This window comes from Cervus canadensis, chromosome 30 (genome assembly GCF_019320065.1).
Source record: "Cervus canadensis isolate Bull #8, Minnesota chromosome 30, ASM1932006v1, whole genome shotgun sequence".
Lineage (NCBI taxonomy): Eukaryota > Metazoa > Chordata > Mammalia > Artiodactyla > Cervidae > Cervus > Cervus canadensis.
The window spans coordinates 8,493,642-8,629,203 of record NC_057415.1 but is presented as its reverse complement, the minus strand read 5'-3'; the positions used below and the strand labels follow the sequence as shown (position 1 = coordinate 8,629,203).

The following is a 135,562-nucleotide window of genomic DNA, read 5'->3' as shown; positions in this document are numbered from 1 at the left end:
TTGCACTGTGACAGCTGTCATATCAGCCTGCATTAAAAAAAGTAACATCAAAAAAAAAAAGTAACATCAAAATAGGTGAGTTTTTGTGCAGCCATTTTAATATTGAAGATGGAAGAAAAACAGGAACATTTTTGGCATATTATTTGCCTTATTATTTCAAGAAAGATAAAAATGCAACTGAAATGCAAAAAAAAATTTTATGGAGAAGGTGTTGTGACTTATCAAACAAAAGTGGTTTGGGAAGTTCCATGCTGGAGATTCCTCACTGGAAATTTACTCCTTCACAGTAGGGGTAGAAGTTGATAGCAATCAAATTGAGACAATAATTGAAGTCATCTTGTGCCACAAGGGAGATAGCCAATATACTCAAAATATCCAAATCAAGTGATGAAAATCATTTGCACCAGCTTGGTCATGTTAGCTGCTTTGATGTTTGGGTTCCACATATGTTAGTCAAGAGAAAAAACCTTCTTGAAAGTGTTTCTCCATGCAGCTCTCTACTTAAACATCAGGAAAATGTTCTGTGTTTAAAACAAATTGTGACAGGCGATGAAAAGTGGATACTGTACAATAATGTGGAATGGAAGAGATCATTCAGCAAGCGAAATGAACCACCACCAACCACACCAAAGACCTGTCTTCATTCAAAGAAGGTGATGTTGTGTATATGGTGGGATTGGAAGGGAGTCCTCTATAATGAGCTTCTTCCGGATAACCAAATGATTAATTCCAACAACTGCAGAAGACACAAGAGACTCAGGTTCAATCCCCGGGTCAAGGAGATCCCCTGGAGTAGGAAGTGGCACCCCACTCCAGTATTCTTGCCTGGAAAATTCCATGGACAGAGGAGCCTGGTGGGCTACAGTCATTAGGGTCACAAAGAGCTGGATGCGGCTGAGAGACTGAGCACATACACTGCTCCCAGTTAGACCAGCTGAAAGCAGCGCTGGGTGAAGAGCATCCAGGATTCGTCAGGAGGGAAAGCATCACCTTCCATCAGGGTACCGCAAGACTGCATATCTCTTTGATGACCAGGCAAAAACTGTTACAGCTTGGTGGGGAAGTTCTGGTTCATCTGCCATGTTCACCAGATGTTGCAACTTTGAATTTCTATTTATTTTGGTCATTACAAAATTCTCTTAATGGAAAAAAAATGTCAATTTCCTGAAAGATTGTAAAAGGCACCTGGAACAGTTCTTTGATCAAAAAGATAAGTTTTGGGAAGATGAAATTATGAAGTTGCCTAAAAAATGACAGAAGCTAGTGGAACAAAATGGTGAATATGTTGTTTGATAAAGTTCTTGGTGAAATGAACAATGTGTCTTTTATTTTTACTTAAAAACCAAAGGGACTTGTTGGCCAGCCCAATACAGGATATATGAATAAGATATTTGGTTATCTGTTTTCAAGGAATTTCTGATTTATAAAAAGAATAACTAAATTTTACTTACATATACATTCCTCTAATTCATTTAGATCAGTGATTTTCAGCTACATCTTCCAGATAAATTTCCCTGGGGAGAACTTTAAACTATGCATGTGGAGCCCCAACCTGAAATATATGAATCAAAGTTTTAGGTTTTTTTTTTTTTAGAGACCTTTTTATTTTGAATGGTTTCAATCCTACAGATAGGTTGCAAAAAATTAAATGATTAAGAAATAGAACTGTTTTATCTATTAAATTAAGCTAGAGCTTGCCATCATCATCCTACCACACAAAAGAAGTCTATAAAAACTTCAGTCATTTTCATCTAAGCATGATGATACCCCCTGTGTGGTCTTATAATTCTCAATTAAAGCGAATAACTCCAATGAAAGAACAAGTCCTGTGAGAGAAGATACCAAGAAGGAATCCTAATGTTAAGGAAATATTTCCCCATAGTAAGCCTGATATGGTCGGGATGCTTCAAACATATTTATTAAGCCCATAGTCTTTAATTTTCATCTTAACATAGTAGTACTATAAATAAATTCAGAAACAAATTTAAAATGGCTACTCTCATATTATTAATTGTATTTCTATTAAAATTAACCCAATCTAATGGAAAAAATAGTTAAGTGAACCAATGGGAAGGACTCTTGTTCAAGAATAGCCAGCCCCTTTGGGGGTCACAGGCATCCAGATAGTCACCTCTACAGACTGATGGAAGCCTCCATCTGCAACTAAGCCCAACCTGAGGTCCATAACTCAGCTTTGACCTCCTACTGCCCCTTTTCAGGTATGTCTCAGAGATGGAGGGACAGGTGGCAGCTGTCCTTCCATCACTAGCTGGTCAGAGCAAATATTTAACCACGATTTCCTGTTCTAATGTAAGAACGTCATCTCGTAAAAATACGGAAAATTTAAAGGTCATCTGGATCCTCTCCCCTTTTCCACTCAGGCCTTCCTACAGCAGCCCTACAAAGAAGTCATTCATCCTCCAGTGATGGGGAGAAGTTTCACTGTTGGATTTTTTTAAGGTTTGATTTTTTTAATTTATTTTTTTATTGAGGTATAGATGATGTAGAATGTTATATAAGTTGCAGGTGTACAACATAGTGATTCATAATTTTTAAAGTCTATACTTCACTTATAGATATTATAAAATGTTGGCTATCTTCCCTGTGCTATACAATATATCCTCATTTTATCTCCAATTTTATCCAAGTGCTATACAATATATCCTCATTGTATCCCCAATTTTATCCAAGTAGTTTGTACCCCTTCATCCCCTACCCGTATCATGTCCCCACCCCCATTTTCCCTCTCTCCACCGATAGCCATTAGTTCGTTCTCTATATCTGCGAGTCTGTTTCTGTTTTGTTATATTCATTAGTTTGTTTTATTTTTTAGATTCCACATATAAATGAAATCATACAGTATTTGTCTTCATTTGGTTTTGAACAGAGCGTGTTGTCACGCAGAAGGAGTGCTTCCCTGTCTCCGGCCTCCTGCACCTGCCTGAACCCCAAATGAACCTCCAGGCTGAGCAGGGCCAGTCCCTTGCCTGCCCCCGACCCTTGCATATGATGAAGCTCCTGGGCCTCTCTGCATTTCTCAACTGGACCCCAGGTCTGTCTGCTAGTGTCCCAGGCTAGAATTAAAAGGGGACAGAATGGAGCAAAGGAGTGTCTCACCTCCCTTGCTTTGGACCTTAGACCTTAATGAATGTGGCAGGAATGGCTGCAAGCAGCTTGTGATTAAGTGAGTGATTGGTACTAACTGAGCAATAGAACTGTATTATCACCATTGGGGTGAGTGCCATGAATGAAACATGCTCAGTGTTTTAGGGGATGCAAGACTAACCTATCCTCCTGGGAAGTCAGAGGAGGTCATGGGTGAGTGGGTGGGGCAGGATGTAACAGACTGGAGCAGTGTTGGAGGCACAGGAAACAGAATGTGAAAGAGCCCTGAGTCAGGAAGAAGCTTGGCACTCGCAGGGAACAGAGAGGCTAGTGCAGTCACGGCGGGGTCACTGAGCAGACGGGGGCTTGACGGTGATTCAGCCGTGAAATTAAAAGACCTTAGTCCTTGGAAGGAAAGTTATGACCAACCTAGACAGCATATTAAAAAGCAGAGACATTAACTTTGCCAATAAAGGTCCGTGTAGTCAAGGCTATGGTTTTTCCAGTGGTCATGTATGGATGTGAGAGTTGGACTATAAAGAAAGCTGAGAACTGAAGAATTGATGCTTTTGAACTGTGGTGTTGGAGAAGACTCTTGAGAGTCCCTTGGACTGCAAGGAGATCCAACCAGTCCAAAAAGGAGATCAATCCTGGAATAGTTGATTGGAAGGACTGATGTTGAAGCTGAAACTCCAATACTTTGGCCACCTGATGTGAAGAGCTGACTCATTTGAAAAGACCCTGATGCTGGGAAAGATTGAGGGCAGGAGAAGGGGACAACAGAGGATGAGATGGTTGGATGGCATCACCGACTCGATGGACATGAGTTTGGGTGAATTCCGGGAGTTGGTGATAGACAGGGAGGCCTGGTGTGCTGTGGTTTATGGGGTCGCAAAGAGTTGGACATGACTGAGCGACTGAACTGAACTGAACTGAGATCAGCCCAGAATGAACCAGGGGGCAAATGACTGCCCCCCACCCCACACCTGAGACTGCCCCCCATCCCACATCCCACAGCCTCCCAGCTGTGGCCTTCTTTGCCTTCCCACTGAGGGTATAGATTCTGCTTCCCAAACAGCTCTAATTTTTTTAATTAAAAGAAATGTTTGGAGGCGGGGCTGTGCTGGGTCTTCATTGTAGTGCATAGGTTTCTCTAGTTGTGACTCACAGGCTTGGTTCTGAGGCATGTGGGATCTTAGCTCCCTGACCAGGGATTGAACCCGCATCCCCTGCACTAAAAAGTGTTAGTACAGTGGACCACCAGGGAAGTCCCCTCCCGAACAGCTCTTGACTCTGTCCCTCTCTGCCCCTGCCACACTCTGACCACCCTCATCTCTCACCTAGACTACCCATGGCCACCTCAAGCATTTTCCCATCTCACATCTCTGGCTCCTCATCTGTCTCCAGACCACTGCACATAGCAGCAGGACAAGCTTCCTAAAAAGCAAACTGGACTAAGTCAGTTCAGTTCAGTTGCTCATTCATGTCCGACTCTTTGCGACCCCACGGACTGCAGCACACCAGGCTCCCATCACCAACACCCGGAGCTTGCTCAAACTATGTCCCCTGAGTTAGTGATGCCATCCAACCATCTCATCTTCTGTCGTCCCCTTCTCCTCCTGCCTTCAATCTTTCCCATCATCAGGGTCTTTTCCAATGAGTCAGCTATTCCCATCAGGTGGCCAAAATATTGGAGTTTCAGCTTCAACATCAGTCCCTCAAATGAATACCCAGGACTGATCTCCTTTAGGATGGACTGGTTGGATCTCCTTGCAGTCCAACAGACTCTCAAGAGTCTTCTCCAACACCACAGTTCAAAAGCATCAATTCTTCAGTTCTCAGCTTTCTTTATAGTCCAACTCTCACATCCATACATGGCCACTGGAAAAACCATAGCTTTGACCAGACGGACCTTTGTTGGCAAACTAATGTCTCTGCTTTTTAATATACTGTCTAGGTTGGTTACAGCTTTTCTTCCAAGGAGCAAGCATTGTTTAATTTCATGGCTGCAGTCACCATCTGCAATGATTTTGGAGCCCAAGAAAATAAAGTCTGTCACTGTTTCCATTGTCTCCCTATCTTTTTGCCATGAAGTGATGGGACCAGATGCCTTGATCTTAGTTTTTTGAATGTTGAGTTTTAAGCCAGTTTTTTCATAAATAAGCAGGGTGACAATATACAGCCTTGATGTACTCCTTTCCCAGTTTGGAATCAGTCCATTGTTCCATGTTGGGTTCTAACTGTTGCTTCTTGACCTGTATACAGAATACTCAGGCGGCAGGTCAGGTGGTCTGGTATTCCCATCTATTTAAGAATTTTCCACAGTTCGTTGTGATCTATAGTCAAAGGTTTTGGTGTAATCAATAAAGCAGAAGTAGATGTTTCTCTGGAACTCTCTTGCTTTTTCTGTGATCCAACAGATGTTGGCAATTTGATCTCTGGTTCCTCTACCTTTTCTAAATCCAGCTTGAACATCTGGAAGTTCTCGGTTCAAGTACTGTTGAAGCCTGGCTTGGAGAATTTTGAGCATTACTTTGCTAGCATGTAAGACCCAACCTGGGGATCGAACCCAGGTCTCCCGCATTGCACTCATCTCACACACTAAGTCACCCCTGCCCCAAATGCTGTAACGGTGCCCACTGCCAGCAGGATGAAGCCGGCTCCTCTGCCTGCTGTTCAAGGTCCTTCAACATGTGATTCCAGCCCACCTTTTCAGCCTCACCATTGCCCAGCCCCACTCTGGACCCACACTTTTTCAGATATTCTGAACCTTTTGCACAGGTTATTCTCTCTCCCAGCAGCGCCGGGTCTCCCCTCTCTATTCCTGTCACCCCCATTATATAAAACCAGCTCAACTACCCCCTCTTCTGAAACTCCCCTGTGCCCTCCACCAGCCTAGGCAAGGTCATTGCCATCCTCCCTGAAAACCCTACTCTCACCGCCCTCCCTCCTCCATCAGTCTCCCCTCCGTGCTCTGGTGGCGTTTGAGTGTCTCTTTTACTCATAAAGCTCTCTGAATGCCCAATCCTGAGCCCAACACACAGTAGATGCCCAGCAAATACTGAATGGCACTTCCAAGAGGGGCAGAGGACAGTGGGTCCAAGGACTAAGACGGTCCAAGTTTTGAGAAAGAGGGGGCAGTTTTCAGGGAAGGCATTTGCTATCCCCACTGGTCCCTCCATGCTTCTGGGAGGTCATGAGGACCCTAGAAAGCCTGCTGACACACGTCAGACCCCAGGGGGCACAGCCTGGGTGGCTCCGAGTGCCTTGTGTGTCTCTGGCGATGGGGCAATGCTGCCCCCCTCCAGCCTGAGCCAACCGCTCCTTCACTGTCCACTGCTCTGGCTTCTCTGGGGTGCAGAGACGTACAAGGAGAAAGTTCTGGACCAGAAAGGAGGTGATCTGAGAATATTCATTCCTTGAACAAATATGTATTAAGTGCCTAGTATATTTTATGCACTCGTCTAGCCACCAAGGATTCAGCTGTGAATAAGGTGGAGAAAGTCCCTGCCTTCCAGGTGCTTACATTAACGGAGTGACAGAAAACAAAGAAATACACAACAAGCACATGATATGTTATATAGAAGAGAAATTATGGTGCGAGGGGAGAAAGCAACAGAAGGAAAGGAGGCAGCTCTTTGAGATAATGACGTGTGAACACAAAGGAATGGGCCCTGTAGCGATCTGCGGGAAGAACCTGTCAAGAGGAGGGACAGCAAGTGCAAAGGTCCTGGGGCAAGAATAAGCTTGGCACACTCAGGAAGTCCAAGGAGTACACTGTGGCAGGAGAGGAGTGAACAAGGAAGTGAGTGCCCGGAGGGGAGAGCCAGCTTGTACTTGGGTCTTAGCCCGGCCACTAACTTGTTGGGTGAACTTGGGTGCCTCGCTTCTTCTCTTTGGGCTTGCATGTGTTCCCATCTGAGAAATGGGCCCACTGATAGGTACTGCCACCATCCTGACTCCCAGGGCAGCTGTGAGGGCCCCAAGGAGACAAGTGTGAGTTGAGATGCGTATGGCCACTGTGATGCCAAGGAACCATCTTGAGTGAGGATTCCTGGGAGCAGAGCAGAGCCCAAATCCTCAAACCTGGGCACCTACACAAGTGCTGGGAGTAACATGGTAAGGACAGAACTGGGCTCAGGTCAGGGAGCTGGTGACTCCTCCATCACCTACTCCAGGGCGGGGTGAAGGTCTGGGATGTGTGTGCACTGGCTGAGCCAACAGACACTCCCCAGCCTCACCCAGCAGACTTCACCCCAACTATGAGACATGGACTGGCGCCCAGCTCCTCTAGGAAAACAGCCTGTCCTTGATGGCAACACAGGATGCATTATGTCTGAGTTATGAGCCCTGATCATGGGTGGAGGGGACAGGTGCCTTGCTTGGCTTCGGGTGAATAAACTGAACTCTGTCAGGCCTTGGGCCTGCCAGATGGCAGGGCTAACCCTCCCAGCCTTCCCTGGACCATTTTACCTGGCCCCTCGGCCCACATCCTGCTCCACCCTTCGCCAGCCTCAAGTGCCCCTACCAGCCCATCTAGCTGTTGTGAGCAGCAGGAATGGGTGTGGGCCTGTACTCCAGGGAGGCCCCGTCGGCACACAGCTAGCTCCGCAGCTTGTCTCATCATGGGCTCCTCAGGCGCCCCACTTGTCCCATGCCTGGCCACTTCCCATCCTGCCTGGTTGGAAGTTGCAGGGACTTCACATGCCGGCAGTGGGAGGAAAGCAAACCCCCCTGAAGGTGAAAGTGTTAGTCTCTTTGCGACCCCGTGGACTGTAGCCCACCAAGCTCTTCTGCCCATGGGGCTTCTTCAGGCAAGAATACAAGAGTGGGTTGCCATGTCCTCCTCTAGGGGATCTTCCCAACCCAGGGATAGAACCAATGTCTCCCTCATTGCAGGCAGATTCTTTACCTTTACTTATTTCAAAACAATTTTTGGCCATATTGTGTGACATGTAGGATGTTGCCCAACCAGGAATCAAACCCATGCCCTCTGCATTGGGAGTGCAGAGTCTTAACCGCTGGACTGCCAGGAAAGTCCGACCCCTCTACTTCTTGAAAGAGGTATTTCATCTACTTGTTTGGGATCTGACTCCAAGGAGGACTCAGTGATGGGAAATGGCTGAGCTCATCTCTCCAGGGGAACACCCAATCTGCCATTTAGTGGATACTCATTGAGCACCTATGTTTGGGTACCAGTTGCTGTGTCTGGTCCTGGAGCCACAGAGATGAGTGGGACTTGGCTGGCTATGCTCAGAAGGCTTGCAATTCAAAATTGGGGTAAGTGGAATGGACCTGTAGACATGAGCATGTATTTATAAAATTCTGTGGTTGGGGCACTGATAGAAATAGTGAGAGAGATATTTCATGGACCTCTCATTCAATCTGTCCAAAAGTCCACTTACCATCTCCTCCCTACCCAGAGATGTCCTACCTCCCAGTTCCGCAATCTGGGTAGAGGGCACCAACATCATCCAGGTGCCCCAGGCAGACCTGGGCATCACCCTAAACTTTTTCCTTGCCTCTGAATTCAGGGAATCAGGTCTTACCAATTTTATCTCCTCCGCATCACTCATATCCATTTCCTCCTGTACATTTTGCCTTCGTGACTCGTATTGTCTCCCTGCTTCCATTCTTACCTCCTTCAGCTCACCCTCCAGTCTGCTTCCTGAGCAATCTTTCTGAAATGCAAAAATGAGCACATGATCTCTCTCTTGATATTATTCAATTATTATTGTTAATTCAATTAAAATGATCCAATCTCTATTGACTTGAGGATGGAAACCAGACCCTTTGGCATAGCACACATGTTCCTCTATGACTGAGCCTTTACTGGCCTCTCCAACATCATCTCTGGCCACTTAATCCTTTATGCGTCAGACAGAACCACCCACCAAGTTTTTACGCCTCCAAGCCTTTGCTCATGTGGCACCCTCTGCCCAGCTGCCTCTCTATCACCTCCCTTGTGATACTCCTCCCAAGCTTGAGCCCCTCACACACAAGCTCACACCCCTCCCCAGCTTGGGCCCCTCATCTATACATTTGTCCCAGTAGCACTTGTAATGTTCCCTGGCCCTTTCTTGCTTATGTGACTGTCTCCAACACCTCTTAAGATATTAGGAGTAGAGGACATCCAATTTGCCTCCTATCCTCAATGCCCTGTACAGGGCCTGACATATGAATGTGTCATATGTCATATGCGACTATATGAATACATCTGGGACAGAATACTTCAGGACAACAAGGATCCCAACTCCAGATTCTCTATCAGATGGACTTGAGGGCTTCAGAGAGCTCTGAGGACCAGGCTGAACACTAGTTGGCCCAGTGGGTCCAGCTACTGATCACCCTATGCTATGTCCATATGGGAACTGAAGTGGCACTCTATTCCAAGGGCCACATTTTTCTCGTTCTTGGCACAGGCAGTTGGACCCCTAAGAACTCAGAATCTCCTCCATTCTGAGATATAGTGCTTCATTTCAAAAGCCTTCCTAAGTTCATCTTCAGGGCTCACAGACAGCAGCTTCAGTATGTGACTTCTCTCCTGGTATTTGGAATCCTGGCTTGATCATCATCACCTAGAATAAATTTTAGGCCAGTCCTCACCCTAAGATGACCTGGGGTCACAAGAGACTGATGTTCTGGGATCATGTGTCACTTCAAGCAGTTCCATTCACAGGCATAGCTCAAGTCCTGTGAGCTTACATATAGAAGAGTTTAGAACAAAGGTTCAGGAGACTCTCCTCCCCTTCCAGGGCTCTGATTATCTTTAGAAAGAAGAGCACAGGTTATTATGGCCAGGTGCAATGTGACCACTCCAGATCACTATTAATTCTGACAGGGTCCATGGGTTGTAAGCAATAGAAACAGACCAGGAAATAAGGATTTTCCAGACAGCATGAGTCTTAGGTTGGACTCAGAAATATATCATCCTGAGAGTCTAGATGCCAAGTTGTTACCTGGGAGGTCATCTTAGAAAGCACTGTTAAGGGTGTGAGCATATGCAAGGTATGATGAGGAAGGGAATCAGCAATGTGCACTGGTGAGGTTCCATCGTGGGAAACCAGGCCGCCATCCTCCCAGGATGGCTGGGACAGTGGGGGCCACATCTCAGTTATTCTCACTGAAGGGGGAGGGAGCTCCAGGATCCTGGAGCGTGCTGGGGTGCTCCAGAGCTTCATTTACAACTTCCTACTACCATGTTTCTCTTTGGGGGCTGCAATCATGATCTCCTGAGGTCACATTCACCCCCAGATATAAATTCATATACTCTCCTGCTATAGACAGGCTTACTCTACATAGTCAGACTTCAGTGAATTTATATCATCCAACCTGATGGACTAAAAATATTGAGAGGGCCTCTCTGCACCATCTCCTTTAATCTATAAAAACCTAAGAGAAGACTCTGACTGGACTGGACAAGTCATGAGCTTTTTTCTTGGACCAATCAATGCAGCCAGGGGATTGGGCTTCTTAGATTGTCCAGGCTGGGGTCACATGCACTGGGTTTTTGCCAAAGGAGCAGGATAAAGTCATTAGCAATTGATCTTTGGGCCTGGCAAAACACCAGGAGCTGAGTCCAAATGGCTAAAGTCCTCAGTGTGGGTCCTGGGAGACCTGGGAATCCTTTCCTTTGAGAGACCTTATCTTCCATGTCCAGTGTCCCCTTGCTGATGGTGCACACCCTCTGGAGGCAGTGTGCTCGCTTCTAGTCAGGAGCTGTGTTGGGCTGTACCCCACAGGCCTGCAAGCCCTGTACTTACCCAGGCTTGATGAGACAGGAAGGAAGCGGGCAGGGCACAGCCATTAAAAAAATGACATAGCCGTTAAGAAGAATGGGATATGACAAACTAGTCACCTTGTTCTTGGACAGGAAGAATAAATATTGTGGAAATGACTATACTATCCAAAGCAATCTATAGATTCTATGCAATCCTTACGAAATTACCAATTGCATTTTTCACAGAATTAGGACAAAAATTTTACAATCTGTATGAAACACAAAAGATCCCAAATAGCCAAAGTAGTCTTGAGAAAGAAAAATGGAGCTGGAGGAATTAGGCTAACTGACTTCAGACTATACTATGAAGCTACGATAATCAAGACAGTATAGTACTAACACAAACACAGAAATATAGATCAATGGAACAGCACAAGAAGTCCAGAGACAAACCTATGGTCACCTAAACTGTAACAAAGGAGGCAAGAATATAACAATGGAGAAAAGATAGTCTCTTCAGTAAGTGGTGCTGGGAAAACTGGACAGCTACATGTAAAAGAATGAAATTAGAACATTCCTTAACACCGTACACAAAAATAAACTCAAAACAGATTGAAGACCTAAGTGTAAGACCAGAAACTAAAACACTCTTAGAGGAAAACACAGGCAGAACACTTTTTTTTCCCATTTATTTTTATTAGTTGGAGGCTAATTACTTCACAACATTGCAGTGGGTTTTGTCATACATTGACATGAGTCAGCCATGGAGTTACATGTATTCCCCATCCCGATCCCCCCTCCCACCTCCCTCTCCACAGAACACTCTTTGACACCAACCACAGCAAGCTCTTTTTCAATCCATCTCCTAGAGTAATGAAAATAAAACACAAAAATAAACAAATGGGATCTGATTAAACTGAAAAGTTTTTGCACAGCAAAAGAAATCATAAACAGTATGAAAAGACAACCCTCAGAGTGGGAGCACATATTGGCAAATAAAGCAACTGACAAGGGATTAATCTCCAAAATATTACAAACAGTTCATGCAGCTTAATATTAAAAAAAAAACTCAATCAAACAAATGGGTGGGCGATCTAAATAGACTTTTCTCCAAAGAAGACATACAGATAGCTAAAAAGCACATGAAAAGACACTTGACAACACTAACTATTACAGAAATACAATTCAAAACCATAGTGAAGTATCATCACCTCACATGGGCTGGAATGGCATCATCAAAAAATTCTACAAATAATAAATGCTGGAAAGGGTGTAGAGAAAAGGAATCCTCTTGTACTGTTGGTGGTAATGTAAGCTGCTGCAGCCACCATGGAGAACAGTATGGAAGTTCTTTAAAAGGCTAAAAATAGAGCTACTATATGATCCAGCAATCCAACTCCTGGGCATACAGCCAGAGAAAGCCATAATTCAAAAAGATACTTGTACCCTAATATTCACTGCAGCACCATTTACAATAGCCAAGACACAGAAGCAACCTAAATGTCCCTCAACAGAGGAGTGGATTAAAAAGATGTGGTATATATATATATATATACAATGGAGTATTACTCAGCCATAAAAAGGAATGAAACAATTCCATTTGCAGCAACAGAGATGGACCCGGAGGTCGTCATACTGAGTGAAGTCAGACAGAGGACAAATGTTATATGATACTGCTTATACATGGAATCTAAAACAATGGTACCAATGAACTTATCTATAATAAGATACAAATAGACTTACAGATGTGGAAAACAAGCTTCTTGTTACCAGGGGTAAGTCTGGGGAGAGATAAACTGGAAGATTGGGGTTGACATATACACGTTACTATGCATAAAATAGATCACGAGGGTCTTCCCTGGCAGTCCAATGGTTAAGATTTCATTTTTCCAATGCAGGAGATAAGGGTTCAATCTTTGGTCAGGGAGCTAAGATCCCACATGCTTCAGGGCCAAAAAAAAAAAAACAAAACATAAAACAGAAGCAATATTGTAACAAATTCAATAAAGACAAAAAGATGCTCTACATAGGGAAAAAAAAAACAGATAACTAATAAGGACCTATTGCATAGCACAGGGAACTCTTCAATACTCTGTAATGGCCTTTATGGGTAAAGAATCTAAAAAAGAGTAGATATATGTACATGTATAACTGATTCACTTTGTTCTACACCTGAACCTAACACAACATTGCAAATCAGCTATACTCCAGTTTAAAAAAAAAAAAAAAACAAAACTGGCTAAAACCTACTAGGCCCAAGGTGGCCGAAGGTTTGACTTCCAGTAGACCTTGAGTCTCATTATAAGCTCATTATAGTACATTAGCATTTGCTAAATGATACACCCATGGGCAGCATGACAGTTCTGAGGCTGACCACAAAGGACAAAAAGTTGGCAGTGCTCAAACTCCTGGAAATCCCCACCCTTCTCTAAGATGGTTAGAATATTCCTCCCTCTCATTAGCATATGAAATTACCCAGCCCATAAAAACTAACCACCCCATATTTTGGGGCTGCTCTCACTTTCCAAGCTGACCTCATGACCCAGGGCTGCCTCTCGTCTTCTGAGAAGGCCCACACTCAATATATGGAGTGTGTATGTTCCTGAACAAACCTGCTTTCACTCTACTATGGCTCACTCTTGAAATTTTTCCTGTGTGAAGCCAAGGACCCTCACTTGGTGGACTCACCCAAGACCGGGGACGTGACCATCCTCTCGCACCCCATCTTCCTGCAACATCAAGACTGAAGAAAGAGTCTGGAGTCAGTGACAGAGATGTCAATGGTTTAAGGGACAGGGAGAGCTTATATGTCTGAAGCCAAGTCCTGGATTAATACCCCAAGTGTGAGTGTGGCAGACAGTGGGCAAGACATGGCGCCAAGCAGTCTTCGCTCCAGGAAAGAGAGGGAGATTACCAGTGAAAGGGGGAACTGAAGACAGATTGGCTCATTGGTTACTAGGGAAACCAGCCTAAGAGAATGCCCCTCATCATCCTTTTGATAAATTATTGTGATGGGGATGCTCTGAGCTAAACTAGAACAGGGAGCTGGGGAAAGGATGGATTGGTGTCTGGGATTAGCAAATGCTAACTATCATGTATCACTTTGCCGTTCACCAGAAGGTAAAACAACATTCTATATGACTACTCTTTAATAAAACAAACTTAAAAAAGGAAAGTTTAGAACAATCACTAGTTGGGGTCTGGAGGCAAGTACATAGGATGGTCAGTCATATGAGCAGGTGTAGGAGAAACAGACACTGGTTGAGGACGGGATGCGCAGAGAACAAGAGAACAGCTATATTTTTTTATGATGTATTTATTTTTAATTAGAGGATAATTGCTTTACAATGTTGTGTTGGTTTCTGCCATACATCAACATGAGTCAGTCATAGGTGTACATGTGTCCCCTCCCTCTTGAGCCTTCCTCCCTCCTCCCACCCCTCCCACCCCTCTATGTTGTCACAGAGCACCAGGCTGAGCTCCCTGTGCGATACAGCAAATTCCCAGGGGTTATCTATTTTACATACGGTAATGTATGCATTTCAAAAGTTCCAAAGACTAGCAAGGAGAGATAAGAAAGCCTTCCTGGTCCATTTCTCCATCAGCCTGGAAGGACGTTGCGGTTGAGCCGTCGAGAAGAAAAACTACCATGTCCACTGCTTTGGCAAAACCTCAGATGCGTGGCCTCCTGGCCAAACGTCTGCGATTTCATATTGTTGGAGCATTCATGGTCTCCCTGGGGTTTGCAACTTTCTATAAGTTTGCTGTGGCTGAACGAAGAAAGAAGGCATATGCAGATTTCTACAGAAATTATGATTCCATGAAAGATTTTGAGGAGATGAGGAAGGCTGGTATTTTTCAGAGTGCAAAGTGATTTGGAATATAAAGAATTTCTTGGGTTGAGTTCCATGGAAGTTTGTCACTTTCCTGTGTTCCTGAACTATGAAACTATGACTATCTGGGGTGAGAAATAGTCTCTCAATAAATAAACGATTAACAAATACTGTGGGGGAAAAAAAAAAAAAGAAAGCCTTCGTCAGTGATCAGTGCAAAGAAATAGAGGAAAGCAATGGAATGGGAAAGACTAGAGATCTCTTCAAGAAAATTAGAGATACCAAGGGAACTTTTCATGCAAAGATGGGCACAATAAAGGACACAAATGGTATGGACCCAACAGAAGCAGAAGATATTAAGAGGTGGCAAGAATACACAGAAGAACTATACAGAAAAGATCTTCATGACCCAGATAACCATAATGGTGTGATCACTCACCTACAGCCAGACATCCTGGAATACAAAGTCAAGTGGGCCTTAGGAAACATCACTAAAAACAAAGTTAGTGGAGGTGATGAAATTCCAGTTGAGCTAGTTCAAATCCTGAAAGATGATGCTGTGAAAGTGCTGCACTCAGTATGCCAGCAAATTTGTAAAACTCAGCAGTGGCCACAGGGCTGGAAAAGGTCAGTTTTCATTCCAATCCCAAAGAAAGCCAATGCCATAGAACGTTCAAACTACCACACAATTGCACTCATCTCACACAGTAGCAAAGTAATGCTCAAAATTCCCCAAGCCAGGCTTCAACAATACATGAACCATGGAACTTCCAGATGTTCAAGCTGGTTTTAGAAAAGGCAGAAGAACCAGAGATCAAATTGCCAACATGTGTTGGATCATCAAATAAGCAAGAAAGTTCCAGAAAAACATCTACTTCTGCTTTATTGTCTGTGCCAAAGCCTTTGACTGTGTGGATCACAACAAACCAGAAAATTCTTAAACATATGGGAATACCAGACCACCTGACCTGCCTCTTGAGAAATCTGCATGCAGGTCAAGAAGCAACAGTTAGAACTGGACATGGAACAACAGACTGATTCCAAATCGGGAAAGGAGTATGTCAAGACTGTATATTGTCATTGTGCTTATTTAACTTATATGCAGAGTACATCATGAAAAATGCTGGGCTGGATGAAGCACAAGTTGGAATCAAGATTGCCAGGAGAAATATCAATAACCTCAGATATGCAGATGACACCACCCTTTATGGCAGAAAGTGAAGAGGAACTACAGAGCCTCTTGAAAGTGAAAGAGGAAAGTGAAAAAGTAGGCTTGAGACTCAACATTCAGAAAACTAAGATCATGGCATCTGGTCCCATCACTTCACGGCAAATAGATGGGGAAACAGTGGACACAGTGACAGACTTTATTTTCTTGGGCTCTAAAATCACTGTGGATGGGACTGCAGCCATGAAATTAAAAGATGCTTGTTCCTGGGAAGATAAACTATGACCAACCTAGACAGCATATTAAAAAGCAGAGACATTACTTTGCCAACAAAGGTCCATCTAGTCAAGGCTGTGGTTTTTCCAGTAGTCATGTACAGATGTGAGAGTTGGACTATAAAGAAAGCTGAGAACTGAAGAATTGATGCTTTTGAACTGTGGTGTTGGAGAAGACTCTTGGGAGTCCATTGGACTGCAAGGAGATTCAACCAGTCCATCCTAAAGGAGATCAGTCCTGAATGTTCATTGGAAGGACTGATGCTGAAGCTGAAACTCCAATACTTTGGCCACCTGATGGGAATAGCTGACTCATTGTAAAAGACCCTGATACTGGGAAAGATTGAAGGCAGGAGGAGAAGGGGACGACAGAGGATGAGATTGTTGGATGGCATCACCGATTCAACAGACATGAGTTTGAGTAAACTCCGGGAGTTGGTGATGGACAGGGAGTTCTGGTGTGCTGCCCTCCATGGGGTCACAAAGAGTCAGACACGACTGAGCAACTGAACTGAACTGAACTGATCACCAGGTGGCAGTGGAAACTAATTTCTTTGACTGTAAAGTGCGTGCAGTGCCTAACATTTGTAAACCATGCTATTTGTGAGTGTTCTTAAGAGCCCGAGGCATGATTTTATAAGCATGAATTTTTAATTTCAATCAATAGTATTGTGCTGGAGGTCTCTTACTGTTCCTTACTCTTCCCTGCCCCCACCCACTCAGCACCTTGTTTTAAAGATCTGTTAAAAATAAATAAATAAATAAATAAAAAATAAAGATCTGTTTACAATATTGTGTGTGTATCTAGTTCATTGCTCTTTATTCTGATATAACACTCCAATGATGGATGCCTCATTGTGTCCATCCCTTAAATCATCACAAATAATTTTGTGATAAGATATCCTCTTATGTGTTTTTTATGCACCTGTGTGAGAATTTCTCTAATGACATAGCCAGGAGTGGGATCCTTCCCAACTCCACCTATAATACTTATTTATTTTACGTCCTTAACCCCTCTGTTTCATAAACTTTCCCCAAGTTCGTTGTGCTAAAACAGCTGAATCCAGGTATGACCCTAAACTTTTATTTTTATTTATTTATATTTTGTTGCGCTGGGTCTTTGATTAAGTGGACTTTCTCTAGTTGTGGCAAGAGGGGGCTACACTTTGTTGCAGAGGGCTGGCTCTAGGTGCAAGGGTTTCAGTGGTTGAGGCTCTCAGACTCTGGAGCACAGGTTCCGTAGTTGTGGCACACAGGCTTAGTTGCTCCACAGCATGTGGAATCTCCCTGGAGCAGGGATTGAACCAGGGAAGTCCAGAAACTTTTTTTTTTTGGAATTTATTGACCTGTATTGAAAAGGAACTGTGGACCAAGATTCACCAGAAATAATCTGAACAAGCGAGAAAATACAGTTAATACTACTGAAACTTACTAAAAAAGTTCCAGGACATAGAGCCATCAGCTTTTAAATTAAAGGAACTATATGCTCTGAGTTGTTTTATTTGTATGTCTCCTTGCAAAGTGTGTAATGCTCTTTGTGATGTCGCTTAAGTTTACAAAATAGTACTGTTGACTAAGATTTGGATGTCCAAGTTGATAATCTTGGATTTTCTTCTACTGAATAAATTTCTCCTGATTCTTTGTGGTAAGAGAGCTGAATTTATGTAACATCCTAAAGGTTTATTACAGGTGATGTCCTAGGAAAACTCTGAAGGTTTCTCAACTGTGTCTCTGTTGACATTTTGGGCCTGATAATTCTTTGTTGTAGGGGGCTGTCCTGTGCATTATAGAATGTTCAACAGTGTCCCTGGCCACTGCCCACTAGATTCCAGTAACATCCCTTCTCCCTGGTTGTAACCACCAAAAGGGCTTCCAAACGTTGTCAAATGTCCAATGATGGGGGCAAAAACACCTCCAGTTGAGAACCACTGTTTTGTGGTAAACAAACTCAGGAATTCACTTGGGACCCTTTTGCTAGACTCTCCCTTCCTATTTGTTAGTTTATTTCAACCCTAATCTCAACTATGTGCTTCCAAGTGGCTCGGTGGTAAACAATCTGCCTGCCAAGCAAGAGAGGCGGTTTCGATCCCTGGGTCAGGAAGATCCCCTGAAGAAGAAAATGTCAACCCACTCCAGTATTCTTGCCTGGAAAATCCCATGGACAGAGGAGTCTGGCAGGTTGCAGTCCATGGGATCACAAAAAGAGTCAGACACGACTTAGCGACCAAGAACAACAATCTCAGCTACAGACATGTATTACACGGTCCTTTTAAAAATGTCCACCTCTACTTTCCAACTGGAATAAAGCTCTGCCTGGAGAAACGTACCAGAACTTTTAGTCTCTGTGTGGACTGGACAGCAGGCAGTCTTCTCTAGGTTTCCTGGCCTCCCTCTCTCAGACACTACAGTGCACCAGAGGAGGAAGGGGGAGTCAGAATTCTCCTGTGTTCCCTTCCCTGAGGAATCCAGAGGAGCAGGAAGAACCCCACTGTGGCTGATACGATCTTCTTAAGAGTCTGATGACACCAGTCTGCAAAGGGAACGGAAAAGTGGTATCTGTTTTTTCAATTCTCACCTCCCCTCCCCTCGTCTCTCTAGATCTCCTTTGAAACTTAATTTTTATCTACAGTCCTTGGATGAGCACCCAGAGTGATGACTGTCCCCTATATTTCTCAGCATGCTAGCACTATAAGTCAAGTCTCTGGAAAGTTCTCTGTGGTCAAGTAAGTGAGAGCAACACTGCCTATTGAATCTCTCTCTTGGACACTAGCAATGACCGTTAGTTTATTAAAGGCTTTGAAAAGCTCTTCAGAAGTGTATGTATGTATGTATACTCCTCTGTCCATGGGATTCTCCAAGCAGGAATACTGGAGTGGGTTGCCATTTCCTTCTCTAGGGGATCTTCCTAACCCAGGAATAGAACCCAGGTCTCTGTGTTGCAGGCAGATTCTTACTGACCGAGCCACAAGGGAAGAGCTACCATATATGTATTTATATAATAAATAAATACAGTTATTTATTTATTACTGTGCTGTGTCTTACAGTATCTTAGGGATCCCCACCAGGGATTGAACTTGTATCCCCTGCAGTGCAAGTGTGGAGTCCTAACCACTGGACAGCCAGGGAATTCCCTTCAGATATCTATTTTTTTGTTAATTAACTAATTTGTTTTTGGGTGTGCTGGGTCTTCTTTGTGGGGTGCAGGCTTCTCATTGCAGTGGTTTCCCTTGTTGTGGAGCATAGGTTGTAGGCACAAGGGCTTCAGTAATTGTGGGGTACAGGCCTTGTTGCTCCGATGCATGTGGAATCTTCCCAGACGAGGGATTGAACCTGTGCCCGCTGCATTGGCAGGTGGATTCTTATCCACTGTACCACCAGGGAGGTCCTTTAGATGTCTATTTTCAATCTAGAATTCCCCAGACTGACTATAGAACTTTTCCATTCATCTTCCATTTTTTAACAAATATCTATTAATACACCTAGAACTGGTGTCCCACAGAACACACTTTGGGAAATGTTGTCTTAGCCTTTAACAACCTACATCTATTGTAAACTGCCTTCAAAAACCATTAATGTGTTCATTTATGCAAATCAATGTTGGGCATCCACCATCCTAGGTATGAGGACTACAGAGATTACTCTTCCCAGCAGTCCCCAGGGGAACAGAGGATTCAGATCATGTCAGTGGATACAGAAGGTCTGAGCCAGGTGTTGGGGAAACAATGGAACCCAGCGATTAATTCTGACACTGGATTTCTGATAACCTTCACAGATCAGACAATATCTCACTGAGTGTAGAATACAAGACTAGGTCCCTTAATCCTTGCAGTGTCCAGGGCTTGTCAGAAAAGGCAGAATCTCAGGCTCCACTTTGGAACTATCAAGTCAGAACCTGTGCTTTAACAAGATACCTCTATGTACGTTACTGTTTGAGAAGCACTGCCTTGAAATGAGCGCACTCTCTGACAAGCATGCAAACAAAAACAAAATGCAGTTCTGTGTGTGTCTCAGCCAAAGAGCTGACCCAGCAGCCTCCAGGCCGGGCCAGTCAGACAGCACAGGAAGGGAAGGCTGGTGGAGGCAGCAAGTGGCTTCTTTCCTCTCCTCACCCAGCAATGGCTGACTCAGCAGGTCAGGCTGCAGGCATGTCATCCAGGAGCGAGGACAGGTAATGAGGCCATACCTGGGGTCCTTCCTGCTTAGATATCTGCCATGACTGGGAGGCATAATGGGTTTGACTGGGAGGAAGGGAAAGAGCAAGGTTTGGAGGGGAAGCAGATGCTTCCCATTACCCTCCCAGAGACACCGTCTCTGCTCTGGACCAGACAAATGGCCAGCCAGAGAGCCCAGGATTCAGGGCTCTGTACGGAGAACTTTCAGCTTCTTCCTCTTGATCCTCAACATTGGTTAATGGAGGAGACACAGGGAGGGTTCAGGGCAGCCTGACCCATAAGAAAGCAAATAAGTTTCAGTGCGGGTGCACCTAGATGCTGAGCAGGTGGCCTTGTTTTGAAATCTCTTTCATGTCTGGGTGTCGCCCTGGGCCCTGGTGGGGCAAGTTCTGTGGGCTGGTGAGACTGTGGGCAGGCCGGGTGAGGACCTGGGGGAGGCTCTTCCTGCAGACTAGGCTTGTGATGGGTGGAGAGTGACTAGCCTCGATGGGGGTTAACTAAGGCAGAGGAAACTGAAAATCACAACATGGACAACCACAATGAAGGGTAGCAGAATATGCCACCCCAAAATGAATGCTCTGATAAATTGATTATTTTGAATTGTAAGTACTTGAGAAATAGCAAACCAGGAGAGGCTTTCTCTGAACTCTCCTTATTGCCGAAAGATAGATCTTCCAGGAACTTCCTTGGCAGTCCAGTGGTTAAGACTCTGCCTTCTAATGCAGGGGGTAGGGGTTTGATCCCTGGTCAGGGAGCTAAGATCCCACATGCCTTGGGGCCAAAAAACCAAAACATAAAAAACAAAAACAAAACCAGAAGTAATACTGTAACAAAGTCAATAAAGACTTTTAAGAACACTTCTCAGGGTTCTCTAGTTGTGGTGGGATGCCCTCTCTTGTTTCGGAGTCCCGGCTCTAGGTATGCAGGCTCCTCTTGGACCAGGGATCGAACCTGTGTCTCCTACATTGAAAGGTAGATTCTTTACCACTAGACCACCAGGGAAACCCCAAGACTGCTTGCTATTCTACCTAAATACTCCAAAGGTGATTCAGGCAGCAATAGACCAAGAGTGGACACGGAGGTAGCATTTTAAGCAAAGGGAAGGACCCACACAAAGCCCCAAAGGCCCAAAAGGCCCTGGGTGGGAAGAGAGGTCAACTTACACGTCTTCATTCAGTCCTGATGAAGCTGGCCTATTGTGTTTTCCACTCTCCAGGACACCATTGGGCTTCCCTGGTGGCTCAGATGGTAAAGAATCTGACTGCAATGCAGGAGACCTGGGTTCAATCCCTGGGTTGGGAAAATCCCCTAGAGGAGGGCATGGCAACCCACTCGAGTATTCTTGCCTCCACCAGAGAAGCCTGGTGGGCTACAGTCATGGGGTTATGAAGAGTCAGACACGACTGAATACACACACACATACACACACACATGTGCATATATGTACGTGTTTAACATAGCTGAGATCATACTGGCTATGAGTTTCTTGCCTTCCTTTTTCACTTGGCAGTACATTATAAGCTCTTATTTGCTTGCTGTGATCATCATTAATATTCCATTCTACCTTTTATAATTTAGTTAGCCACATCCCTGTAGTGGTTACAGATTTATATCACACTTCAATTGGGAATGTGCAGAAAATTTGATTATGGAAATGTGATTTCTATACTTTTCGTCTCTAGCTGATCTAGCCTTCTGCACTACTTCCTACATGCTTAATAGGCAAAATTAGCAATGGGCCTAACTAAAGAATAATCTGAAGAAAAAAATCTGAATAGCCTGCCTTTAAGGCTTTCATCCTTCTATGTGATCCCATTTTGCCTGTCAGAAACCTCAGTCTTTCTCTTTGCATCCTTCTTTCTCTCTCTCTCTTTTTTTTTGGCAATATCCTATAGCTTGTGGGATGTTAGTTCCCCAACCAGGGATTGAACCCGGCCCCTGGCTGTGAAAGTGCAGTGTCCTAACCACTAGGGAATCCCCACTCTGCATCTTTTCTGTAACAAATTCTAACTCCTGCTCCTTTTGTCTTCTCATGGATATAGAATCAGCCAGGGTCTCAGCAGAAAACTGATAGCTTACTCAAGGCAGACACCCGAGAGTTTCATGGAGGGACTATCTAAAAAGGTGCCAGCAAGGCTAGTTTAACACATAAGAAATGGTGAAGCACCCAGGCCAGAGATGTGCGAGGGTATTAACACCCTTAGTCCTGCAGGAGCAACAGCAAAATCTGAAGCTTGGTCAGGTAGAAGGATACAGGCATAGCCTCCCTATGGTCTGGCTGAGAGGGACGTAGGGGAGTAAAGACTCTGACATCTCCCTCCACCTGCCTTCCACCTGTTTCCGGTGCCTCCCATTGACCCGACTGAATGGGAAGCCAGGTGAACAGGTATTCTGCAGAGGTCAGCCTCCCCGTGCACAGAGGGTGTGGCACACACCTGTGTGAACAATGGATTTGAAGGGGCAAATGAACAATAACCAGCCTGCGTGATTTGTGCCAAAGAGGAAATCACAAAAGAAACAAGCACATTAATACTTTCCAAATCGTATTATTGGACTTCCAAGTTGCTTCTTATTTTCACTTTTATGAATAATGTTGTCTCAAACAGGGACATCTCTCAAACTCTAAATCTTCTATTGACGTTAATATATGATGAGAAGAGGTGCAGAGTCTCTCAGAGTCAGACTGTGTTGTTAAGTCTTTCTTGCTCAATCTTTTTTTTTTTTTTTTTTTTTGCGGGAGGTGGGGGATGCCCACAAGGCTTATGGAATCTTAGTTCCCTAACCAGTGATTGAACCTGGGGCCCTCGGCAGTGAGAACAGAGTCCTCGTCAAGAATTCCCAAGTTAAGTCTCTTTTGTTTATAAGCTTCAGAAACACATTTGAGCTAGATTAAAGTGAAAAAGAAAAAAAAGAGGTGCTTCCCTGGTAGTCCAGTAGTTAAGAATCTGCCTTGCAATGCAAGGGATGCCGGCTTGATCCTGGGTCTGGAAAGATCTCACATGCCTCAGAGCAACTAAGCCCGGGGGCTACAACTCCTGAGTCAGTACCCTAGAGCCTGCAAGCTCCAACCAGAGAAAGCTGGCATAGCAACGGATACCCACTCCAGACAACAGATAAATCTTCTTTTGGAAAAAAAAAAAAAGAGTGGGAAAAAAGGGCAACCTTAATCATCAGGACTATTAGGGTACTAGGGCGTCTTCCAAGGCCCAGTGGACTTCAGGAGTACAAGAAGAGCAGCCGCTCTGCCTCGGGCTGAGGGATTGCATCCGAGGCAGCCCCCACTCCCATCCCACGCTCAAAGCTGAGATCCAGACTTTGTAGAGCCAGACTTCGTGGAGCTGGGTTCACGGGGTGGTGGAGATGTCACTATGGCGCTGTCATGGCAGAACGTGCTGGAAATCCACCCTCTAGAGTGCTTGGATTGCATTCACGGGGGTCCCTCCTCTACGAAACCGAAACCGCCTGCAGCAGTAGCGCCAGGGAAAGCTGGGGCGTTTGCATCAGATGCCGGCCACTAGGTGCTGTAGGAGCTGGGTGCTAAAGAGACCATCTGTCCTGCAGGAAGCTGATACAGGAGAAGTTGCTTGCATCGCAGGCGTTGGATACCGGAGAAACAGTCCAGGTTGTAGGAACCAGGTGCGGCTTGCCACAGGGGCCTGCTGAGCAGAGCACACCGGAACCGGGAAGGAAAATTCCCTCCGAGTGTCTCTCCAGTGCCCTCTACTGGACAAAGACAAAGTTTAACACCCATCAGCTGGCAAAGGAAAATAATTGAGATGATCCACCACATTTTTGTAGCACAGACCATGAAGATTGAATTTGAAGTTGAGAGACAATAGATTGAGAAGGAGCACGATCCCAGGCCCGTATGCCCAGAGGAGGAACGATGACTGGTCTAGCCAGTGCTACCCCTGGGTTGGTCAGTCACCTGTGCTGAGAGTGGAACTGCATTCATAAAAAGAGAAAGCTAACTGATCACCAAGCAGCCTTGGCTCTCCTGGGGAGAGAAACAAGCATCTCAGATGCTAGAGAAATTGTCTGTCCAACACATCAGGGACATTGCATCAAGCCTCACCATGGTTTGAAAAAATACTCCTCAAGACTACCCGTTTTCTTTTATTCAAACATGCAGCTCACCAAGAAACCTGATGTCTCCTCCCGCCTAACCAAAACCAGATGAGAGATAGACTTGGGTGGTGGCCACATATTCTGCTGTTTGAAAAGGGATATCATCCACCATAATCTAATAAATCAGTGTTTGATGTTAACAGCCGTGGGTGTCATTAGAGAAAGTTGACAGACCAAGGGTCACCCTGAGGAGCTAAGAACCAGGTTTTGGACTCAAGGGACTCAATCAGGGTGTTCTCCTGAAGGATCTGCAGCCTACACCCTAGACAACATCGCTGCTAGCACATTCCCCAAGGAGAAACCCTGCAGAACATATAACTGGGTATGGATAGATCATATTCTATTAATATAAATACCCAACCAACAATCATTCTTTGGTTCCTGGACTTTGGGGCTGTTTCCAGTCTTTCACTAATATATGTAACCCAGGGATAAATGTCCTTATGCTCAGTGTTCTTTTTGCTATTATTGTTTTCTTCATTTTTGTATTTCAAGTGATTCCTTTAGGATAGATGGTCAGAATTCGAAATAAATTTGTATCAAATCACATCTTCCTCTTTTGGGAGGAATAGCATGAATGTTTTACAGACACTTGAGACTTACATACTGCCCAGTGATTTCAGAAATGTACCAAATACAGTCCCACCAGAAGCCATTTCAGGACATCCTGACTTGGAGGATTACATTTTGAAATGTGTGTATGTGTGTGTGCGCATACATAAGAAATCTTGCTTTCTTCACACTTCTTTAGTTATTATTGGGGTTGGATATTCATCCCACATTTGTTATCTCTTGTCCTCTTGAGAGCATTCTGTTCAAGTCGTTCACAATTGAAAAGTATTTTATTTCAATCTCGGGCGAATTTCACGTCCCAGATTCTCCATCCTGTCCTCTTTTCCCACCTGTAAATCCTTTGGAAATTTCCTTCTGAATTCAAGTTCCTTTGGCATAGGAGGACGTGCTTGGATGGCTGAGAGCTTCTCTGGGGCTGGAAACAAGTGTATGGAAGTCTGAAGCCTGCAGAGCCTGCTGAACTTTCATCCCCAGTTGGAGAGTTTTCAAAGGGAAGGAATTGGTCTCTATGTAATCTTCTTCTCACTTTCCATTTTTAAACACTCCAGAAGGGCCCTGGGTGATTTTTCCCCTTCCTTCAAATTGAGTCTCTAAATAAACTATATCCCTCTTAGGAGTCTAAGACATATTTAGAGGAAATGTGTCATTTGAAGTGCTTTTTTATGAAGTCATGTGAGGAATGAACAGAGCAAGAATCTCCTCACCACCTTCTGAGCTCCCTGCCTTCTTTAGCACAGAGGCAGGAGAAAAACTTTCTCTTCTTCCTCCTCCTACTCCTTTTCCTTTCTGAGTCTGACACAGAGAACATGGCCTGCCCTGAGTGCACACAGGTGGTGAGTAAGCGGCAAGCCTAAGAGAGTTGTGTTGAAGTAAGAGTGGCCTGTGTGGGAGTGTGAGAGGCGACAATAATTCATTCACGTGGGGAGTGAGGCTGAGCAATGATATTTAAGGGAGCTTTGGGTAGGAGGGGTCATCTGTGGTCACCTTAAATGATAAATAGGGCTTGGAAATACGGTAGAAGAGTCAACTAAGTTTCTATCAGTTTCTACTAGGTACCACCAGGAATCTGGCTCTCTGTGTTGGTGCCAGAGACAGTTATCCATTCATCCATCCACCTCCATCCATTATTCATCCACCCATGCACACATGCATACATCCTCTGACATTTTATTCATTCACTTATTCTTTCCTCCAACGTTCCTTCCATCCTTCCATCCATCCTTTTTTTTTTTTTTTTTTTTTGTGTGGCTCATTTTGAAAGTCTTTATTGAATTTGTTACAATATTGCTTCTGTTTTGTTTTTGGTCATGAGGCATGTGGTGTTTTAGCTCCCTGACCAGAGATTGAACTCACACTCCCTGCATTGGAAGGTGAAATCTTAACCCTTGGACCACCAGGAAAGTCCCTTTCTGTCCCTTCTTACATTATCAAGGCCTTACTCTCTGCAGCATGCTGAAGGCACAAATATGAAGAAAAGATTTTAGCTTTCAAGGAGAACATAGTTTAGTATTTAGCTGGACAACTTAAAAATAGATCATAATATTGTACAATAAGTCCATGCTATAGGAGTTTGTTTAAAACACGCCTGTACATGTCCCTTTCCCCCGTAAAGCCTTACCAGGCCATTCAGTCTAAAATAGGCTATTGTATACTTACCAGCCCAGGGGAACTACCATAACCAAGAAGGTGGTATTTCTCAGGACGAGGTTCATCCATTGCACTCTGGGTATGTTGATTGTTGAGATTTCCACAAAGGTGATGTTACCAAGTCCAAGCTTGGTTTACTTGCCCCTCGACAGGCCAGTTAACCGAGAGGCTGGCTGACTGAGAAGATGGCAAACTGATGTCTCACAATAACCATCTTGTCGGGATCTGGATACCAGGTTCTTTTATAGGACAGAGAGGAGGAGGAATTGAGGAAGTAAAAATCATAATCTTGCAGATATCTCCTGGAGTGGCCAACCTCTTACTTCAACACAACTGTCAGGCTTGCCACTTACTCACCACCTGTGTGCACTCAGGGCAGGCCATGTTCTCTGTGTCAGACTCAGAAAGGACAAGGAGGGGATGTGGCGCAGTGTTTCCTGAGGCGGCTCACCATGTATGATTACACTAAGAAAAGCGATGAAAAACAAAAGTTAAAGTCAAAGAAACAGGGACTTCCCTGGTAGTCTGGTGGCTAAGATTCCATAGTCCTGATGCAGGGGGCCAGAGTTCAATCCTTGGTTAGGGAACTAGAGCCCACATGTCACAACTAAAAGATTCTACATGCCATAATAAAGATTGAAGATCTCAAGTGCCCCAATGAAGACTCAGCACAGCCAAATATATATATATATTTTAAGTCAAAGAAACAGATCTATTATGGAGTCAGAATTGGTTCTTCCCTGCAACACTGGGAAACCCAGTTGCATAATTTGTGATAGTGACCTCAGGTGGCCTCGGCCTGGCAGGGTGTCCCGGCCAGAGATGAAGGATGAGTCTCAGCAGTGAGCGCGCCACATTCTAGGCACTAGATCAGTGGTCATTGACAAGGCCTTCCTTGGTTCCTCGGTTTTGCAGAAAAGAATTCCCACAAAGATGAAAAGTAGTGAAGCAAGCAAAGTGTTTACCAGGAGGAAAAGAGTACAGTACATGTGGATAGACACATGGGGCAGGGGCAGGGGGGGCGGGGCTCAGAGAGAAAGTCGTGGCCTTGCGGTAGCTTGAGTCACATTTATGGGGCATGAGTTTCAGGCTTCCTGTGGCCAATCATTCTGATTTGCCTGGTGCTGGGTCCATATTTGGTTCTTCTCAGGATTCTTTCATACGTGTGCGTATTTCTCTGAGCCAAGATGGATTCCACCCAAGAGGCCTACGGGTAGATTAGGCGTCACTCCCCTTCTGATGTCCAAGGAGTTTTCTAGTGGTGAAGGTTTCCTTGACTTTAAGAATGAGAAATATGTGGTCTCTTATCTTCTATCTGGGCAGGGCCCAGCCTCCCCTCTGGATTGTCCTGCTACTGATATTTCGGAATTTCTGTCCACAGGGAATGAACTCAAATTGCTTTCCCTGGGGAGGGTGGCGGGGGTGGGGGGGAATCTACCTCCTGCCTCAGTAGTGGGGCAGCTGCAAGAAGAGTAGATCCCTGCACCAACGCCCCAAAACCTTCAAGTTAAAGAGACCGTAACTGGATTCAGTCCTATATTCAGCACAAAAGTCTCAACAACACCTTTCTCTCTCAAGGCTGTGACCTTGAAACAGCTCCCACTGTGGGAAAGTAGGCCCAGCGAACATTCCAAAGATAGAGGGTGGGGGAGAAGCCTTGCGACTCTTTTGGGTCCAGCTGGAAGGTCAATCAGGGCTCATGCCCTCTCCAGTCCTCCTCCAACACCACCCTGGACCAGAATAGATGCAGAAACTCTGGAATCAGCAGTCTGTGCTTTAACAGGCCTTCTGGGTGATTCTGATGCATGCTGAAGTTTTCAAACACTGTACTAAAGTGATAAATGGACATTCTCATCTATCTTAGACATCTATGCACAGAGAGGAATTAGGTCTGGACTGGGAAATTCTTCATGGAGACTGTGACATTTTAAAGGAAGCCCCAGGCTAGATAAGCGAGAAGCAATTCAGGCAAAGTATTGTGTACCCAAAGGCACACACGCAAGGATTAGCCTGGCCTTTGGAGGGATCCACCAGTCGTTCTGTGGGACGGTCCCAGGGAAGGCAGGGAGCTGAGCATGCAGAGGCAGGCAGGGGCCTTGAATATCACGTTTCAAGCAGCGAGGTAACACGGTACCCATTTCCTCTCCCCACGGCTGTCCAGACGGGCCTGAGTCAGACTTTGGTGGGCCCATTTCCCGTCCCCGCCTGCCTTTCTCCTCTCTCTTCTCCCAATTCTCTCAGCTCCTCCCTTCCCCTGGGGGTGGGGCGGTCGGGTTTCCAGGCCAAGCCCACCCCCTTCTCCTCCCCCATCCGGCCGACTCGCTGAGGTCAGGCAGCCGGGCGTGTCTGGCTTGCGGCTTTGGAGCCTTTGGGGGAAAGCCCAGGGTGAGGGTCTGTGGGCAGGCTGCCGCGCAGGCGCACCAGCTGAAGGACCCAGCGGGGCTTTCAGGGCTGAAGAGGAGACACCTTGTCTCCGGGCGGGGTCTATGACGTCAGTGTCCGTTGCTCAAGACCCAGGCTGGCGTCACTCAGCGCCACCACAGCCTAGGGAATTAGCTCCCAGATTTCGCCCTCTTCTCCCTGACCTGCCGAGCTGGTGACTCACAGCGGGTCTGGTCTCCTAAGCCCTCAACACAAGATGCCTGGAGGTGATGAAGGGTGATAACAGCTTCCTAGCAATCGGTCCTGTTTACCGAGCACTTAGAGTCACCTACTCCTTGTAGTTCTCAACTTTATGCCAACCGGTGCCGGTTTCTTATCATACTTTTCAGGGTCACTCAGCATTCGTAGATAACGTGACCAACCTACATGGCAGTTTCCTAATAGTAAACCATAAAATGCCACAATTAGTGTCAGTGAAAGTGTGAAAGTGAAAGTGTTAGTTGCTCAGTTGTGTCCAACCCTTTGCAACCCCATGGACTATAGCCCATCAGCCCCTAAATGTGCCATGGGATTCTCCAGGTAAGATTACTGGAGTGGGTAGCCATCACCTTCTCCAGGGGATCTTCCTGACCCAGGGAGCGAACCCAGGTCTCCTGCATTGTAGGCTGAGTCTTTACCATCTGAGCCACCGGTGACAGTCGCCCAGTCGTGTCCGACTCTTTGCGACCCCATGGACTATACATACAGTCCATGGAATTCTCTAGGCCAGAATACCAGAGTAGGTAGCCTTTCCCTTCTCCAGGGGATCTTCCCAACCCAGGGATTGAACCCAGGTCTCCTGCATTGCAGGCGGATTCTTTACCAGCTGAGCCACAAGGGAAGCCCTTATGAAAACTGCCAAGGAGGAAAAAAAGTTTTTCCTCTACCCCTCTCAGCTCTTCTGACTGGTCTAAAAAAGTTAAATTGACAGAAGACAGACTAACAGGAGAAAATCAAATGGAATCACTTAGGTTCAAGAAATCCACATTAACACGAGAGATTCCAAAGACACACAAAAATAGCATATATATGTCATTCTGGGCTAAAGAGAAGGGAGCGCTGCCCGGGACTTCAAAGGGAAGGAAGGCAATTTATAGAAGATGAAAAAAGAGCAAATGTTTGGTAAACAAATGTTTGCTGGGCCATGTAGAAACAATGGGACACGGAGAAGAAGAATTTTGACAGACAGACTTTGCCAGTTTCCGCCCCGTACACAGCTAGTTTGTATTATACTGTAGATATCTCTGGTGATGGTTCTCTTCCTGGAGAAGGCTCTCTCTCTGAACTGTTTTTAGACAGTTAGCAGGGAGGTGAAAAGAAAACACTTCTCGCGTCTTTTGTTTCTTCCTCATGCCAAAGAGACATATTCTGGGGTGGCAAATTTTGCTCCCCTACAGAATATATCACAGGGTTGCGAGAACATTCAAACTGAGAACTGAAGGATGGGGCAGGAGTTGGGTAGAAGAAGAGGGGAATTAGGATGTCGAGGAGGAAAAGTGTCCCAGGCAGGAAGAAGAGCATTGAGGGATGACAACACCGTTATGAACCAGCATCCTCTGGAACAAAGCAAAGCTCCAGCTGAGTTAGACCAGCTGAGGGGCCTTGTATCTGACCTCCCCCCATTTTGGGCCCTAGCTACTACATCAGAAAGAGGCTCTTTCCTTTCCCTGGAAGCAGCCTACTGGGGACCACCTCCTGTCCAGACTCTTCTGCTCCTTATTGAACTATTGCATAGGGAGAAACACAAAACAGTTCCAGGAAGGCTTGACGCTGAATATGATCTGTGTATGCATTCTTCCCTTTCATTCATGCCCCTTTTGGCAGAGAATGTAACTTTTATCCTAATAGCCTTTATGCCCACCTTCCTTACTCCTATGCTGGGGGCAGCATGTATCTGGGTAATAAAAACACATTTCCCAACCTTCCTTGCAAATGGGAATGGCTAATGAGAAGTCAGTGGAAGTGACTAGGTGGGGTTTTGAGAAAGCTATTCAAAGGAGTAAACTTAGCAAGCTCCCCCTTTCACTTTCCCCCTGTTCTTCCTTCTTTGTCCCTGGGACATGAATTTGATGGGTGGAGCTCTGACAGCCATTTTTCATGCATGAGGTGATCTTGAAGATTGATGTCATGTACCAAGGATGGCAGAGCAGATGACTGACTTCAGTTTCTGAGACCTTCTACAGCCCCCATACCAGCTTGACCTGCCTGAAGACAGTTTATCATGTAAGAGGAAAACAAGTCCCTATCTCATATGCGTGCCTGCATGCTCAGCCATATTCTACTTTTTGCAACTCTATGGATTGTAGCCAGCCAAGCTCCTATGTCTATAGGATTTTCCAGCAAGAATACTGGAGTATATTGCCATTTCCTCCTCCAGGGGATCTTCCTGATGCAGGGATTGAACGCAAGTCTCCTGTGTCTCTTGCATTGGCAGGCGGATTCTTTACCACTGAGCCACCTGGGAATACATCTTATATAGGCCATTGCTGTTTTGAATCTCTTACCAGCGACTGGACAAAATTCTTCATTGGTGTAACTCTGAAAGTCCTCTAATAATTCAATTTTTCTCCACTAAATAGTCCTCAGGTCATCCATTCATTTATTCACTCAAACACTCTCTGATTGAAAATAACCCCATGTTCTAGAATCAGATGAGATTTATGTGGCAGCTAAGCTGTGTATTTTTTGAACACTGGGGCCTTGGTAGTGGGAAGGGGGTTGGGGTGAGGGTCCAGTAGGATGTTTGTAAGTTTTGCTGGACAGTTTCCACTTCATAAGCCTGGTCTCTTTTCTGGAGGCTGCCATGGTCCAGAGCAGCAGGAATAAGTCCTGGGAAGAGGGGGCCACAGAGGTGAGAGCAAACCCTCCTCTGGCTCTGACCCGTGGGACGCTTGCTTTCCTCCTGGATGCCTTTGAGGGATGAGTAAACGTGACAACTTAGCCAAGCAATCAGCAAGCCAGCAAGTGCCAGGTCCCATTGAGGAGCCTTGTGTCCTCCCAAGAGAGGAGATAAATGGGCAGTTTGTGTCCCCATAAAGGTCCCACCATGCAGTGTGGAACTTCTGTCATAGGCTCCCCCTGCCACTGCTGTCCCCCAGGACTTGGGTATATATCCTAGCCATTTCCTTCTCCAGTTTCCCACAGTGACTAGCCTTTGTCTAATTTCACCACCATGGGGAGCTGGGGAGGGTTTCCTGTGCAATAAATCTTTCACCAGCACAGTGGTTTTATCATGAGAGAGAATGATGCTAAAAGAAGAGTGGGACTTCCCTTGTTGTGGTGGATAAGAATCTGTGTGCCAGTGCTGGGGATACAGGTTCAATCCCTGGTCCAGGAAGATTTCCACATGCCGAGAAGCAACTAAGTCCAATGTGCAGAAGCTACTGAAGCCCAATGCCCTAGCCTGTGCTCCGCAACAAGAGAAGCCACCACAGAGAGAAGCCCAAGTGCCGCAATGAAGCATAATAGCCCTTGCTTGCTGTAACTAGAGAAAGCCTGCACAAAGCAATGAAGACCCAAAGCAGCCAAATAAATTAATAATAAAAAAAAAAGAGCGGATATAAGTGGCTAATGTGTGATGAAAAGGAACGGCTCAAGGGGACAAGGATAAGCCTGCGATCACAGGGCAGAGTTGAGGAGGTGCACATGCGAGGAACTGGCATGGACGGTGTCATGGAGGCACGCCGGGAACGTCCACCTGAGGTCTGACTGCAGAAGAACATGGAAGAGCTTCTAGTGAGAAGAGAAACCAGGACACAGTGTGGGTCCCTCTCCTCTTGAAGACAAGCAGCTGTCTGCTCGGACGTTAGCTCCACAGATGTGCCAAGGATGTTGGACACACTGGTGTCAGGTCTGGAATCGAGCCTTCTGCATGCAGAGGGGACAGTCTTCTCACTGAAGGACACCCAGAGGCATCCTAGCGCGGAGTGTCTGAAGGGGAAGCATCTACTCTTGCTGAGCCCAAACCATCCTCCAGCCTTATTCCTTCAGGGACGTTTCCTCCGTCCAGGCTCCCTCTCAAAGCTCATTTCTGAGACAGCATCAGCATGTCCAGAGCAGTGACGGTCAGTTAGGCTGCAACAGTGAGTGCCGGTGGAGATCCCAGATCACCCTCACTCTGGCTGGTCTGGTCCCAGAAACAGAGGAAGGCCAGGAAAACCCTCCCTGGAGCCCCTGGCCTCTGATGTCTCCTGGTCACCACTATCTTTGGGGCCAGGCTACTCTAGATGGTTGACAATGCTTGCTACCTTAACTTTCTCAATTCTAATTCTTCAAGCACTCTACAGTGTATCTTTTGTCCCACCCTACCCCAACCCGCTGCAACTGCTCCTGCCAATGGCATCAGCAATCTGAGGCCAAATCTAAGGGCCACTTCCCAGTTCTTAATTTTTCTTTCACTTCTCATTTACTTGATTACAATCATTTCTGCTTGAGAAATCTCGACTCTAGTCTTTTCTAATTAGGGATCCATGAGTCCCTAGATTGTCTTTAGGAAGAAACAATGTGCAGTCCCTACAATTTTTACACAAAGATTGTACACAACTGCATTTTTCTAGGGAGGATGGTCCAGGGCATTCATTGAATTCTCAAAAATGATCAGTGATCTGCTAAAATGTTAAGAACCAGTGGCCTTGAAATCTGCAGTGGTTAGAACTAGGTTCTGCCGGCAGTGATCCAAAATAGCAAAGATCAATTTGATCTTCTTGCAAACAGAGTCAGTCATCAGAGCTGGGGGAGTGACTCTTCCTAGCTCTGCCAACACCAGGTGTAACAGTCTGAGGTGGTGCTCCAAACAGCATGTTGGAGGGAGGGACAAAGAAGAACATAAAGGATATGCATCTGCTGTCTCTCAAAGAGTCCCAGGAGCTGCTGTATGATCCTTTCACTTTTGTATTATTGGCCCAAACTTAATTACATGAGTCATATCTATCTGTAGAGAGGCTGGGAAATATTCTGAGAAGTCTCTTGCCATGGATGAAGGGGAGAAAATATATTGAGGGGCAGATATCAGAGCTTCTGTGACATCCCCAGTGGTTGATACTGTGGACTGATTCACACATTAAAGCTGGGAAGCCACACTACCTAGACTCCCTTAAAGCTGGCATTCCAAATATGGTTTAGGAATCGCCAATTAAATGAACCTGCACAAGACTTGAACCTGGAACCAAGCTAAGGGGGGAGAAGGAGCTGGTGAGGTATCACTTTTGCAGAAGTGGATGATGGCAAACTTGTTTCATGGTCACCATCTCTCTGGGTCAGCAGCTTCCTGTCGTGGCTTCTTTCTTGATCTTGAAGACAGAGGCATGGTGATCCTGAGGGCTTGCAGTCACCTCTGGAAGCTCCATTTAAGTCTACTCTTCCAGGCCTTCCACCAGCAACACAGTGAGCCGAAGCATCTCAAATTTCAATGTTCATATTGGCCTGCGGGTCCAGCTGAAGGGTAGAGTCTGATTCAGTAGATCTGGGGTGAGAGCTCAGATTTTGCATTCCTAACAAGCTCCTGTGTAATGTCTGACGGTTAGGATGGATTTTTTTTTTTTTTTTGGCTGCAAGATTTTTAACTCCTGACTAGGGATTGAAACTGGGCCCTCAGCAGTGAAAGCGAGGAATCCTAACCACTGGACCGCCAGGGAACTAGGATGGATTTTTAGTAGCTCAGTCTGAATGTGTCCTCTGATAACCTACATCTGATCATAAATTCCTTTCTTCTTTGCTGAATGCTGGTTTCTGATTCTCCTAATTCTGTGGCTGATTCTTCCTTGTCTCTTTTAAGGGATCTTCTTGCTGTTGTTTGTCCCTTTAAATTGGTGTTTCCCAAGACTCCGGCTTAGAGGGCATCCTACAAACTTCTCCTGCATGATCCCCTTCATTCTCCAGACTTCAATAAATATCTGTATGTTTCTCAAATCTTTATTTCCAATTTGTACTCTCCCCTGAGTCCAGATTCCAGTACCCACAGCTTACCAAAATTGAGTTCTACAGACAAATAGGACGTGAAAGAAAGCCTCTATGGTCAAATAAGTTTGGAAAATACTGGGTTAAATAAAATGAAATTGACTATTTTGCTGAGATGCTCCTTGAACAGTTAATGTGCTAAAAGGCATTGTAAGCTTTTAAGAGGAGGTACGTAATACCCTGTATTTCTTAAACTTATTTGACATCTGTATAGGACATAATCAGTACATTTCCTCAGATTCTCCCAGTCCTGCCTGAGCCCTGAACACCTGACTTTTTGCTTTTCCTTAACTATTTCACTGTAGTTCTGTGTGTAGTTCTGTGGCCAACCAGTCGCTCCTCCTTGCCTCTTGCGTTGTTTTCCATCCCACCTCCCTTCCCTTTTATATCATTCTTGAGGCTTTGGGTTTGTGCCTTCATTAAAAGCCTGAGCATATAATCTTTGCCTCAGGCTCTGTTTTCTAGGGAACTTGGGCTAGTACAACCTGCAACAGACCCCCACCCTTTTTCTTGGAATATTAATGTCTCCCAGAACTTGGGTTCCTAGAACACACTTGGAAATTCAAGTTGGTTATCTTTCCCCGTATACCTGCAGGCACCTGAGACTCAGCCTGTGTTAGTCTGAACCAGTCTGTTTTCCTTTATATCTGTTTCTCGTCTGGTCTTTTCTTAGCACCACATCTGCCCACCATGCGAGTAACCTGGCTGTTATTCTTGACTCCTTTTCCTCTTCCGTCCAATCTGTTCACCCTCTCTTGCTTCCTCCTTTCTTCTTCTCATCTGGCTGATGAAAGATGATTTGTCCTTTTAAAAAATTATTCATTTATTTATTTTTGGCTGTGCTGGGTCTTCATTTCTGTGTACAGGCTTTCTCTAGTTGCAGAGAGCAGGTGCTATTCTGTAATTGCACTGTGCCATCTCCTCACTGCAGTGGCTTCTCGTTGCAGAGCACAGACCCTAGAGGGTGAGGGCTTCAGTAGTTGTAGGGCTTAGTTTCCCCAAGGCATGGGGAATCCTCCAGAACCAGGGATGGAAACTATGTCCCCTGCATAACCACTGGGCAACCAGGAAGTCCAACAATTACTCCTCGTTCTTAAAGAGACAGTGTAGGTACCATCTTCTTACCCTGTCTCCTCAGTCTGGTGGGGTCTGGGTGATGTACCACTCTGAGTTCTCAGAAGCCTCTGAAATTGTCTGTCTTATCACACTGTATGGTAATTGATCTTTTAAAAATGAATCTGTCTTCCCCCACCACCATCTTTGGTATCTTATTCAATTCTTAATCCCTAGCACCTAGGATAGAGAACTTACTGATTTATTTATTTATTTTATTCTTTTTTTTTTTTCATTTATTTTTATTAGTTGGAGGCTAATTACTTTACAATATTGTAGTGTTTTTTGTCATACATTGACATGAATCAGCCATGGATTTACATGTATTCCCCATTCCGATCTTACTGATTTATTGATAGATGGGAGTGGGTAAGGACTTCCCCAGTGGCTCAGCAGTAAAGGATCTGCCTGCAATGCAGGATTCGTGGGTTTGATCCCTGATCTGGGAAGATTCCCTGGAGGGCACAGCAACCCACTCCAGTATTCTTGCTTGGAGAATCCCATGGACAGAGGAGTCCGGCAGGCCACGGTCCATAGGGAAGCAAAGAGTTGGACACAACTGAAGCAACTTAGCACACAACGCCTGCATGGGAGTGGATGAGGCAGGAGGGAGAAAGAGAACTCCAATTTGTAAGCCTTCCAAAGGAAGAAAAATAACTTCCCCTCTACCGTTCTGAGTTCTTTGCTGAGATCTCTGCAGTAAAACACAGATTAACAAGAGAAAAGCAAAGAGAAGTCTACTGACATGTATACCTTGTGCATATGCGGGAGATGTCCAAGGGAAAATGAGTAACTCTCTGAGTTGGCTTAGAATCCAGGATTAAATACCATCTTAGTAGAGAAAGAAGAGTGAGGATGTTAGGACTCTCAGGAAAGAGGAAATTATTTTTAGGGAAGATGAATGGGCTCTTCAAAAACTAGATGGAAGATATGATAGTTTGTGACCAAGTTTGTCTGCGTGTTGTGTCAACTTCTAGCCTCTTCTCCTGTGATAAGTCAATCTCCCTGGGTTAATGATGCCTCTAGGGAGGATATTTATGATAAATGAGTTCCTTTTCGAAGATTTATCTTTAAGCAAACAAGTGGGGTTCAGAGAAAGCTCTACCTGCATTTTCTACTTTTCAAGTGCCTACAGCTACAAATAGTTAGCACACCAAAGCAGCATATTTTGGGATGGCATGTCCTGAACTTCTGCATCTTTTGGGGTAGCACATTCTGCTACCCTCATGACCCACCTTTGAAAATTCCCCAAGTTTCATGGTCTAGAAGCTGAGTTGGTAGATATCACTGAACCAGTATCTTAATCTTGATAATAGGTCAGTTCAGTTAAACAATTGTGTCTCATTCCAGGAAGTGATATTGTAGGTGGGATCCTACCAAAGTTAGGATGTATATGGTACAAGCAAGCAGGTATTTGATAAGAGGCATTTCTTTGGAAACAAAACAAATAATGGTTGGAGCATACTGTAAGTCAGTTTCTGAGTCCAGAGGGCAGCCCTGAGAAGATTTCTATATATTGGGCTGGAAGCACCTTTTGAAGTTTAATATTAATATTTTTGATGATGTCATTGGGTGTTCTGGTGAGCTTTCTGAGTGACCTGACCTGGACAACAACAGACATGAAGGTTGTCCATACAAGATCTGTTGTGGTGATTTCTCTGAGGTTTATATCAAGTCGTCCAGCTTCAGCTTCCAGGGCTTTGGGAAAAGGGCAGGTTTGTTTTTAGGGATTTCAGTCAGAAGGGTGAAGGAAAATTGCAAGCATTAGTTTGGAGAATTTTAGTTAGATATTAGAGAAAACTAGAATTTAAGATCCAGTCCAGTTTGCTAGAACCTCATATCCACAAAGATGTGTTATAATTTTCTACTGAAACAATCTTTCACTGTACAATCACTCCCATTTCTAGAATATATAATCACAGAAAAGCAAATTGGTTCACAAAACAAGTTTGGGCTCACAAAACTTGACCTGATTATTTACATAAGAGCAGCAAGAATAGCAACTGACCATGTAGGCGCTTTTAAAATCTGCTTTGTTGGAACTTTCATAAGGAATCTCAGACTGGACTTTTAAAAGACTTTCAAGGCTAGGAAGCCAAACCAAGAACTCATTGTCAGAGTTCACACGCATATCTATACATATGGGTTAATTCCTCTCTGCTCAAAGTCCCCCCCAAAAATATACTGAGATTCCTGGAACTGGTAGGAAGTGATCTTCCTTACTCACTTGGTAAGGCTGGGAAACCTAAAGTCAAGGAACCAGGAAATTTCTTAGAAGGAGCTTAATAAGCATTGGCTCTGTAAAGTCAAGCTTACTTCCTTAAAGCTGTCTGGTCATATCTCATTCTATGTACATCATTCTCCAATTTGATATCCTAGTCAAGCCTTAGTAATATAACCGTTTCCAACTGTGTCCTCTCACAAGAAGAACAGATTCTTATCCAACTTATGCAAATAGCTATATTGATGTGAAAATAAGAATACACATTAAGAGTATGAATTCTGGAGGGATCAGATAGGGAGAAAAGATAAACGCTTTAATTCTGTTTATGAAGGTATACTAAACCAAACTGCAGTAAGTCATAGATAGGTTAAGAGAAAAAAGCTTTCTTAAATCTAGAAAACAAATCATGAAAGAACTAGCAAAATTTCAAACAAAAAGTAACACAAGTTGTAGTCAGTGCTCATCAGTTTATTCAGTCCCCTATGATAAGATCTTATTTTGCTTGATCTTGAGCTACTAGTTTTATGAATCACTCTGTTTTTCCATTACAGTTTTGGAAATTCTTACCCAGTTTAATGATATGATCTTAAAGTTATTGGAAACTGATATCCTAGCTTACTTATCGGAGTCCTTTCCATGAATCTGAAGACAAAGAGTTTTTGCATCATAGCTACTTGCAAAAGCTTTCAGGAAACATCAGAGTAAAACAATAACTGTCTGTGACTGACAAAATGACCATGGTTAAAAACTTGATGAAAGTTCATTTAAGCACAACTGACAAGGGAATTTGGTTATTTCTGTGTTGTACAACAGCTTAGGATGATAACTAGAGTTATGACTGATAATACTGTATGAGGATGTATCAGATTCTAGGAATTTCATTTTCTGGAACACACACTAATAATATACATCCTTACAAATATAACTTAGGAAGGTTAAACATTACTTCCTTTAAAAAAAAAAGAACAATTCTATTTTGTATTGGCATATAGACAATTAACAATGTTGTGAGTTTCAGATGAACAGCAAAAGGACTGAGCCATACATATACATGTATCCTGCTGCTGCTGCTGCTAAGTCGCTTCAGTCGTGTCCAACTCTGTGCGACCCCATAGATGGCAGCCCACCAGGCTCCCCTGTCCCTGGGATGCTCCAGGAAAGAACACTGGAGTGGGTTGCCATTTCCTTCTCCATTCTCCCCCAAATTCCCCTCCCATCTAGACTGCCACATAACACTGAGCAGAGAGCTTCTATGTGCTATACAATAGGTCCTTTTTGGTTATCTATTTTAAATATAGCAGTGTGTACATGTCCATCCCAGACTCCCTAGCTATCCCTTCCCCCCATCTTTCCCCCCAGCCACCATAAGTTCATTATCTAAGACTGTGAGTCTCTTTCAGAGTTAAACATTACTTCTTACTTGACAATATTTCCCATGTTAATTAACATAGTGTATAAACCTAATTAGTTTAACATCTGTCTTTTTATAAGGAGAGAGAAGAATCTTTTGAAAAGTTCCCAGGGCCCTTTTGTTGTCTAGTCAGTCGTGCCTGACTCTTTGCAACCCCACAGACTGCAGAACGCCAGGCTTCCCTGTCTTTCCCTATCTCTTGGAGTTTGCTTTAACTCATGTCCATTGAGTTGGTGATGCCATCCTACCAGCTCGCCGCCCTCTGTCGTCCCCTTCTCCTCCTGCCTTTAATCTTTCCTAGCATCAGGGTCTTTTCTAATGACTTGGCTCTTCACATCTGGTGGCCAAAGTATTGGAGCTTCAGCTTTAGCATCAGTCCTTCCAATGAATATTCAGGGTTGATTTCCTTTAGGATTGACTGGTTTGATTTCCTTGCAGTCCAAAGAACTCTCAAGAGTCTTCTCCAGCATCACAGCTCAAAGGCATCAATTTTTGGCACTCAGCCTTCTTTATTGTTCAGCTCTCATATCTGTACGTGTACTACAAGAAAAACCATAGCTTTGACTATATGGACCTTTGTTGGCAAAGTAATGTCTGTGCTTTTCAATACACTGACTAGGTTTGTCATAGCTTTTCTTCTAAGGAGTAAGCATCTTTTAATTTTATGGTAGCAGTCACTGCCAGTAGTGATTTTGGAGCCCAAGAAAATAAAGTCAGTCACTGTTTCCATCATTTCTCCATCTACTTGCAATGGAGTGATGGAACCCGATGCCATGATCTTAGTTTTTTGAATGTTGAGTTTTAAGCCAGCTTTTTCACTCTCCTCTTTCACCTTCATCAAGAGGCTCTTTAGTTCCTCTTCACTTTCTGCCATTAGGGTGGTGTCATTTGTGTATCTGAAGTTATTGATATTTCTCCCTGCAATCTTGATTCCAGATTGTGCTTCACCCAGTCCAGCATCTCACATGATGTACTCTGCATATAAATTAAATAATCGGGGGCCCTCTGGGAAATCCCAAGGTTAGTTCAAGGTCAAAAAGACTTCATTTAGAATTTGATATTTGATAAGTTTTTCAAACTTTTTAAGAGATTATAAAGAGGCAGCAAGAATACACAGAGGAACTGCACAAAAATGACCCAGATAACCATGATGGTGTGGTCACTCACCTAGAGCCAGACATCCTGAAATCTGAAGTCAAGTGGGTCTTAGAAAGCATTACTACAAACAAGGCTAGTGGACTGGAAAAGGTCAGTTTTCATTCCAATCCCAAAGAAGGGCAGTGCCAGAGAATGTACAAGCTACTATACAGTTGTACTCATTTCACTTGCTAGTAATGTTATGCTCAAAATCCTTCAAGCTAGACTTCAGCAGCATGTGAAACGAGAACTTCCAGATGCGCAGGCTGAGTTTAGAAAAGGCAGAGGAACCAGAGATCAAATTGCCAACACCTGTTGGATCATAGAGAAAGCAAGGGAATTTCATAAAAACATCTAATTATGCTTCATTGACTAACTAAAACCTTTGATTGTGTGGATCACAACAAACTGTGGAAAATTCTTAAAGAGATGCAACTACCAGGCCACCTTACCTGCCTTCTGAGAAACCTGTACATGGGTCGAGAAGCAACAGTTAGAACCTTACATGGAACAACAGACTGGCTCCAAACTGGAAAAGGAGTATTTCCCAATACAAGGCTGCATTTTAACTTATATGCAGAGTACATCATGCAAAATGCTGGGCTGGATGAACCACAAGCTAGAATCAAGATTGCTGGGAGAAATATCAACAATCTCGGATATGCAGATGATACCATTCTAATGGCAGAAAACGAAGAGGAACTAAAGAGCCTCTTGATGAAAGTGAAAGAGGAGAGTGAAAAAGCTAACTTCAAACTCAAAATTCAAAAAACTAAGATCACGGCATCCAGTCCCATCACTTCATGGCAAATATGGGGAAAAAGTCAAAACAGTGACATATTTTATTTCCTTGGGCTCCAAAATCACTGCGTATGGTGACAGCAGCCATGAAATTAAAAGACACTTGCTCCTTGGAATTAGAGCTATGACCAACCTACACAGCATATTAAAAAGCAAAAACCTCACTTTGCCGACAAAAGTCCGTATAGACAAAGCTATGGTTTTTCCAGTAGTCATGTATGGATGTGACAGTTGGACCATAAAGAAGGTTGAGCACTGACTGAAGAACTGATGCCTTTGAAATGTGGAGAAGACTCTTGAGGCCTTTGGACTGCAAGGAGATCAAAGCAGTCAATCCTAAAATCAACACTAAATATTCATTGAAAGGACTGGTGCTGAAGTTGAAGTTCCAATACTTTGGCCACCTGATTTGAAGAGCTGACTCATTGGAAAAGACCCTCATGCTGGGAAAGATTGAAGGCAAAAGAAGAAGAGGGCAGCAGAGAATGAGATGGTTAGATAGCATTACCAACTCAGTGGACATGAATTTGAGTCAACTCTGGGAGACAGTGAAGGACAGGGAAGCCCGACATGCTGAAGCCCATGGGGTTACAAAAAGTCAGACAGGACAGTGACTGAACTACAAAAACAAGTTTTTAAAAAATATCAAAAGATTTCAAAACACTTAGTTAAATTGTAGCATAGGTCACTGTGAAATAACACAGCTATCCATTTAACCAAAATGACAAAGCTCTCAAAGGCAAATAAGGAAACTAGATAGTAGCAAAAAGAAATTTAGCTCTTTCAACATAGAAGATTTGCTTTTCTTTTCCTTTTACTTGCGTTGAGGCATAGCTGATTTATAATATTATGTAAATTTCATGTGTATAACATAGTAATTCACAAATTTTAAAGGTTATACTCCATTCACAATTATTTTAAAATATTGGCCATATTTCCTATGCTATACAATGTATCCTTGTAACATATTTATTTTACATATAGTAGTTTGTACCTCTTAACCCTCTACCCCTATCATGTTCTGCCCCCCTTTCCCTAACCCCAGTGGTAATCACTAGTTCGGTCTCCAATTTGTGAGCCTGTTTCTTTTTTTGTTGTATTCACTAGTTTATTTTTTAGATTCTGCAAATAAGTGATAACACAGTAGCTGGAGAAGACTTATTTCCTTAAGTAATCAAAGATCTGATAAAAAAACATGAATCATAAGAAATTATTTCCTTAACAATGTTCACACATAATTACAGCACTGTTAATCATATTGATAATACTGTGCATTACATCTCTAGTATTTGTTTCTCTTATAATTGGAAGTTTATACCTTCTGATTTACTTTCCTCCAATTCCACCTCTCCCGTTTGTCCTTTATTCTTGTCTTTCTCATTCTGGAACAACCAGTTATTCTATTTTAGGATAAAATTACTCTCATTTTTTTCTTAACAACAATATGTCTCAATACCTCATACTTTTTCTTACTTAAAATCATACCCTACATGCCTTGTATACTTGGCATAGTTTTTGTCCCACTGCTTTTAATTATATGCATTAGTTAGAATTCTTAACTCTTAGAGACCTTAATTTCTAGTAAAAACTAAGAAAACCAATTGGAACTTTCTGTCACACCAACACTCCACAGGTGGCAAACTTGTGACTATGTGATTTCATAATATTCAGAATCATAGGCTTCCACGTTGTACAATTTTTTAATGTAGCAAAAGGATGCTTACTATTAGAACCAATTTTTTTCTCTCTATAATTAGAGATCAAAAGTGAGCAAATTTAGACTTTCTGGTTTTCTATCTGTAAAAATCAAGCATTTTATTTATATAGCAAGAAAGCACTCATTTATTCTCTATTTAGCATACTTGAGATTTAAAATCACGTTTGGCAGTGTACTGCAGGATGCTAAAAAAGACTTCATCCATATCGCTTTGGATTTCTTGACATCTTGTTATATGTTTTCCATCATCCATTGGAACAGTTAGCTCAGCTTCCTTAACCTGAACTGGACACTTCAAGGATATAAAAGCTACACTTATGTTTAGTAAAGTTTCAGTATATTATTTTATTTAGAAATTATCTAGATATTCAATGGACATTTCAAGTGACCAAAAAGATTTTGGAAACTATTATAAACTACTTTATATTTTATAAAACATAACTGTTGAAAAGTTCATTTATAATTTATTTTTAAAAATCTATTTATTTAAAAATTTTTTGGCTGTGCTGGGCCTTTGCTGCTGCATGCTGGCTTTCTCTCGTTTCGAGGAGCAGGGTCTACTCTTTGTGTGGAGCACCGGCTCTAGGCGCCTGGGCTTCAGAAGTTGCGGCATGCGGTTTTAGTAGCTGGGGCTTCTGGGCTCTAGAACAGGGGCTCCATGGTTGTGGTGCGGGGTCTGAGTTGCTCCGAGGCATGTGGAATCTTTCCAGACCAGGGATCCAACCTGTGTCCCCTGCACTGGCAAGCAGATTCTTATCCACTGTACCAAGGAAGTCTGAAAAGTTCATTTATAAAGTTTTATTTCATCTACATTTAGTTAATTCCTTTGTTCTTAACAATTATGTTTGGATAAGTGGTGACAATTTCATGAGATATTATACAAGTTAAATTATTTTAAATTATTTTTCTTCCTGACTAGTAAACCCCGGTAGAACAAAAGTTGTATATATGTATAATATTTGATACTAACAACCCTGAAGACATGCCTCTTTTTGTTTCATTAAACCTATGATATTCTTATTTGCCAAAGATTACCCGTCACATGAACTTGAAAAACATTGGGTTAGTTTCTATATTTCTCTGAGAGAATATTTAATTTATATAAGTATTTATTTTCCTTTAAGCCAATTAAATAGAGCTCTTTTACAAATTGGGGCTGTCCTGGTGGCTTAGAGGTAAAGAATCTGCCTGCCAATGCAGGCAATGTGGGTTTGATCCCTGGGTCGGGAAGATCCCCTGCAGGAGGGCATGGCGATTCACTACAGTATTCTTGCCTTGGAAATCACAGGGACAGAGAAGCCTCATGGGCTACAGTCCATAGGGTTGCAAAGAGTGGGACACAACTTACTGACTAAACAGTATAGGCATACATAAACACACAAGACAAACACAAACTGAAATCTTACAGCTTTTATTTAAAAAATTTAGCCATATGTTAGGTATATTAATTCACAAAAGAACAGCTGGATCCAAATTGTGTTTCTGGCAGATGAATAGGTTAAGGTTACCCACTACTTGGCTAAGGTTTTCACTTGTATTCAAGGAGAAGAATTTTAAGAGATTTCACTTTCTCGGATTCCAAAAGCTCCTAGTTCCTTTTCTGTAGTTGCTTTGAGGGGTGTTTGAACCCCTTGAAAGCCCCTGATGTGGGGTAAGGGACCTCAAGTGCAAGTGTCTGTAGGGAGTTGAGGGGCCAAGGTGGGAAGGAAAAGGTCTGGTAGGGTGGACAGAGGGCTGGAAGAGGTAGGAGTTTGATGGGACTTAGTATAGGACTCAAGGGAGCTGAATGGAAGATGCAAGGTGGCAAAAGGAAGGAGGAGGAGCAGGGAATACAGAAAGGAAGGGGTCTTAGAGAAGTCAGTTTGGTGAGATTCTAAATTTTCCCAATGAAGTTTCAAATTATCCACAGCAAAATCATTCTGACAAAAAGGAAGTGGAGGGATTTCCCTGGTGGCCCACTGGCTCAGAATCTGCTACCAGTGCAGGAGACACGGGTTCAATCCCTGGTTCGGGTACTAAGACCCCAAGTGCCGCAAGTCAACTAAGTCCACATGCCACAACTACTGAGCCCGTGTTCCACAACTACTGAAGCCTGTGCTCTGCAACAAGAGGAGCCACCGAAATGAGAAGCCTGTGCCCTGCAACTAGAGAGCAGCCCCTGCTCTTCGAAACCAGAGAAAGCCAGCACACAGCAATGAAGACCCAGTGCAGCCAAAAACAAATAAAGAAATTTTTTAAAAAAATTTAATTAAAAAAAAAAAGAAGTGGACAAAATTGGTGGAGAATGTAATCAGCAGAGCTTTGAGAAGAGGGTTTCAGTTGACTGGAAACTCCCGGGAGGAACACTGTCAAATAGAGAGAACAGAGAAGTCTTTAAAAAAAAAAAGGAAAACTTCTATCAGGCTCTGAATATCAGCTTCCAATTAGGAAGGGCATCTTCTGACCATTGTTTAATCGCTAAGTCGTGTCCGACTCTTTGCGACCCCATGGACTGTAGCCCACCAGTCTCTTCTGTCCATGGGATTTCCCAGGCAAGAGTACTGGAGTGGGTTGCCATTTCCTTCTCTAGGGAATCTTCCCGACCCAGGGATTGAACCTACATCTCGTGCATTGGCAGGTGGATTCCTTTACCACTGAGCCACCTGGGAAGCACCTTCTGACCACAGTGTTCTTTTTTAAAAATCCTTTCAATATCTTATTTTATCAAATTTCAGCAAACAGTAAATATTTCTGGCAATGTTGAGCTGCTTTTTAAAAATTATCTCTTTGCCTTTTCTTTCAAACCAACATGTAACTACCAAGTGACTCGAAACCAGACCTTTCATGACTTAACTATGGACACAAGAGCTGTCCAGAAAAAGGGTGCAAAAGGTGCAACTCTCCTAAGACCCAGAAATACAAAGATCGCTGAAAGATAAAAAGGCTTAACTCCCCTGCAAGCTGGCAACCGTCAGGAGGATAGCTGCAAATGGGGTGCGGCCCACATTCCTGTTTGGCTACATTCTTGGGGCCCCCAACCTGATAGTTGAGCCACCTGTACACACAAGAACCAATAGCCTGCCTTCAAGCTGAGGTCTCAGGACACAACATGAGACAAATAAAAAAGTAATAGCTGTTTCCGGGAGGGAAAGGATAGATAATCAAAGTGTTGTGTTAGCTGTTCAGTCATGTCCGACTCTTTGCAACCCCATGGACTGTAACCTGCCAGGCTCCTCTGTCATGGAATTCTCCAGGCAAGAAAGTACTGGAGTGAGTTGCCATGCCCTCCTCCAGGGGATCTTTCGGATCAAATTGTACCCCAAAAACAAAATTCATAAGAGTCACAATTCAGAGAACTAATTCTTTTTTTTGGGGGGGGGCTGGATCTTAGTTGACGAACATAGGATCTTTAGTTGTGGCATGTGAGCTCTAGTTCCCTTGCTAGGGATCAAACCTGAGTCCCCTGTGTTGCAAAGAGGAGTCTTAACCACTGGGCAACCAGGGAAGTCCCAAAGAACTCCGTAGTGTTTTTCTCCTGCTAATTTGAAATTGGAAAGGAAGGGCCCACATAAAATTTTGCCTTTCTCTCTTGACTGGGCCATGCAGAGAGTTCCAGGAGCACCGACTTTGGGATGAAGTCTTACCCTTCTGCCAATGTTCCTAGGATTCCATCTGAGGAGGGTGAGTCAGTGGTCCCTTCTCATCCCCAGAAACTATAGAAGAGGGAAAATAATTTTCTCTGTACTCTTCTGAATTCCTGTCTGAGACTCGTAATAGAACACAGATTAACAAGGGCAAAGCAGACAGAAGTTTGTTAAGCTGTCTCTCTCATACATAAATGGGAGATACCCAGGGAAAAAATAAATAAAACTTCCTAAGGTGGCTTAGGAATTCAGGATTAAATGGCTTCTTACTGGGCAAGGGTGAAGGTGGGTGGGGGGGATGTAGGCCTCAGAGGAGGGCAGGTTTGCTCAGTCACTGCATTCACATCCGACTCTCTGTGACCCCAGGGACTGTAGCCCACCAGGTGCGCTGGCCACGGGATTCTCCAGGCAAGAATACTGGAGTGGGCTGCCATGCCCTCCTCCAGGGGATCGTCCCGACCCAGGGATCTAACCTGTGACCTGGGGATCAAACCGGAGTCTCTTACATCTTCTGTATTGTCAGGCGGGTTCTTTACTACTAACGCCACCTGGGAAGCCAGCTTCACAGCTCCACTCAAAGATTTTCGATCCAGCATTCCACAGGACTACTGCCACAGAGTCTGGCATAGCCAGAGGTGCCCGCCTCTTAAGCAGGCACCTGCCTTCGGGACCAGCCCTCTCGGGAACTGGAGAGTGACTGCACCCGGAGGCTGGGGGCCTGCCATCGGACGCACCTCGCCCTAGGCCTCGACCCTGTGAGCGCTTAAGCTGGGAGACTCACTGACTCACGAGGAAAATCAGAAATTTAGGCCTCTTGTAAAAGAAAGTTCCATCTAGGGGAGTGTATTCATTTCCTCGGGTTGCCATGACAACGTCTCACAAACCAGGTGACTTAGAACAGAAGAAATCTGTTTTCTCACAGTTCTGAAGGCTAGAAGTGTGGAATCAAGGTGAGGGTGAGATTAGCTCCCTTTGAGGTGCTGAGGGAGAATTTATTCCCTGTTTCCCCCGATGGCCTGCAATCCTGGCACTCCTCGGCTCATAGGTGGGTGTGTCGCTACCCTCTCTGCCTGCGTCTTAAAGTGGGCTTCTCCCTGGGTCTTTCTGTCTTCATATGACTGCCTCCTTCTAAGGACACCAGTCAGATTAGTGGCCAATCTTACTTCAGTATGAACTCATCTTAACTAATTACATCTGCAATGACCCTATGTCCAAATAAGGTCACATTCTTGGGGTTAGGAATTCCACTTACTTAAAAAAATTATTTACTTATTTATTTGGTTGCATCGGGTCTTAGTTTCAGCATACGGGCTTTTTCGATGTGGCGCACAGACTCTCTAGTTGTGGTGCATGGGCTTAATTGCTCTGAGGCATGTGGGATCTTAGTTCCCTGACCAGGGATCGAACCTGCGTTCTTTGCGCTGCAAGGCAGATTCCTAACTACTGGACCACCAGGAAAGTCCCAGGACTTTCACTTACTATTAATTAATTTATTTATTGAGAGAAGATGACACAAATGAACCCATTAGAGGGCCAAAAAGAAAAAAGAATTTTATTTTTTTTAATTTTTTAAAGAATTTTATTTTACATCAGTTTTGAGAGCTGCTTTGTTCTAAGTATCCTTATTTCTGTTTGGAGCAAGGATCACAACCTGGTGATTCAGGGCCAAATTTGGCTTCCAGGAGTGTTTGTTAGGTCAGGGTCTCCACCATTCCCTAGTATGTTAAGCTGGTCACTTCACAAATTTGCTTACCTGAGCGGTCCTTGAAGGCATCTGCATATGTGACCCTTGGTTTAGAGCTTGCTGTCTCAGTGCGCCTTCATGTTTTACCATCTTAGCATCAGAATTGCCCTGGGAGGCAGAATAAATGTGTTCCCATTTTGATGACCAGGACACAGAGGCTCAGAAAGTAAAGGTGATCTGCCTGGATCACACAGTTGGAAGTAGTGGAGCCAAGTCTCCCACCCAAGTCTCCAGCCACCCAGATGGGGCTCGTACCTGCTCAGGACATCTCCACATTTCCAAAGCTGGAAGGCTGCAGTGGGCTCTCAGGACCCGCCCTCTGCCCCATTTCTTCAGCTAGATTTTCAGAGTAGCAAATGCCACTAGCATTTTGAGTCATCGAGACTTCTTAAACAGCGGGCACATTCCTGGAGGAAAATCTTTGCAGATGTTCCTCTGAGAGAGAAGAAAGTATAATAATACGTTGTCTGAGTTAAGGGCAGGCTGGTTTTGAGCTTGGTTAAAATTTTCCTTCTCCAAATATGCAAGAAAAAGGAGTGAAAGGGACTACTCCTTCTTTTCTCTTATTCTGGAATTCCTATTAAATAGGATGGCAAACATTTTGGACCCACCCTCCAGGCTTCTTAACCTTTCTTTTTCTTTTTCCCCCCATATGCCAACGTGGTATTTTAAAATTAAAGATCCAGATGTGGAACAACCTTTGAGTGAGGGTCTTGCTTAGGGGTCAAGCCCCTCCTACCCCGCCCCCCAACCCCTTTGAAGGCATTGCCTTCTTGGAGGAAGTGGTTCTTCAACTTGCTTTTTGGTTGCTCTTTTGGGAACTGGATACTTGCTTTGGGTCCTCCTCCTAGAAATATGCACTTACAGACGTAAGGAAATGGAATGAAATTGCTCGGCATTTCCTTTATGCTTGGTATTTTGAAATTTCATCATAATTAATCCAGGTGTTGTTGTTGTTCAGTGGCTAAGTCATGTCTGACTCTTTGCAACCCAGTGGACTGCAGCACGCCAGGCTCCCCTGTCCTTCACTGTCTCCTGGAGCTTGCTCAAACTCATATCCATTGAGTGAGTGATGCCATCCAGCCATCTCATTCTCTGTCGCCCCCTTCTCCTCCTGCCCTCAATCCTTCCCAACATCAATGTCTTTTCCAATGACTAGGCTCTTCGCATCAGTTGGTCATTTCCAATGAATATTCACAGTTGATTTCCTTTAGGATTGATTGATTTGATCTCCTTGCTGTCCAAGGGACTCTTAAGAGTCTTCTCCAGCACCACAGTTAGAAAGCATCAATTTTTCAACACTCCACCTTCCTTATGGTCCAACTCTCTCATCCATACATGACTGGAAAACCATAGCTTTGACTATATGAAACTTTGTTTGCAAAGTAATGTCTCTGCTTTTTAATACATTCTGTAGGTTTGTCATAGCTTTCTTTCCAAGGAGTAAGCATCTTTTTTTTCCCCCCAATTATTTTTATTAGTTGGAGGCTAATTACTTTACAATATTGTAGTGGTTTTTGCCATACATTGACATGAATCAGCCATGGGTGTACATGTGTTCCCCATCCTGAATCCCCCTCCCACCTCCCTCCCCATCCCATCCCTCTGGGTCTTCCCAGTGCACCAGCCCCGAGCACTTGTCTCATGCATCCAACCTGGACTTGCGATCTGTTTCACACTTGATAATATACATGTTTCGGTGCTGTTCTCACAGATCATCCCACCCTCGCCTTCTCCCATAGAGTCCAAAAGTCTGTTCTATACATCTGTGTCTCTTTTTCTGTCTTGCATATAGGGTTATCATTACCATCTTTCTAAATTCCATATATATGCATTAGTATACTGTATTGGTGTTTTTCTTTCTGGCTTACTTCACTCTTGTATAATGGGCTCCAGTTTCATCCACCTCATTAGAACTGATTCAAATGAATTCTTTTTAATGGCTGAGTAATATTCCATTGTGTATATGTACCACAGCTTCCTTATCCATTTGTATGCTGATGGGCATCTAGGTTGCTTCCATGTCCTGGCTATTATAAACAGTGCTGCGATGAACATTGGGGTGCACGTGTCCCTTTCAGATCTGGTTTCCTCGGTGTATATGCCCAGCAGTGGGATTGCTGGGTCATGTGGCAGTTCTATTTCCAGTTTTTTAAGGAATCACACTCTTCTCCACAGTGGCTGTACTAGTTTGCATTCCCACCAACAGTGTAAGAGGGTTCCCTTTTCTCCACACCCTCTCCAGCATTTATTGCTTGTAGACTTTTGGATAGCAGCTATTCTGACTGGCGTGTAACGGTACCTCATTGAGGTTTTGATTTGCATTTCTCTGATAATGAGTGATGTTGAGCATAGCATCTTTTAATTTCATGGCTGCAGTCATCATCCACAGTGACTTTGGAGTCCAAGAAAATAAAATTTGTCACTGTTTTGATTTTTTCCCCATCTATTTGCCATAAAATGATGGGACCAGATACCATGATCTTAGTTTTCTGAATGCTGAGTTGAATGAATCCAGGTGTAGGTCTTTTTTTTAAAAAAAGTTATTCTTGGTGCTCAGTGGGCCATTTCACTGTGAAAGCTTATTCCTTTCTTCACTTCTAGGAAACAATATGTCATCGCTTTCTTTTTTAATTTTTTTCCCTTCCATTCCCTCTGTTCTCCCTTTCTGAAATTCCTATAAAATAGGATGGTAGAATTTCTGGATCCATCCTCCATGGATTCCCCACTTTTTTTCTATGCCAACATGAGGTGTTTTTCATTAAGTAATAAAAATAACTAAATGAAATCTTCCAAGTCCCTTTAAGACTCAGCCTTGCTGTGTGCACAGCAGGTGATGAATAAACACGAGCCCCTTCTTCATTCTCAGCACCTACATCAACAACCACATTATTATCAACAGTAACATTTATTGGTTACTTATTGTGTGAAGGCGGTGAGCAAAGTACTTGACACAGAACCCTATTTAATTCCCAGAAACCTATGAAGTAGGTATAATTATTGTTTCCATCTTACAAATGAGAACACTGAACCATAAAGCAGAGAGGTTGGCAAACTACTGCCAGTGGAACAAACTGACCTCTGTCTTCTAACTTTTATTATTATTAGCTGCACCATGGGGCTTGTGGGATCTTGGTTCCCTGACCAGTGATCGAAACCAGGCCCTGGCAAAAAAAAGCACCAAGTTCTAACCACTGGACTGCCGGGGAATTCCTATCTAACTTTTCTTTTATACTGCCCATCTCTGTTCTTTTGAACTGCATTTTGGGAGAACTTCTCCATTTGATCTTTCAACTTTGTTATTCACCCTTCAGCAATATCTGTTTTGTGATTAGTCCATTGAATTTTTATTTGGAAAACTGAGTTCTTAAATTTCCAAAATCTCCAGTTGATTTTTTTTTAAATATATGAAATATCCTTTCACATTTCTTGTGAACCTATTAATTGCAGTGAATCTGAAGTCTTGTTCTTTAGTTTTTGTTAATTCTGCCTATTTAATATTTATTTGGCTGCTTCAGGTCCTAGTTGCATCACTCAGGATCATTGATCTTTGTTGCAGCATGCAGGATCTTTAGTTGTGGCATGCAAATTCCTAGTTCCTGAATGAAGGATCTAATTCTCTGACCAGGGATCAAACCTGGACCCCCTGCATTGGGAGCTCAGAATCTTAGTCACTGGATCACCAGGGAAGTCGCTAATTCTGTTTCCTGATGTTAGGTTTTCTGATAGCGGATTGTGATGGTCCTGTTTCATTATCCTGACTTTATTCAAATGTGTAGTTTTCTAGATATTTGTCCATGTCTTTATTGTGCATTCTTACTTTTATCTGTTTTGTTTACTGAGCCCCCATGTAGTAACTTTGTGGAGGAGTGGAGCGTATTGGTTAGGGGTAGGTGAGGTGGGTGTAGGTAAGGAAGAAGAGGACCTGTCTTGTCTTTTGGGTATGACAATCCTCTTCTCTTTCTGGACTTTAGCTGTTTGGAACAAGACCTTACCTCTGGCCAAAGAGCCTCATTTGAGGGGAATCTCCCCCACAGCTGGGTGATCAGTGTAGGTGTGAGGATAAGGAAGGGGGAAATTTCATTAGATACTTCAAATGCAGTTTCCAAATTAACAATCCCAAGGAATGGCCCAGGTTCCATTAATGCTGAAATTTTGAAATTGAAGCTCTTTCTTAACATTTCTACTTTTGTGCCAGACTTCTTGTGCATGATTTTAAAACCAGTGTCAATTTGTTCTTTATTATCTGCCTTTGGTGTTGAACTTAGAATGGTCTTCTCTACTCCTTTCCACTCCAAAATGATATTAATAAATATTCATCTATCTATTCTTCTTCTTTTACTATTTTTATGATTTTATATTTTACATTCAAAGGTTTCAGCCATCTGGAATTTATTCTAATGTCAGCCATGACTCAGATCTCTAACTTAATTTTTTTCCCTAATGGTGAGCAAGTTGTACCCACCATGCCTTTGGCCTTTTAAAAAGCAGCTCAACTCCCAGAGCTCCATAAAAGCCTAAGAGTTAAGAATAGAAAAGCTAGGACTGTAACTCAGTCAGATCCTAATCTCTGCTCTATCACCACTCACTCTGGGACTCTGGAAGCACTCTGTTCTCCTTAGGGAGAAAGCTCTGGCCAATGATGTAAGGCCAAGAGGGCTGAGGCAGTGAGGAGGATTTGCAAAGAACCCTCTGGAGGAGGTTAACAGAGGCTGTGTCCCTGCCACCAGGCAGGGCCTTATGAGAAACAGTTGGTCAGCCTTGCAACTGTTGCCAGTGGCCCCAAGCTCTCCTCCTGAACTGTATTCTCTTTCTTTAACCCCTTTGTCCTTTCTTGACTCCAAGCCCAGTTCACGCTGCTCCTCTGTGAAGCTTAGGTGCTCCTTGTTCTGGGCCTCACTGCATTTGGGACTAGTGCAACCTTTGCCACTGTTTGTTGACACGTCAATCAGATAACAAATAAACTAAGTTCCCAGGTTCAAGGGATGCTGCCTGCCATGTACAGGAGACAAGACCCCAAACACCAGAGGACAGAAGATATGGCCTCTCCTGTAATGTTCGCTGGGGCTCCAACTGTTCGTGGCACCGTGGTTGGCCCCATGGAGTGGCTGTGACTCTGATCTGGCCGCCCGAAGCTAAGGAGGCCATTCTATCTGATGAGTGTCAGATCCTGGAGAGAGCAGGAAGAGTCTTGTCTTCTGATTTTCTCTCTTTCCTCGGGGAGCTGATAACTTATGTGTAAGTGTGTAGAGGGAATCTTGGAAGAAACTTCAGGAAAGAAAGAATCAAGCCCAACAAAAGCCTTCAAAGAGAATAAGGGATAAAGGTGAGTTGGAGAATGCTCATTCATCTATAAAAAATGTGCACCTATAAATGTGCATCTATAAAAAATGTTCTTGTGTGCTGAATGTGTGTGAGGCTCCAAACTCTTAACACACTGTGTCTCACTTGATCCCTGTGAACCCAGCTGGCATTTTGTTGATGAGGAAGCTGCATTTTGTTGATGAGAAGTGAGATGACTTAACTATGATCACCTCGAGGGGGCCACAACCAGAAATCCAGGTGAGGAGGGGGTTAACTTCAGAGAGGAGAAGGACCCACCCTTGGCTGTTTGTACTTCCTCTTCTTCTCCTTCTCCTTCTGCTTGGAAGTACCTGGTGGGGCTGAACAGAAATTTCAGTCTTGTTCTCTGGGCCTTTGCACTGCAGTTTCCTCCGCCTACATTGCCCTTCACAGCACTTTTCCTCTGGTGAAATTTTAGCCTCCTTGGAGAGGCCAGCTCCCATGTCCTGGCTCCGATAGAGCCTCTTGCTCCTCCTCCTCCCCTTCCTGGAGCCCCTTCCTGGAGCCCTTCAGGCAGGGTCCAGCCTGACTGTAGTTCATGAAGTATATGTCTCCCCTAGGCCTGCCTCCCTGCAGGCTGCCCTCACTGAGGACAGACTAACTCTTTTTGGTCTTTCCAGGGCCCAACATAGGGCCTGGCGTGTATGCTTGTTGAATAAGTACAGGCAGAAAACCAACATTTTTTTGAGCCGTGTCAATGCATCGGTTTCAGAGCTTGTTCCTTTTTATCCCTCTAAATCCTCCCCTGAAGATTATGTGAAACTTAGCTGAGAACCACAAAAATGCTCATTCCTTTGACTTGTCTTTTGCACTATTTCCTTGGGAACTATCCTTTTTTTAAATTTCCTCTAAAAGATATTTTACACTTTGAGAATTAACAAAGAGAAAATTTCTTAAAATATACATATATTACAAAATTTATCAGCGCACCCCTTTCCAAATGCACAGTTCAGTAGTGTTCAGTATGTTCACAATGTTGTGAATATGTAAGGTGAACTTTTCCATTTTGCAAAACTGAAACTCTATACCCATTAAACAATTGCCCATTCCCTACTCCTCTCAGCCCCTGGAAACAACCATTACACGTGTCTCTATTAATTTGACTACTCTGGATACCTCATGTAAGTGAAGTCATACCGTATTTGTGTTTTTGTGACTGGCTTAATTCACTTAGCGTGGTGTCTTCGAGGATCCCTCATGTCATGTCATAGCATATGTCAGAGTTTCCTTCATATTAAAGACTGAATAATATTCCATTCAGATGTACCTTTTAGTTTGTTTCTTTTTATTTAATTTTCAACTTTTCTATTGCTTTTCAGTCTCAGATTTTGCTATTACTTTCTAGTTTTACTGCATTGTGATTAGAGAATGTTATCTGTATTCATCCTACTTTGAAATGTACTGAGATTTTGTTCTTTTGTTTTCCTCAGCCTGTCATGTGGTCATTTGTCAACAGGCACTAACAAGAGTATATTCTAGGTTTTCAGGGTACGGAGTTTGATATCTTTTAATTTGATCTGCCTCACTAAGTTAACAAATCAAGTCCTCCATATCCTTCCTTATTGTGTGATTTATTGATCATGGACTAAGAGAGGTAAGTGAGAATTTTCTACTATTACTATATTTCTGTCCATGTCTCCACATACTTCCTTGTTTTTTGCATTATAAATTCTGATACTTTATTTTTGGTGCATAAATATTTATGACAGATCTTCACTGTGGCTCTCAGCCTTTATCATTACAACATTTTCTCCTGTGGCTTGTCTTCTGATTTTCTGTGAACTCAGCTGTGTCTGATATTAATATCATAATCCTTTTTTGTTGTTGTTGTTACCTGTATTTGCATGTATGATATTTGTTCTGTTTTCTATTTTTTCCTTCTCTGCCACTTTCAATCTGTTTGAGGAGCACTATTTTAGATGTGTCTCTTACACATGGCACTAGTTAGGTTTTATTTTGTGATTTCATGAGCTGTTTCTAAAGAGTGAAGTGATCAGGTCAAAGTTAAAGAAAGCTTTTAAAGCTCTTGACCCTCATGGCCAAATAATTTTTTCACTGGTTGGACTGCTCTGTCCTATTACCAGCATTTAGAAGCAAGCCATCTCCCCACCATTGTCAGCATGACTATTACACTGCTGCTTAAATATTTAATAGGTGAAAATGGGACCTCATTGTTCTTTCATGCTTTTCTTGGCCTCATCTAATTCTATTTTAAGTAAATAAAGATGGAAGAAAAAAAGAAGTTAAAATGAAACATTCCATTTCAGATATCTTCAGTGAGGTTAAAATGGGTGGTGGTGTTTCTTACTCCAGATTTCCATGACATTGGACCAATCTTTCCACAGGCTCCTCAGCTCAGGCCTTGGATCTCTGCAGGAGAAACTGTCCAGGTTTCTTTCTCATAGCCCTATACCATGCTTTCTTCCCTCTGAAGTGAATAGGCAAAGTAACAGAATAGGAAGATATTGGGTCTGAAGCTAGATTGAATCGATTTAAATCTCAGCTCCATCTCTGCTGCTTACTAGCTGCCTGTTTTCTGGCAGTTACTAAACCTCTCTGTACCTTGGTTTCCTGAGGTAACAATTCTCAAGGGTAACAATGACTGTAATAGTAAATATAGTAACACCTGTTGGGGTTGTTGTGCAGAATAGTTAATTTATGCAAAACACCCAGACAGGATTGCTGTTGGCTCTTCCTCTGGGAAACACACGGTTTCCACTACAAGTACGGTGGTTTTGGTGGAAGCATGTCCTTTTTCCAAGACCCTGCTCTCTTAGCCATTGCATTTAGTCTTAGGCCAGGGGCAGGCTCCTCACAAGAACAGAGCCAATCACAGTCCTTTCCTGGGAACTGAAGCTGGGACACGAGAAGAGAAGCCTTTGCTGCCTTTCTGATAGGGAAGCTCCCACGGTGTGAGACCCAGGCTTCTGGCAGCCGTGTTTCCAGACTGTGAAGGGAGCCCGGCTTTGAGAGCCAGGCTAACTGACCAGTGGAGAAAAGTTGACATCAGAAATGAAAAGAGACAGACATTACTGGAACCCTTGGTTTTGGCTGTCTCCAAAGGCACCTTATGGGCCAATAAATACCCATTTTCTCTAAGATTGCCCTCATTGAATTTCTGTCACTTGCAATCAAGAGTCTGAGTACATTTCCTAAGGCACCTTAGGACAGTACAGATCATGGGGTCTCCTGTCTGTCAACCTCTCTGAAAAGCCCTCCCTAAGACACACACACACACACACATTCGCGCACACGCACTCACGGCAACTCCCAGCCTCTAGACATGAACTGGTGTTCTTTCCCCGCCTGCACTGCCCACACAGACCTTAGCTCCTCCACACACACCAGAGACCACTGTGCTCACGCCTGGCCTACGGAACTGCACTTGCTAAACAGGATGTTATCCCGGAAATCTGTGCCCTTCTCTATACGCCCCTTGTTCTTTTTTTTCACTGCCCTATTCAGTAACTTCGCAAATATCTAATGAGCACCTGCCAAGAACCATGTCAGGCCTGGGGCCCCAGAGAGGCAGCAGACAGTTCCTGCTGTCAAGGAGCTGCAGGCCACGGGGGCCATCAGGCTGTCAGAAGACAGCTCCAAGAGAGACGGCGGGGCGGGTGTGGAGCAGATGTTTCTGCCAAGTGCCGTGGGAGCTCAGAGGGGGCTCTGTCACTGGCTGCCAAGGATTGACTGCTGAGACTCTGCTCTATCTGCCTCCAGCTTCTCCCCACCCCAGCCCACCCTGCCACTGCTACCAGAATGTCTCCCCCAACAGCTCAGTTCAGACTGCCTCTGCCCCCTTCCCAGGCCTGAGCCCACAAGCCTTAGCCTGGCAAGACCCTAATCCAGATATTACCCCAACCTACTTTCTCAGCCATGTTGTTCCCTGGTCCTCATTCAGGAAACCCACCCATGGCGGGCCACTCACCTCCATCACATGTGTCTGTGTTGCCCACCTCGGTGTCTCTGCTCAGCCTGCTCCCTCTGTCTCCCATCCCTGCAAGTCCGAGTTGTACACACCTTCCAAGGTGAGGGATGGCAAATGTGTGCCATGTGCCTGCTCCGATCATCTGGCTGTGTTGCCGTGTTGAGATGGATTCTGTGGACATACCTGTTTTCAGTGAAAGAGGAAGGGATCAGGGACTTCCCTGGTGGTCCATTGGCTAAGACTCCAAACTCCCAATGCAGGGGGTCTGGGTTCGATCCCTGGTCAGGGAACTAGATCCCACATGCCACAGCTAAGACCTGGCACAGTCAAATAAATAATTTTTTTTTTTAAAGAAAGAGTAAGGAATCAGTCAGCAAAATCAGCCATGGGCACCAAATTGGGGGCGTGCTGGGGCTGTGGATCAGGGAGAGGTGGAGGGTTGGAGGGAGTGGGTGGTGATGAACAGCACTCTTGGGGTGCAGGTGCATTATGGTCCAGGTTGAGGTCTTATGGATTGCCCCATCCCCATGAAGACTCCCTTGCTCCTTCAAGTGAAATTAACCTCTTTCTCTTCTGAATTGTTATAGCCTTCTCTCTGTGTCTCAGTGAGAGCATAGATTGCCTACCTTTTTATGGTACCTCTGCTTTTTTTATCTATTTGAGAGGACAGATGGTACCCTATGGAGTATGGTACAAGGGAGAAATTCAAAACACATTAACCAAATGGATGGAAACCCGGTTGGTTCCACATGATGGAACCGTGTGAAATGCTAAGATAGATATACAAAGAGCCGCAAGGGGCCTGTCCCGAGGGGCCGACCTTCCCCATAGCCCGGGCAGACCTGAGGATTGTTACAGTTCCGTTCTGACTCCTGAACCAATGTCCGGCACTGCGGCTTCTGCCTGACCTCCTATCTTCCTGGGCATCTGTGACCACTGCGGTCTGAGCTCCCAGCTTCTCTAATTCATCCCTTGACTCAGTAAACCAGGGTTGATGCCTCCTCGGCATCCTTCTCCTCCCGTGCTCACCGTTACGAGCCCAGGGACGATGTCCTGCCTTCAGTCTTATCACGGGCCGGGAAAGAATGGGGCAGAGGTGGTGGAAGGATGGAGATCTGAGTCACAGGATTCAAGGAGAAGTGATACGGGCCCTAAGACAGGAGCAGAGAGGGTGCTGAGGAGGGATAACAGCGGCTTCTGGGGTGGGGTGGAGTAGGGGTGGAAGTTCTTGACACACTCATACTCACCAAATTTCCTCTTCCTCCACGCTCTGCAGCACGTCATGGCTGGGTTGCCTGATTGTCACTGCAAGCTCTGTGCCCCCCAGTTCCCAGGGGGCCTGTAAAGATGGAGTGAGGAAACATTTAAACAGCCTCAGAGCCTCCTACCTCTCCCTGTCCCACACAAACACTCAGGCCTCAGGAGCCCAGCCCTAATGACCACTCCAGGCCTAAGAGCTTCCAGCCACTCCTGGACTCTCTTGAATCTCCTTAGCTGCTGTTCACACCTGGGATTCTGGACCCAGGTAACCATCTGGGCTCCTGAGCCACATGGGGGCCTGTCCCCAAATTATTCTCGGGGCTCCAGGATGACTAGCAGATTCACTCGGGCTGCCCTATCCCTCTGGTGCCACCCCAGGCACCTCCCTCACCCTTTGACCCACTCCCCTCCCTGCTTCCCGCTCCACACACGTTTCAGCTGGAGACCCAGCTGCAGAGCCATGCAGCCCTGTTGGCAGGAGATGGGCTGGCTTGAGAGCTGCCTGGAGGGGAACGTGGCAGATCACATTTCTTCAGCTCGTGCCAAATATTCAGACGCAGCTTTTCAGACAGACACAAATTGCTCATCCAATAAACACAGAAGGGCTAATCCCAAGACATTTATCAGAGTGGGGAAAGATGAGAGAAAAGGGAGACACCAGAGGCCTTTGAGAGCTGGCCTGGTGTGGCTGGCCTGAGGGGAGGTGCAGGCACTCCCAGGGTTTTCTCCTTAGAGGACCTGAAACCCAGCACCAGGGCATTTGGGTTTGCTTTCACTATGACACATAAAGCCAGCACTGGTGTGTACACGTCCCAGAACAGAGTGGCGGAAACGAATGCAGACCAGGCTGCCTCCGTGGGCAGTCGGCCCCCATCACCAGTTGTCAGGGGTGGTGGGGATTAGCCGTCTGCAGGGACTCTGTCATTTCTCAACCATGCACTTATAGTAAGCCCTCAAGGCGTGCTGTGATTCTAGGCAAAGTTGTCAGGAGAGGACACTCCTGGACTGGAATTTCTTACTTCTGGCTGACAGGCGTGAGAGCACAGCTGCTGAGAAACAGGTTGATGGACTTGGCCGATCACAATGGCAGTGGACTGGAGACACAGGGGGCCTCCGTCAGTACCAGCGGGCTAGCCAAGCCCTTGAGGTCCTTTGCTCACCCCTTTCTGTGTTCCTCTTTAGGGATTCTGCCCAGAAATGAAAGCAAGCAGGCCGTCCTCTGACGCCCCGTCTTGGAACTCAGGGAGGGGAGGTCCCGGTGAAGTCTCTAGAGACAGCCTGGGTCCTCCCAGGACCTGTGCCATGCCACTGGGACTTTGGTGTGTGCCCAGGGAGAGGTGGGCATGTGCCCCCTGGAGGGAGGAGGCACCAACTAGATCGGAGTGAGGGCGCGGGAATAATTGCCAGCATTTATATAGTTGGGCACTGTTCTTACTTTTCTCCCAACACCATGGCACAGTAGATGTGCTATTATTGATACCATTTTTCTGGTGAGGCACTAAGTGAGGAACTGGGTCTTGTCTAAGCTGACCCAGTTCGTGAATGAGAGGCTTTAGAATCTGTGCTTTTAACTCACCATACTGCCTACAGGCCCAGATGATTTTCAGAAATCAGCTTCAGAAACACCAGTTGTGTGGGAGTACTTAGGAGAGTAGGGTTTGGAGGCTGGAGCCCCCAGACCTGGGATGGTGCCTCTAAGGCTCAGTGTTAATGCAGGTTTCCGAGAACCTGGGGAGTCTATAATTAGGCTGATTAACCCTCTTAGTTTTCCAAGAACTGAGAGGGATCTTGGGATGTTGATTTTCACTTTTAAAACTGGAATAGCGGTTCAGTGCTAAAGAATCCACCTACCAAAGCAGGAGACCTGGGTCGGGAAGATCCCCTGGAGGAGAATATGGCAACCCACTCCAGTATTCTTGCCGGGAGAATCCCATAGACAGAGGAGCCCGGCAGGCTATAATCCATGGGGTCACAAAGAGTCAGACATGACTTAGCAACAGAATTTCATGTTCATGGGCAAGTAGGGGTAAGTTGACCATCCTGCCTGTAACACAAGGGCTGGTCTTGGATTGCTGTCAACAACTTCAGGTCCAACCTGCAGGCTACCTTCCCCTCACATTCCCAGGCTAGGGAATAACAGAGTGGCGTGCTGACTGGGAAGAGGAGCAGAATAACCACCAGCTAGCAGCAGCTCTTCCCAAATGCTTAGGAGGTACTATGTGCTTAGTCACTCAGTCGTGTCCGACTCTGAGACCCCACGGACTATAACCCACCAGGCTCCTCTGTCCATGTGGATTCTCAGGCAAGAATTCTGGAGTGGGTTGCCATGCCCTCCTCCAGGGGATCTTCCCAACCCAGGGATAAAACCTAGGTCTCTTGAATTGCAGGCTCTTTAACCATCTGAGCCACCAGGTAAGCCCAAACTTAGGAAGTTCGGACTGTAATGACAGGCAGCAATAAAGCAGGGACACCTCAGCCGTCAGAGCTTAGTGGGAACAGGTGTCCTCTGGCAAGGCCAGTCTTACACAATTAGGAAGACTGGGAAATTCCCAGGGGAGGGCTGGCAGGCAGCCCAGGTGGCTCCCAAGGAAGCTCAGGCAAGGCCCCGCCCACCCGGCCTGCCAGGAGCAAGTTTCTATTCTGGTTCCTGAAACTTCATTCCTGCCGGGAATGGCCTCTCCTCTACGCACCTGTGCCTAGGCTAAGCATCCCTTACCCTTCTCCCTCTCTAGTTTTGTCCCTGCTTGGTACCTGACCTATTTGTCAGTCTCTTTGATTGTAAAGTCTGAACTTCACTCGTGCAATACCTGCAAGATTCCAAGAGAAGGAGAAAGGCACAGAATCCATGGGTAGAAATGCTGCTGGGTCTCGGGAGGGACAAGAATGGGGCAAGAAACCTCAGGAATGTAGGCAGTGCTCGCTTTTCACTTCTGGGCCCACTTCTCTTTGTGGTCTGTAAAATAGAAGACATTGCAAGAGTTCATCCAGCTGCTCAAAATAAATTTGTTTCCTGCCCAAATGAAGTCAATCCAAGACACTGAGAAAACTTCCAAGTGAGATTGCGCAATCCCTGTCAGAGGTTTTTGGAGGACGAGTGCAATAGGAAGAAGTTTGGAACATTGGTCATGTGCAAATGATTTCCCAGTTTTGAAAAAGGAGGGGTGGTGGTCGGTTTCTGTTACTTCAAACAGATCTAAGGGGGGAAAGGGAGGGGGGATTTGCCAGTTCCCATTACTGATGAGTCCGGGGCAGTCTGATATGGCCATAGCGGGCACCCTCCTACCTCCTTTTCGGCTTCTCAGGCAGGCTCTTTCCATGTGGTAGTTTTAGGGGGTTGAATAGTATACCCCCCAAATTCATGTCTACCCAAAACCTCAGAAAAGATATTTTTTTAATAAATAATTTTATTGATTCATTTATTCTTGGCTGTGCTGGGTCTTTAACAAAGAGTGGCTGTGTGGGCTTTTCTCTAGTTGTGCTGAGTCAGGGTTACACTCTAGTTGCAGTGTGCAGACTTCTCACAGAGATGGATTTTCCTATGGAGAATGAGCTTTAGGTATGTGGGCTTCAGTAACTGCGGCACACAGGCTGAGTTGCTCTAAGGCATGTGGAACTTTCCCAGATCAGGGATCGAACTTGTGTCTCCTGCATTGGCAGGCGAATTCTTTATCATTGAGCCACCCAGGAAACACTCAGAAAAGATCTTTTTTTAGAAATAGGGTCTTTACATATTCAATTGGTTAAGGCAAGATGAGGTCATACTGGATTAAGGTTGGGCCCCTTTTTCTAGTGATTGGTGCCCTAATCAGAAGAGAATACATCTGCAGAAGAGAGAGATACACACAGAGAAGGCCATGTGGTAACAGAGGCAGAGTGGAGGGACGCAACTAGAAGCCAAGAAAGGTCAAGGTTGCTGGAAGCCACTGAAGGCAAATGAGGCAAGGAGATATATTCCCTAGAGCTTCTGAAAATGCTAGGGAAACATCCTGTGTTTGGACTGCTAGCTTTCAGAACTGTGAGAGAGGAAATTTCTATTGTTTTCAGTTGCCAAGCATGTGGCAATTTGTCACAGGAGTCCTAGAAAACTAATACCCTTGACAACTCTGGGTTGGCCACCCTAGAGGAAAAGAAGAGGCTTTTTCTCAACATTTATCAAAATTCTGGAGAGGAGGGGACCTTTGCTTCCTGAACAGATCACTGCGACTGGAGGGAAGCAGCACTCTGTTTGGGCTGATATGAACTCCACATTCACTGAGGGGACTGCAGTGAGGTTGATTATCCCAGCCAAGTGGGGAAGGGTGGACATCTTTTATCAGCATGAGGAATGAATACAGGGGAGACAAAATTAACACCTGTCCATTACAGGGAGGAAAAGTTCATTCTGCAAATTATGCTCTCATCTTAGAATAGATTTTTTTAAAAATAATTTTATTTATTTGACTATGCTGGGCCTTTGTTGCTGCATGGGCTTTTTCTCTAATTGTGGTGAGTGGGGTCTCCTCTCCAGTTGTGGAGCTTGGGTTCTCATTTTGGCGGTTTCCCTTGTTGCAGAGAACCAGCTCTGGGGCACAAGGGCTTCAGTAGTTGAGTTGTGGCGTGTGGGCTCAGTAGTTGTGGCTTCCAGGCTTTAGGGCAGCAGGGTCAGCACGTGGGCTCAGTAGTTGCGGCTCCCAGGCTTTACGGCAGCAGGGTCAGTGGCTGTGGTGCACGCGCTTAGTTGCTCCACACATGTGGGATCTTCCTGGACCAGGGATTGAACTTGTGTCTCCTGCATTGCCAGGCAGATTCTTTACCACTGAGCCACCAGAGAAGCCTAGGTGATAGTACAATTAAGAGGAAAAGTAACCTGCTAAATCACTGGAGTGAACCTATGTCATTACATCTGTTCATTCAGCATGCAAACCCCTATCTTATTTTGGAGGAATTTTCTAACAATACCATTACAGTATCGTGCTTAGTCGCTCAGTCATGTCTGACTCTTTGCGACCCCACGGACTGTAGTCCACCAGGCTACTCTGTTCATGGGGATTCTCCAGGCAACAATACTGGAGTGGGTTGCCGTGCCCTCCTCCAGGGGATCTCCCCAAACCAGGGATCAAACCCGGGTCTCCCACATTGCAAGCAGATTCTTTACTGTCTCAGCCACCAGGGAAGCTGCCCTGGCTCCCATAGAAGCAGAAAGGGAAAGACTTTCCTTTTTACTTCCTCGCAGCCAGGGGTCAGTCATGTGAATTAGGCTCAGCCATTCCCACCAGGGACTTTTAATTTTTAGGAGGTGAATTTAAGAGGTGATGTAGTGTAGGAAGTAGTCATGACAACAGCAGCAGCAGCTGGACCCATCCTGAAGTGGTGACGCTCAGTGTTTACCAGCAGTAATGGCCACGGCAGAGCAGTGGTGTCATTGACTGTCTATGCAGTCAAAAACACTGATCGGTACAAAGACTGTATTTAAAAAGTTCCAAGTCAACTTGTAGGGGGTGTTTCCACTGTTCCAGGGTTCTGTCTTCAGCTCTGTCTCTAACATGGACATCAAAAAGTGAAAGTTGTATTAGAAGCACTGGTAAAAGTGTGGTATATGGAACTATGGGGGTGAGTGATAGTCCTGCTCTCTTTTGCTCCTGAGACCCCAGCTAGAATGTTGAATTCAGACCCAGGTGCTGCTCTTTTATGGAGGAAAGTGACAGGCTAGAGTCTGGTTAAAGAAGAATGATCAGGATGGGGAAGGAACTCAACCATGAAGCATGAAGAACAGTAGAAATGACAGATATGAGTCAGCCTAGAGAGGAACTGACTTTATGTCAGGAGAAGGCATATGTCTGACCTTTTAAATCTTTTTTCACTTTCTATTAAGTGAAAGAAGATTCAGTTTATTCTCTGTGGCTCCATGGAACATAGCTGGCATCACTGCTATTAGTGAGTTTCAGCTTAACATGAGAAGGATTTAGTTGTTGGGTCTGTGATATCCACAGTGGAACAGGCTGGCTCATAATATAATGGGCTCCCTGACACTGGAGGTGTGCACACAAAACTGGGTGAACTCTCAAAAGTGTATTGTGTGAGAAAATCCTATTGTGTGGATGAAAGAAGAGCTGGTGTCCTTCCAGTTTCTCTCCAGTTCTGAAATCTGACCAGGTCCATAGGCCACGTTGGGAAGGGCAGGAAGCTGGAGGTAGGAAGATCAGGGGAAATGTAAATTGTGAGTTGTTATCTAAAAAAAAAAAAAAAAAAAAAGGAATGGAGGATTGCATTATTCTCAGTCCTTCACCACTCCCTGTATTTCTCTAGAGATAGAATACATTTTCCTGTCCTGCTAATGTTGGGTTGGCCAAGTGATTAGTTTTGGCTCACAGTGTGAGTAGAAATGACCATTCCAAGCATAGTTTCAAAGGGGCATTGGATTTTTTCACTCACTCATCTTGTGCTTTTGCCATTACCATGTGAAAAAACATGCCTTTGGTAGGTAACACAGAATAGAGACTCATGGAGTAGACTCACCTAGCCAACCAACAGATCTGCAGCCTTAAGCAGTGCTGCCCTAACCAACCCATGGATACGTGAGAGAGAAGTACATGCTTTACTGTTGTGAAAAGGGAAAGTGAAAGCTGTTCAGTCGTGTCCAACTCTTTGCAACACCATGGACTGTCCATGGAATGCTCCAGGCCAGAATACTGGAGTGGGTAGCCGTTCCCTTCTCCAGGGGATCTTCCCAACCCAGGGATCGAACCCAGGTCTCCCACGTTGCAGGTGGATTCTTTACCAGCTGAGCCACCTATAGCACTTAGATTTGTTGGTTATTCGCTATGTAGCATTATTATGGCATTGAGACAGATAGGATATTCCAACAGCCCTTCAGATACAGCATGGAGAGCAGTTCCCAGGCTTCTGCTGGCCTTTCCGGAGTATGACAAAGTAGCACTGGAGGAAAGAACTCACCCCAACAGACTGTGGGCACGTTCTTTTCTGGGAATAGATACTGCTGGGAATGGATGGCCAAGGTCACTTCATGGGGCACAGACCCAGCACCAGGGGCACTCTGGGTTTGGGGGAAAGAATTCGAGGAGGAAGCCAACCTCACTTCAGGTCATGGGGAGAGACCCAGCTGGGCACTCAAAACAAGTGTGGATGGGAGTACCATCCCGAGAAACAGTTTATTTATGTTATAATGACACAAATTCTTTACCACATCTCTCATCAGGAGGTGAAGTCTACTTCCCCTCCTCTTGACTCTGGGCTGGCTCTGTGACTTGTTCTGACCAACAGAATGTAGTGCACGTGTCACTGAATAACTTCCAATACTTGGCCTTAACAGATCTTCCACTCCCTCCTATGTATTTGGGAAATTCCTTCTTAGGGTCTAGCTACCATGCTGTAAGGAAGCTCAAGCAGTCATGTGGAAAACTGAAACTTTTGGCTAACAGTTTCAACTAAACTCCCAGACAGCAACCAGCACCAACTTTTAGCCATGTGAATGAGGCCATACACCAGCCAACACAGTATGAAGCAGAAAACCACCTAGTTTTTCTTTTTTTTTTAAATTTTTAATTTTTTCCATTTATTTTTATTAGTTGGAGGCTAATTACTTTACACCTAGTTTTTCTAAGAAATCTCAATCCCAAACTGCAAAAACAGTTTACTCAAAGTAAACTAAAACCTAGAGGCAGGATTCATTCTAGGACACTCCCAGTAGTGTTTGGTTTCAAGGTCAAGGACATGACTGTGTAACTCTTGACAGTAAAATCTCATAAAGATTTCAAGCAGTGCCTTACGGAGTTCTCACCTAGATGACAGTGCTTCTAAGAATCTTAAGAAGTTGTCCGACAGTATCCTGACTCACAAGAGGAGGGAGGAACTTGTGTTGAGACTTGGGGATGTAGTTTTTGTCGAATGGAGTGAAACTCAATAAGGTTCGTGGGAAATACACAAAATTTTTGTTTATTTTCTCCTCACCTAACAGAATTGTACCAGCATAAGTACCACTAGCTTGGACTAAAATAGACAAAGACAGTTCAAAATGAAATGAGGGCACTGGGCACCCACCGAAGCAGCCTGAACAAACTACTCTGCTGCAAACCGAGGGAAAGCAGGAATGACCCAGAGGATGGAGCCAAGAACCCAGAGGGTGAAAAACCACAGAGCACCACATTCCCAGACTCTGGAGCAGGGGGGAATTGTGACATTTGCACCATGGAATCCTAGATTTCCTAAAGACTTAAGGACTGCTATGTTTATTACCCCCTCTTAAGTAGGAGTTTCTATTATGATTTTCCTGTCCCTGCCTTCCCGTTATATGTTGGATATGAGGGAAAAAGATAACTTACAGAAAAGTTGCAAGTTTAGTGCAAATGCTGTTTTGAACAATTTGAGAGTAAATTTCTGACACAATGCCACATTACCCTGAAATCTTATGTGCATATTTCCAACATAAGTTGTTGTTGTTCAGTTGCTCTTTGCAACCCCATGGACTATAGCACACCAGGCTTCCCTGTCCATTATCTCCAACATAACTGCTGCTGCTGCTGCTAAGCCACCTCAGTCGTGTCCGACTCTGTGCGACCCCATAGACGGCAGCCTACCAGGCTCCTCTGTCCCTGGGATTCTCCAAGAGAATACGGGAGTGGGTTGCCATTTCCTTCTCCAATACATGAATGCATGCTAAGTCACTTCAGTCGTGTCCAACTCTGTGCGACCCTATGGACAGCAGCCCATCAGGTTCCTCTGTCCACGGGATTCTCTAGGCAAGAATACTGGAGTGGGTTGCCATTTCCTTCTCCATTGTTAAGGTCAGGTGTCCGGAACCCCCGCCTCTCTCCAAAATCCCGCCCCAAACCGCATTTTATTTTAGATTAGGTTGGGACTAGATGAAGCGGTAAAGACATAACTACAATAATCAAAATCAAGAAATTAATATTATGTATTACTATTATCTTACCTTTAGTCCTCAGTCAAGTTTCACTCGTTGTCCCCAAAATATTCTTTATGGCAGAAGGAGCCACTTCAGAATCATGGTAATGCATTTGGTTTCCATTTCTCTTTAGTTTCCTTCAATGGGGAACAGTTCTGCATCTTTCCTTGACGATCATGACCTCGACAATTTTTTTAGGATTTTAGCATGGTTATTTCGTAGAATGTTTCATAATTTGGATTTCTCTGTTTCCCATCGAAATTACAAGTGTTTTGTAGGAGAGGTACTCTGAAGTTCTGTAAATATATCATTAAAGTTTCTTTATCCTAATAAAGCTTAAAAGCTTCTGCACAGCAAAGGAAACTATAAACAAGATGAACAGACAACTCACAGAATGGGAGAAAATATTTGCAAGTGAAGCAACTGACAAGGGATTAATCTCAAAAAATATGTAAGCAGCTCATGTAACTCTATGCCAGAAAAACAAACAACCCAATCAAAGAATGAGCAGATCTAAATAGACTTTTCTCCAAAGACATACAGATGGCCAAAAAGCACATGAAAAGATGCTCAATATCACTAATTGTCAGAGAAATGCAAATCAAAACTACAATAAGGTATCAGCCCATACCAGTCAGAATGGCCATCATTAAAAAGTCTACAAACAGGAAATGCTGGAGAAGATATGGAGAAAGGGGAATCCTCCTATACCGCTGGTGGGGATGTAAACTTGTACAACCACTATGGAGAACAGTATGGAGGTTCCTTAAAAAACTAAAAGTAGAACCGCCATATGATCCAACAATCCCACTCCTGGGCATATATTCTGAGAAAAACATAAGCTGAAAAGATTCATGCACCCCAGTGTTCACTGCAGCCCTGTTTACAATAGCCAAGACCTGGAAGCAATCTAAATGTCCATCAACAGAGAAATGGATAAAGAAGATGTGGTTCATATATACATTGCAATACTACCCAGAAATAAAAAAGAACAAAATAATGCCATTTGCAACAACATGGATGGACCTAGAGATTATCATATTAAGTGAAGTAAGTCAGACAGAAAAAGATAAATATATCACTCATATATGAAATCTAATTAAAAATGATATAAATGATATTCACAAAACAGAAACAGAGTTCCAGATATTGAAAACAAACTTATGGTTAACCAAAGGGAAACACTGCAGGTGGGGGTTTTAAATCAGGAGCTTGGGTTCTTTTTTACCTTCTGGAATAAGGTTTTCCAGGCTCATCTTGTAATATCCCTGAAATCAGCCTTTCCTCCTAGCATACCTAGTTCCTTTTATTGGAAAATGGTATTTAGAAACTAAGATTTGGGTGCTAGGTTGCTTCCCTTGTGGCTCAGACAGTAAAGAATCTGCCTGCAATGTTGGGAGACCCAGGTTCAATCCCTGGGTCAGGAAGATCCCCTGGAGAAGGAAATGGCAACCAACTCCAGTATTCTTGCCTGGGAAATCCCACGGACAGAGGAGCCTGGCGGGCTACAGTTCATGGGGTCACAAAGAGTCGGACACGACTGAGGGACTAACACTTTTGGGAAGCTTCTGCCCTCAAGACTTCTCCCAGGTGTTCACTCATATTTACATATAAACACACAGCTATATTTATTTTATTATCTATGTATTGAAACTATGAGTTCACAGCAATTTCCCCAATTCCAGTAAAGCATCAGAGTTCCTTTGGGTTTTCTACTTGTCTATACTTGTAACTCCCTTCTCTGGCAGTCAGAAACTTGGGTGACTCTCACTACCTACATATAGTTACTTTTATGATTAAAAGTATCTGATTATTATCTAAGTATCTATATATATATACTATATATATATATATATATATATACTAAGTATCTAAGTATCTAAGTATTATCTAAGTATCATATCTAAGTATTATATGATTAAAAGTATCTCCCTGTATCTGACAATCTCCTCACCCCAATGGGACTCCAACTCCCTGCCGTGGGCTGACCTGTGTCACAGAAATGCCCCCGTACTCCATGGTGCCCTCTCCTCTGCTGAGGCTCTGAAGTCCCGTGCTGGGCTGCCACTCCCCTCCCCTCACTCCTCCTTGTTCACCTGGGCTCTGACACCCTATCCACACCTATGACATTTGGACTCCTACCTTGTTCACCCCTTCCTTAATGGCCTTTGGACTCAACTATTCAGCAACAGGAAGAGGAAGAAGACAATTTGTTTTATAGTTCATATGTTCCTGAACCTGAGGAATCATACTTAATATAGATGATGCAATTCTGGACTTGAACCTGAAGTTATAATGGGATAAACCTTTGGAGAAGTTGGGGTGGGGAAGATTAATGTATTTTACATGGGGGAGGAATTGAAATAATTTGTGGTCTCTGGGCAAACTGCAGTCAATTAAAAAGGATAGCTGCCAATTCTTTACCCCTCTTCTCATTAAGTGGTAGAGTCTATTTTTACTCCCCTTGACTCTGAATTGTGCTGTAATTTATCTAAAATGCTCACACGGACTTCCCTGGTGGCACAGTGGATAAGAATCCACCTGTCAGAGCAGGGGAAACAGGTTTGATCCCTGGCCCAAGAAGATCCCATATGATGCAGAGCAACAAAGCCCAGTGAGCCACAATCACCGAGCCTGCACTCTTGGGCCTGAGAGCCACAACTACTGAGCCTGTGTGTCACAACTAAGGAAACCCGCGTGTCCTAGAGCTGCAGCTACTGAAGCCTGCATGCCTAGAGCCTGTGCTTCACAAGACAAGCCGCCATAGTGAGAAGCCTGCGCAGCTCCATAAAGACTAGCCCCTGCTCACTGCAACAAGAGAAAGCATGCATGAAGCAACCAAGACCCAGCTAGCCAAAGATAAATACACGAGAATGAAGAAAGAGAATGCCCACACACCTGATGCTTAAGGCTAGGCCCTCTGGGATGTGCATCTTCTCCCCTTGTTCTTGAAATGTTCATTCCAGGAACACACAGTCCAGTTTGTGAGAAAACCCAAGTAGCCCTTGAGAGAGGGCTTTGTGAGAGACCCTTGTGGAGAGGCCCACGTGAAGAACCGGGACTCCTGACCCATGACCCATTCTGACCCAACCCCCCACCAGTGCCAGCCGCCAGCCATTGTGAATGACACCATTTTGGAACTTCCAACTGTGCCACTGCCTCAGCTGACACCACGTGAAGCAGAACTGCTAGTTTACCCACAAAACTGTGAGAAAGAAATGGTTGGTTTTAAGATACTAACCTTTGAGGTGGTGTGTTATACAGAAATAAATAATTGAAATAACTATCTACCATGTGCCAGGCACTGTTCTATGCTCTTCTCATCTACTAGGGTGAAAAAAATGTAAAATGACAGGTGCAATGAGGGTACTATAAGAGGGCAGAGGAAATCACTAGCCAGTTGAACGCAATCTGCGGGCAGAAGCAGTCAGCTGGGTGGTTCTGGGAAGATCAGCATTGGATGGGCAAACACCAAACCCATATTCCAGCTTTTGTCCAATCAGCACTGCAACTTCCTCCTTCTGGTATCTCTTCATGGTATTAATTTTTCATCTGACAAAGTCAAGAGTGAAAAGAACTGAAGAAGGTTATCTCGGGTCTGTTTCTGTCTCTAACTCCATTTCAGGTTTAGACAGCTGGGTGATGTTGTCCTGGGCGGCTTTTGACTTTATGGACCTTTCTGAAGCAAGAAACAGTTCTAGGTACCTTGGGATGGGGGAGCTGTTGAGGCTGTGTCAAGCCTCAGTAGATTCTGCATATTCCCAAGAGATGGACAGTAAGCAAGTGTTGTTCCTTTTTCTGCTTTCTGGCCACAGAGAGGGTCTTTGGGTAGGTCTGTGACTCCTAACCTCTCCTCGATTCTGTCTCTTGGTCATTTTCTGGACATATAAAAGATACACCTCCATTTTCCCCTCCTCACCTTTTTCAGAAAGGGGACTATTCTGACCCATCCTCACTCAATAGCCAGGCATTTTTCTCTAGGCATAGACAGTTGGGGCCAGCTTTACCCTTACCAGTTCCCTGGTGAACAACTCTTGACTTCTGTGTTCGAAATACAATGCACTATAGACTGCTAGGGTCCTCTGTCCATGGGATTCTACAAGCAAGAATACTGAAGTTGGTTGTTACATTCTCCACGGGATCTTCCCAACCCAGGGGTTGAATCCGGGTCTCCTGCACTGCAGACAGAGTCTTTACCGTCTGAGCTACAGGGAAGTATACTTACATATATGTAAAATAATATATTTAACAAATATTCTAGGTATTTTAACAAATGTCTATTCAGTGCCAACTATGTGTGTGGTCCAGTTCTAGGAGCTGAGGATACAGTTACAGTAAACAAGCGAGAAAGTTCCTGCACTCACGCTTCTGATCTTCTAATATGAGAGGGAGAGAGAGACAACAATAAATTAAATGTTTAATTTTGGGTAGTGTTAACTACTCTGAAAAAAAATCCAGCAGGTTAAGAAGATGGGGGGGGGGGAACTATTCTACATAGGTTAGTCTGAGAAGCCCTCTCTCATAAGGTGACATTTGAGAGACCTGAATGTACAATGGGGCTAAGTATTGGGCTTCCCAGGTGGCTCAGTGGTAAAGAATCCACCTGCCAATGCAGGAGATGTAGTAGATGCAGGTTCGATCCCTCGGTCGGGAAGATCCCCTGGAGGAGGTCATGGCAACCCACTCCAGTATCCTTGCCTAGAAAATCCCATGGAGAGAGGAGCCTGGCAGGCAGCAGTCCATGGAGTCCAAAAGAGGCAGACATGATTGACTGAGCACAGGAGGTATTTCATAGGTGTTTCAGGCTAAGTGAACAGCAAATACAAACATCCTGAGGCAGGAAGAAACAGGGTAAGTTCAAGGAATAGCAGCAATTAGGCTAGTGTGGCTAAAGCAGGTAGAGCTTGGTACAGGGTGGTAGCAGAAGAAAGTGGTAGGGGAATACAGATAGAAATCAGATAAGACAGGGCTTCTACAGATGTGGAGTTTTTTCTAAATACGTGTCTGCCTCTTTGCGACCCTATGGACTGCAGCCCACCAGGCTCCTCTGTCCATGGGATGCTCCAGGCAAGCATGTTGGAGTGAGTTGCCATTTCCTCTTACAGGGAATCTTCCTGACTCAAGGATTGCACCTGCGTCTCCTGCCTCTTCTGGATTAACAGGCAGATTTTTTACCACTGAGCCACCTGGGAAGCCCTTTTTCTAAATAAAGTGGCATGAATTGATTTATGATTACAATGATCTTCCTACATGCTTGGAGAATAGCTTGGGGAGGGGGCATGGTGAAGGTAGAAGCAGGGTGACCGACCAATTAGGAGTCTACTTTATAATCCAGGCCACCATGATGGTGGCTTGGTCTAGGACGGTTATAGCAGAGTTAGCAAGTAGTTGATTCTGATAATTTGAAGGTAGCACTGACAAGACTTGCTGAGGGGCTGGAAATGGCCTTTAAGAATAAGAAAAGCACATCAAGGACACCTTTTAGGTTTGGGGCTTGGGGCTTGGGAAAATGGATGAACTACAGTGAGATGAACAGTGGAGAAAGCCATTCTCTGAGGTGAGTAAGAATGGAGTGGAGTGTAGGGAGTAGGTTGTTGGGGGCAGGATGTGTTGAGTTTGAGATGCCAGTAGGAGAGGCAGTTGAATGAGTTGGTTGGTCAGGGCTGGAGATAGAAAATTTTGCAGTCATCAGTATGCAGATATTACAAATCACCCCTAGTTAGTGTACACAGAAAAGAGCATCGTGGACTATGGGCTGGGGCCTTCAACAACCAGGAAAGAGAAGCCCAGGAAAAGAGACAGAGTGGTGGCCAGTGAAGTGAGGAAAACGTGGTGTCCAGGAAGCCAAGTGAAGAAAGTAGATTCTGTGTGATCACAACCACGTGTCAACTCCTGAGCCTCAATTTTCTCAACTGTGAAGTAGCAAGAGTCACAACTGCCTACTTCATGGTGTTAAGATTGAGGCAACGTACGTAAAGCAATCACACTTGCGTCTGACTGGCTGTAGGAAACTTTCAGTGTGTGGTAGCACTTTAGAGTAGGCTGCCACAGCCCCTCAGCTGCTCCGTCCACCAAAGTGATAGCGCGTCCACGAGTCCTTCTCAGGAAGAAGGGGCCTGCCCACTGAGGCAATCAGGTGGGCCCGGGTCCGATCTGAAGCAAGCGACTTCAGTGCCTAAACCTCTCACCCAGACAGCTTCCAGCCCTTATCTGCGCCAAATCAACAAGTGGGAAATAATGGTTTTAGAGCCAGAAGTCTGCCTCTGCCTCACACCAGCTGAGCAAGAGTCTTAAATTTCTTGAGCCTTGAACTCTATCTGTAAAATGGGAACAATCCCCTACTTCACGGCATTGAGTCCAGGTCCGTTCACACTGTAAATAAAGCCAGCTGTTCTCCCTTTGCGTGGCAGCGTAGGAGTTACTTGGGCTCCTAGACATCCTCCCACGCAATGCATGGTGTGGGATGCGCTAGAACAGGCACACACACACTCCCAATCCGAGCTGGGTGGGTCTCCGATATCCCCTAGTCCGGGCTGTGAGGGACCTAGCTCTGCCCAGGGAGGGGGTTCGAACCTCCGGGAGAATCCTTCTCCCGCCGTCCTACCTCCCGCTGGGCGTCGAATCCGTTTCCAGGGCAACCTTTCTCCGCCCCTCTTCCAGACCCCCGCCCCCCCCCACCCCAGGTCAGCTGCCGCGGCCCCAACCCCTCTAGACAACCACCAGCCTGCCCTTTCTCCTCCTTCTTCTCTGACGCCGCGCCGCAGGCCCAGGCGCGTACCCTTGCTCTTTAGCCCCGCAGGAAGTGGCGGTGCCTCTCGGGGGCAGTTCGGAGGAAGAGGAGGAGGAAGCGAGGCTGAGTAGGGACCAAATCCTCACGGTGCAGGCTTGAGAGCAGGGCAGCGTGGGAACCCGAGAGCTCAACGCGCAGCCTGCGTGCTGCCACCGGCTCCGCCCCGGTAGCCCACCCTCCACAGGCCCTGCCCCTCAGACCGACTACGCCCCTCCGCTCGGCCCCGCCCCACAATTCGGCCCCGCCCTCCAGCTACAGTCCAGAAAACTCAGCTTCTACCGGGGCCCTGCCCCCGCCCCTTGGCGGCCCCGCCCCAGCCCGCGCCCGCGCCCTGGGCGCACTTCTGCGAGCTGGACTGCTGAGCCGGCCGGAGTCGCCGAGATCCGCCGCCTGCCCGCCGGCGCCGCTCCTTCGCCTCCCCCCGCCGCCAGGTCCCTCCCCCAATTGCTGTGGTCTGGCAGTGCCTGGCTGGCGGCCCGCGGGCGGGCCGCCCTCCCCGCGGTAGCCCACCCCCCTCTTAAAGCTGCGGCGGGAAGATGAAGTTTCGGGAGCCGCTCCTGGGCGGCAGCGCCGCGATGCCGGGCGCGTCCCTGCAGCGGGCCTGCCGTCTCCTCGTGGCTGTCTGCGCGCTGCATCTTGGCGTCACCCTTGTCTATTACCTGGCCGGCCGAGACCTAAGACGCCTGCCTCAGCTGGTCGGAGTCCCCACACCGCTTCAGAGCAGCTCTCACGGCGCCGCCGCCATCGGGCAGCCCTCCGGGGAGCTCCGGCTGCGAGGGGCCGCAGCGCCGCCGCCTTTGCAGAACTCTTCCAAGCCGCGCTCGCGGGCCGCCTCCAACCCAGACGCGGACTCTCGCCCCGGCCCTGGCCCGGGCCCCGGGAGCAACTTGACTTCGGCCCCGGTGCCCTCCACCACAACACTGTCGCTGACCGAATGCCCTGAGGAGTCCCCGCTTCTCGGTAAGATCCCCACGGAGGTTCGCCCATGCCCTCTTCCACGACAGCCAGTCCCCCTGTTCCGGAACAGAGCCCCTAATCCCCAGACAGAGGTTCCGGGCTGGACTGGGATGAGACGTTGGGAGGTGAGTCCCTTCGGATTCATGGAGGCTGGGTCGGGCACGATTTTGGAAAGCCATTAGGCCCCTCCGACCCCAGAACGGGAAAAGGCCTTGGAGACTTCCCAGCTCTGGCCCAAACCTCAAAAAGTTTAGGAAGTTTGAGTCCTACTAACTCGGAGCAGCCTTCGCCCTGCTAACTCTGGTTAGGGACTACCAGGCAGCTCAGAGTAACCCTCTCTAGCTTAGAAAAGTGATGATGAGGCCTCCAGCCGGGAAGGGAGCAGACCTCCCAGGTCACATCTCTGTCTTCCGTAGACCCACCGCCTCCTGAGTGTGGATTAACTTTATTCCTAAGCGTTTGGGAACGTGACTTGTCCCTAAACCTTTGGTTTTTCATCTGTTAAATGGGAATAAGAAGAGTTACCTGTTTCAGGGGACTCTTTTGGAAGATTAGACAAAGCAGTGTAAACAAGAGTTTAGTTGAATGTGGCTAAGCCCTGGGTAAATTGTCACTATTGTGTTCAGTTCCTCCTCTCTATAGATGCCTGCCCTGGGGCCCTCCTACCCAGCTTCCTGCCCTCGTAGGTTCCCAAAATGTAAGTGAGCAGGGCCATCCCAGGGATGGAGTGTATTTGTACCAGTGTAGTGTGTGTATCCTGGGAGCTGGAGGGCTAAAATGTAAGCAGTTAGCACCAAGTTGTCCCTTCCTTGGTAGCAGCCTGGAGTCTCAGCATCTTGCCCAGATGATCTGAACTGGCGCCTCCAGCCTGTGTTTCAGCGGGAGCAGAGAGCTTGGGTCGGTGGGTTTGCATTCCTTATGTCAGGAAGGGGCTGAGCCCATGCCCATCGGAACCTCCCCTAGACCTGTAATCCACTGGCAGTCAAGCTTAAGGCAGCCACAGGTTGCTCCCAAGATTACCAGACAGGTGGCTGCTCAGTTTCAATGCCAGGATGTCGAGAATGTCATTCTGAATGAGGGACCCGGCAGAAGGGCAGGCATCCTGCCAGTAGGAACTCTGTCACTTCTTCTAAGAGCCCTGGCAGAGCAAGCCTCCTACACGCTCTTGCTCAATTTTTCCAATAATTACTTCAGTATTTTCATATCAAGTTTGGGAGGATGTTCTTGGAATTGGTCAGACATAAATCGTGGTAATAAAGGAGGTTTTTTTGTTTGTTTGTTTTTTAAAGCAGAAGCTTGAATTCCTTTGGATGTGATGGTTAGTCTGGGTGACAAACTGGTCCTGGAAATGAAATGAAATCTTTGCCATGCTGCTGTGTGTCTGACCTCAGACATGTTACAGGGGTCCTCAGAATCCCTTTCTCTTGTAAAATGGGCTTGTCCATAATTAACTCACAGGTTATTTTTAGGACTATATGAGATTGTGTTTGTTAAGTACATGGCAAATAGGACCCAGGATTTGAAGTTCCATTTTGTCAGCCTCTGGAGATGGCCCTGAACAGCATAGAAAGGGGAAGAGAGCTGGTGAGTCTTCACACCCCAGAGGGACTTCCCTAGTGGCTCAGACGGTAAAGAATCTCTCTGCAATGCAGTAAAGAATCTGCCTGCAATGCAGGAGACCCGGGTTCGATACTTGGTCAGGAAGATCCCCAGAAAAGGGAATGGCTACCCATTCCAGTATTCTTTTTTTTTTTTTTCCGTTTATTTTTATTAGTTGGAGGCTAATTACTTTACAGTATTGTAGTGGTTTTTGCCATACACTGACATGAATCAGCCATGGATTTACATGTGTTCCCCATCCTGATCCCCCCTCCCACCTCCCTCCATTCCAGTATTCTTACCTGGAGAATTCCATGGACAAAGGAGCCTGGCAAGTTATAGTCCTGCCATGGGGTTGCAAAGAGTCGGACACAACTGAGCGACTAACACAACAGCAGACCCCAAAGAGGCCAGATTTTGACCTTTTGTTTTTAATTGTTGCCCAGATATTATGTAGAAAGAAAGGGAAATCCTTTAGCAGATTAAAGGAAAGTACTCCAGAGTTCATTAGAATGGTGTTTGAAGTATGGGACCTTTTCAATGAAGCATGGGAGGCCGCGGTGGCCTGCGTTCACTTTGTTTTGTTTCGTAATGATGTTGCTGGTGATGGGTGGCCAGTCACTTGTTTCTGAGTTGACTCTGACAGCACAAACAGACTTCCTGAGAGATAAAGTTTTGGAGAGCGGAGGTTGGGGTGGGGAGAGGCCCTGGGCCTTCTCTAGCTCGTCCACCTTAATGTGACATGCTTGGGACCCTGATGTTTTGGCTCCTGCCGAGGCAGCTCTGGGAGTTGAGGGCAGAGGGTTTCTCTTCACTGTTATTGAGCCCTTAGGTTCGAGGACTGGATGCTCGCAGTGTGGAGGTTCCTGGTTAGGAGAGGGCCTTGAGAAAGCTGAAAGTCTCCAGGGACGTGTTTGTGTGGGTTGGGGGAGTCAAGCCCATCTGTTCAGTGGGGCAGGTGTCACCTAAAGGCCTCACATGGTGGTTTTGAGGTCATTGGGAGAAAGCACCCTCGGGGTTTGATGCTGTGACCTTTTCACTACTTGCAGTTCCTTTGCACAACTGGGCTCTACTCTCTGGCATCCAAGGGTCTCTGTCTGATGCTTGGCTCTCTCCTGGCTGGTGGGTGACGGGTGACGGGCATGCCCTTCCTGCTGGAGCCAGACCCCAGGCTGGGCTGCTCACGGCTCCCTGTTCAATCGGTCCTGGGTTGTCAGAGCCTCAGCCAGACTTGAGTACGCTTCGGAGTTGGAGTCCTGCTTCTGTCTCTCCTGTCCATCAGGGCAGGTTGCAGTGTTTGGAGCCAGAGTAGGCCCTGTCCCCAGATCCCTGCTGGGTTGAGGTGAGGCTTTCGGGAGTGAGAGCTATAGGGGAGAGGTGGGTCTTTGCTAAGGATTCCTGCAAGTTCCCAGGGAGTCCTCCCAGGGAGTCCAGGCCTGTAGGCGCTGGCTCTGCAGCATCGCGCTGAGCATGGCATTGAGGCTCCCTTTCCTGGCTGCCTGGGTGTTTGCCTGAGATGTAGTCAGCCTGGGAGGAGTAGCGGCCTTGCGCTGAGTTACTTTTCCTGGAATGTTTATCTCTGCTTGGATTTGGCGGCAGCACAACGTACTTGACTGGCACTGCCCGCCCAGAGAGGGGCTGGCTGAGGGGTGGGCAGTGGCTCGGGTAGGACTGGTTAGGGGAGGCCAGCCTAACCTGGACAGTTGGTTTCAGCCCTTGGGGTGGCAGCGGGAGGGTGTGAGTAGAGGACTGCCCAAACCTGAGGCCCTGCTTCCCCGGCTCCCCTTTGACGAGATCCTCTTCATATGTTCAGATGAAGACTCTGATCTAGAGGTGGGCACCAGAGAGGCGTGGGCGCCTGGGCCAGCCAACAGCTGCAGGTTGCCAGGGCCCCCCATGAGCCCTCTTCCCCAGGTTTCAGGGGGCTGTCAGCCGAGCCCCTGCCGTGGTCTGTGCCCTTGGCAGGACAGAGCACTTGCTGGGCTTCTGCCTGGCTCTCAGCTCCCAGGTGTTTCTCTAGCAGCACACAGGTCCCACCCTCCCATCATCACACACGGGACATAGTGTACCTAGAGGACGTGTGGCCTCAGCTCGGGAAAGGGCTGTCTCTCTCCTTTGGGGATGAGTCCTGGAGCCTTGTAACCTTCTGGCTTGGGGTGGAGCCTCATCCTGGGGCTTGGGGAGGCACCAGGAACTTCCCCTGTGTCCAGACCTTTAAGCTTTGGGAGGTTTGGTAACAGTCTTTTAAACCAGTTTTGTCCTGTTGCTTTTCCTGGGGAAAATAATTTCCTAACATACACATAGACTTGCTTTCTTGTCTGACAGTCTGAGATGGAGAAATGCCCTCCATGACTTTTTGGCTCACTATTTTCCACGCAGCCTGATGGTCGCAGAAGTGTCTCCTGCCTGTTGTAATTTGACCCAGACTCTGAGCAAGCACATGGGGGTCTCCACCTGATGAACCGGGTGAAAGTTCCATGGATTACAGGCTGGAACCAAAGCATCCCAGGATGGGTCTCTGGTTTCCTGGCCCCTGTCATGCAGCGTGCCAAAGGGGAAGGATCTTGCCTCAGGCCACTCAGTCAGGCAGTAGCCAGCTGGGGCTAGAAAAACTGATATCCTGCTTCCCTGTCTAATGCTTTTCCTTAAAAATTATTGCCCAGTAGACCCTTCGTGCAGAGGCTCAGGGCAGCTTAATGTGGCCTTGAGTTTGGGAAGATCCCTGCTAGGTTTACAGGTGGGTCCATCTGAGAGGTCTGATATGGTGACACTTTGTCTGGATTTGACAGTGTGCCTGTTCGTAGGCTGAGTGCTAGAGCTATGGAGAGGGAAGACAACAAAATGCCTCCATCTTTGGAACTCACAGTTTAGGCAGAGGTACACGTGCTAAATCACTTCAGTTGCGTCCAACTCTTTGCGACCCTATGGGTCGTAGCCCTCCAGGCTCCTCTGTCCTTGGGATTCTCCAGGCAACAATACTGGAGTGGGTGGCCATGCCCTCCTCCAGGGGATCTTACCAGCCTAGGGATTGAACCCGCGTCTCTTACATCTCCTGCATTGCAGGCAGATTCTTTATCATGGAGCCACCTGAGAAGCCCTTTTAGGCAGAGGAGGCATAATTAAACCATACTGATGTCACTTAGGGAAGCCACAGTGTGTCCAAGCACGTTTAGTCTTTCTGCCTCCCTATCCATCCCCTGTCCTTCCTTCCTTTCTTCTTTCTTTCTCTTATTCAGAAACCCAGAGCTGGGACCAAAGTTTTCCAGTCCTGGTTTTATCTGATTGTGTGAAAATGTTCCTCTAATTTCTGAAAGCCTTGCATTAGCTCTGCTGGGTAATCTTTAACTTGCTGCTTTATAATGACTGTAATGATACATCAGTGGCCGTATGGTTGGATATTATGGTCTTTGGTTAGCAGCAGAGTAGGGGTTTCCAGGCTGGGACTAGACAAATTTATGGTTTGGAGAAGACAAAACAGTTAATCCCGGATCTTCCGTGGATTCCAGCCTGGGGACCCTCCAGACCTTGGGGCCAGGGCCAGGAGTCTCATCCCCTTGAGGCTCAGCTGGGCTCTGGCCAGTGTGTGAAGGGGGCCCAGGCATCCTGTGGTTAAGTCAGACCTGGTGATTTCTTCACTCGCGCCCTTCTACCTTGCCTCCCATGCCTGGCTTCCTGATCAGTGTTCTTGAAGTGGAAATGGAAATTCTGCTTGAAGCTAAGTCCACCTGGAAATTCCAGTTCTTCTTATCTGGTTAAGCAGCATTCCAGTTGTTTTAGGACAGTGGTCCTCCCTAGAGCTAATTCCCTCGAGGATCTTTTTACCTTTGCCTCTAGCACTGCCCATGTGAGCCAGGTGATGAGTTCACTGTAAGCCAGACCCTGACATCCGAGGAGCTAACAGGGCATTCGACTGGATTCGGTGACATCCACAGGGTTCCACCTGTACCTTAACTTGGGGAGGGACCGTGGCTGTGATTGCAAAAGCCTCCGTTTTGGGGCCTCTCTGTTTACCTGGGCCTGCGCAGTCGCTGGCCTAGGAGAGAGATTTTCGATCATGTTCTAAAGGCCAGACCTTCAAGTTGGAAGGTCGTGGTGGCCTGAAGGATAGGGGACAGGGCCTGGCAAGAAGCTGGTTCTGGGTGAACGTGGCCTAAAGGGATTCGTCCTTAGGAGGCAGAAGGGCTGAGTCACACGCGCAGTGTTTCAGGTTCCACTTTTCAGCCTGGCCCTGCCCGCCCCTTCCTTGTACAGATGCAGGCCAGGGGCTGTATTATTGGCTGTTGCTGAATTCTTTGGCAGGGATTTTAATGTCTGGTCTGGGTGTGTAACATAGCTGCTTCTCTTTCCCCCTGCCGCCTCTCCAAGCCCCTCACAAAGCTCAGAGAGAGAGAGGAGAATTTGTCTCACTGGGATATTAGAGGCCAGGGCCGTGGGTCTTGACTTTGGCCTGTTTTTTTTTTTTTGAAGAGCCGGTAATCTTTTCCTCCTTTTTGTGAAAGGTAATGCGGGCTCATTGAAAAATATTTGAGAAGTTAAAAGAGGTTGAAAAGCACATGTATATTCCTATACCTAGACCAGGCATGTTGGCAAAGTTTGTCTTGTACATGTTTAAGAATTTAGCTGATACATCTTTACAAATGGACAGATAGATTGGTACAGATAGATCTAGATAGCCTGATGGCCAGGATCTTTTCACTTAACATTTTATCACGGGCTTGGTCCTATACCTTTAAAAACAACAAAGGGTATAACTTTTATTTTTCAACTGTTGCTGAACACACGTACAGTTTTTGGTTTTTCTTAGTGGTTCGGTGAGGCTCATGCATAAAACTTTACATACTTTTTGGATTGTTTCCATAGTAGAGTTTTTTGAAAAGGAGGAAAAGGGGATGAACACTTTTTGAAAAGGGCTTGGTTTTTAAACCAGTCTTACTAAAGGATAGACTCATTGAGAATTTCAGGTTTGCTTAGTGGTGGCAGATGATTACCACTTATTGCTGAATAAAGGCTGTGTCTAGAACTCTGATTAAAACCTCGGTGCAGGAAGTAAGTGCCTGGGGTGGGGGCAAGGGGCCAGGCTGCAGGACGACTCTGTGGTGGGCGTGATGTCCTAGGAGTCCACTTCCTCAGTAATATCTCTGTCTGTCTGCTTAGCAGCCAAGTCCCTGGACTGGGCTTACAGGCCTCGTGGCCCTGGGGCAGTGGTGCTGGGTGAGCACCAGTTAGCTAATCCAGTTCCGGTGACATGGCTAAGATGGAACTGTGTCTGCAGGAGGTGTGGGAACAAACTAGTGAACCAGCACAGCTCTCCCACCTCCCCTTTCCAGAGGGTCCTGAGATCTGAGAAGGGCCAGGAAGCGAGAATCTATAGGCTCCCACAAAGTCCTGTCAGGAGAAGCCTTGGAGACCAGCAGAGCTTGGCACTCAGGCTCTTTGCAAGGTGTCTGCTTTGAAGTCAGTCCACTTTGAATGTCCTCTCTGGAGCTAAATTCTCCTCTTCTGAGGCACACTTTGGATTTGGGACTTTGCCCAGGGTCATTTGGCACAGAGCCCGGCTATCGAAGGGGAGGCTGCACTGAGGAGGAAGGGCAAGGTTATGTCAGACCAGTGTGACCACGAGGGTGTGAGGTCAGGCTCCTTCCTGCCCCACCATATGGGTCTCCGGGTCACGGGGAGGCACCCTGGCAGAAGATTCAGTGACTGCCTGGCCTCATGACAGGTTGCATTCTGAAAATGCCTTTAAACATTTCTTTAAAAGTTTCTTCCTGTTTTGCATACCGTCCTTTTGCCCTTGACATCCTGAAACAGCAGCTCTGCCCTTGTGTTTCGGGATACTGTCAGCTTGAGAAAACAGGAAAGGACTCCCAGCTAGGGCGGACTCAGGGTAACTGGTATTTGCGTTATAGAAGGCTCAGACACTGGCGTGAAGGTGTTGGGTAGCTCTCTGCATTCAAATGAGCACCTTAGGCGGCGTGGCAGGGTCCCTGCCTGTCTCAGAATGGGTAGCCTTGAGTACTTACCCCAAAGGCAGGAGGCCCCCTACCCAGGAAGAGGATGAATGGGGACTTCTTTGCTCATTCAGCAAACTCATATTGGTCACAGAGACGGACATGAACAAAGGCTGGGCTCCACCCTGGGGCCATCCCTCAACGGTGGACAGACCCTGCAAAGATAAGAGGAAGCAGGGGTGCTCCCAGGGCACTGAGAAGGTGCAGGGAGCCGGATGGCTGGTCTGGGCCAGGGCTGGAGTCAAAACGAAGGTCTCTCAGTGTGTTGAACGGTCTCCCTGGTTAGGAAGGGCAGGGGTCTGCTGCCTGTTGTCATATCTAGCTTCTCTCATGTGGGGAGAGTGCCATAACCAAAGTCCCAGTTGTGGCAGGCCGTCCCCAGCAGGGCCGGAGGGGACAGGAAGTTGAGGCAGGGTGCGGGGAAAATGATAAAAGAGAGAGAAGGCCGTGCAGCTGGAGTGTATGGACAAGGGCAGGCCCAGGAAGCTAGACTGAGGGCCCAGAGGGAGGAAGGAGAAGGGGAGAGGTGCAGAAAAGGTGCTTGTGGCAGGAGTGTGGGGAGTTCAAGGGCCTCTGGAGCGAGGATTCTGCATTCTGGTTCTTCTAGCTCATATCATTGCAAACGAATCCTGACTGCCTTGGTCCCTTCTCCCCTCTCTGAAGTGTGTGTGCTGAGTTGCTTCACTCATGTCTAACTCTGCGACCCTATGGATTGTAACCTGCCAGGCTCTTCTGTCCATGGGGATTCTGCAGGAAAGAATACTGGACTGGATTGCCATGCCCTCCTCCAGGGGATCTTCCCGACCCAGGGATCGAACCCCGAGTCTCTTCCATCTCCTGCATTGGCAGGGGGGTTCTTTACCACTAGCGCCACCTGGGAACCCCACCTGTTGGTCCTTAGTGTGCTTCTTCCTCTTCCTCCTGGAGTCTGGGTTTTTAGGGGGGAATCCTGGTTCTGTGTGCCATGTGAACCCCTGCGGGAGCTCCTGAGGGGCTCACTTCCCACCCCTGAGGGGTCTTGTGATGAGGCCTCTGTTGAGGACTCTGTCTTCTCTGTCTAAGCAGGCATAAAGCTTTTAAGTGGGTGACCTCTGACATGGCATGGGCAGTGTTTCTTTCCATCATGCTGGTCAGCTGTGTGCTTTGGGAAAGTTCTCATCCTCTCTGTACCCCACTGCTCTCCCCTGTAAAATGGGGATAATAACAGAATCTACCTCATGGATGTTGTGAAGTTAGTAGGCACAAGAGGGCTCGAAGCAGTGCCTAACGCAGAGTAAGCTCCAAATATACGTTCTCTCTTACTGGTAGTACTGTTAGTGGCTCGGTTGTGTCCGACTCTCTGTGACCCCATGGACTGTAGCCCCTCCAGGCTCCTCCATCCATGGAATTTTCCAGGCCAGAATACTGGCGTGGGTAGCCATCTCCTTCTCCAGGAGATCTTCCCAACCCAGGGATCGAACCTGGGTCTCCCACATTGCAGGTGGATTCTTTATTGTTTGAGCCACCAGATAGATATAGATATATTATCTCTTATCGGTAGTGCTAATAGTTCTTATTTGTGAAAATTTTGGCTTTTACTTTGTAAAATTTCTCCTTCTCTTCTTCCTCCTCCTAGTCATCTTCTTCCTCTTCCTCTTTTTCCCCTCCTCTTCCTTCTCCTGCTTCTTTTCCTTCTTCAATTGAAAGTGCAGTGTGACCACATTCAATGTTTAAATATGCATGATTCTACTCCTTCCCATTGTAGTAAAACCATACATCTACCGGCATACTTTCCAGATGCGTACATACTTGACTCTGTTGCAACCATAGTGGGAACCGTTTTGCCTTCTACTATATTTGTTCAGCATTATCTTATAAACTATTGCTTATGTGACCTGAATTATCTTTTGTGGCTCCTTTCTGAAATCCTTGGGGCTTATTCCCTTAAGGTCCAATATCTTGTGTTTCCCCATCATAGATCATCTTTGCTGCATGTTGCTTCTTGTTTCAGTTGAATTATTTCCTGGGGATAAATTCCTAGAGGGCAATTTCTAGGCCAGAGGATATGGCCATCTTTACGACACTGCTTCACATTGCCACTGTGCTTTCCAGTAGGGTTGGAATAACCCACAGGCCCTAAATTCTATTGTGTTGGCCAAAAAGTTGGGGTAAGATGGTATGGAAAAACCCAAACGAACTTTTTGGCTGGCTCAATAAATTCCTGGGCTGAGGCTTCCCTGGTGGCTCAGATGGTAAAGAATCTGCCTGCAAAGATCAGACCCAGGTTTGATCCCTGGGTGAGGTAGACCCCCTGGAGAAGGGAGTGCCAACCCACTCTGGTATTCTTGCCTGGAGAATCCCATGGACATAGGAGCCTGGTGGGCTACAGTCCAGGAGGCCACAAAGAGCTGGACATGACTGAGCCACTAACACTAGGGATTTTAACTTCTAAAGAGTGTGGGTTCCCAGGGAAAGTCAGATTTATCTGGAGTCTTACACATAATGCTCTCAGCTATGTGTGTGTGTGTGTGTGTGTGTATAGTTTCCTGTGTAGGACCCTGCAGGTGCTCTGGATGTGAGGCTTTTCCTAGAAGCCATTTCCTGTGGGCAGTTCTTGCTGAGGTTACTGGGTATCCACAGAGGAACCTTACACGTGGCTCTTTCTACACTTCACACACCGTTGCCAGAGAGTTGATTTACACAACATAAGGACCTTTCCTTCTTGATTTGTGGAGCCACCTGTAGATCGGGGGCAGATCCCCGCTTTAAAAGCCTGGCTTTACAATGCTGTTGATCTCCACATTGCAGGTCGGTTGCTGGAAATACCACACGCAGAACCCATGTTAGGCTCTAATGGACTGGCCTGGGCACCTGACCATTAACCCATCTGCATGAACTCTGCTCTGACAGCCCTGGTTTATGGGATCCAGACACAGGGCCCAGATGAAGAAAGACTTTAAATTAGATTGGATATAAATAAGTTGATCAGTAGCCCGAGGTCTGCAAACAGGAATTGTTGTTTCTGACCCTGTAGCCACACCCCCACCCCTTACCCCCACCCCATACACATGTCTTTTTTGTAGATAAACAGGAGCCTGCCAGCCTACCACTTGCACAAATGTTAGAATGACTTTAGAGCTAGTGATGTCAGTGACCAGAAATTTACGCCAAGTAGACGAGGTGCCTTCAGCCTGTGACAGCTGCCTCCTTCGCCTTGCAGCCCCTCCTCATGTCCTCTCTTCTACTGCATTCTTCAGCAATCAGCTGTGACTCAATGGGGTGCTCCCAGGATCCGTTTTGATCCGGGCCAGAGCTGCTGTGAGCATCTTGTTCCTGTGGGACCCAGGGCAAGACCTCCTTCCTGTGTAAAATGGAAAGGTTGTCCTTACCTCAGAGGGTTGATAAGAGGATGGAATGATCTGAGGTACTTGATAATGGAATTCTGATCTATGCACAACACATCCGCTAGGCATGTGTTCCACACAGTAGGCCACCAAGTGAAATGTTTTTCAAATGCAGGTTTTTTCTCTCTGCTCCAGGGCAGTCAGGAGAAGGAGGCTGAGGCTGTATCCACAGTTTAGGGGCAGAGTTTAGCCAGTTTGGTAGAGACGGTGGCCTGCTTATCTGAACAGACCTACCCCAGGCCCCAAGGAGAGACTTCCACGTTGTTGGATCCACAACGCCGGGAACCGTGTGTCAGGCGTGCCAGGCTTCTGTGGTCCTTCACAGCGTTCCCTTCTCCAGGGGATCATTGTTTGTTAGCGTCCTGGGTCGAGGCCATCACAGACTACCCCATAGCTGAGTGGTCAGGGTAGAAGCTGGAGGGAGCACTGGATATTTGGTGGAGTCTCAGGAGTTAAGAATAAGAATGGCTGTGTTAAAAACAAGCAAACAGAAACAGGCGCTGGGCTGGTCATAGGCGGGCTCAGGCTGGGCCTGCACCAGCGTACTGTTACAAAACTAAAACGCAGGCCTAGACAGCCTGTGTCTACCCCGGGGCCGGAGTAGGAAGCCAGGATACCACACCCTGAAGTTCCGTCTTGGCGCCCGCCTACTGAGTGATCCAAGAGAAGTCACATTCTCTTCCCCAGGCCTCACTTTACCCAGCTGTTAAATGAGATAAGGGGCTGGCCTGGGTATTCTCTGGTGTCTCCTCCTGCCTGGTGATGCAGCTGAATGTCTGGGCTGCAGGACAGCTGGCCTGTGAGGGCCAGCCGTGTAGACCTGGGTGACTGTCTGCACGCTGAGCCCCGGTGGAGTCAGTTACTGGCCAGATCCACACCCAGCTGACCCTCGCATTAATTCCCATAGCCAGGCCCCAGATCACAAGTAAATTGGTCAGCTTGAAAACCCAATCAGTGGGAGCCACTGTGAATGTAGGATTCTAGGTTCCAGCAAAAACCACATCAACCACACCCACAACAGGTAATGCTTACTCAGCATCTTACTTACATGCCAAGCATGGGAAAAGTACTACATCTGCATTATTTTCAGTGATTCTCACAGCAACTCTCTTTTTTTCGCCTAATTGTCCTGGTTTGAACTTACAGCACATTGTCGAATAGATGAGTAAGAGAGGACATCCTTGTCTTGTTTCTTATCTTAGGGGAAAAACATTCAGTCTTTCACATTCAGTCTTTAAGTATGATCTTAGCAGTGGGATTTTTGCAGATGCTTTTTATCAGATGAGGAAGTTCCCTTCTGTTCCTAGTTTACTCAATGTTTTTATCATGAATAGGTGTTGATGTGTTTCGTCAAGTGCTTTTCTGTGTCTCTTGAGATGGTCGTGTGGTTTTTGTCATTGGTCATTCTATTGATGTGGTATATTACACACAATTGCTTTTCCAGGTGTAAATCAAACTTGAATCCCTGGGATAAATCCCACTTGGTTGTGGTATGTCATCCTTTTCACATACCTCTTGCTTTAGTTTACTAATATATTTGTTGAGCATTCTTGTTCATAAGAGTCATTGATCTATGGGGTTTTTCCCTCAGCTTTCAGTTCAGTTCAGTCGCTCAGCCGTGTCCGACTCTTTGCGACCCCATGAATCGCAGCATGCCAGGCCTCCCTGTCCATCACCAACTCCCAGAGTCTACCCAAACCCATGCCCTCAGCTTTATTGAAGTATAATTGGCAAATAATCTGTAGTTTCCCTTCTCATCCTTCTCCTGATGTCTTTGTCTGAATTTGGTGTCAGAGTAACACAGCCTCACAGAGTAAAGAGGGATGAATTCCCTCCTCTTCAATTTTCAGAAGTTTGTGAAGGGTTTGTGTTAATTCTTCTTTAAATATCTGGTGAAATTGACTAATGAGACTGTCTGGGCCTGGACTCTTATTTGTAGGAAGCTTTGTAACTACTGGGTCAATTTTGTTACTTGTTGCAGGTCTATTTGGATTTTTTTTTTATTCTTCAGTCAGTTTTGATAGTTTGTGTCTTCCTAGGAATGTGTCTACTTCATCTAATTCATCTAATTTGTTGGCGTGGTTGTTCATAGTATTCTCTTATAATCCTTTTTTTTTTTTTCAGTCCAAAGTTGTTAGGAGTATTTCTGTTTTCATTCCAAAGTTTGGTAATTTTGTCTCTCTCTATCTCTCTTTTTTCCCACCTTGATCAGTCTAGCCAAAAGTATGGCATTTTGTTGATCTTGTCGAAGAGCCAACTTTGGGTTCATCGATTTTCTCTGTTATTTTTCTGTTCTCTATTTCATTAATTTCTGCTCTAATCTTTATTATTTTCTTCCTTCTGTTTTGCTTTAGTTTTATGTTTAGTTTGTTTTTCTTTTTCTTAAACATCTTTTTAAGGTGGAAGGTTAGGTTATTGATTTGGGTCTAAAGATCATGTACTTTCAACATTTTAATAAATACTGTTAAATTGCCCTCTAGTTTACACTCATCAGCAGTGTATAGAAAGTGCCTGTTTCCCACACTGGATTTTATCACTATTTCTACATTTATCAACCTGATGGTCAAATGTGGTATCTTGTTTTAGTTCGTTTCTCTGATTACTCATGGTGTTGAGCAAATGTTTATGAATTAGTTGGCCATTTGTATTTCTTTTGTAAATTACTTGTTCATATTTTTATCCATTTTTCTAATAGTTTTAAAATATATTTATAGGAGTTTTTAAGACTGTGGATATTACTCCTTTATAATATATCATTTGCAAATATGATCTCTCCATTTGTCTTGTGTCTTTTAACTTTATCTCTGGTATCTTTGATCATATAAAAGTTTTATATATTTAAGTCTGTCTTTTCCTTATGACGGTCTTCATGTTTCCAAGATTGTAAAAATTTCTTTTGGTATTCTTTTCTAAGCTGATTCTTCAGCATTTTAGTACTTGTCCCTGACAGTAAAAAACAAACAGAATCACTGTTCAGCTCTTATATGTTGTAAGAAGCCTTATATCAATACCCACAGAACCCTTTGAGCTCTAAATCTATCATCGATGCTGATGAATTAGAGTAGAAATGTGAAATTTCAGCCACTTGTGATTACAGAGTTGTAATAATCTGTATGCTTTGAAGTTCTAGGGAGTCAGGGGAGAAGACGACGTAATATTTATTGAACATCTGTTAGTACCAAGTAATATTTATTGAACATGTATTAGTGCTAAGTACTGTGATAAGACTGTATATGTGTTATCTCATTTACCACGTGGAGAGAACACATTATTATCTCCACTCCTTAGAGGAAGAAATTGGAACAGGCTGCATTCAAAGAGGTCCTGATGCCAAAGAGGTATTGTCAGGAGTGCATGGCTGGCTGGCTGCCCAGGTGGCTTGCAGGGCAGCAAGCTTTCCACAGTCCAAGGCCTGGTTCTACTTGGAGAGGGAAGGGTGTACTGGTAACTAGCACTGCAGATCCAGAAATGCAGTCAGGGCCCCAAAACTGATCAGAGGGTCAGCTGACTCAGAAATAAAACCCCCACGAGATGTATTTACATGCTGGAATGCTCAACTGTGCTATGCTACTGGAAGGTTGAAACTGTTGTCAACTGGCTTAGCATTCTCCGGCTGCCGGCAGCGCCGTAAGGGAAGCCGTCATATAATCAGGCAGCTGTGAAGTCAGAAGTCAGAGCGGAGAAGTGAGCTGTACTCCGGTGCTGGCTGGAGTCCGGCGGTCAGGCTGGTGACCCCGTCCCCGCAGCACTGCGGAAGCCCTTCAGGGACCTTGGTCTGCTCCAGAGGTCAGGACTCCACTGTCCCCATGCAGCCCTGGAAGGACACATCCTGCGCCGTCCTCCACCACTCCCCTATGTATTCCCTTGTGTACTTTTTTCTTTCTTTTCTTCCCTTCCGTCCAGCCATCCAACTTTTTATTTCATAGCCTGTTATCATCAAGGACTCTCTTGGCTTATTTATTTGTTCTCTTTGATCCTCATTCCCACTTCCATTCTCCAACCCCACCATGGGCATTACAGTGTTTAGTGCATATCTGGTTTTTGCTCTTGCCGGATGGGAGCTGCTGCTTCATACATATGCAATTTTTAATTTAAATTTAATTTTTAAAATTATTATACATAAAATTGGCCTTTTTTGGTTTATAGGTCTATGAATTTTTATATGTATATGTACACATATATATAAAACTACCACAATCCAGATGTAACATATTTTTTCACCCCCCCAAAATCCCCCTGTAGTCATATTTTCCTCTCACCCTTCACCGCTGTTAATGACTGATCATTACTGTTATTTTTTTGAGAATGCCGTGTAAGTGGATCACATAGTATATGTAAATACTTATTTTAACTTACAAACCATTTTATTTTATTTTTTTTGCCATGCCATGTGGCATATGGGATCTTAGTTCCCCAGCCAGGGATCAAATCTGTGTGCCCTCCTGCCTTGGAAGCTTGTAGTCTTAACCACTGGACCACCAGGGAAGTCCCAATGGTATTTTTTTATAGCTCATTTTGAGTCTAAATTTTTTTTTTTACCCAGTTCTGCTTTTTCTTTCTTCTTCTTTTTTTCTTCAAATTTTAAAACGTTTGACATAACTTCAAATGCATAGAAAAGTTGTTAAAATTTTGCAAAGAATTTCTGGGTAGCCTTTGGATTCCCCTGAATTCCCCAAACGTTTCGTTTGCTATATTTGCTTTTTTCTTCTTTCTCTCCATGTATGTGCATGTGTGATATTCCAAATCATGCCCTGTTATCCCTAAATATTCAGTGTGTATTTCCTAAAAACAAGAATTTTTTTTTATATAACGAGTTAGTACAATGACCAAATCAAGAAATCAACATTGAAAATTTTCTATTATCCCATCTACAGACCTTATGAAGATTTTATCACTTGTCCCAAGATTGTCCTTGTACTAAAAGGAAATTGAAGAGCATGCATTTTATTCCATCATCATGTCTCTTTAGTCTCTTAATCTGGAAAAATGCCTGACATTTCTTTGTGTTACATGACACTGACATTGTTGAAGAGCACAGAACAGTTGTTTTATAAATGCCCCTCAATTTGAGTCTGATGTTTCCTTGTGGTGAGGTTCAGGTTATGCATTTCCATCAAGAATACTGGGTGAATGTTGCCGAGTTCCTCTCAGTACATATTATCTAGAAACACATGCTGTTAATTTGTTACTTATTGGCCAAGTGAACTTTGATCTTTTTCATTATGGTGGCCTCTTCTGTTTCTCCATTTTCAAGTTTGTTATTTTACCTCTTTTAATTAAGGTGTGTCTTATGGGCATTTACTTTGAGATTATGTGAATATCTTGTTATTCCTCAAACTTTCACCCATTGGCTTTTAGCACCTATCAATGATTCTTACCGGCATCGATTATTTTTATGGTGGTTGGCGATCTAATTCTATCATTGCTTCTACGTTTATTAGTGGGCATTTTCCTGTGAGGAAGAGCTTTCCCTTCTTCCCGTTCATATATTAGTACAGAGTTACAGATCCTTTGTTCAGTAGTTCATAATTCTTCATTAACATTATTTCTTTTAATGCTCAGGCTCTCTCGGGTCGCAGAGTTGGACGTGGCTGAGCGACTAAGCATGTACATCCCAGATTTGGCCGACGAGATCCCCTTCAGGCTAGCTCCTGGGTCATTTTGGCACATCCTTCTGTTCTTTGAGCATTTCCTTTACTTTTAGGCAAATCAAGATATTCCAGCCTCCTCTTGTTTGTTCTGACTCGGCCCCAGAATCAGCCACTTCTCCAACGAGCTTAGTAGAGAATGGTATTTAGAAACCAGAAGCTGGGCTCCAGACGCTCACCCTTAATTTTAAGGTCCATCCACGTTGCCATGTGTAATCTAGTGTCTGTGGTGTTCATCCCAGTTTTCTCTCTCCATTAATGACAGACTCCCACATTACCTTCACACATCCTGACGTAAGGAACAGCCTTCTCCATATCCTCTGTGGACGTGTGTGTGGATTTATGCTGCTCCCCGAGTGCCAGATACGGCTCCAGACCGGCTGCCCCCGTTTACATCTCCACCAGCGGAGAGCAGAACATCTCTGTACCTCTCTACAAATACTTAACATTAACGAACTTCCTCATTTTTGCCAAACGATTAGATATGCTGGGTGAGCTCTTGTTTTAACTTGCTTTTCTCTGATGACAAATGAGCTGGAGCATCTTTTCATATGCTTGATGGCCTTTGGGAGTCTTCTTTGGTAAAGTGCTTATTCATAACTCTTCTTTGGCTATTTTTTTCACAGGGGCTCTTGTGGTTTTCTTGATGACATGTAAGATTTCCTTATACATCCTGGATACTAATCTCTTGCTGGTCTCAGACATTGCAGGTCTCTTCTCTCAGCCTGTCCTCTATCTGTTCACTCTGCCCATGCTATCTTTTGTTTGAATGGAATACTTTTTTCCCCTTTGTTTTGTGTTTTCTCTCACCGGTACCCTTTTTCTATAACTACGTGAATACCCTTAGTCTCTCCACATTTTAAATTGTGCTGGTGTGACTAAGCTCTGGTGATTCTCCACAGCAGTCTGTCTGATGACTTCTTAGCCTCTATTGAATTCTGTTAAGAATGACTTTGGGAAAAAAAAAAAATGACTTTGCCTCTTAGAATGAAGGGTCTGCATGCAGGTTATCATTCATCTACTTATTCAGCAAATCCGTGTTGTAAACCCACTATGTGTTAGGCACTGTGCTGTATCACAGACAAGGTTCAGAGATGGTGAAACATGCCTGTGGCTTTTCAGAGGTAGAATAGGGATTTTTTTGCTTTTTTATTAAATTTTATTATTACAGTATGATTGCTTTACAATGTTGTGTTGGCTTCTGCTGTACAGTGAAGTGAATTGACTGTAAGTATGCATGTATGCCCTCCCTCTTGGGTGTCCCTCCCAGTCACCCCGCACCCCTCGCCTGGTCATCGCAGAGCCCCGGGCTGAACCCCCTGTTGCAGAGCAGCTTCCCATAGCTATCTCTTTTACACTTGGTACTGCATATTTGTCAATGCCATTCTTCCAATCTGTGCCATCCTTCCTGTCCCCCTCGTGTCCACCTGTCCGTTCTCTAGTTCTGGAGTAGGGATTTGAACCTGGTCTTTCCCACTGCATTGCTTCCCTCGGAAATTGCATTTAGTTCCTATAGAACAGTGTGTCAAATTTCCACACCTTTTGTAACAAAGAAGAAGGTGCAGAGCAAAGTGCTCTCCCCTGGCATCCAGGGAGGGAAAAGTCATCAGGAGAGGAGTGGAGGGAAGTGTGGCTCCCGCCTTCCTGGGCCTGGCAGGCCCTGGGCTACCCGCTGGTGACTGGCTCCAGGCTGATAGTGTCAGACCCAGAAGAGACTGGGAGGCCGCCTCTGCCTGCAGGGGAAGGTCTTAAAATAACACCCAGGTCTGTATCATCTAATCCTTTCTGAGAAGCTCAAATCATCCCTTCCAGAAGTGCTCTAGTTCTAAGAGGAGAGAGAGACAGCCAGATCATCCTGGGGCTAACAGAATTTCCAGGCCTCCCGAGCCTTTCCTGGTAGTGATAACGGTGAGCAGGCGCAGTTTCCACAAATTCCAACGGAGGGAGGCCAGCCTGGCAGGAGAAGGGCTGGGTGAGGAGGAAGCGTGCATTTGGGCTGGAACCAAACAAAGCAGAAGTTCCTCCTGGGACAGTTTTTCCCCAGAGGACAAATGCTGGGAAGCCTGTTTACTGGGCTGTAAAAGCCTTGATCGCTGGACACTGCTTCCTGATCTCAGGCCTTGCATCTCTGTGCCCGTAGAAACCTCCTTGGGTTACCCCAGGACAGATGTGTACTGTTAGGCCCCCAGTCCTGGGGTCTCCCAGGGCTTCCTAGTTCTCTATCCTTGTTTCTACTGCCCACTCTGAATTTTGAACCATGACCATGTATGTGTGGAAATACATTTGAGAAGGGTTTAGATCAGCGAGGTCACGTCGGGTTCACTTTTAGGCTCCTTGAATCAGAATCCCCAGGAATTCTGAACCCTGGAGTTCTGAAATGGAATATACCGCTGGGCGCAGTGGAGGGAAAGCAAAGGGCCACGTGAGCTGTGATCTGCTGCCCACTGTGTAGATGCAGCCATGATCATCAGAACCTTAAAGGATTAATAAGGAGATGATAAGGATGACTTTTTTGCAAATCTTAAGTGTCCTTGCAGAAATCCATCAGGCTCTCTGGCCTTTGTGTAACACTGGGGTTAAAATATAATTCTCAAGGTCCCTCCAGCCCTAGTCTGCTAGGATTATCCAAGAGGCCTGTTTCAAGGTGGCTCCTGACCCTTCAAGGTGATGGAATCTGACCTTGACTTCACTCCCTTAGGTTTAGGCCTTGGTGCCCTTGGTAATAGGATCCTGGACTAGGTGAACATCCAAGGCTTTTCTGATGATTTTACGACCCATGTTAGACTTTGAGCTTTGGAGTTATTCTCTCAAGGAACAAGTGGTATTTGGGGAAGCATCTGTTTGATGTGGCAGTGTGAGGTTTAGATGAGGAAATAGCAATATATTGTTTAGAAGATGAGGCTGTACACTACCACTGTGTCTAAAATTATAGGGCGAGAATCTGGAGGAAACTCATTTTAAAATGTAGGGTGGGGGTTGTGCCCATAGGTCTTGAATTAGGTGCTATACCTGGAAACCAACGGCATCTTTAGAGCTCAGAAGGGAGAGTTTTCTTGCCCTTGGTCACCTTGGGTGTAGGTGTGTAATTAGGACGACAGTCTAGATTCTAAAGCATCGTATAGGCAAGATGGCTCTCAATTCTGCTAACTCAGGTTCTTAGTTCATAGTTGAATGTGTTGTGGGGATCACCAACATTTGTATAGCCTGTTCTTTCAGAAACTGTTCCAAGTTCAAAAGGAATGGTATATAGCCCCTGCCCTCAAGGAGACAAGGGTCTACTAGAGGAAGCAGTTAGATAGACTGGCACCCTCCTCCCAGGGGGCTTGGATGTGGGCTCGTAAAGGTTGAAACATTGGTAGGTGAAGAGTGTTCGTAGGCATCTGGAGCATGGACCAGTTGGCCTGAAGGATCCTGGAAAAGCTTTGAAATTGAAAGTTTGAACTTTGAAGGATTGTTCCCATGCCTACTTCACAAAGGTTTTTGAGATGGCATAAGAACACACACCGTTGGGAGAAGGCGAGGGTGGGATATTTAGAAAGAACAGCATCGAAACATGTATATTATCAAGGGTGAAACAGATCACCAGCCCAGGTTGGATGCATGAGACAAGTGCTCGGGGCTGGTGCACTGGGAAGACCCAGAGGGATCGGGTGGAGAGGGAGGTGGGAGGGGGGATCGGGATGGGGAACACATGTAAATCCACGGCTGGTTCATGTCAATGAATGGCAAAAACCACTACAATAATGTAAAGTAATTAATTAGCCTCCAACTAATAAAAATAAATGGAAAAAAAAAAAACAACACACACACCGTAAAAAAGGATCAACATAAATAAAACACGAGAAAGAGAAAATGTGGCTTAAAGAGTTAAGAGTCAGGCAGAGTTAAAATGTAGATATTCAGATGCGGCAACCCAGCACAGCCATTTCATCTGTCGCTTTGCAAAAGCCACAAGTGAAACGTCGTCTGAGAGCAGCAATTCGCAGTAGTTCCTGAGTATAAGTTGTTTTTCTTGGTGCTTCACTCTTCAAGAGCTTCATGGGGGTGGGAGGGAGGTGGTAGTTAGCAGGTGAGCCTGCAAACCAGTGTTCCTCAAAATATACTCTAGGGACCTATGTTAATGCTACCTAGAGTACTTGTAAAAGGCAGAGTCCTGGGCCCCAACCCCAGACCTACCAGATCAGAAGCTCTGGGCAGGAAGATCCAGGAATCTGCAATTTTACATGCTTCCCCAGACGACTGTCTATGTACTCCACAACTTGAGAACCTCTGCAGTAGATGGAAACCTCAATGATATCTTGAAAGCACATGCAATAAAGCAAAAGCTTGGCCTTTGTGTGAAGGCTGGGTGGGAATTTAGTGGGAGAGAGACAGGTCACAAGAATAGGCAGTTCCACTGAGGTTCATTCCCGGCCAGGTCACTTTCAGTTCATATTTTGGAAGAGGTACTCAATGTGGTAATTCAGGCACGTGGCAGGGACGCTCCTCAGCACAGAGATGGATGGGCAAGCATCTGGCCCCACTGTGTTATCCGGCTTGCCCAGCTTCCCCTCACCCTCCTGGGCTCTCTTCTGTAGACCTGCTCTGGCAGGCTTTTATTTTTTTGAGCACATACTTTGTTTTTCTCCTTGCCCCCAAATGCAGGGTTCTGAGACCACAACTGTGCTCGGCTTCCTGTTGAAAAAGTGTTTCTCCCCTCAGGGTCTAACAGAGACTTGGATGATGAGTTGGCAGAAAACAAGTGGGTGTTGAAATTGTGTCCTGCATGCAGTGTGCCTGAGACCCAGCAGGCCAGCCTTTAGAGTAGATGATTCCTGTTTTCTGGTCACGGAGTTGTATGTTTTGAAGTCTTTGTTTTGGAAGACACTTCTTTATTGGGAAAGGGATGAAGAAGGTGGTGGCAGGGGAGTCACACTTCTTGTCCTCGGGTTATATTTTTAAATATTTATTGTTTGATTTTAAAGATATACCCAAACGTATAAAGAAAAGGAGCATGAACATCTGATTTAAGAAATGCTTTCCAGTACTTTGGGAGCCTTTGTGATTTGGATTTTAAAACCCAGTGAGACACGGTTACCGTGAACCATGAGCAGTCCCGTCTGGCGGCTTTCTGTCTGGTGCTCCTCCATCACGTTCTCGTGTTTTCTTGTACATTCAACCTTCATCACGTTTTCTCAAGGTTTGTGGAAATCCTCTTCGTTTCTTGCATTGGAGGCAGGGAGAACTGCGCACCACCCATTCGGCTCAGGTTTGCTGGCGCACTCCGTGTCCACGGCAGCCAGGTGGACACTCATGACTCTCCTCCCGGGGTGGAGCTGAGGGGGCCAGTGGAGCCCGCTGCTTCTCTGCAGAGCTTTCCTTGGCTCTGTTCCCTGGCCCCAGAGTTGACACCCCTTCCTTTGTGCCCTTTCCGCTATCCTCGCCGCTGTCACGCTCGGCGTTGTGTTTGCATTGATAGTCTCCTTCCTGGCCAAGGGCAAAGACTGCTTCTTAACCCAACCCCCACTGCGTGCGTGCCTGGCACCGACTGGCAAGTGGTGTGTGCTAACTAGCTGCACGCTTAAATGGACATGGTGCTCCAGGTCCTTGATGAAGGAAGAGGAAGAGGAAGGACCAACCTTGAGTGGTCTGAGAAGGCTTCCGAGGGGAGGTGATGTTTGAGCTGTGGCCAGGCAGCTGTTGACTTGGTGATAACGAAGTTGTTGGAGAGACGGTTTAGTGTAAGCCCCTCGCAGTAGACGGTGCTTCTCATTTCTAGTCTGCGGTCACAGGGGCCACCGTGGGTTGATAAGACCACTGCAGACAGCTGTCATTCCTGTGCCTGGGGATTTCATTGTGGCTAGTTCGGCTTCCAACCTACATCAGGTCTTTGGAAGGTTGGTCCAGAGGAAAATGGCTCACCCACAAAGAGTCCAAGGAGCAGCACCGCAGGGGAGCTGAGGGGGTGGGCTGCGGGAGGGATGGTTTGAAGAGGGGCTGTGCCCTGTTGTTAGGTCTGAGGCTTGGCCAAGGAAGAGATTCCAGCATCTCAGCTGGTTGAGTCACAAAGTTCTGGGCATTGGCTAGTTCCCGAAAATCGGAATTTCATCACTCAAGAAAAATTTTTTTAAAACTGGGGAATCCTGACCCCTGGTTGCCAAGTAAGGTTTTTTTTTTTTTTAATTTAAATTAAAAAACAATCAATTCAACATTAAAATCCACTGTGATCGTTTCATAAAAGAAAGGGGATCTTAACATTTAATGAGTAAGAAACACTTCCTCTTGGAAGAACGGGCATTCTGATATATTGATTTCTTTGAGCTTAATGAAGGACCACCTACATTATCTTTTGTTGTTGTTCAGTCGCTCAGTTGTATTGCGACATGGACTGTAGCCCCTACCAGGCTCCTCTGTCCATGGGATTTTCCAGGCAAGAGTACTGGAGTAGGCTGCTGTTTCCTTCTCCAGGGGATCTTCCCCACCCAAGAACCTGCGTCTCCTGTGGCTCCTGCTTTGCAGGCAGAGTCTTTACCACTGAGCCCCCTGGGAAGCCCCATGTAGCCCTTACGTTAACCGTTTTGTCTCAGGCTGGTGAACCATTATCATCACCCCGCTTCAGGCCGAGGACTGTCTTGACCAATCGGCTGGTCAGTTGGGAAGCCGTAACTGGATGTTCCAGCCTCTTTGGCTGAGACCTGAGGGGTGAACCAGTGGCTTGGCTGGCAGGGGTGGCAGGGCGTCCATGCTGGGCTGGCTCTTGATCTGCAGGGCCTCTGACGGAGGGGCGCATATGTGTTTGGGTTTGCTGTGCCGGGCTAGGAAGCAGTGGAATTTGTCTGAGTTGAGCTTGCACATTGAAGTTATTGAGCGACTTACACGCAAGGCCGTGACCTGGACTCCCAGCTGAGAGGCCCACGTGGCGGAGCTTTAGCAGGAGGAGCTGAGGACAGGCTCACATCTGCTCATCTGCTTACGTAACCCTGCCTCCCGGCTCTCAGAGCCAAGAAAACACACAAGCCGACCCAGCGGGGCCAAGGGTTTGTGGTAGCACCGCCATGCGCCACCCAGCAAGGGGGCCTTGGCTCAGCCTTCTGCCTCCTCCCCGCGCCTCTGCCCGAGGCCCCCACGCTGTCTCTGAGGCTGGCTGGCCAGTCCACAAGGCTCCAGGCAGAGCTGGTCACTGCCCTCCTGGAGTCCGAGCGCTTAGACTTTGTCATCAGGTCAGAGCCACGTGTGCTGCCCAGGACGGCCCCTGCCGCATGGCGGAAGGTATGCAGGGCACGTGGGGAGGCTTCCTCCCTGGCGCCAGACCCAGGAAGGCATCCGGCTCCAGGTCGGGAGCCTCCATGGCTGCCGAGCCCTGACCCATCTCAGGGTTGTGAGCTGGAGGGTTCTCAGAGCACTGGCAGCTTCAAGGGGGGAAGGTGGGGGAAAGAATTGTCAGGTTGGGCAGAAAGGGCCGGGGTTCACTCTTCCCATCCGTGTAGGAGACACGGCAGGCCTATGAGAGGGGCAGAGGGAGGAGCAGCGAGTGGGAAGAGGCTGTTTGGTGATCAAGCTCTGCGCGCAGCCGCTGGGACAGCCGGTCCCTTAGACAGCCTTGAGCCAGCGTAGTTTTCACATGGGTCCTGCCCTTTTCAGCAGGGAGGGCCTCGAGGTCAGGAACCGTTGTGTCCATCCCATCATCACCTCCCACCTCCCCGATCCGCTTCACAGTGGATGTCCAGAAAGTATTGGTTGAAACGAATGGAAAGTAGCCTTGACACACCACAGGAAATGTTTACATTAAACAAACACTTCAGAAAAGACTCTGGCTTGATGCTTGAGTAGGTTCCCGTGGATGGGTGGTCACATGCTATTAATACCTCGTGTGTGTGTGTGCACGCGTGTGTGCACACTCTGGGATTAAAGGAAGGGGAGCGAGGCTGTCAGCTCCCATAACTGGGTGGATAGTGTTATCAGTTGCTGAAGGAACTCTGGAGCAGAAGCTGGTTGGCCCGTGGTGGTGGCGGTTGGTGGAAGTGATGAGGTTAATGAACACTTGTTCATTTGCGTTCCAACCCCTGGAATTTGCAACTGGAAACCAGTATCCTGAGAATGGATGGTCGTCACCCAAAGATCATCCAGCAAGTCACTGGCAGAGCTGAGCTAGGGCCGAGGCAGCCTTTTCCTGACCAGACCAGGAAACTCTGCCTCACCGCTGTCTTCCTAGAGCCGCCGAAGGGACGAGATTAAGATGCTTTAAGCCTGCAGGTGTCTGCTCCAGGGAGGCCACACAGCCCAAGTGTAAAACACCTCTTCCCTGGGTTGGTTTCAGAAGTTGTGAGAAAGTTGGTAGAGTGACAGTCCAGATGCCCTTTGGGTTCCCGAAAATGAAGATATGTTTAGCATATCTTCATATGAAACATGAAGGTTCACAGCCTTCATATTTAGCAGGCTGTGGATGGAGTGCAGATGTCATGGGGCCTTCTGAAGTGAGAAGAACCTGAGCACCGATCTTTTCTTCGTGTTTTTCACAAGTGCCCTGTGCAGCAGGACCTCCCAGAAGGCTGTGCCCACGGCTGGGGAATCGAGCAAACCCAGGCCTGTGGGACCTCGTGGGAAAGGGCTACTACCTCCCCGAAGGCCCCAAGCTTGTGAAGATGCACAGGCTGGCCCCGTCTGCTCCCCACCACCCATCTTGTCCAGAAAGAACTGCTTGGGCTGCTTGTTATTTACATGGGTCATTCCTGAGATCTGACAAGTCAGACTCCTTAGGGCAGAGGCCTGGGATTCCATATTTTTACTGATTGCCTCACTTGATTTTGATGATCAGTGTGGAGAAAATGGTCATGCCGACCCCTTACTTAGCTCTAAGGCTTAGGACCCACTCACTGGAGGGCCCCATGGGAGTTTGGAGCTGGGGCAACAGGCAGTCATGGGAGGGGCTGGTGTCTGCGAGGCCTCTGTTCTTCCAGAGACCGTGTGCATGGCCAGGGAGAGACCAGGGCTTTTCGGTTTGGTTTTGTTGCACAGAGGCTTTGCTGCTGCCTGAGAGCTTTCTCCAGTTGTGGTGAGCAGGGGCTTCTCATTGCAATGGTTTCTCTTGTTCCAGAGCACAGGCTCAGCAGTTGTGCTGCGTGGGTTTAGCTGCTCCGCGGCATGTGGAATCTTCCTGGACCAGGGATCAAACCCATGTCTCCTGCATTGGCAGGTGGATCCACATCTACTGTGCCACAAGGGAAGTCTGAGACCAGGGCTTTAGATCCCTAAAGATCCCCTTCTGCCCTGTGGGAAGGAGTAGAGATAAAGGGCAAGGCCAGATTGGGGCTTCAGTTTGAAGATTCTGGTCTCTCAGCGCCATTAGAGGAAAGAGGGAAGGGCATTTCTGGCAGAGGGGAAAGTGTGGGCACAGACACAGTTTATAGGGGCAGGAAGGGAGGGGGAGCTAAGAAGCTTAACCATACAGTGGTCCAAGATCATGGCCTTAGAGCCATCAGAGGGTTTTAGCAGGAAAATGATAGGATCAAAGCTGTGTCTCAGAAGAAAATGGACTACTGGGCGCAGGTCCTGTGAGGACGTACCTGGGTCGGTGTCAGAGGGAGGGAAGGGGTGAGGAGTCCCAGGGATCTAGGAGAGGTGAGAGGAAGGTTCACACCTGCTGACAGGCCAGAGGAGTTGGGCTGCCGCATCTCGGGAGAGTGAGTGATCCATGAAGACGAGAGGTGCTCGGACAGTCACATGCTATTGACAAGCCGGCAGGGCGACAGAGGGCCACGCGTTGGCCCCGGGTGGTCCTCACCAGCATGTTTCAGGTGAACTCACTCTGAGCTCAAGATCAGGGTCTGGCCTCTGTTCTGTCGTGGGTCATTTCCTTCCTTTGTTCCCGTGGGTGGTTTGCTCCACAGGTGAAGTTGGTTAGGCTAGAGTAATGGTTCCCAAAGCGTGTTCACTGATAAAATGGTTCTGTGGCTAAGTAAGTTTAGAAAGTGGTGGGTTAGATAAAGTGAGTGGGGTTTCTTTCTCTTTTTTAAAACATTTGTTTATTTGGCTGCTCTAGGTCTTCCTTGTAGCACCCAGAGTCTTTGATCTTCATTGCAGCACGTGGGATCTTTAGTTGCATCCTGGGAACTCTGAGTTGTGGTATATGGGAGCTAGTTTCCAGACCAGGGATTGAAGTGGGACCCGCTACATTGGAAGCGCGGAGTCTTAGCCAGTGGACCCCCAGGGAAGTCCCTGAATGGGGTTTCTTGACTGCACAGCTCCTCAGAGCTTTTGGTGTGCATTATGACCTTCCAGAAGCAAGATTTAGTTTGCGGCGTTCCCAGACTTCTTTGCCCAGGGGAACCTGTTTTTCCATTGAGCATCTCACTGGGACTAGTGCTTCCTGGAATCCACTTTGAGAAAGTCTGGCCGACCGGGAATACTGGGGACTGGTTTGAAATGTTGGCTCTGTCCGCCATCCCCTGTCTGTCCCTGGGCCTGTCCTCTCTCCTGCCTTGCCCTTGTGTGCTGTGGCAGGGGCGGTCCTCAGACTCGGAATCTTCTCTCGACTCCACCTGTTTCTACTTAGGAGGCGGGGACATTCATGCCTGTATCTGGATCTTGACCTTGACCTTTTCCTCTCCTCCTAACCTTCCTCTACCTCAGAATCCACCATCTGGGTCTCATCAGTTTTTCTGCTAAGCCCCGAGCTCTCTTACTTTTATGTGCTATACTTAGTCGCTCAGTCGTGTCTGATTCTTGGCGACCCCATGGATGGTAGCCTGCCAGGCTCTGTCCATGAGGATTCTCTAGGCAAGAATACTGGAGTGGGTTGCCGCGCCCTCCTCCAGGGGATCTTCCCAATCCAGGGATCGAACCCAGGTCTCACTCATTGCAGGGGGATTCTTTGCCATCTGAGGCACCAGGGAACTTAATTCTCTCATTTGGAGCCATGTTCTTCCAGGACAGAATCTTTGTGGAGTCTTCCCCGACTTTTCCTCCCTTCTTCATCCCCTACTTATTCTAAGTGTTCTTTGGTGTTCTTTCTGGCTGTTCCTTCTCTGTTTCCCCAGATCCTCCAGCCCCTCTCCCTCGAGTTTGTTTCATTCATGCATCATGTCCCTTCCCCAGACATGGGTAACCACTCGCTGCTGCCTTCTGACTTCAGGCCGATTTCCTCAACACTGAGCTTCCTCAACACACACTCATGCTTCCCTTCTAACTAGGTTAGGCTCAGAGAGATGATGTAAGTTGTTTGTCCAAGGCCACACAGCTGGGAGGTGGCAGAGTTAAGTTTCAACGTCAGGATTTCTGAGAAATGCTTTCTCAACCGTGCTCTCTGATCCTTACAACAGCTTTTCCGGAAGTCTGAGCAAGAATTACTCCATTTCCATTTCTCAGTTGAGCCACGTAAGAGTTTGAGTGGGTCCCGGGGATAGGAGAGTGCTTCAGAGGGTGCCCAGCTGTCTGGGTTTGCTGGGGGCTGAAAGGTTTTCCGAGATGGTTGGTCACACTGGTGCTGGGCATGGAACCTAGGTGCTCGGCCTGAGCCTTTTCCACGGCCACCCTGCCTCCCCAGGGGTGGCTTCCTGGGGCAGTCCTGGAGCCTGATGTCTTCTCCTTTCCCCCACCTCTCTAGTCGGCCCCATGCTGATTGAGTTTAACATACCTGTGGACCTGAAGCTTGTGGAGCAGCAGAACCCGAAGGTGAAGTTGGGTGGTCGCTACGCCCCCACGGACTGCATCTCTCCTCACAAGGTGGCCATCATCATTCCATTCCGCAACCGGCAGGAACACCTCAAGTACTGGCTATATTACTTGCACCCAATCCTACAGCGTCAGCAGTTAGACTATGGCATCTATGTTATCAACCAGGTGAGGTCTGGGGGGATGGAGGGAGGGAGGGAAGGCGTGTATGTATATATGTTGTGTGTGTGTGTGCGCATGTGCGCACACACTTATGTACTCAAATATATGAGTAATGAGGGGTGAAGGAATAGAAATAATTTTTTAGACATCTGGCATTTTGAAATTTTACCATTACCACCTTCAGGTGCAAATGAGCTAAATGCTGTATAGTTCCCCCTGCCCCCACCTGAGAATTTAACTTTGGTATTTCAAGTTTAGCCTGAATACTTAAATTCCCATCTTTAGACTATAACCTCCCAGGTGGAATAACACATCTAACTTGTCTACTAAATTCCATTGAAATTCCTTTGAGGAGACAGAGTGTATACATTTCCATTTCTAAAAGGCCCAGTGTCCGTTTCATTTCAAGATCAACTATGGATCTGATTGTAGTAAGTTAGTTTGAATAGAAAGATTATTAGCAGCTGACAGCTTCCATCAAAACTGAGGGACTTTGTGAGCATTCCTTGGACCAGAAGAAAAGCTAGAAACAGCAATGTGTCCATCATGCATTTCTGAACACTGCCAGGACAAAGCAGAGAGATGCTAAAGAAACGACAAAGTTTCCTGGTTCTACCTGTCCTGAAGCCTCCATACTCGTTTATGGCAAGCGGGACCCTTCCAGGGAACAATTTGCTAATAATCTCAAGAACTAAATCTCAAGGTGGGAGAACAGGTGGCAGGCAAAACCCCTCAAGGCTGTTGGAGGGCTTTGGCCAAGTGAGGCACAGACCAAGGTCCCAGGAAAATCTGCTTGTAAGATAGCCAGACAGTTGGGCTTTATCATGGAAGAATATTTGTATTATGTAAGAGAGAATAGGTATATGCGCTGCAAAATCCAAGCCACTTCAATCCAACAAGTATTTGTTTAAAAAAAGCCCTGCCGTCAAGGAACACTTATCTGATGCCAGTGTACACGTGTTGATCATGGCAGGATTCAGGAGCCCGTTATTAAAGCAGTGGCTTTGAGCGCCTGGAAGAGGAAGCCACGGTTACCAGGCCAGCAGGGATTACTAAGCACAAGCCACTCCAGCTGCCTCTCCTTTCCCTCATTGATAATTGTTATACCGGTGGATGAGACACCATGGCAGATTGTATTCATCAAGGTGTCTGATAGCCTCCCACAAATCTGCCTGAACAGAAGTTAGACAGCTGCGGTCTGGGTGGCATATAAACTATATAGATTGAAATACATACTTGAGTAGAGTGTTAAAGAGAGTTAGTGATGATGCCAAGTGTTTGAATTTAGGTGACTCTGGTCAAGGAAGACTTGGGGGCGGGAGTGGAGAATGCTAATGTATAGAAAGGTTCTATTTTAGGTAAATGTGAGATTGCCCCATTCACTTATAAAGTCAAACATACATTGGACCGGTAAAATTTAGCCGCTGTCCTAAGTTCCTATGGCAGGATTTATATAGATAGTACCCAAGTTTCAAACAACAGATTTCAACATGTCTTACACCAGCTATTTCCTCCTGCTTGCCCCAGTCCAGGCTGGCAGAACAATAAATAGGCAAGCCAGCTTGGACCAGCGGTACCACTGTGCTGGCTCACACCGGTCACTGCCCAAGACGGGACTTCTCATGTGTGCTCTCCGAAATGGGGATCTGAGGTCACGTGCATTTGAGAGATGCTGGGGACAGCGTGAGGCAGGCTTTGTTCCTGCAGAGCCTTCAGTGTCCTGGTGTACATGACAGCCTCCAGAGGGAACTCAGCACGTTTCCTGAGCTCATCTGACTGGAGGAACCTCCTTCCAAGAACCATCTCAAGTGACAACTATTCCGTGAATTGAACGTTGGGGGAAAGCAGGCCTCCTCCCACCTCCTCACTTTCCCTAGGATGCTGAGAAACACCCCCAACTCCTGTCTTCTCCCACATGTATCTCAGCATCGGAAAGATTTTATTTTTCATTTTTCAAACATTTACATCTCTCTTTTTTTTTCCCCCCTCTAGTCTGATCAGTATAATCATCTCCCCCTCACCCTCCCCCACCACCCCTACCCTCTGCCCTAGTCCATGTCTTTTCATTTCTTCATCTTTTTCTACTCTTCCAAGGGTTAACTTTCTGCCTTGAGAAAATCATTTCCTTTATCTCCCTCTCCCCCAGCTAATCTTATTTCTTCTGCTCCAGCTCCACCCTGATTATTTCTTTGGGAAAATGTGATCTGACTTCCAGGTAACCAAGTCATAAAGAAACCTGAAGTTGCCCCTGCCTTTCCAGCAAAGAATATCTTCTATGGTATCTATAAGAAACGCATAATAAGGCGATGATAGGAAAACCCAAGCCTTGAAAGAGGTGGGAGGGGAAACATTTGGAACATGCCCTCTCTACAACTTAGGACCTTCCCGTGTTCCCTGTGTTACTGTTAGATGCTCCGGTTCAGAGCATCTGGCTTGGGTTTTGTGAACCATTTGTTGAGCAGCTAGGCCTCTCAGCGTCTTCCTGTCTCAGACACCCTGCTGTCATCTTGACACTTCACTCACTGCCCCCGCCCCAACACACACACCCACTTTAAGAAGAGAAAGTGCCTAAAATAGGAAGGGCCCCTGAGACATCTAGCCCTCAGGTTCTCAGGCAGGTTTTTAAGAACAAAACCTCCCCCTGCCACGTTGAAATGCTGCCTAGCCCTGCATCCACAGTGGGTCACATTGAGTCACAGCATGTTCTACCTGAAGTGGGGGCTGTGTCCCCACCTCTATCCCTGACTTCCCCTTCATTCTTTGCCGGGATTCACCTGTACCCCTGAGGCACAAAACAGAGAGTTCTGTTCTCATCTGTTTTGCCGATGAGGAAGCTGAGGCTCAGGGACGGGGGGAAGGGACTGGTAGGAAGGCACGTAAGCCACAGTAGGGCTGCAGCTCCGAGCCCAGCCCCGTGCCCTAGCGCCCTCTCAGCACATTAGAACCAGTTCCCTCCTCAAGGGCACTTAGTCCCTCCTCCTTAGAGCTGGGCGTCCAGGGCTGGCAGTGAGCTCCAGGCTCAGCCTGCCTGGGTGCCGGCTCTGCCCCTTCCCAGCTCGGTGACCTTGGACTCCAGTCCTTCACACCTCCGTTTCCTCATGCATGGGACGGGAAGGCTTCAGTCCTTCGCACACACGGGACGGGGCTGTGACGCATGCACCTGGCACACGGGGAACCCTCCGTAAACATTAGCTGCTTTGAGTTCCTTCTCCCCCCATGCCCCACCGCCCCCCTTCTTCCTGCCTGTTTTCTCTGCCCAGGACTATGGCGATAAACTCTGTACTGTTCCCCCTGCCTCCTGTTTCACCCCCGCTCAGTACCAGTATTGAGACCCTCCCTCCCATTCTTGGGTTCTCCGTGGGAGCAGAAGGTCGTGGACTTAGGGACCACGGCCCACCTGCCAGCTTCTTCAGAGTAGGGCTGTGTCTCGGGCTCCACCCACAGGGGTGAGCTCTCATGGGCTTCCTTGGCTCCTGCCCCACCCATACGCAGCTATTGACCACTTTCTTTTGGTTTAGTCCCCTCTGATCACCATAGTAACTTGCGTTTCACAATAAGAGGGGTGGAGGGTTGTGTGAACCCGAAGAAGCGGCAGCATTGCCGTCTGTTCTCCGTGCCCGGCCCTGCTCCTGCCTTCGCCCACCGGCACCTGGACATCCTGTTAGGGTTCTGGGAGGTCCAGCCTTTCAGAGCCAAGGGTGCTGCTCTGAGGCTCGGATATCCTACCTGAGGTCCAGCGCAGGTGCAGAGGAGGACACTAAAATATTTTAGCAGATGGATGAGAGGTGGGGTGCACACCTCACTTCCTTGTACTTTCATTGAGAAAGGAAACTATAAAACCACCAAGGGCAAAGGGAAGGCAGATCACCATCCGGCAGCACTAACTCTAATAAGACGTACAGGATGTTTGTGACATCAGCCACCAGGGGAATTACCAAACGGATGACACGTGCAAGTGGGTTCCTAGTAGCCCTGGCAGCACCTTGCCCCAGGAGCAGGGCCCAGGATCCGTCTCTGCTTCTGTTTGGAGGTCTTCTGGGGCCTCTGCTCTGACTCAGATTTTCTAGCTCCAGCCACGACATGACCTCTCTAAACTCCACCATGTCCTCGCCCACAGGCGAGGGTCTGAAGGGCACGGAGGCCTGAGCTTGGCACCCTGACCGAGACCTGCCGCCACTTCCCCTCAGGCCTCCTTCACACGCCACCCTGGACTCACCACCATCTCCGAGACACACTCCCTCCTGGACCTCCGCGCATGCTGCACCAAACACGTCCACCCTGCGTGCCTCCCTTCCCTCCCCTGTTGCTTTCTTTCTGGCCACCGTGGAAGGCCCTCCCCTTACCTCTGCAAAGGCCTGGCGTGGAGCTGTGCTGCCTTCTCCTTCCAGGCTGCTTCCAAGCCGTGTAGCGCTTTCTAGTGCGGGCAGAAGAGTGTTTGCCTGTGTGCGGGCTCTCCCCGCCCCTGCGGCCCCGAGACGCACATCCCTCAGGCCTGACTCCCTTGTCTCCCTGACCACCAGGCTCCGTGCACCGTGCACGGTTAGGGTGTGGAGCCAGAGCTGCTTCCTGTGGCTCCACCCGCTCTCAGGACAGGACCCCTTGCTCTTGGCTCTCTGGCAAGTGAGAACCTGAGAAGTGAAGCCTCCTTTCCCCTCCAGGCCAGGTCATGACCCCTGGGAACCTGCATGGCCTTCTCCCCTCCGCCCCCTCAAAGCTTCCTGCCCAGCAGAGACTCTACTTTAGCCCTGTGGTGGTTGATGGTCATAATACATGATGGTCTTTTGGACTGAGCCTCTTTCACGGTCTCAAAGTTTGAGTTTTGACCCTGACAGCCCCCAGTGAGGCAGTGGGTACCCCCCCTGCACACCGTTCCTGCTGAGGGAAGACTCCCAGAGGGGAGCAGCTTGCTGGGGGTCCCCCGATGGCCGGGCAGCAGAGCCAGGACAGAAATGACCTGCAGCCCCTGGAATGCCTCACCTTGCCACGTGTCTGTTCCTCACTGAGGAGCAGCTCCGTTTCCATTTGGCAGTCTCCCCTGTGAGTCCCACTGGGTCCCGAGAAGAGGACAGTGGCTTGGGAGTCGCAGCCTCAGAACCCCCGGGAGGCTGGCCCAGTTGTCATGGTTACGGGTAAAACCTGGCCTGAACGGAGGCCCCAGCTCCCATCAGAAGAGTCTCTGTCCAGCTTTTGAGTTTTTTCCCTCTTCCTTCTCATCTGTGCACAGTCGTGAGGTGCTTCTAAGCTGCTTGTCTGAGACCAGGAGTGGGCAGGTTTGGAGACAGCACCCTCAGTGAGTGAGAGCCTCTGTTCCCCTCCTTGGCTGCTCACCTCTGTTCCTGGGCCAGACGGCTGGTTCCTAAATGAGGCCAAGACAGTTAGAGTGAAGCAGGCTCGTGCGTCTGCCCGGCTGCGGAGGACAGCTGCCTGGGCCTGAGGCCGCGCCCCCCCGCCGCCCCCCGCCCCGGGTTGGTTTCCATCTTGATTGTGTCTGTTTGCCACCCGCCTCCCGGCCTTGTTTCCTGCCTTAGCTGTCAGCACCCAGATTGAGGTATGCACGAGTAGGGCTGGGGAGGGGTGGGACCGGCCCCATTCTGCAGCAGCCCCTTTCTCTGGGCCCTGGGACCTCTTGTGGGACGGCTGTAGATATCTGCATCCCACCGCTGCTCACCTGCTGCCCCAGTGACTGGTCGTTTCCTTTGCTGTGTGTTTCCCCTTGCTCTGTCTGTGGCTGGCTCCAGCCTCCAGGGATCATGTTGAAGCAGCACTTCCAAGCACTTGCCTGAGCTGGTGAATTGCCTCCCTGGGCATTGTGCTGGGAAATGTCATTCCCCCATGACTTTGTGATGGGGACTGACCACTTACTAGGAATGTGCCTCTGCCTTGGAACCAGGGTGGCCACAGCCCAGACCCTTGCCTCTCTTCCTTACGTCTCTCCCTTGCAGCCATCCTTGTCTCTTTTTTCTTTTTTTCCTTCTAGTGGGGGCCTTTTGCTTTTCCTTGTTAATCCTGTTTGTAGCAAAGCAAGCTGAAGGAGGACCTCCTCTCTGTGATCTGCTTCTTGCTCTCCACCCACTCCTCTTCTGTGCCCTTCACCTCCTAGAGAGAGAGAGAGGAATGCCGACCTTACTGCCGCTGCGACTGCTGCCGCCGCTGACGCCACCCTGGTAATGTCCACGTGCCCCCAAATCCAGTCCAGAGCCCAGGCCCTGCTGCACAGGGGGAAGCTGTGTAAATGGTCCCGAGCATGTGCCATCCTGGGCCCTGGGGTTTCCCAGGCAGGGCCATGGCCCCTGTGGGCTCACTCAGAAATGCTGAGGTTGGTGGGAGCCTGCCTATCGTGCAAAGGTCAAAGAGACTTTGCATTAAAATCAAGCCGGACTTGAGCTCATATTGTATGTGTGTATACTTTTGTACTTTGCTTTTTTTCCTTAAATTCTGTATCATCAACATCTGCCCATGTTATTTCATAGTCTTCATAATCATCACTTTCCATGCCTTCATAATAGTTGAGCGTGTAGTTCTACCATAATTAGTGTAGACATTCCTCTGTTAGAAGGCATTTAGGTAATTTTCACTTTCTCAGTAGTATAAATAAGACTGTAATGAACATCTTCCAGTTTGTGGCTTATTCTGTGCTTGCTTCTTCCATATGTAGATTCATTTCCCTAGGTTAGATTTTCAGATACAAGACTGGGTTCAGAAATGGTGTAAACATTTCTATGGTTTGTAATGTAAGTGGCCAAATTGCTTTCTTGAAAATGAAGCCTTTATCTTCTGAGTGTTTTTCTGCAGAAAATCTCATCTCAGTGCCTTAGGCCCCGGGAGAGAGGCAGGCATCCTGCTGTAGAACTGAAGTTTTAAACTTATTTTCTGTGTTTACGTTGCCCAGAGTCCTTGCTTGGCTGTTCTATCAGCTGTGTTCTCTCTGAAGGCACCTTGTGGCTCTGACCTGTGTTCTGCTCCATCAGGGGCCAAGGATATGCCCTCTCTTGTGAGTAATTACTGTGGCAAACAAGAGGACTGCCCCCTCAGCTCCAGGACCCTGGAGGGCACGTTTCCTTCACTCACTGGGAGAAGAGCTTAAGTCTCTGATCCAGGTTTTATTGAGGGCCTTGTCCAAACTCAGGGCTCCTGTATTATTAAGGTTCAAAGCCAGAGACCCAACTGCTGTGAAATAATGGATCAGTGGATATTAGCCCGCCACAGACTCAGCATTTGTGTAATCCCAGCAATTCTCTGGAGATCCCCTTGCAGCCAGCCTGTCTACCCTCCCGAGGCTTGCCTGTCAGTCCTGCTGCAGGGCTGCCTGGCCAGAGCTTCCTCTGCTTGTCTGCCAGGCATTTGTCATGGGTCTTTCCTCTTGGAGTCTGAGGGGGCACAGAGAAGCATGCAAAAGGGTATTTCTGCAGAGATTTCCACTGCCTGCAGACCTGCCTCTGGATCTGTGGGCTCAAGCGCCTGGCTATTGTGGAGGGGAGGAGTGGTGTGATGGGCAGGGGGTGTGTATAGGAGCAAAATTGTCTCTCCCATCCCATAGAAATTCTGATTCTTTGAGACTCTGGGCTTAGGGTTGGTGTTTCCAACCTCTTTGCTGCTGTGTCTTTTGGTGGCGGAGGGGCCAGGGAGTCAGCCCCCGCGCCATCACGGTCAGGGGATGTGTGTGCTGGTGGACTCATGAGGGCCTGACATCCAAGGTTTGGTGGGTCTTCCAGAAACTGTGAGAACTTGGGCAAGTTGGCGCTGTGGCTTTCGGTGTTTGGTCATCTCTCTCCTGTTAGCATCAGGGAAAGGCTGCACTTGCCTTAACCGCAGGATTTGCCTGGTGATTAGACCAGATTCTGGTGCCTCTCCTGGAAACCCCACGAAGGCTGCTCGCAGGTGCAGCGCATAGGCCCGGGAGCAAGTGAGGCATGAAATGGGGAAGTGGAGTCCCCGCCTCGGCCCTTCCGGAGAGGCGTTCTCTGCTTGCCCCCTGTCAATGCCTGATCTCCAGTAATCGTGCCGTGGCTTCTAGACTGGTCTTGCTGCCCTTAGTTGGCAAGTAGGGCACAAATTCCTCCTTGACTTGCAAAACATAATTCTCATTTAAAACCTCAAGAGCTTCCCATGGCCTAAATAAAAAAGATAAAGTCTTGATTATTTTAGCTAAGTTCCCAGCCTCCCTCTCCTGCCACATGTTTTGGTCCACATCCACCTTCTTGTCTTAGTCTGGCTTTCCCAATCTGTATTTCTGTAGTTCCTTGAACGCTATCTTTTCCTCACAGGCTTTACAAATGCTGCTCGCTCGTCTCAGAATATTCTTCTCATGCCTCCCAACTAAACTTGGCTAGCTTCCTCGAGGCCCTCTCTTAATTTTCTACGATTGGGTTCGTGTTTCCACCTCTACTTCTCTGTACGTGCTGGGCTGAGGAGCTCCTTTCTCCTCCTTCCCTCTTAGCTGTCCACGCTGAAGAGCTCATCACCCCGTAAAAATACAATTGCCTGTTTAACTTGGAACTCCTCAAAAGCAGGGCTTGTGTCTTTTCTTTTTCTGTATTCCTATTGCTAAGCAAAAAGTAGATACCCAATAAATGACCAGAATGAAAAAGAGGGAGAAACAGCCCTCTGGTCCTTTCTCCTCTGTGGAGCAGACTTTTCTCTCTCTCTCTCTCTTTTTTTTTTTGATAATTTAATTGAGATATAATTACATATCATACAATATACCTATTTAAAGTATATAATTCAGTAACTTTGAGTATATTCAGAATTGAGCATCTATCACCATGATCAATTTTAGAACATCTTTATTAAGCCAAAAAAATTCCCCTACACCACTTAGCTATCAATTAATTCCTCCATTCTCTCCCGCCCTAGTAGCTACAATTCTACATTCTGTCTCTATGGATTTGCCTGTTCTGGACATTTCATATAAGTGCAATCTTATCTGTGATCCTTTGTGACTGACCTCTTTCACTTAGCATGATGTTTTCAAGGTTCATCCAATTTACAGCATGTAGCAGTACTTCATTATTTTTATTGCAGAATAATGTTGAATTGTATGGTTTTACCACATTTTATTTGTCCATTTATCAGTTAATGGCCATTTGGGTTGTTTCCACTTTTTAGCTATCTTGGACAGTGCTGCTGTGAACTTTGTTTGAAAGTTTCTGTGTGGACATGTTTTCATTTCTCTTGAGTATATACCTGGGAGTAGAGTTGCTGGATCACGTGGTGACTCTTTTGTTTATTCATGTGAGGAACTCCAGACTGTCTTCCAAGATGGCAGCACCATTTTGTATTCCCACCAGCAGTGTATGAGGATTCTGTTTTGAGTGGACATATTACTTGCTCTTATGTTTAGTGTAAATGAGGGCTCTCGAAAAAGGTTTTAATGCCCTGGAGAGCCATCTGACACTTCTTGAGACATTTGTCCCTGCCACCCAGATCTGCCTGAAGGGCACTGGGTTTGCTGCGTGAAGTGTCTGAAGAGTGTAGACTCTGCCAGGCCTCCCACCTCACGTGTCCTCACTCTTCCCCAGGCCAGCATGCTGACCAGCCCAGACTCCTGTCCTCTCTGGACTGATGGATGTTGGCTTCTCTTGATTGATACACCCACTTGCCAGTCACCCCACACATGGGGGAAGGGGTAGAACAGGTCTGCTCCTTGGGTTTCTCCTCCAGAGTGCCATTGGTCCTGGGGTTGGCACCAGCGGTGCCCGTTCATGGTTCCATATTTCTAGTTCCTGCGAGAGGAAAATGCTTAGGGTAGTCTCAGTCAGGTATCCGCTTAGATCAAACAGTCATGGCCAACAGGCCAGGTCCTGTGGTTCAGACAAGGCCACCAACAGCCTGCGCCTGTCACTGGGGAGCGGACCAAGAGAAGGGAAATTGGGCAGCGACTCTTGGGGGTCTGCTCCACAACTGGGAAAAGGCTTTGTTGGAACATTGCCTGTTCACTTGGAAACATGTTCAGTGGGGCTGAATTTTATCTCACAATGTTCAGAGAAAGCTAACTCTTTGAGAATCCTATGGGGCTGGAGGAGAAAGACGGAAGCCTCCAGGTGCAGGCCTCTCCTGTTACCAGGAGGTCGAAGGGTGTGGGAGGGAGGAAGCAAATCAAATTTGGGGATGAAGGTTGTTAACAAGATTGTTGAGATTAAATGACTCACCATGCTTGTAAAATACTTCCCTGTTCTGGGGTGTATCGGATCCCCCAGAGAATATTAGCAATGTGTTATTGTAATAATAGTAACGACGACAACTTCATAAGCAGTTCCTAAACTTTGGCCATTTTTTTTTCTTGATCTCGTGACTTACACAGAATTAGCTGAAGGCAGAATTCTAAATGGTTCTTAACTGGCGTGTGTGCCTGTGTGTGTGCTCACTTGTGTCCAACTCTCCGCGACCCCTTGGTGCCGCTCTTTTAACCGACAGAGCAGCCCAAGTAGACCCTGAGTACCACGGGGCGCCGCCTTCTCCCTTCACCACGCGTGGTTAGAATGCTTTGTCATGGGCTGAGGAAAGGAGCCCTCACGTGAAATGTTTCCTGTACTCTTCTGGGCTGCTCTTTCTGACTTCCTGGTACTTGTCTTCTCAAGCAGTCTGTTGCCCCAAGTCCCCCTCCTGACACTGGGGGCTGTGGAACCATCTGGGCACTCTTTGCTCACTTAGGCAGCCTGGTGGAGAGCCAGTGTCCGGGCCCTGTCTTAGAGTCCTGGAGAGAAGCTGTTCAGCACCCCACCTTGGAGACCATACAGATACTGCAGGCCCTCGTGGGGCACATTTTCCCCCAGAGTAGAGGGCCCTGATCTTGTTGATCTCGAGAAAGACTAGGAAGTGAGGATTCTAGAGGGTTGGGCTCCAGTGCCTACTGTGTCATTTACGTGGCCTTAGTTTCTTCATGGCAGTGGTGGGAGAACTCCAGCCAGGATGAGAGTACAGGTATTGAAGTGCTTGTGAATTAAGTGTAAGCGTGACTGTGTCGATGATGTTAACTGTCCTTACTAACCTCGGGTCTTGGTAACTAGTCAGAGCAGAGACCCATGAGAGGCCCCTTAGGTTGGAGTCTCCCCAAAGGGTTGCCATCTGCCATTGTATGTTGAAGCCCATCCATTTGTCTACTTATCCATCCATCCATCCATCAATCCATCCATCCAGTGGTTATTTACTGAGCTCTTATTATATGCCAGGCAGTGTTCCAGGCCTGTTTCCAGTGGGTGAAGAAAAAGCAAAAAAAAAAATTCCAGCCTTCATTGAGCTTATGTTCTAATGGGAGGGGACTGAAAATACACAAGAGAAGTAAATAAAATAGGAAGTACCTTTGCACCAACACACAATTCTTGTGGACCCCGTGGTTGGCATCCTGAAGCGGGTGTCCTCCTCTCTCATACATACTATATCTACTGTGCCCTGTAGCGCACTGGTCCCCACCCTACACTGTGAGCGCTGGCAGGGCAGAGACTGACTTGAGTTTGCCTTATTTCCTGGTGTCTGGTTTAGTGACAAATACCTGGACACAATGTGATGATCAAACCATAGTCAACCACACAAAAGCAGGTAGAAGTGAAAAAGCCCTGTTGTCACCAGTTTCCTGATATCCTTCCTGCAATTAGCCTATATGTACTATAAGAATAAATAACACATCTGTTTAAACACCTTTCACCTAACAATACTATCTCGATGATCGTTTCCTTTTAGAGCTTCCTTATTTTTTTTTTTTTAAACAGCTCTATTCCATTATATGGATGCATCATGGTTTGTTTAAGCCATTTCCTGGTCATGCTTACATCATTGTTTGCAGCCATTTGCGTTGGTGAACATGTGGTAAACAGAGTGAATACGTTGTTCGTTCACCTGTCATTTGCATACTTGCAGGTCCTACAGGATAACTCCTAGAAGTGGGATTGCTGGTTCAGGGAATGCTATTCAGGATTGAGTTGTAAAGTGAGGGTAGAAAATGAGGCCCAGGAATGGTCTAAGGGCCACGTGGAGCAGACAGGTCGCCAGTCCCCATGAGTGTTTGGCTGAAAGGCCTCATGGCATCTAATGGCACTTTTTTTGTTTCTGCACCAGGCTGGAGAGTCCATGTTCAACCGTGCGAAGCTCCTCAATGTTGGCTTTAAAGAGGCCTTGAAGGACTATGACTACAACTGCTTTGTGTTTAGTGATGTGGACCTCATCCCAATGAATGACCATAACACCTACAGGTGCTTTTCACAGCCACGGCACATTTCTGTAGCAATGGATAAGTTTGGATTTAGGTAAGAGATGTTTACCAGAATCTGCAGAAAACATATTTGTGTCTTCCGTGACAACCAGGGAATGCAGTTCCTCCAGCCCAGGAATAGTGCCTCTTAGGCTCTGGAGGAGAATGCCTTTTGAGAGAACTGGGTGCTTTTGAAGCACATGTGTGTGGGTGCTGTGTTAAGGCTCTTCAGAGCGCATGTGTGCTGAGTGCTGTGTAAGTCACTTCAGTTGTGTCTGACTCCTTGCACCCCTATGGACCGTAGCCCACCAGGCCTCTCTGTCCGTGGGATTCTCCAGGCAAGAATCCTGGAGTGGCTTGTTATGCCCTCCTCCAGGGGATCTTCCTGGCCCAGCGATCGAACCTGTGTTTCTTCCGTCTCCTACACTGGTAGGAGTTCTTGACCACTGGAGCCACCTGGGAAATCCTTTGAAGCTCATCAGTTCAGTTCAGTTGCTCAGTCGTGTCCGACTCTTCGCGACCCCATGGACCACAGCACACCAGGCCTCCCTGTCCACCACCAACTCCTGGAGTTTACTCAAACTCAAATTGAGTTGGTGATTCCATCCAACCATCTCATCCTCTGTCATCCCCTTCTCCTTCTGCCCTCAATCTTTCCCAGCAAAAGAGTCTTTTCAAATGAATCATCTCTTCACATCAGGTGGCCAAAGTACTGGAGTTTCAGCTTCAATGTCAGTCCTTCCAATGAACACCCAGGACTGATCTCCTTTAGGATGGACTGGTTGGATCTCCTTGCAGTCCAAGGGACTCTCAAGAGTCTTTTCCAACACCACAGTTCAAGAGCATCAATTCTTCAGCACTCAGCTTTTATAGTCCAGCTCTTCCATACATGACTATTGGAAAAACCATAACCTTGACGAGACGGACCTTTGTTGGCAAAGTACTGTCTCTGCTTTTTAATATGCTGTCTAGGTTGGTCATAACTTTCCTTCCAAGGAGTAAGCGTCTTTTAATTTGATGGCTGCAGTCACCACCTGCAGTGATTTTGGAGCCCCAAAAAATAAAGTCTGCCACTATTGGGGCTTCCCTGGTGGCTCAGAGGTTAAAAATAAAGTCTGCCACTATTTCCCTGTCTATATGCCATGAAGTGATGGGACCGGATGCCATGATCTTAGTTTTCTGAATGTTGAGTTTTAAGCCAACTTTTTAGGTCTCCTCTTTCACATTCATCAAGAGGCTGTTTAGTTCTTCTTCACTTTCTGCCATAAGGGTGGTGTCATCTGCATGTCTGAGGTTATTGATATTTCTCCCAGCAATCTTGATTCTAGCTTGTGCTTCATCCAGCCCAGTGTTTCTCATATGTACTCTGCATATAAGTTAAATAAGCAGGGTACAATATATAGCCTTGATGTACTCCTTTTCCTATTTGGAATCAGTCTGTTGTTCCATGTCCAGTTCTAACTGTTGCTTCCTGACCTGCATACAGGTTTCTCAAGAGGCAGGTCAGGTAGTCTGGTATTCCCATCTCAGAATTTTCCACAGTTTGTTGTGATCCACACAGTCAAAGGCTTTGGCATAGTCAATAAAGAAGAAATAGATGTTTTTCTGGAACTCTCTTGCTTTTTCGATGATCCAGCGGATGTTGGCAACTTGATTTCTGGTTCCTTTGCCTTTTCTAAAACCAACTTGAACATCTGGAAGTTCACGGTTCATGTATTGCAAGCCTGGCTTGGAGAATTTTGAGCATTACTTTGCTAGCGTGTGAGATGAGTGCAATTGTGCAGTAGTTTGAACATTCTTTGGCATTGCCTTTTTTTGGGATTGGAATGAAAACTGACCTTTTCCAGTCCTGTGGCCACTGCCGAGTTTTCCAAATTTGCTGGCCTGTTGAGTGCAGCACGTTCACAGCATCATCTTTTAGGATTTGAAATAGCTCAACTGGAATTCCATCACCTCCACTAGCTTTGTTTGTAGTGATGCTTCCTAAGGCCCACTTGACTTCCAGGATGTCTGGCTCTAGGTGAGTGATCACACCATCATGATTATCTGGGTCATGAAGATCTTTTTTGTATAGTTCTGTGTGTTTTTGCCACCTCTTCTTAGTATCTTCTGCTTCTGTTAGGTCCATACTATTTCTGTCCTTTATTGAGCTCATCTTTGTATGAACTGTTCCCTTGGTATCTCTCATTTTCTTGAAGAGATCTCTAGTCTTTCCCATTCTATTGTTTTCCTCTGTTTCTTTGCACTGATCACTGAGGAAGGCTTTCTTATCTCTCCTTGCTGTTCTTTGGAACTCTGCATCCAAATGGAGAATTAGTCTAGTCAGTTATTATTTAAGGAGGGAAGTGGAGTCCAGAAGCACCTATACCTCTGCACCTCCAGGTAAGAAGTGTTCATATTTGGGATGGCACTTGTCTTCAGTCTCCAGACGGTGGTTGTCTTACTTGACTTTCTTCTCCTCTTCCCCTCACAATTTGAGAAGCAAATTGGAGTCATCTTCCCTCAGTAATTTCTTGGACTTGGGTAATTCAGCAGATCTTCCTTGGCACTTTAAGAAAGAACACGGTTCTGTTTCCCTGCAAAGCATAGGCTTCTGCTTAAAAACTGGGGCTCAGACTTGCCCACCAAAATGCCCCTTTGCGAGGAAGCCAGCTGATGCCTGTCCCCAGGAACAGCAGTGTAATGAAAGCCCATTGTCACAGGTGGAAAATAGCCTTGTGCTCCATTTTTTTAATCTTAAAAAGTAAATTTGCATTTCATTCCATAATTTGTCCACATTTGTATCAACATAAACTTAAGGCACCTGTCAGTTGGGTAACCTGACCTCTTCCTCTGTGTTCTAACTCAACAGACTCATTTTATTTATTTTTTAAAGTTTATTTATTTAATTTTTTGGCCATGCTGGGGCTTTGTTACTGCACATGGGCTTTCTCTAGTTGCAGGAAGCAGGGGCTACTCGTTGTGGTGCACAGGCTTCTCATTGCAGCGGCTTCCCTCGTTGCGGAGCACAGGCTCTAGGCAGACCTGAGGGCTTCCGTAGTTGTGGCTCATGGGCTTAGTTGCTCCGCAGCACATGGGATCTTCCCGGACCAGGGAGCAAACCAGTGTCCCTTGCTTTGCAAGGCAGATCCTTAATCACTGGACCACCAGGGAAGCCCCAGACTCATCTTGCTCGAATCATTTCTTCCTGTCCTCGCTTGCTGGGGGCATGAGGGCTGTGAGATGAATGGAGGATGTTCTGAAGTCCTTCCCCAAGATGAAAGCATTCACTTTTGAGGAAGACGCGGTCGCCAATGCAGCGGAGCTCAGTGCCGCCCGCTCTTGTTCCTGACTCACTGCTGTTCGCTCTCGCCGAGGAACAAGTCGGTCAGGAAGCTGCGCCGCAGCCATGGCCTTTAAAGACACCGGCAAGACTCCCGTGGAGCCAGAGGTGGCCATTCACCAGATTAGGATCACCCTCACCAGCCCCAACGTGAAGTCTCTGGAGAAGGTGTGTGCTGACCTCATCAGAGGCGAGAAGGAAAAGAATCTCAAAGTGAAAGGACCAGTTCAGATGCCTACCAAGACTCAGAATAACTACAAGGAAAACTCCTTGTGGTGAAGGTTCTAACACTTGGGATCGATTCCAAATGAGGATCCACAAGCGACTCATTGACCTGCACAGCCCTTCTGAAATTGTCAAGCAGATCACTTCCGTCAGTATCGAGCCAGGAGTCGAGGTGGAAGTCACCATTGCCGATGCCTAAATCAGCCTTTTTAATAAATCTATGATCAGTTGTTAAAAAAAAAAAAAAGATTAAAGCATTCAGACCTTAAACATCCTGTCTTAAAGGAGGAAGCTTTGACTGTCTGTAAACGGAACTTTGTACCCTCCTATCTTCCCCCTCTCCCTCCCTGTTTGTGTATCTTCTCCTCTTTGAGACACACCGGTTCCTCTGAACTCTGTTCTTGAAGCGTGGTGGCGCTTACCTAATTCTTTACCACATCATCATGTATATTTCACCCAGAACTAGTTAGGCTTGGGAGACCAGGCAGGAAGGTAAGAGAAGCCAGCAGAGACAGCAAAACCAAATCTGGTCAGAATAGCGTGTACTTCCCCTGTGCAGTGGCTGAGGGTCCACTTCTGTAAAAACACTGATTATGAAAAAACCTTAATGGCCTGGTCACCTCTGGTTTTCAAACCCTCACATTATAAGTGCAGACTGTAGTGTGCAGATAACCAAAGGGGGGTGACTTGATGCTTAAACGATGATACCTAATTACAAGTGAATCTTTGATTCATTAAAGCAGGCCCCCAGGGATCTTTGCTTGTGGATGCTTGCAGTCAGAATTCTGGAACATATTTGAAAATAATAACTGCATCTTTTTTTTTCATACATTTTGTATGGTTTGGCTGACTTCCCCCTCAAAGTCTGAGTTAGAGTTTTCCTTAATTTGTGTGATGCATTTTGGTCTCTTTGGATTCCAGTAAAAGCCCAAGTGTGGTTTGGAGCTACACACAGGGTTGTCACAAAATCACAGCCTTTATAAAGTCCACAGGAAAGCCTTTGCTTGCCCTTTGGGCACATCCAGATTCTTAATATTTCTCGTCAGTTCTTCCTCTGTGTCCCTCAGGAGTCCACGATTCATAACCACTGAAATATTGAAATGCAGAATGGTTTGGAAGGATGAAAGCCCAGATGCCCTGCTGCTTGAAAATGGGTCAAAATAGATTCATCATCATACATTTTGCCACGTCAGGATGTGGTAGAATTTTCCAAGAAAATTTTTATTTTAGAAAATTTTCAGAAATGCTGTCTTGACTGTTGGGGTCAGTGTTCAAGCCAGTATACCTTTGGAAGAATGAAAGCAAGACTGTAGATGGAAAAAAAAAAAAAAAAAGACTATAGATGGGCCAGGGGTGGGAAGGGGTGCATGACAGGGTGGGCACAGGAGATTCTAAAGCAGTCTCAGTTTCTGGGACCTTCTGGAGAAGGATTTCTGACCCATGGAAAGCAGGTTCTCAAGCAATGCAGAACTGGACTTCTGTTTTTGTCACTAACTGATTGTCTAGATAACCACAGTGTTCTTAGAAAGAGCAAGATTCTACTTTTTGATATCTGTGTCTTCTCTGAGATAATCTGAGTCTGATACAAAAACAAAACAAAGGAAACCCTTATAAATCCCTAATTTAAAAGTTCCAGGGAATCAAAATAACTTTAGAAGTGTTTATATATTTTTAAAAAATAATTTTATAAGACCCTGATGCTGGGAAAGATTGAAGGCAGGAGCAGAAGGGGCGACAGAGGATAAGATGGTTGGATGGCATCACTGACTTGATGGATATGAGTTTGAGCAAGCTCCAAGAGTTGGTGATAGACAGGGAAGCCTGGCGTGCTGCAGTCCATGGGGTCGCAGAGAGTCGGAGACGGCTGAGTGACTGAGCTGATTCATCTTTGGCAGTGCTGGGTCTTTGTTGCTACACGTGGGCTTTTCTCTAGTGGCGGCGAGTGGGGCTAACTCTTCGCCGCAGTGCATGGGCTTCTCGTTGTGGTGGTTTCTCTTGTTGCAGAGCGTGGGCTCTAGGCACACGGGCTCCAGTAGTTGCGTTTCTTGGGCTTGAGAGCACAGGCTTAATAGTATTATGGCACAGGACCTAGTTGTTCCAAGGCATGTGAGATCTTCCTGGACCAGAGATTGAACCCATGTCTCCTGCATTGGATTCTTTACCTCTGAGCCACCAGGGAAGCCCAGAAGTATTTATATATATATATATATTTTTTTTTAGAAGTATTTGTATTTTGAGTGAGCTTTATTAAAGAATAAATACTAACTACTGGTCCTCTATGTGTGCATGTGTGTGTGTTTTTTTTCCCCCAGCCTACCTTATGTGCAGTATTTTGGAGGTGTCTCTGCTCTAAGTAAACAACAGTTTCTCAGCATCAATGGATTTCCTAATAACTACTGGGGCTGGGGAGGTGAAGATGATGACATTTATAACAGGTAAGTGTCACAATTTAGATCTCGTGCTTCCGTCTCTCCCTTCACTTCTGGTTTTTCTATCCATGCTTGGTTATTTTGCAAGGATTGACCCTAAGGAGAGATGCAGTCCCCACCCAGCCTGAATTCTTAGGTGAGCCCTGCTATAGATGCTCCAGGTGATAGAGAGCGTCTTAAGAGACAGACCATGAGAACCCTTAATGAAACTGGAAAGCATCTGAAAGTAAGCATGTGTGTAACTCTGATGTGCACTTGAAAGTTTTAATCTACCTGAATTAGAAACAAAAACAACAAAAAAAACACAACCTGTACTCACTGCTGTATTTAAAGCAGATAACCACTAAGGTCCTTACTATACAGCACATGGACCTCTGCTCAATGTTATGTGGCAGCCTGGATGGGAGGGAAGTTTGGGGAAGGATGGATACACGTATATGTATGGCTGAGTCCCTTCCTTGTTCACCTGAAACCATCGCAACGTTTTTAATCGGCTATACACCAATAAAAAAAAAAAGTTTTAAAAAATTAAAAAGTATTTTTAGGAAAACTAGCTTCTGTGATTTTTGCCTTAGCCTTCTGGAAAATGTGAAATGAAAAGCATGTGAAGGGGTGACTCACTAGATGGCCATGCACACCCTGGGGCTCTTCATGAGTTGGTAAAACTTTATTATGTGAGTTGTCATTGCAGATGGTAAAAAAAAAACCCATCTGTCAGTGGCATTTGAGAGCACATTCTGCTTGGTCTTTCCTGGCAGTGGAATCTCCACCCCTGCTGGATGTAGGCAAAAAGCACCTTCTCCCTCTGGGAGCCCACCTGAACTTGCCACTGAGTTTGAAACCAGACTACACCCCGGTGCCTTCCTGAACTGGAGTACGTTAATTTGATCATTAACAGAAGAGAAGTCACTTAAGATTAGCTTTGCAGCATAGACCCAAGTCTTTAACACAGTCCTTGAAGAAAAGTTAAATTTTAGAGATTGATTACCAATATGCAGAGCACTGGGCCAGGCAGGACCAGTGGGGAGGAAGACACTGAAGCCCTGAAAGGGAGTCCAGACAAAAACAGGCTTGCTTTCACAGCCCTGCACCCAGGCAGCTGGGCCCGTGTGACGGTGTACAGGACTGAGGTGCTGCACAGACCTGAGTGATTAGAAAAGTCTCCAGGAGGGAGCCCCGAGGACAGGGTCCTGGGGGTGGGGGAACAGAACATCAGTGGCTGCGGAGGAGCTTTCTGTCCTTTCTTTAAAAAAAAGTTTTTTAAAATTTTAAATTGAGGTTTATTTGATGTACATATGTTTCAGATGTACAACAGAGTAATTCACAATTTTTAAAGGTTATATTCCATGTATAGTCATTATAAAACTTTGGCTATAGTCCCGATGCTGTACACTATATCCTTGTGGCTTATTTATCGTATGGGAAGTGGACATGTTAGTCACTCAGCCGTGTCCGACTCTTTGTGACCCCATGGACTGTAGCCCTCCAGGCTCCTCTGTCCATGGAATTCTTCAGACAAGAATACTGGAGTGGGTAGCCGTTCACTTTTTCAGGGGATCTTCCCAACCCAGGGATCAAACCTAGGTCTCCCGCATTGCAGGCAGATTCTTTACCATTGAGCCACCAGGAAAGCCATATTTATCTTATATGTAGTGGTTTTTACCTCTTAAATCCTTATGCCTATCTTGCTCCTCCTCCTGGAGCAGCTTTCCTGAAAGGTAAAGAACCTAACTCTTATTCTGTACCAACTTGCTTTTGCTAGGCCCTAGCTCAGCGCTGAGGGAGGCCAGGCTGGGAACCTTTAAGTCACCTAGGACCAGCCATTTCTGCCTCTCGGCTTAGTGTTGTATTCCTGCTGTCAAGACTTTGGTTGGTATTCCTCATCCCTTTCTCCTCCAGAACCCACACAGAATCTTCCACTGTGATCTGGCTGCCTCTAGTCTTGTTCCCAGCTTTCCACTATCATACCGCCTAACAGAGAGACTTCCCATTGGCCAGCTCTGTGTACAATGTTGGGAAACCCAGCATATAGTGAGCTCTCCATATCTGCAGATTCCACATCCCCACAGATTCAACGCACCTTCAATTGAAAATATTCAGGGGGAAAAAAATTCCAGAAAATTCCAGAAAGCAAAACTTGGATTCGCTGTGCACCTGAGACTATTTCCATGACATTTACATTGTATTTATAACTCGATATGTCATTCACGCTGTATTAGGTATTATAAGTTATCTAGAGGTGATTTAAAGTATATGGGAGGATGAGGACGTGCATAGGTTATATGGAAATGCTACACATTTTACATAAGGGACTTGAGCAACCACAGGGAAGGAGGTTGTCCAGGAACCGATCCCCTGGGGATACCGAGGGATGACTGTGTTATATCCATTTCAGACATTGGCCCTGTTCTGGGAGATGCTCTTGAGAAGGCCTCCATGATACAGTCTGTGCCCTTCTTTGCCACTTCACCTCTGGCCACTTCCTACCCCACACTTTGACGCTCCCAGAGGGCACTGCGCTTGCTCTCACCTCCCTGCCTTTGCCTGTGCTGTCCTGACTGCCCAAAATGCTCTGGCAAACACCCAGTCATCTTCAGGGCTTGGCTCTGCCCAGTCTCGATCGGGTGGAGTTGGTTGCTTCTCCCTCGGTGCCAGGCATCCCCACGCCCACCTCCTCCCCTTCGTCCTGGCACCTGTGGCCCTACATCCTAAGCAGCCACATCATAAATTCCACGAGGGCAGACACCCCCAGTGCCTGGCACAGGATGGTCCCCCCACAAGGTCTAGAACCGGGGGTAAAAGGTTATGAGGAAGGGGTGTGAGTTTTAACTGCTACCTGTACACTGGGCTGGGGTGTGGGTTGGTGAGACCAGCTGGCAGGATAGGATGGTGGGCGGGACAAAAGTCTTGCAGCTGGAGCTGCGGGGCCTGGGTCTGTGGCAGCTCTGTGATGACCACTGTCCCTTTGCTCCTGACAGATTAGCTTTTAGAGGCATGTCTGTGTCTCGCCCAAATGCTGTGGTCGGGAAGTGTCGGATGATCCGCCACTCGAGAGACAAGAAGAATGAGCCTAATCCTCAGAGGTGTGTTCTCTTTTATTCTTGCCCCTGTGTGTGTTCCCTTCTTCCGCCTTCAGGTGGGGCTGGCTGCAGGAATGGGGCTCTGGGGTGGGCTCCGTGCCTCGGGGGAAAACGGGCTCCATCCACAGGGCAGGGCTGGAGTAGGAGGGAGGTGGTGGTGGTGGTGGTTTAGCCGCTCAGTCATGTCCGACTCTGCGACCCCACGGACTGTAGCCCACCAGGCTCCTCTGTCCGTGGGATCTCCCAGGCAAGAATACTGGAGTGGGCTGCCACTTCCTTCTCCAGAGGATCTTCCCAACCCTGGGATTGAACCTGCATCTCCTACATTGGCAGGTAGATTCCTTACTGATGAGCCACCGGAGAAGCCTAGTAGGAGGGGAAAAGGGCCATTAAAGTACAAATGTTTAAAGTTTTGAGTTTTGTTTTTGCTTTCTTTTTTTTTTTTAAAGATTTTTGTTTTGGCTTCAAACCCTTTGTTTGTTCCTTGTAGGTTTGACCGAATTGCACATACAAAGGAGACAATGCTCTCTGATGGTCTGAACTCACTCACCTACACGGTGTTAGAGGTCGAGAGGTACCCGTTGTATACCAAAATCACAGTGGACATCGGGACACCGAGCTAGCATTTTGGTGCACTGATCAGAGACTGAAAATGGCCAGGGACCTCTGCTGTGTCTCTGCCCGTGTGCTGGGCTGGTCCCTCTCATTCTCCCCATCAGTGACAGGCCCTCTCTGCTCATCATTCAGACGCCTTTCCGGACGACCAGGACGAGCGGGATATATTGCCCCAACTTGGCTCAGCATGTGACTTCTCAGCCCCATGAGGTGTATGTAAGCATAGAAACCATCAGCCTCTGGGGGCCCTCGGCATGTTCACAGTGTCACCCCAAAGAATCAGAGCTGTGCGCAGCTCCGAATCTGATGACTGTGGGACTCATCCCCAGAAAAAAAAAAAACAACACCTAATTTGTTGTGATATAGGTAAGAATTTTGCTTTAAATTGTGGTATTATTACTTTGTGAAAAATTGGAGAGTGCTGCTGAAATCAGATCAGTGTGGTGTTTTTCAATTATCATGTTTTAACAGAAAAACACCTATTCTTATGTTAACCACCCCCACCCTCGACCCTGTCTCCATGTATGCAACTATTACAATCACTGTGTATGTGTGTCTTTTCTTAGCAAAGGAATTTTAAGACTTGAGGCTTGAATCCCAAGGCCACTTTAGCCACCAGAGCAAAAGCCTTGGGCGTTCTCACATTGGTGGCCTTTCTCCAGATGCCTGATTTCTGAATGTAAATCCTTTTTTTTAAAATAGCATTTGTAGTATCTTGAAGAAAGAACAAATCAGATCCTCCTTATGGTCTAGCTTGATTTTGTGTTGATCCAGAATGGCATAGTGTTTAGTCATGGCAATTTATTTTTCTGAGCATGCTATATAAACTTGAATTTCCTATGTATTTTTATTGTGGTGTTTAACATGTGGGGATGGGGATTGAGCATTTTTTAGGGGAAAAAATAACGTATGCTGTAGTGGCCCCACACGGGCCTCGGACGGAGCTGGCAGGCCAGGTTTTCTGAAGAGCCTAGACATCTCTGGGTCCTTCGGTGAGAACTAAGGCGCCCCATGAGCACTGTCAAGCTGGACTCTATGGGGGAGGCAGACATCAAGGCTTGCCTGGCAGAGTTCGCCACCTCGCCACCTCCCTGCCCTCCCCAGGTGGGCAGGGCCAGGGAACAACCCCCACCTCCTCAGACTGATCCCAGCACCTCCCTTGGGCCCCAGGCTGTGAAACTGGGAATGACAGCCACCAGATTGTTTACTGGCCCTCCATCTGCCCCTGGGGGCTGCCTTCCAGGCTCCATTGGCCGAGCTGCCTGGCCCACCTTGCAGGACCGGTTCTCTGTCCTCCTCATCCTCCTGCCTCCCTTGTGCTGCCTTTCTCTTCCCTCCCTGCCCCTTTGTTCCACCGCCTCTTGCCTGTTTCCTAAAACTGGCCTGTGGCGCTCAGGGTCAAACGGACTATCCATTCTCCAGCATGAATGTGCCTTTTAATTAGAGAGCAGTTCAGCTGAACTCACCCATACTCCTCCCACGGCCGCTCTGGTGCCGAAAGCTTCCCATCCCCGCTCAGGTTTTAGCAGGTGCTCCTAGTCCAGGGAGGCCGACTCACAGCAGATGTCTTCCCCAAACCCACCTCTGCTGCTGGAGGTTTCAGCCTGCCTGGGGTGAGATGTACAAGGCAGTCCCTGCCGCTGGCACGAGTGCTGCGTCCAGGCTGGGCTGAGGGCTTAAAATTCAGCTTTCTAATCCCAGGGTTAACCTTTCAGCTGGGGGCAGCCTAGAAACCAGCCCGCAGTGTGAAGGCTGAACTGGTGCCTGGCCCCAGTCATACCTGTGCCTTGATCACTTTGAGCATCTCATGCTATTATCTGGTTCTTTTTCCAGAAACCTTTGTGTTGGTTACAAATTATTTTCCACTGTAGCTGGGCTATGCAAAGAGTATTCTGTCTGTCAGTTCCCTACTCCTTAATAGCAATGTTGTTAAAGCCAGGAATAGCCCTGACAGGAAGCTTTGGGAAGCGCAAAGAATGAAGACCTCGCTTTCTGTCCCCAGATCCTGACTTTTCCAAAGTGCCTTAAAAGAAAGGAGACAAGTATCCTGGGTGGTAACCTTTTTGTTACTTTACTTCTAAAAACGAAATTCTGACTTTTTTTTTTTTTCTTTTTTGTTTTCCTATTACATTTTCTTTCATGTTCCATTGTAATCGTCAAGTCTGTGGTTCATTCTCAGGACCACCAGAAACGCTGCTTCACCACCCACTCCCCGTTTGCTCATCTTCCGGTGCGCTCGTGGGGTCCGCCTGGGCTGAGGGTTAAGCTAGCCCTGGCCTGGTTCATCAGATGCTGCAGCGCTTACTTCCTCCCTGGGGAGTTGAGTACTGAGGGTTCGGGAGCATTTCCTTCTCCTGGAAGTTGTCACCGTGACATTGTCAGGTGCCCTTCTCTCTTTCTGTCCGTTCTGTTGCTGGTGAACCTCTAAGGTGGCCTTTGGGAAAGGTCAGAGGGCAGAGGTGGCGCAAGAGGGAAACGGAAATGCTGGTGCTGCCCCTCAGGGCCTCTGCTGACCAGTGGGGGGGTGCGGGCTGGAGGGAGGGGTGCCTCACAATGGCTGGGAGGGGAGCCTTCCTGCCCTAGAGACCTGTGTGCTGTGTATTTTGATCTCCCATGTACACAAATGTATGTATTTACCATTGTAAGTGGGTGAATGTTTGACCTTGGTGTTCAAAACAGAACTGTATTTTTGCCTTTAAAATCCAGTAATATAACGTGAATAAATGACCCTATCTTTGTAACGGCAGGTGGTCTCTCTTCTGATATAAGGGGTTAGTGACGGGGGCTGCCTGCTGGGAGGGTCTGAGGAAAGCAGGGCTCCACCTGCTCTGCCTGCCTCACTGTTGGGGGGGGGCGGGGCTGGGGGCTTGGGTGAGGGGAGGAGATGTTATCTCACCTGCCTGGGATCACACGCACCTTACCGGAATCAGCCATTTCCCCAGCTGAGTCTCATATGGATATCTGTAAAATGGGAATAGTAACACACACAGACTTTTTGAGGCTTAAAAGAGATGTGTCTGAAATACAGTGACTGGCACCTCACAGGTACTTACCACCCTTCAGAGAAGAAGTTTCCCCAGCGGTTCTCTGGCTCTGTTCTGTTTTCCACACAAGCCCGCATGTTCTCAGAGCTGTTTATGCAAGGTGTTCACAGCATAGCTTAGATCAACAAGCTTTCTTCTCAGCCCCAGGAAGTTTAACCTGGTGCTACAAAAGGTCTCAGCTGCGCCCCGAGGACTTGAGACAGTAAGTACCTTGGGGACCTCCTCCAAGGCCCCAGGTCAGGCACTGCACCCTCTGACATGTGGCTTTGATTGAATTGGCTTCTGGAAGAAATGGGCCAGAGGAAACCAGTGTGCGGGAGAGGTCACCCCCACGCTGTCCAGGCTGAGGGGGCCACAGGCCCTGCTGGATGGAGCTGTGATGGTGGGACCGGCTGGGAAACAAAGCTGGAAGGACAGCCCCCTGAAGCCCCACCAGGGCCATCTGGCCATCTCCACCCATCCCTGTGACTGCTGGAAGGAGCCCTAGTAGCCCCAGCCTTGAGCAGTGGCTAGCACTCAGCTCTGTCTTTCTGACCAGACTCCTCTGGACAGAGTGCTGCCTTACAGGGCTTTTCAAGCTATAAGGTCTGGGTTAAGTGGGGTACCCTCCCCTCTCCCAAAATGCGTGGACACCACCAAGTACTTAGGAGAGGCCAGAATGCCTGTCTTCAGATCCTGTTGCTGCTTCTTCCCAGTTTCACGACCTTGAGTGAGTGACAGCCTCTCTGTGCCTCAGTTTGTTCATCTGTGTGATGGGATAACAGTACTTCTTTCATAGGATTGCCAGGAAGATCAAGTGAATTAATTTTACAAAGCACTCAGACCATATCTAGCTCATAATAAGCATGCACATTACAAACATTTGTTAAACTTTAAAAGTGCAGGTACACATGTGTACCAGCATGTACATAGACTGATGTGTACACGGTACCCACATATACACATGCACACACCAGGTGTGCTGGGCGTATTTTTTCCTCTTCTAGGGCGCATGTCTGGGACTTAACTGTGCGGCAGGTGGCTGAACGGATCTCACGGTAAGTGACCACGCCTCTTCTGGAGACACCTGAGACCTCAGCAATGCTATTTCCCCACACCTTCCTGCCTGCCCTGAGGGAAGGTGTTAGGAATGGTGGCCTTGGCAAGGGAGGGGGGCTCAAATCCTGTATTGGTGGGCTGCAAGCCTCCAGGAAGATGGGAGGAAGAGAGTCAGGGCCAGGCTCCTGGGGTAGCCACTTCCTGGAGAAGTGCCCTTAGTCTTCCACTTCACCTGGGCCCCAAACCAAGTCTGAGCCAGGGCAGAGCCCAGTAGCCATGGGTGTGGATTTGGTGGGTACCAGTCTTGCCCCCCATAGAGTACCTCTTTTCCATGAGAGAATGTGACCTGGATGCCTAATCACTGACCCACAGTTGTCCTTTGGAGGCAGGGCTCTGGTGCCCAAATGGCCGGGGTGCCCATGGAGGTGTTTGAGTGAAACCTCCCTGGCAGGAGTGTTTGCTGCTGGTGATAGAGGGAAGCTGTGTATGGGGAGGATTGGGGGGAGGTGGAGGAAATGAGAAGATGACCGAGTGCTAGGTGTTGCCAAGTCCCCACCACTCTCCTGAGCTCGCCTCCTGTTTATTCCTGGAGCTGGGAGTTTGGACATTCCTAGGGGCTGATTTCTTCTTAGAACTGGAACTTCTTACCCCATCAGAAAGGAAATGAGGTTTGCTAGCTGAGCCGGCTGTGCCAGATGAGCCTCATTTCCTCCCCTGGCACGGGCCCCAGGCAGAGAACGCGGCCGCTGCCTTCATTTGGGCTCCAGGACCTGTCCCCAGGCTGGGCAGCTGGGGATCCAGCAGGGTGTGAATGTCAGGTGAAGTGATAGGGTCAATGGACCAGAAAGCAGAGGACTGTGACATTCCCAAGATACTGGCACTTGAGCAAGTTATGTGCCAGGACACCAGGCGGGGGCCAGGAGGAGGGCTGGAGGAAGCCATACAAAGAGTGGTCACTGTGTCTGGCCCTCTGCTTTCCCACTCGATGGCTCACTCAGTTCAAGTCCGTTCCCCTCCCTGAGCCTCGGGTTGCTCTCCTGTTTTATGAATCTACCCCTGGTCTCCCCATAGTTTTTCCCTCCCCGCAAGAAGGAAGTGCTGTGGTCTCAGGTATCCCCTTGTTCCTGAGACTCACCCTTCATGCTGCCTTGGAGGAAGTTATTTTATCTGAGTCTTCCTTTGTAAAAATAGCAGGATCACCCCTGCCTTCCCCCTCTTCTCCCAGGATACAGGTTTTTTTGGGTTTTTTTTTTAGATCTTTTGATGTGGACCATTTTTAAAGTCTTCGTTGAATTTGTTACTTCTGTGTTGCTTCTGTTGCCTGTTTTAGTTTTCTGCCCAAGGGTAATGTAGGATCTTAGCTCCCTGACCAGGGATCGAACCCTCACCCCCTGCATTGGAAGGCGAAGTCTTAACCACTGACCACCAGGGAAGTCCCACAAGATATACTTTTAAAACTCTACCTGGAAAAAGGAAAAAAAAAAATTCTACCTGGGATTTCCCAGGCAGTCCAGTGGTTAAGAATCCACCTTTCAATGCAGGGGATAAGAGTTCGATCCCTGGTCAGGGAACTAAGGTTCCATACACTGCAGGGCAACTAAGCCCACACAGCAGAACTACTAAGCCCTTGTACTGCAACTAAGACTTGACTCAGCCAAATAAAGAAATAAATGCTTTTTGGAAACTTTTTAAAACAAAACAAAAATTTCTACCTGGAGGAGCTGGAATGCTATTCCTTTTCTGTCTCCCTCTTCTGCCTGTGGCCTCTCCAACTTTGGAGAGACGCCTGTCACCTGCTTCCCCTCGGGTTTTCCAGATAAAGGCTTCCTGATTATCCCATCGGCCCGGAGGGGGAAGCACGGGAGCCTCTGTAGTAGCGTGTTTACCCTTCCATTACTCGTAACACTGAAAACCTAAGAGCCACCGTCAGTGGGGGCTGTGCTCAGGGAAATGAGGTGTGTCCAAACAGGGCGGCCACTGAGCATGATGAAGTGGATCTGTACTTATTGACTGGAAAGAGGCCTGAGGGGAGAAGGCAAACTACAGAATGGGATCTCCATATAAGACAGGAAATGCCTGAATAATTTAGTGCCAAAATTATTCTGTGATTGTTGATGGGAGCAGATACACAATAAAACGGAAAGATGATCCCCTCTCTCTGCACCGCTTTTGTGGCCAGGCTCCCAGCCTAGGGTAACAGCCTTTAGTGTTTGGGGGCTGCCTGAGGGCCGAGGTCTTTAACAGGGACCAGCCCCATTGAGAGAATTAGCTGGGTTGTCCCCAGGGGGAGTTGTTCAGTTGTTCAGTCGTGTCTGGGGGCTTTGCAACCCCGTGGACTGCAGTACACCAGGCTTCCCTGTCCTTCAGCATCTTCCGGAGTTTGCTCCAACTCATGTCCATTGAGTGAGTCAGTGATGCCATCCAACCATCTCATCCTTTGCCACCCCCTTCTCCTCCTTCCCTCAGTCTTTCCCAGCATCAGCATCTTTCCCAGGGGACTTGCACTTCCTCAAAGTGCCCAGATGTGGAAGGGAGACAGGTCGTCTTTCTCTGAGATGATGGAGGCCTGTGCCCTGTTCACATTGGGCAGGGTTGGGGGGGTGGTGCTGTGGGGTTGTCCATGGAGGCTGGACGGGATCAACTCAGGCTCAGAAGTCTCTATCAGTTCTCTCGGGTTTAGAAACATAAAAATTAGAACAGTTTGCCACTCTTTTCTGAGTGCCATTGAATATTCACACCTGTTATACTTGGGTAATTAAAATGTTAACCAACCAAAACAAGTGGCGAGGGTGAGGGACACTGTGCCCCTTGGCTCTGGAGGGGCAAGATTGGCCTGAGACACCTCGTCAGGACCCTGGGAGGAGCAGGAAGTGAGGGGGATCTGGCTGCCTGTGGATCTCTGGCCCCAGAATCCAGGAGTCCTGTTGCTGGCACGAGGAGGCCCTGCCATCTGGATTTTGATGCAGACCCAAGCCTAGAGCTCTGAGAGATTCATTTCCGGGCCAGATGTGAGTGCTGGACGACTGGCATGTCCCCTGGGACCTCATCTTGCCTGGGAGGCATGTGCCAGGGGAGGGTGGGCACCAGGCTGTGACCAGTAAGAGTGCACTCCACTGCCTTGGAATCTCTGTCTGGTGGGGTGCCAAGAGCTGCGTGCCCAGCCTTGCCCCCACTGCTGCTCAGCTTCGTGGGAGCCCCGCCAGCTTGAGCTTCCTGCCCTGAGAGACCGGGCAGGGTGGGCCACCAGCCATCATCCAGCTGGGGACTCGGGCCAGCGGGGGGCTCTCAGAGTGCTCCCTCTCTGCGACATGTCCTGCTGCTGTGGCTTTGGTGTCTTTGCTTTTCCCTGACAACTGCAGCAGAGGGACAGGCCAGCTCCCAGGCCCCAGCTCTCTGGTCTCCCACCTCCCCGAGGGTCTGTAGTGATGGCCGGGAGAGGAGGACCTGGCGGACTGCTGCCCCACTGTGACGCTTCACACAGCTTCTCCCCTTCCGAGCACACGTGGCCCCTTGCTGCCTCCTGTGCCTCACTGCTCATTATGATCATCCCCATCCTGAGAAACGTAGGCTCGAGGCGGTCACGTAAGGACACAAGATCACACAGAGTTACTCGCTGATGCAGGAGTGCTGACTCCCAGCCCGGGCTCTGTCCACGGAACCATGATCCAGCCACTCATCAGCTTCAGGGGCTTGTCCTCCACAAAACAGCGTGGGAGCTGGAGGCTGGGGAAGGAGGGTGCCCCGCCTCAGCCAGAAGACAGGAGCCTCGCCTTGAGCCTCACGGCTGCAGCATCACCAAGAGAAGTGCTGTGTAGACCGCAGGCTGGACCCAAGACCTGGTTTCTGTTCTGTGTGGTTTGGGTTCTGTTTCATTTTCCTTTTACAGTTCTAGAGGACTTGGGAAGCCAGTATACTCAGTGGCAACAGCTCCCTATGCCAGGGATATCATTGCAGCCTCCGTCTGGGAGACACACGGGAGTGGTTAACACTGAAATCATCCATGACGGTTCAGGGGGCCTGGGTCATGGGTACAGAGAGGAAGGGAGACCCTTGAGAGCTGAGGGTTCACACGGACCTGAAGAAGTTAGGACTGCTTTTTGCCTCTGGAAGCATCGCTCTGGGCGGCAAGAAGCAGCCCCTCGTTCACAGACAGTACAGCTCCTTCTGAAATTAAAAGACGCTTGCTTCTTGGAAGAAAAGCAATGATAAACCTAGATGGTGTATTTAAAAATAGAGACATTACTTTGCCTACCAAGGTCGTATAGTCAAAGCTATTGGTTTATCCGGTAGTCAAGTATGGGTGTGAGAGTTGGACAGTAAAAAAGGCTGAGTGCCAAAAACTTGGTGCCTTTGAACTGTGTTGGAGAAGACTCATACGAGTCCCTTGGACTATAGAGATCAAACCAGTCCATCCTAAAGGAAATCAACCCTGAATATTCATTGGAAGGACTTCTGCTGAAACTGAAGCTCCAATACTTTGGCCACTTGATACGAAGAGCCAACTCATTGGAAAAGACCCTGATGCTAGGAAAGATTGAAGGCGGGAGGAGAAGGGGACAACAGAGGATGAGATGGTTGGATGGCATCACTGACTCAATGAACGTGAGTTTGAGCAAACTCCAGGAAATAGTGAAGACAGGGAGGCCTGGTGTATTGCAATCCATGAGGTCACAATGAGTCGGACACGGCTGAGTGACTGAACAACAGCGGCTCCTTCATCCCAGTGCTCAGTCCTGCCCTTCCCCTGGGCTAACACCTGGCATCATCACGGTGTTGTCCCAAGGCTCCCGGGGACGTGCGGGAGGGCGGAGAGGCGGGCGGCTCTGCTGAGGCCTGGACTTCTACTCATCTCTCCCTTTTCCTTTTTGTCACCTCTTCTCACCGTACACCTTCTGCCCAAAGGAAGGCAGCTGTCACCCCATTCCCAATCCTCCCAAACTTTCTTAGCCAATGGCATTTTCCTAAATGAAGCCAGGGGCCATGTCTCGATGATTCATGATTTTTAGACTGTCTCAATCAAGAGTTCTAAAAAGCTCCGCTGGGTTTCACTTCATCAGACTCAGTGATTTATGTTTCACGTGGTTTGCTCTGGATGGAAGCTGACCCGGCCACAATGAAATGTGGAATGAGGAGAGCTGACCTGCTGCCGAGGACGGAGGAAACCTCTGGCACGACCAATCTGTTGGGCAATGTCTCTCAGATGCCAGGCTGGGCCCTGCTGCCAGCTCG

General features: G+C 46.7%; 1 protein-coding gene, 3 long non-coding RNA genes and 2 pseudogenes across 5 annotated transcripts; 5 read left to right on the top strand and 1 right to left on the bottom strand.

The window, feature by feature from the left end:
* The first annotated feature begins 2,386 nt into the window (after positions 1–2,386).
* LOC122432059 lies at positions 2,387–5,109 on the top strand. The gene is made up of 3 exons (XR_006266706.1): positions 2,387–2,460; positions 2,888–3,052; positions 5,063–5,109. It is a non-coding gene; the product is annotated as an uncharacterized LOC122432059 (long non-coding RNA).
* Positions 5,110–26,622: 21,513 nt separating this feature from the next.
* Positions 26,623–26,763, top strand: LOC122432157 (annotated as a pseudogene).
* Positions 26,764–51,323: 24,560 nt separating this feature from the next.
* Positions 51,324–69,029, bottom strand: LOC122431688. 2 transcript variants are annotated; one of them, XR_006266597.1, is made up of 6 exons: positions 68,228–69,029; positions 62,106–62,251; positions 59,286–59,377; positions 59,068–59,189; positions 58,039–58,221; positions 51,324–54,069 (listed from the first exon to the last, which is right to left on the bottom strand). It is a non-coding gene; the product is annotated as an uncharacterized LOC122431688 (long non-coding RNA). The 2 variants fall into 2 exon arrangements; XR_006266598.1 differs by lacking the exons at positions 51,324–54,069; positions 59,068–59,189 and having other exon boundaries at positions 57,868–58,221.
* On the top strand, positions 54,045–67,558 carry LOC122431689. The gene is made up of 3 exons (XR_006266599.1): positions 54,045–54,329; positions 55,590–55,704; positions 67,253–67,558. It is a non-coding gene; the product is annotated as an uncharacterized LOC122431689 (long non-coding RNA).
* A 6,300-nt stretch (positions 69,030–75,329) lies between the features above and the next one.
* B4GALT1 (beta-1,4-galactosyltransferase 1) lies at positions 75,330–128,992 on the top strand. The gene is made up of 6 exons (XM_043453016.1): positions 75,330–75,950; positions 104,167–104,402; positions 116,448–116,635; positions 122,440–122,562; positions 125,535–125,639; positions 126,127–128,992. The coding sequence occupies exons 1-6, from the start codon at positions 75,527–75,529 to the stop codon at positions 126,257–126,259; spliced, it is 1,209 nt and encodes a 402-aa protein (XP_043308951.1). The 5' UTR covers positions 75,330–75,526; the 3' UTR covers positions 126,260–128,992.
* Positions 109,959–121,878, top strand: LOC122431687 (annotated as a pseudogene).
* Positions 128,993–135,562: the final 6,570 nt, after the last annotated feature.

Excerpts from the sequence above, each read along its gene's own strand:
- B4GALT1 (XM_043453016.1), top strand. The coding sequence starts at position 75,527 with ATGAAGTTTCGGGAGCCGCTCCTGGGCGGCAGCGCCGCGATGCCGGGC. Across the intron at positions 75,951-104,166 it reads TGAGGAGTCCCCGCTTCTCG|TCGGCCCCATGCTGATTGAG; the intron begins GTAAGATCCCCA and ends CCACCTCTCTAG. Across the intron at positions 125,640-126,126 it reads AATGAGCCTAATCCTCAGAG|GTTTGACCGAATTGCACATA; the intron begins GTGTGTTCTCTT and ends TGTTCCTTGTAG.